The sequence below is a fragment of the Nymphalis io genome, chromosome 4 (genome assembly GCF_905147045.1).
Source record: "Nymphalis io chromosome 4, ilAglIoxx1.1, whole genome shotgun sequence".
NCBI lineage: Eukaryota > Metazoa > Arthropoda > Insecta > Lepidoptera > Nymphalidae > Nymphalis > Nymphalis io.
In genome coordinates, this window is record NC_065891.1 from 9,078,439 (window position 1) to 9,222,138 (window position 143,700).

The following is a 143,700-nucleotide window of genomic DNA, read 5'->3' on the forward strand; positions in this document are numbered from 1 at the left end:
GCCAATGTCTAAGAGCGTTTGGTAACCACTTACCATCAGGTGGCCCATATGCTCGTCCACCTTCCTATTCTATATAAAAAAATTAATTAAGTTACTCTATAATAATAATGTTCTCCAGACCAATTTCGGCCACGGCGGCCAATCTCAAGAGAGATTAGCCAACTACGCAGGAGATATTATAGTGCACACAAGTGCGTGTGTGCTTTCAGAGGCACGGGAGTGTACACACTTCCAACTTCCAGACTCCGGGCTGCTACTGAGAATTTTTTGACAGAAAAACTCAATAACTTTTTACTGGCCCGACCTTTTTTTTCCCCACATGAAGTGGGGGGGTATGTGCTCGCCGGCACTGAAGGCGCCGGAATACCCACTAAAAAACCAGCGGTACCCACTCCGTCTTGTCGAAGGGGCGTCACGGGATCGCTTGCACATCCTACCGTGACGTACCGACGGTTGGCCCGCTCAAGCGGGCCTCCATTCCTAGGGGGTTCTCGGGGTACGGAATACCCCCCTAACCCCAGCGGCGCTTTCGGTGGAGGAAGAAGGTGCGCATAGCGTCGGCGCCTCCTCTCGGGTCTTCTTCGGCGGAGCGAATCAGCGGCGGCTGACCTCGCCTTTTGCTCTCCCTCCACGATCTCCTTCTGCAACATGACACTCTCGCAAAAAGAAATCTCCATCTAACACCTCTCGCTGCCAAGCATAGAGTTAATCACGCTCGGCAGCGAGAGGTCTCCGCGAACTATCGCCGCCAGGGTATGCCTCTGGGGCCCCCACGCAGCACACTCCGTCAAAGTGTGATGTGCCGTGTCCAGTGGCGCACCACCCTCATGGCAGGAGGGTGATATCTCCCGCTTCGCTATCCCATGTAGGTACTTACCGAAACAGCCACGTCCGGTAAGCACCTGCGTCAGTCTAAACGTAAGTGTGCCGCTCCTTCTTGTTACCCAGCGATTCAAGTGGGGCGGATCGCCTCCACTGTCGCCAGGCCTGCTGATGGGAATCCCAGGTCCTCCTCCCATCTGCGAATGAGAGCTTGTTGGGCTACAGACCTGATTCGCCCCACGTCCGCTGATCCTGGACGGTCGCCATTCGCCCTGGCTTCCACCCGAAACCGATGCACTTCCACGAGTACCTCGGCCTGGAGTTCCCAGGGCGGATGACTCGCAAGAAGTGTCACCGCCGTCCACGACACCGTACAATAACCTCGTACCGCTCTCACCGCTATAACTCTCTGCGGTCTCCTCAGAAGAGCTCTATTACGAGCGGTGAGAACGTCTACCCATATGGGTGCACTATATAGCGCCATGGAGCGCAGTACACCGGCGTATAATCGCCGGCATGGTGATTCCGGCCCTCTCACATTAGGTAGGAGGCGGCCTAAGGCGGCGGCGGCATTAATGAGTTTCGGGCTCAGTTGGACAAAGTGTTGCCTGAAGCTCCAACTTACCTCCAGGGTCAGACCCAGATACCTCATCTGGGCCTTCACCTTTATCATTGTCCCTTGGACTGTGATACACGCTCCACGTGATTTGTGGTGGTGCCCTGACGTGGACCGTGGAATAAGAGAACTTCCGTTTTAGAGATGGAGACCTTCAAGCCCAACATTTCTATCCGGTCCATCGTAAGTGACGTTCCGACTTCGGCCAGGATGGCCGCCTCATGGAAATTTCGCCCCGTCGCCGTGAGAGAGTGACAATGTCGTCCACGTAGCACAACAGCCCCATACCGGGAAGGACAGGTGCCCGCAGGAGAAAGGCACCCCATGATATTGTAGCGCCTCTCTCATTGTCTCGAAAGGAAGACTGTTGAAGGCATGTTGTCCAGCGAAACCGCCAGGACCACGTCCCTTCGGGCCACCGCCTCCATGGTCTGGGTTTTTAGGGCGTTCAGGGCGTCGATGGTTGATCGACCCGCCCTGAACCCGTATTGAGCCTCTGAGAGACCCGGTCTCACTTCCTCGAGATGCTGAACAAGACGGGCAGCGAGAATTTTCTCGAAGAGTTTGCCCGTCTCATTCAGCAGTACAACTGGCCTGTATGCCGAAGGAGATTCTAGAGGACGCCCCACCTTCGGCAACAGGACCAGCTTGCCCTCTTTCCATGGCTTCGGGAATTGCCCTCTGGAAAGACACTTGTCAAATACTTCCACCTAGGTGTTCCAGAGCGTCTCGCAGAATACGTCCTGGCACCCCATCCGGACCAGGCGCATGGTTCTGACTCTCAGACGGTCAAGGGCCATCTCCATCTCTCGCTCCGTGATTTGTGGTGGAGCCACAATTTCTTCTTCGATCACGGAGTGAGGAGTCATTCGCGGAGGGACATGCTCATCCGGAAGGGGGAAAAACTCCCCAACCAGGCGCAGGAGAGGCTCCGGCGGCGTCGTTTCCATCACGGGAGTGCCGTGGGTGCTAACTTTTCCTCGCACACCTCGGTATGGGCGCCCCCATGGATCCCTATTCAGGTCAGCCAACATCTCCTCCCTCGCTCGTTCCTTGGCCCGACAAATTACCAGTTGCAACTCTTTTTTCAGTTGGCGGTAAGCGGCCAGCAACTGTCCCTCTAATTCCGTGTCGAAGCCGTTTCGTCTGTGACAGCGGACGTAGGCCCTCCGCGCCCGGTTGCACGTCACTCGAAGTTTAGCAATTTCGGGCGACCACCAATGCACCTGACGGCGCGGTGTCCTACGTCGGGCCCTCGGCATGGCCGCATTGCACACCTCCTTAAGAGTGTTGTGCATGCAGCTGGCCACCTCTTCTATATTGGCGCCCTCCCACCTTCCCGCGGAACCCCATCGCTGCACGATTGCGGCCTCCTTAACTAGCTCGCGATCTAGCTGGCCAAGAGACCACCTCGGGAGCGTGGTTGGCACCCTCGGAGGTTCTATTGGCCTGTGGGAGGCAGAGATCTCGAATCGGATGTATCAGTGGTCTGACAGAGTCTCCACCTCTTCTTCCACCCTCCAATTCCTCACTCTGCGTGCAACGACAGGGGTGGTGAATGATAGGTCCACCACGGAACCTCCCTTATGTCTCACACAGGTTTGAAACTTCCCTCTGTTGAGTAGGGACAGACAAGAAAGTAAAGCCCACACCTGGACTGCCATTCCTCGCGAATTCGTGGCTGGATTTCCCCAGGCGCTTGACTTGGCATTAAAGTCACCGAGGACCATAGTCGGTCTTGGTGACTATCTGGTTACCGCGGCCTTGACAGGGAATTGAACCTACGACCTCCGGGTCTGCGGCCTTACACTAGACCAATGAGGCAGTCAAAGCTCTATAATTATAGTAATTCATTATGAAATATACTTGTTTATATTGTAATAATTTATTAAATAACATTTAATGTGACCAGCAATTAATTAAAACGTATGATTATTTATATAATGTCGTATAATTATTATTTTTGTCTTATATTTATAATCCATATTCTAAATCCACATCCTATGTTTTTAATTAAATTATGATTTTGCTGTATTATCTACAAACACACATTGACAATACACTGTGGTCCACAGTGTTTACAGAAATGGACTACAAAACATAAAATAAAGTCATCCCTTGCAACTATATCTTATTTTATTGTCTTATTCTATTTCTACGTTTATATGAGGGACCTATATATAAATAAGCAAGACAAAACATTTCAGTACCTTCTATTTTGTTTGTCAACCTTTTTAGTAGTGTTAGTAGTAGAGCCTTAGTGTTATCAATATAAAAAAAAATATGAAAATAACTGAAAAAAATATCTAAGCACTCAAATTAATATATATTTTCCTTAAATTTTCAATTACGACTGCGGTCGAATTTCGACCACTGAACTAGTTACAATATAAAAAACTTATATTAATATAAATAAGTATATGTGATTATTATTTACTGAAACCTATTATCCATTGATAAGAACACGTTAATTTAAACGTTGATTGCGCATGTCGGGATGCAACCTGCAAGCCCCTTGAGATATCTTTCATACTTTATGAAAATTTGCCACAAAATCCAGCAATGTGGATGAATAAAATGCAGTTTTGGAAATACTTAGTTAAGGTCTGCTTGTTTTTGGACTTAACAGACTAAACAGACTATAAGTGTTACTTAAGAAAGTATTAAAAAAAACACCCAATCGAGACTTTCAGATATAGTGTAAATATATACGTAATACTAGATGTATTGTGTATACATTTACATTATAATGTCTTTAGCAAATTGTAAAGCGACACACGTGAGGGACAAAACAGTCCTATCGGATCTAACAGGCGATTGAAAGTGCAAGTGTTGCAATAATACTTCATTCCAATTCTTCGTCTCACATTCCGCTACTTTTTCTATCCCGAGTTTTATTCACCCGTCGAATACTAGTAATAAATGATCGAATCCCCGATATCGATTTACATCACTGAGTTCAAATTCACAAACACCGCAAACATTATTGAACGAATACCATCTCTATGCACTAGCGATAGAGCTCTCGGAGCGACTTAACTATTTATTTAACAAAAAATAAATTCTCTACCTGAATACAACACAGATACTTGCATTTGCTTACGAGATTTAAAATTTTCTGAGAATAATTGATGCAAGTGATTTCATTCTTCTTTTTAATAAATATTATGTTAAATATTCTCACCTAAACTTTTTCTTATCGATATTGTTTAAAGACTAGTTCCTAAGGTATACGAAAAACAATTTAATTAAAGTTTCTCGTGTTATTCTCAAATACGAAGTGATAATAAGATATTTTACTGACTATTATATTAGTATTCGTATTTTAAAAGTTTATCTGCCCTTTTACAAACGTTTATTTCATTTGAAATAACTTTTTTATCAAAAAATACAAATTCTCGGTTCGTAAATTAAAAAATGTTTGATCCTTTCATGGAAGCCAGCGAAAGAAGAGTAATTAACCCGCTTTTTGCGACTATCCCATATACTTTGATTTATTTTAGGATCCCTTCGAAATAGAAGAATTTGCAAAAATTGCTGTCCATTGCGGCAACACCCACTGATACTCAAACTTCATTTTTATTTTAGATCATTAAAGTAGTATTTTAATTTCATAAAATTTAATAATTAATAAATAAATATATTAGATTTTTTTATGTTTTTTTATGCACAACAAGCAAAGCCTAGAACTATGACTATACATATGTATGAAATGTATGATAAAAAATGTGACACACTCATCAAGTGTTTCATAACATCGTACTATTTCCAAAAGTTTGAGAACGGCAGCCGGTTGCCTTTTCAATTCGGAGAATAGTGTAAAAAGCGCAGGTATAGATCGAGAGTGAAAGGGTCGATGCAATTTGAGAACTAGCCCAGTTTCACTCGTTTACTGACCCCGCAGTTTTTGCCTTCCATAAGCATCAGATCAGCCATTGATTGAGCATTCGCGTTCAGACGCGAATGTAAAGTAGAAACACGTGGGAACACATCCCGGGTGACAGATCCTACGATACTGCATTATTTGCATTTTCTAAACCACGGATGGCATTTATTGATCGTAGATCGGATTACGCAAACCTTTCTTAGAACTAGCAACATAACATATAAACGTAGAAACAATGCGATTTCTTGTGCTTAAAACATCTACTATTATTATAAAATCTTGTCCACATAAAAAAAGTAAGTAGGTATGCACACTGAGATCAGAAATTAGCCATTGTAAGAGCGAGTAAATAAACGTGAATTGGACAATTGTACGTAGGAAAATAAGGCAACACTTAAACGACCTAAAATAAAAACTAACGCGGATTTACGATAGCCTATATTCAGCGTAAATCCATGATCCTTAATATACACAGTTAAACCTTTATAGTCCTATATATCTTATAAATATTATTTACATTGGTGTTAAAAAACAAATGCGCAATGAGAACGAGTATATAATATTTCCTCACAGATTTCGCATGTTCATTGTATTTTATTTAAATACTATATATGCATATATAATAATTCTTCCCACGCAATCATACAATAAGGCTCTCTCTATTCAAATAAATCGGACCCTTTAATGTAAAATTTAAATGTTTGACACCAAATTTTATTTGCGCAACTTTTTTTTTTTAATTTGCGCACTTTCTACACATATCGTGGGAATGCAGGTGAGGAAGGGTTCTATAATTCTACCTACGCATACTTTTTGCCGGGTCCGAACCTTTGCGGTTGCACAAAAGCTAGAATTATTAGCCCTTTGTGAAAACGTCAAGTGATATTCGACTAATAGATTATTTATGGACCAGTCGTGGAATATGTCTGATGCGTAACTTTAAATTATTAGGGTCTGCTGCTACCGCGGCTTCAAAGAGATTTTGTGATATGACTATGAGTTTTATCATAAACAAATGTCTAAAAAGAAATATTTCCACGGCTTCCGATACCATAAAACACTTTAAGTAGTAAAACAAAGTTTGCTTATAATTTAGTTCGTTGGTATTAAATATCTTCTTTATATTCCATTATTTATTTAATTCTGCAAATTTTGCGATAGAAATGAAATACTAGATCAAAGCCATTTAAATGAACTTACATTTTCTAGGTTTTCTTGACTCTCTTACGTTAGAAGATTTTACCGACAGGTTTTTTAATTTATTTATGATTGAATTATTTTTATTTTTCTTTTTAATTATTCGGTCTCTTTGACAAGCTTTGCTTAGCTACTACTTAGTTAAACACAGATTACGCTCCTCCTGTCGTTACTAGACATCCGAAAGAAAAATTGTTTAACTAATTATTTGCTAAGCAACGCTTATCAGTAACGCCGTCAGTGATTTTCAAAATTACTGTGAGCTAGTAGATATACTCAATCTATACATCTTTACTAAACTCAAAGCAAATAAATATTTTGTTGCTTTAAAATATCAATTATCATGAGTTAATCCATTTATATGGAGATGTATGGATGTAAGAGTTTAAGCGTTGACAAGCTCTAAAACTGTAAATGAAATGAAAAAAGGCATCGTGTTTGTAATCCGCGTGTAGTCGCCGGAGTCACGTCAGCTCGCCACGCGTCCTGCTTTACGATCAGCGATCTCACTCAAAAGTAACAAAAGTCAATTTTAAAAGTCATCAGATTAACGCTTAACCGTCACAATTCTTTGCGCAAAATTAAGTCATAACCAAATCCGCATTTTAGGGACACGTACCAACGATCACACAATGTACAGAATAACTGATAGTAATAATAGTAAAGCTTGACATAAAGCTTTAAATTAGTAATGCCAAAGCCCATTATTTGACCCCTCTACAATGTCCTCTATATATTACAGACAACCCTTTCTCTTAAAGGTACCGCCTATATCCATAGTCGTTGATGATATATTTACATCATAACCCTTTCATATCAACCAATCAAAATGCGTTGTGGCAATGTAAAAAGTGTACGGGAGCTCTTGTAAAAAACGTAAAAGATGAATCGGCTCGGCGCGAGTCGGCGCGCGCGCCGCTCTGATAGGGGTTTAATAATAACCCTTTCACATTAGAAGGGTTAACCGACCAATCCAAATCGAGGCGGGGCGCCAGTACAATTAGAATCACATTCCATTTTTATTACTCAATCTTTAGCACAGTTAGGTAAAATAACAAAACATTTAAGCTTTATAGCAAAAGTAAAATAAAAATAAACAGCCAAAAAAAATGTAATGATCGATATGCTTTGAATAATACAAGCTATTATGAAATGTATTTCTTTATTCACATTGACAATATAAAACAGGAAATCGGTTAAAGCATAATTGTTGCACTGTTAGATGCTTCAAGTATGTTTTCAGATAAAATACTCCCGCATGCATGGTCCGGCCACAAATGAATTAAATGCAGTCACCCCTCCTAGCAATTGAAGACAACTGGCACGCATATTATTTGTACACTCGGATAAAAAAACACATAAAATAATGGTGTCCTATCTTTTTATAACCACTAAACTATGTGCAATTGATATATAAAATTATTATTATTCGACAGTAATATACACATACCCAGTTTTTGAAATATCTAATTTACTAAAAATCCTATTTACTTATTAATTTTAGGAAGATAGTTTATGTTACTATTATTTATTTTGGTAAAATATTTGTATAAGACATTATATATAAGTGTTAGCTTTGATTGTAATATGATTATAACTACCCACAATGAATTAAAACATGGTAATATTTCAATATAAAACTGTATTGAGCACACGACTGTATTAACAATTTATGGAGTAGTATTTACAAATTATCACATTGTTGGTCATCTGCATGCATTACTTAGAAACTTAGATATATCCTTGTTAATAATTAATATATATGAAAATGTAGTTTCCGTTAGGCTTGTAGGTACATTAAATATTTTTAATTAAGAATTTGTAAAAAAAGGTTTTAAGACTGTCTATAAACGCTAGCCTTTAATTATAAAACAGAAAACCGCTTAGTGATATTTTAGTATACTTAGCTTAAAATTCAATTCAATTTAAGATAATTTATGTGATACAAATTTTGTATGAATAAAATCTCTCAAATAAAATGCTCGCAATTGTAAAATCAACATGTTTTTTATCAATTTCGTCTCCATCAATTCGTCCTCAAATTTGGAAAAATATTATTGAAACAATAAATATATTTTTTTTACTTTCTATACCTATATGAATGTAGCTAATGAGCTTTGATTAATATTTAATTTTATCAAATTACAAAATATAAGACAAGTTATGTGACAAGGGTTAGCATATTTTATGCTTACAAGAGATTCAATGCTACGTAAAATTTTATTTATGTACAATTGTTGCGAAACATTTAAGCATACAAACAGTATATAATTAATTAAATTATCTTTACAATGTATAAGCTTATAGCCTAAATAAGTACTATTTTTTAGTTTTACATGTACAATCACTTTTATTACATCACATAACTATAAAGGGGCCGGTAGTAAGGCAATAGTTACCCTAAACTACTTTAATTTGTTACTAGTCGAAATGGAATAAAATAACAGCACAGACACCTTCATTACATAACTTATGTACGAACAACGCGTTATTATCACAAAACAAGTATGACAGAGCTGTGGGAATCATAAAATAGTCCCCTATCATTGGAGTCAAATAAGTTTTTAGACTTTTCTTTTTTTTTGTAAATATGTAATCGAGCTAGTAATGAGGTGGCTTTGAAATATCATAAAGAAAGCAGAAGTGGTTTAGCAAAAACGCCAGTGTAGCGTTGATATAGGGGCGTATTCACGATGAAGCCGCTATGAGGGCGATTGTTTTACGTCTAATTGGTTAAGTATCACGAACTAACAACCGTTGGACACGAAACTCACCGCGCGATTGATGTTACTATCATTTATATTCATTACAATCACAGAAGTTCTAATAATAATTTAGATCATGCTCTAAGTATTAAACGTTGTTAGAGATAATTAATATTACATATTTTCTATATTTTAATATATATTTGGATACAATTACAGTTGAATATATGAATCTAACCATTAAATATCACGATAGATCTAAGTGCTCGTATATTATGTAATACATTTCAAGTGAATTATTAATTAATAATAAAATCAAGTGATTAGCTATGATGCAGGAGCTCGTTTGTGGAATTGTCCCGTAAACACTTGGTCGTCGTGTATATACATGAGGCTATCAGCAAGTAATCCAACCCGCAGCTGGCCGCTAAGGAGCATTAGTCAAATTAACACGGTATAAACTTTGCCCTGCCCCTGATTAGTTGGCAAAGCGACCCGCGGGCGCGACTCTACCTAATTGACCTAAAAGTGCTCAACACGAATCGGTCGAAATTACACTTTATAACACACAAGGGCTGTCGAATCATGTCATTGTTATTATTATCGTAAATTCTTTAAAAAAAAATAGTAATTTGTTTTAATTAATATTACTTTAAAAAAATAACAACAAATTCGATCAAAAAAATACTGTAAATTTAATTTATTGCAAACTTCATCAAGTCATTAAGATGTAATGTATAAAATAAATATACTTATGAATTACATAAAAAATAAAGGAAATAAATAAATTTATTATATATACTTTAATTTTGTCATATTAACTCGTAATTGGACAGGTTGTCATATAATACTATAGAAGTTAGCTGTAGCCCTGTTATACGGTGACATGGTAATGTGACGGATTGATAGCCTCGCGCCCACTAACCCTAATCAAATTAATGGCGACTGGACTCTGATTAACGCTGCGCGCAATATATTTCCATAGAGTCGCATCGCTAAAAGGTGCGCCCGATTTATCACCTTTAGTTCGTTTGATCTACTATCATTAATCCATTACTAATTATAATCGTTCAACGAAATGTATCTGACATTATGAACATTTCAATTTTTAATCCTTGTTTTTAAGGACATATATAATTATAAATTAGTTAATGGATACTTTAATTCTTAATAGTTTCAAATTACATAAAACTTTAGTAATCTGAATACGGATCCTAATTATTCGTATTATAAACTAAATACTAACTATAGCCATTAGCAAGTTGTAGAGAACGCGTGCCGGTTGATTGGTGCTCATGAGTCGATATTAATGGCATCGACTCCGGCTCGCAGCGAACTTCGACAACTTTGTTTGACGTAATTAAAATCCATCTCCCTTGAACGGCACACAGGCATCCGACGTGTAATTTTCCTTTCAAAGAGAACTTCCGTTTTAGCTCCTCCCCACCCTAATGAAAGATTACTTTCTGAGCCTAAAAAGGCTTTTAAGCAACGCCAGCAAAATGACCGAAGTTTTATACTTTAATGACTTAGTACAAAATTTGCCGATTCCCAAAGAAATTTTAAACTTAGATTAAAATTTTGATGTTTGAATTTACGCGATGTTTTCCAAAGATTTTCAAGCGTCAACTACAAAGTATGAATATTAAGCAATCATGTCTAATTGCTTTTTAATTACTTTTCTATATAATAAATTTTTAAACAAAGCCAACGGCAATAACTCATTTTTGTAATGGCTAGGGAACTGGTGAACGAAATTTCTATATTACTTGCTCATATAGACAAACCTTAAGACAGCGGATGTCACCATGGTAGCGTTGCGTTGTCAATTGACAATACTTCGAATTTGTATTCCTCTGAAAACGAGGAAAATCAAAGAGACTGATAATCAGCACCAAGATTTTATTATTATGAAATAAGATTTGATCAAAGAATCTTTTATGATTTGTGTAATGTTACATTGAAAGAAAAATAGTATGCAGCATATGCGTCTGCATTTTCATTATCAATTTAAAGTGTATCAAAAATGTTAGACGGACTCCACACTTACTCCGTGCACACTCGTGTAACATCGCGAACGTGCGTGAAGCTAATAATATTTGAGCATCTATGCTCGTTGAGTTTGTGAACTAAACTGAACTGAAGCTGTTAGCTACATTTAAAGGCATTTTATGAAGATATGCCCCTTTTTTATTGCATATTGGACTAACACTTAAATTTTACGAAGAAAATCAATGAGGCATCTGATATTGTAAAAGTAAACAATTAGATATTTTTAGATAGACATTTTTTTTTAAATCTCAATGTTGAAATATAAAATAAGTCAATATCTAAAAATATATATAATATATTTGATTCGCTTAAATCAATTAATCCAAATTCGGGGACGCATATTTCTTTTTTTCTTACTTTTAATTACTTCCTGTATTCAAAATTAATGTTCAAATCTGATTCGTATGTAAGGGAATTCATAACGACTCAAATAGACGAAACTAGAACCATGAGAAAATTAGTCAGTCGTATTAGTGTAGAAATAATACTAGAACCATATACAGCTATTTCTTTTAATTTAAAGAGTATTTTTCCAAATACGTCCCAGATACAGAGTTCTTGCTGATTACCATATGGATTCTTCTCCGTTTTTAGAATGATATTAAAATACCCGCCAGACAAAACTTTAGTCAATAATAATAAATTAATTTCAACGTTCTTCACCTAAATCGTCTAATGCAAGAATTGCATGAAAAAAATGTCAATTTCAACAGAAAAAGGAGTGTCGGAAGTGTGGTCGGCAAGCTTCTCGCGACGTAGGCAACGGCCGCACACTTATTAATTGCGCGCTCCCCTCATCACTGGACCCGCAGTGAGGGCGCAAAAACGTCCTCCCGAGTCCTGTCAGCGAGGGAAAAAATCAGTGAGCGATCGTCCCCTCGCGGCCGAGTCCATCATATTGATTGAGGGTGGGGCTGCCATTGGTCAGCGTCCCCGCGCCCGTTCATTTATTATAGACAGTGATGCTGCCGCACCGCTCGGTACCGGTTCTACACACTCGCATGGAGCCCTACTCAATTATCTATTTGTACACTTTACAATTACATATTCTACAATATTAGATAAAGCCCCATTAGAAAAATGTACGGTTTTGAATTTTATTACTCATGACGCCTAAAGTACCTGTGTTTAAGTACCAAAATATTATCTCTATATAGTATTCAAACTAAAGTATGACTAACTCATACTCATTTTATATTTTAAGACAATTGATGAATAAAGTAAAATACATATTATCTAAATAAAAAACAATACAAAGGACATTAAGTAAACGATAAAATAAAAGTAACACTATCAAAGGCAGTCTAATCCCTGTAGTATTTTATTTGTCTTTTTAAAAGGATTTCTTTTAGTATCGTAAAGAGCTGTCACTCCAACGGATAACGAGACAGGTAAAATTTGCAAAGTACTTTAGATTACTTTGTATAAAAAACGTACTTATACGTATTGTACATAACATGATTTTCTCTTACTTTACACGCAAAAACAAAGGTATAAATAATTTATAATACATATTTGTATTTTAATTTGTAATGTAATTAAAAATGTAAATATCTAAGCATTCCATTCCGCATTTTAGTAAGATTTTTCATATAAAAAAAATAGTTTCAGCACTTAAAAGGAAAAGGAAAAATAAAAGCGGGGTGAAGAGAAAGTTTTATTCTCCTTAAAATATGTAGAGAAAGTGAAAAGTAAGTGGGGTGTGGGGGCGGCGGTCAGTAGGAATGATGGATCACCGCCGAGGCTGCCAGGGCTCTCTTTTCTTTTATTCCCAATTACACCTACAAACACAACAACTTATTTAACTTGCGATGGATATAGCCTTTTTATTCGCCAATACGAATATTTGCACGCAACTTTATCTAAAACTTCTTGATCCCTGTAACGTCTCCAAAATGTGGACTTGATTGGCTTGGTGGCTTTGATTGCAACAGTGCAGTATAGTAATGCTTATTAAATTTTCATTTCATATTTTTAATAAAAACTCCACATTTCTATCACAATTGTGATTGTGTCATTATAAACACATAACAAAGCGTTGTAAAGACTTAATAATACACTTAATGATAATTATATCAACGAAGTGTGCGTATTGATTAAAAACTCTTATGATTTCTAGGTCCATATGCATCTTGAAATAAAACTGTGTGTCATACATATGTGGGGTCGGATGCGGTAGTCGTGTGGGCGCCCCCGCCCCGCCGTTGCTTAGCAACCGTTTGTTTTCGCGCACCAGCCGACATTGGGCGGGATAGAAGGGGTAGGCTCCATGATTGATCAGCCTATCTCAGTACCAAATGCCTACAGCCACATTCGTTTCTCAATATAGTTCATATTTTTAAGACTCATCGAAACGATAAAAAAAATCTTTGAAAAATAATTGTGATATTTATTTGCCTTAATCTTCACTATTTTTACGGATTACTTGTACTTAATATTTATTTATTAACGGGGAGTTATAAAAATATAAGTGTAATAAGAACTAAAAATTAAACATATCGAAGTAAAAATATATTTTATTCAGGTAGACTCCGGCGACCACTTTGAATCGTCATTTTACAAGATTAAATTAAATTTAAAGTAACCATCAGTTCGGACTGTAGATTCTACCGAGAGCCGGTAAGAAGTTCCGTAGTTACTCTTGTCTGACAAACATAATATAAAAAAAAAAAAATACAATTAATTTATTATTTATCCTGCATGGAAACTTCACACTACTAATAGTACAGTACTAATTAATCAAAGTTTTCTTAGTAGGTATGTACCTGTATCTATGTAACTGCCTTTTTCAAAATTAATATGGCTATTTAGAAATTTAAAAAACCATAGCAAGCATCGTTTATATTTTTGTCGGTTTGTTCGGGGTAACTTTAAAATTACAAATTAACATAAATTAAGTCATTGTTCCACTTCATCAAAAGCGGCCAAATCTATCAAAAGTTATATAAAAGCTTAAAGTTTCTATAATTATATGTATATCGCTATTTTAAGTACATAACCATATAATTGTAAGCACTCAAAAGCTACAGTGAGACACATTTTATGATATAACGTAGTAGGTGTATTTTTAAATATTATAGTTGTTTTTAGTTTAACAGTGACGTGAACATACGTTTAGTAACAACAAAAAATATTAGGCAAAAATATATTGACCACTTTGTTAACTGACGAAACTGGAACATTTTGCTCTGTGAATACCATAAATTGTAGTTTACTTTTTAATTGTTTTATTACTCGTCAATGGTAAAAACCCACTTTTTGTTTAGACTACAAAACAATTGGCATTGATTGTTCAGATCTAACTTAAACGTATAAATAATATTATATCATTTTATATATAAAGCTTGTATTCTTTTACTGGGGTAAGCTATGTACGTATGAAATGTTTCTAGTATAACCACTATTAAGACACCCTTCTTATATACATCCATATAAATAGCAGTTGTGCTTATTATTATTTTTTTTTATTGCTTTTTTTAGGGTTTTTAGTATGAATAAAGAAAATAGAAAAATAAATATTATAAAATAAAGGTATAGTTAGCTATATATAGATTAAAAATATTAAAGACAAAAAAATCAAAACTGACAAAAATGTAATGTCTTTGTTCAGAAGTTAATCATTCATAAAGCGAAATTTTTTAGGACGCTACTTTATAATTATGAACAAAAAACGTTACTTGCAAAAAATTGGGTTCAATATTTTATAGTCTGCTTTACATGTTTCACGAAAGCGTGTCGACCATTTTTAGAAAATATCGCAATAACATTTAAAATTTTTGCTCCTTTTCAAATGGCCTCAGTATTGTTTTCTCTGTAAACCTTTTATGTAAGCACAAAAGACTATATATCGATATTTAAATTCGCAGAAAAATTAAATGCACAGTTTGCATAACCGTTTACGACAACCTTACGAATGTCGTTCGGCTTATAATTGTTTGTAAAATCTTAATAAATATGAAAACGTATTTGCTATGAAATATTAGATGAACAATTCTTTTGTAATCAAGCCTCAACGTTCTAATACAGATAATATTATATTTCAAATATAAAGTGTTTGTAATATATTAAATATTGTAAAATTGTTCTATAATGCCAAATTTTTTTTTTATATAGAAGAGGAAGGCGGACGAGCATATGGGCCACCTGATGGTCACCAAACGCCCTTAGACATTGACATGTTGGATGTCAACCATCGCTTACATAGCCAATGCGCCACCAACCTTGGGAACTAAGATTTTATGTCCTTTGTGCCTGTATTTACACTGGCTCACTCACCCTTCAAACCGGAACACAACAATATCAAGTACTGCTGTTTTGCGGTAGAATATCTGATGAGTGGGTGGTACCTACCCAGACGAGCTTGCACAAAGCACTACCACCAGTAAAATGTACACACTTGACAAGTGTTGGAATATTGATAAAAAACTGTTATGCGTATTATTTTAATATTTTTAATTATATTAGAACGCAATATTATTTCATTCAAAGATGCAAAATAAAAAAAAAAATGCATTTGAAAATACACCAGATCATGATATCTGATGTTATTTTCTATAAGTTCAGCAAAATCTGAAAACAGTTACTATATAGATATTTTTTAACTTTTATAATTATAATATAATACTTATTTTAAATGTTTTTGTGTTTATATATTTTTATACAGATTGACTATGATATTAGAATTATAAAATTAACATTCTGTTGGATTCAATGTAATCGGTCATGTCATTATTTAATAATATGTCATTTATATTTCAAGAATACATATACATATACTTTGATTTCAGAAATTTTATTCAAGTTAAAAATAAAACTTAGGCTAAGAGCTTTGTTATTTATGCTTATATCGCCTATAAGTATAGTCATGTAGTCATGTATAAGTCATAGAAGAGCAGATGGTTCAGTGGATAGAAAACGTGAATCTTAACCGATGATTGCGGGTTAAACCCCAGTATGGCTGCACCACCGATTTTTTCGAACTTGTATTTATAATTCATCTTGTGCTCGACGTTAAAGAAATACATTATGAGGAAACGCACATTTGTCGGGTCAAAATCTATCACCAACCTAAAAACCAAATATAACACAACTTTTGACAAACAAAAGATTTTTGCCTAAAACTCCTTAAACAGCATTATTGTGGACCTCTAATAAAAATAGTTCACCTCTATAAAGCAGCTATACATGTTCAAAGTACTAGTTAAATCAAATCAATTATATATTTAAAAGAGTAAAGGAAGCAAACTAATAGTAATTAAGGTCCACTTAATTGCCTTGACGGACTACTAAACTACTCCTTTAATAGAATTTAATGATAGGCTTCAGTTAAAATGCCTCGTATAATTATGAGTAAAAGGAAGTTTTTAAAAATCTTACTATAAAATATTTTTTCACGTAACAGTTATTTTTCATATAACAGGAAATTTCAATTTTAATAAACGTCAACCTCAAAAGTATCATTGTTTTTTTCATAAATTAATAAATCTTTTAATGAATTTAAAACTTTTTTTGAAATACCTACTATCAAATCATACCACAATAAACTTTATTCAAAAAAGCTCTAGCAAACACTCTTAAATAATTTTGCAATATTAAATATATTAAATGTTGAGTTGGCCACAGGTTCAGAATGTACTCTCCTGAAAACTTCTACTTTTTCACCAATTAAATGACATATATTATTACTTGCCTGAAAATTGACAAATACTCCATGCATTTTATCATCGTTACGATCTTGTATTGTGTAATATCACCTTACTTAGATATTAATGTTCATTTTAATAGGATTTAAATTTAATAATTATTAAAGTAATATCTGCGGAATGTTATTATGGAAACGAATGCGAAGGAGGGATTTATTGACTGCGTTGAGTCAGTTGTACTTGTTATAAGTTTAATTTCATCGTTAATTCACAAATAATTTTATATTAAAATAAGTGATCCAAGGGTCCATAAGAAAATCTATAAAGTATTTAATTATATAGAACGAAATGCGGGTGCCTAGATTAAATGGACTCATTTGAAAAAATGTAATAAGCCACGCATATTTCCATGCATATCTTATCAGGACATTCCAGGGACGGACGCGTGCCGTCCTAAATTACTCCTATTATTTTATAATCCCTCCTACTTACGTTTTGAATATTAATGACATTCCAACGCTTTTCTTCTACACGACTCATTCTGTAAAAGGAATTTCCGCCACTGTAACAAAATTCGTTAATAAAGATGTACTTGTCGAGACAAGAGAGTCTTGAATAAAAGCCTCGTAAGTATTACGTTATTATTTTATGAAATAATTAAATAAATTATAATATATGTTTTCTTTGCTATATCGTTAAGAATTTATTTTTGATCCAAATATTTCGCCCTTTGTTGCTGCTGTAATCAAAAGCAACGCTATAATCCATTCTAATTATACACCATATTTTAAAATACTTACATTAAACGAATGAAATGTTATTATATGTTTGTCTTAATATATTTATTAGTTCTATAAATTTAAAAAATGTGAATTTTTTAATAAATTACAGTAATTACCTGCTGCTTAAAATCATGCAAATCTTATCGCTGAGAACCAAGTTAATTAGTCCGCGCGTAGTCTTAACGTTCGTACCTTTCTGGGGCAATGTGTTGCAAATTAGTAAAAATCAATTGATAAAACGATTTTAATGATATAAAAAATTATCGTATGTATGCATTTTCGTTAAAAAATCAAACAGTAAAATTTATGCTAATAAAGTCATAAAGAAGAAGTCAAATTATTTCACATCCTGCAGCTTAGTGAACTGTCTAATTAAAACATTTACCTATCGCGTTACAACAGACGATAAAAAACTTAACCCTAACGGCTACAATAAGGTGAATTGAGGTTTTTATGAATGCTTATAAAAACAGCACACGCGCCTTGAAATCCGATTAAAAAAGGGGTAAGAACGCGTGTCTAAGAAAAAACTCACGGGTCGTATAACCCTAATTCGAGCCGATACTGATAGAGCTATTTGAGCGTCTTTAAGGTTTGAAACGTTCGATTGTTTCGATATCTACTAATTGGATCATACAGTAATCGATAACCTTTCTGGGGCAATGTGTTTTTACATCTGCCCCTTAAAATATGATAAAATATACTATATTATTGAAAAAAATATCTGTCTAACATTTTTTTACAAAATAACGCTGAATTATTGTATTAAATGTATACATTTTTCAATTCGTCTTCACCGAATTATTTTAAATTGTCATACAATTAAAACAGATTGTGAAATGTAATAATAACTACAAATAGCTATGTTATTTTAATACTATGTTTATTTAAAATCTAAATATAAATAATTTGGGGAGACACAAATTACTGTAGGTACTCAATTAAATTAAAAAAAAAACAACGATGTCGACAATATCATAACTGTATTTAATCTAAATAATTGCAAACATTATTTTTTTGTAATTATATATGTTTATCGTCGTGTACCGTGTATCGTTGTGTAACCATCTTTCTACTTAAATCATTAACAAAAACTTCAAAATTTGCCACCATTAAACAACTCTTATTTTTTTTTAATTTTAAATTTAATATAGTTTGGATAATATGCAATCTGATGGTTAGTGATCAACACCGCCCATCATCTTAAATTATCGATGCGGCAACAACCCTGGAAACTAAAATGTTATATCCGTTATTCCTGTAGTTACACTGGCTCAATCATCCTTCAAAGCGGAACACAACACAAAGACCAACCAGTTACCACCGAGTAAGTCTACCTACGAATCTTGTCAATCATACATGACATTGGTAAAGTACACTGTGTTCAAATAACGAAGTAATGGCGTTAGACAGATAAGACATACATTTATAATATTTATTAGCTCATAAATTATTTCCGCTTTAATTTCCTTTTTATTGTCGTTAGTGTTGTACTTTTTACAATGACACCTGTGTTTAAAGACACATTAAATTATGATGGTTAATCTAATTCAATATTTTTGTATACACATCTAACAGGTGACGGCTGAAAAAACGCCGTGTCCACAGAAAGCTGTTTCGATCAACTGTCACGGTTATATTATTTTTTGTTTATAGTAAAAACTTACGACGATAAAAAACAAATCAATAACGAGTTTTTAACCACATTTACCGTCCTTAAAAGAGTTAAACAAAGAAATCTAAATAGTAATAAAAAATAGGTTAAGCAAGAGAAAAATAAAGTTGATTAACCTTGAATAGCCGTTTAAGTACATCACAGCAATACCTAAATATATATTTTTTTTATTATGAAAAATTAATAAAAGTACTTTCTATGTGATATAAAAAAACATATATTAAACGTTATCGCGATTATAAATAAGAATATTTATGTATTATGTAAAGAAAAGGCATTGAAAGTAACGCCAAGAGAATGTGTGACGAAAACAACTTAAACACTACTGGGGACAATTCTACTAACGAATTGTTACTTTATCGCAATAGAATCGAAGCGTGATCGTTGCCGTTTTTCCGTTTTCATATTCATTAATTTAATTATCAACTATTGCCGTAAATGTAAACAATTACAGTTGATTTTGACATAAGGGTATATGTTAACATATTATCAGTTCGTATCCGATTCGAATAAATACAGATGATTCAAAGTTGGATCGGAATTGAATCGGGAACGTATCGTAATCGTTATAAACTAGTAGAATTTTACTTAATTTACTGGTGGTAAATTAAGTAAAATTCTAATTTTAAAGGGGCTTTGTGCAAGCTCGTCTGGGTAGGTACCACCCACTCAACAGATATTCTACCGCAAAACAGCAATACTTGATATTGTTGTGTTCCGGTTTGAAGGGTGAGTGAGCCAGTGTAATTACAGGCACAAGGGACATAAAATCTTAGTTCCCAAGGTTGGTGGCGCATTGGCTATAAGCGATGGTTAACATTTCTTACAATGCCAATGTCTAAAGGCGTTTGGTGACCACTTACCATCAGGTGGCCCATATGCTCGTCCATCTTCCTATTCTATATAAAAAAAAAAAGAATTCGGCCCCTGAGTGAACACTCGTTTGTCAATTCAAGAAGACACGTAACTTCAACTTTTGTGTAACACATTGACCTACCTATTTCTTTCACAGATGTATATAATTTAATACACGATTTTTTACTTCAATTTAACCTACCGAAATCGATTCAAATTTACCATGTATTAACATTCATTAGTTAAATAGAGGCGCGTACAATGAACAAGTGCATCAATATAAAAACCCACAATAGAAGGGTTGGCGAAGGGTTGTAAAGGCATGATATCCGTGTAAATATCATGTAATTGCACATGACAGGTAAAGGGGTTTTGTATAAACATTTGAATAGAACTACACTACTACCTTTAAATATTCTTCTAATGTAAAAATATAAAATTATATAAGAAATTTATGTCAAAAAAATTAAATAGTTTTTTTTATATATATTTACAGTTATATTTTTGCAAGTAATTAATTAAACCAAAGAATACAAGACATCTACTATACCTATATAAAATATTAAAAAAACATTATATAAATCAATTGTCATTAATCAATTGTCCTCAATCAAAAATATGTATAACTTTGTTTTTGTTTTTTCTTCAAAAATGCTTTTTTAATCAATAACTATGTTGTTTTAATTGACATTTATTCAAGCTATGACCACAAATGTTCACAGTGAACAGAACATAAATCTGTTGCAGATAATAAATAAAAAATTGAAGAAAAAAAACATACTAACAATCATTCGTACCCTTTTATTGCAGCCGATTGTAAAACTGATAAAGGGATGAATACTCTAACTGTCCGCGAAACTAATTTATAAATGATTGAGACTTCATTTTTTGTGACAATTTCAGGATTTTTTATATCTCTACGAACTGCAATAGGAAAAAAATACTTTAGAAAAAAACATCAACTGTTACTTTAATTAAGGAACAAATTAACGTAAGTACCTACGTACGTATTAGAAAAACATAATCATGTCTAATTGTTTAATTTCATCAAAGTAACATTACAAAATAATAATCTTATTAGTTCTATAATTGGATTATAATTAGGAAAATAACGTTTTCTAAAGTCTACTGTACTTTTAGTAAAAAAAAAACGAGAATTTATATTTTTTTGTATAATAACGGCAATCAATCGATGAAACGTAATGATTACTAGTTTCAAAGCACCCTTTCTGACCCACTTTTTATCCATTTTTAACAATTTTTCTTTTCCCTCTTCAAAAGCTCCCTTTGAAAGACCAGGCGTGAACGAGTTGATGATATTACATTTTTTTAAAAAAAGGGAATTTACGAACAATCTACTGTATTAACAACAAAACAGAGCTGTTGTGTTCATTGTATTAGTTTTTTGCAAGATCGCGTGCGCTTGCGCGTCGGCGGGCGTCCTTGCAAACCCTTCCCAGAGCGCGGATTGAACTCGGAACCCTTCTCGCCTAGCCTATGTATGGGAGGGTTGCCCTACATGAATGCAACATTTTTCTAAAAGGTCATAACTCCTAGAATAACTCTAAACACATACGTCTTTTTTTTCGTCACGTATCCGCTTCAATTCGCATGTGTGCGACCGACAGCTGCAGTTAGTTTTTATATATGCTCTCACATTTTTTCATAATGGTCGAATGCAACGCACCCTTGAAACAGTTTGCGTAATCGATGACAAAACTAAACATTCCGCCCGATGATTTCCGTATTTTAGGATTTTGTAATATCTAAAACAAATTTAATAAACATCAAGATTAAAAATTTACCAATATTTCAAAATTTGAATGGGACTGTTTTGTAAACAAAGCGTAACAGATTTTAACAAATTATGGATTAAATTTAAAAACATTAGCAAAATTCACGACTCATAATAAGTCATTGTTTGTAAATTAAATAGCTACTGTCGTATATCAGACTGGAATAAGAAAAATGATCCTCGTTTAACGGAATAAATCAAGTGCTATTTGTTTTACAGCAATTGAATTTTAATATGTAAAAAAATGTCGCAGTTATCACACTGTCCGATCAATTTTCTAAGAATATTTTTACATATCTATACTATTATATATTTAAATTATAATCTTTCAAAGTATAAAATTAAAGAATTGGGTCATCATTCTTTATGCCATCGCCCTATATTTTGTAACAATTACCTATATACAGAATGTAATTAATTGCAACAAATAGTTTATCATAATAAAAAGATAAAATTTCCATTTATATTTATATAAATAAAAATCTTTGTGTATAATATACGCAACCATAATTTTATATATTATATAACTAGACGTTTGATGTAAAATGATTTATGCACGGCCAAGCAATGCAATTGTCCACTTTTTGCAAACAGCCGAGGGGTGAGTGGACAGTGGGGTAGAAAGCATACACAATTTATTCTTTCTTTTTTATTCGTTGAAATAAACCTATTTTGCTAGTTTGCATCATCAGGATTAATTTAACGATGGGTTAATATACATTACAGTTTAAATCAATAGTACATTTAGCTACTTAAGAATGCTACTGCTCATACGCTTATTGTAAATAGAAAATTAAACAAAACAAAAAAATAAAACAGAAATGTAAATAAATTCAATTAAAACCTTCAATTAAAAAATAAATCATATTCACAAACTAAGTATTTGAAAAAAAAATCAGACCAGACTGTATAAATAAACTGTAACAATATGAAGATAAAAAAAATCAAAGCAATCTGATCGAACGATTGAGTAGATTGAGTAAAGTAAAAGACATATAGGTATATATCTTTTACTTTCAAAATTAATAATTTTTCAAAAAACTGTGACAATTAAATAAAACTACTTACACGTATTTGTACGAAAATCACGATGTAACTGATATACATATTATATACAATGCTAAAATAATATTAAGAAGTCGCCTAACGCGTAACAGTGAAAGGGTCCTTCCTATCATAGTATCGATTGAAAGATACAATTAAAGTTAGAGTTAGGTAACTACGCGTTTGTTGTCTCACATACGCGTGTGTGTAGTTGCTTTAACCCCACAGAACTTTCATCTCCAGAGACCCTCCATACGCTGGTGTGCGGGGAGGGCCGGTCCTCCCTCCGAAGGGAGTAAAAAGTTGTTGTGACTTGTTCACCTCTTTCGCTGTCGCCCTCCGAAGTCTCCGTAGTGTGCGTTTTATTATACTACAGTCGTTATATATAACATAAGCCCAGATGTCGATATTTTAATGCCGTATATTTTTATATATGAAACCAATTTGTCTAGAAACTTTTGATATATAATATTGATATTTAATATACATTCATATTTAATCTATAAATACCGAGGAGTAAGCACTTGAACTCAATTTGTATATTTATACTTTCATACATAGGTATGAGCCGAGATGGCCCAGTGGTAAGAACGCGTGAATCTTAACCGACGATCGTGGGTTCAAACCCGGGCAAGCACCACTGAATTTTCATGTGCTTAATTTGTGATTATAATTCATCTCGTGCTTTACGGTGAAGGAAAACATCGTGAGGAAACCTGCATGTGTCTAATTTCACTGAAATTCTGCCACATGTGTATTCCACCAACCCGCATTGGAGCAGCGTGGTGGAATAAGCTCCAAACCTTCTCCTCAAAAAGAGGAGAGGAGGCCTTTAGCCCAGCAGTGGGACATTCACAGGCTGTTACGGTACGGTTACATAGGTATATATATGAAAGAAACATTAATTACTAGCGCTTGACATCATAATCGAAAATCTTGTAAAACGGGAGAAAAAGGTCAAAATATGTTAATTACGGCATATTTTATCTGTGATAAAGCGTGAAAAGTAACAATAACACAACACACACAATCTTTTGTATTAATGATATTAGTGCGATTATTATTATTTAATTAAACATAAATAGATAATAATAATAATTTATTTACACACTCAAAAGATACATGTACACAATTTGTTTGCAGTATTATCTAACTCTAGGGTTTTTGTTAACATTAGCAGCACTATTGGTATGGTATTGGTATTGATAAGATATACCTACTGAAGAAACATTAATTTATATATATTCAGACAGACAGACGAAAAAAAATTGTTTTGGTAACTCACAAATAGCCATATTAACTTTAAAAGAGGCAGTTATTTTGAAATCATAGACAGACACTTCAAATTTATTTATTTGTATACATGTATAGGTATTCGTAATTCGTTTAAGCAAAACCTTATACTTACACCTTGCACCTATCTAACAATTTACTGATAGTAATAAGTTCGGACAAAAATCGGACCAGTCTTTTACGATAATGGAGATATAATCGTTCTTGTTTGTATTGCTCAAAGTATTAAACGTTAAAACAGTAAATCGCGGCTTTATATAAAAAAAACATGTGTCACGTGACGAGACAAGTAGATTTCACATATCGCACTGTGGCACACACCAAGCTATAAAAAATCCCTTCTCAACATAAAATAGAACGCGTGCTCATCCGACACGCAACAATTGAATTCAACTGCGAGGACACTTTTTTGACTAAAAAACTAATTTTTATTTTTAAAAAATACTTTTCCCCCGTTATAGTGTCGTTTAAAAAAGCCATAATGCGTCCCTGAACGACGAGCGCACGCCGGCTGAAGATTTGACGCGCTCGCGCATGTGTTTATAATCGTCCCCTCGGAATTTACAATTTTTTCGTAAATTTCAATCCAACCAGTACACCGATAATGGTGATCGATATTTGAAAAAAATCAAGAATTGTTACACGCATCGAGCGGACATCAAAAGAGTAAAAAAAATTAAGTAGGCAATACCTTACTTTTTCACCAATGTCGGGGCCGACGGCTGGACATTATGGGCTCAGTATGTAAGTTCAACGGTTTTTATGTGACCCCCAATTTACAACACAAGAAGGGACCCACCGTACCTCGACATCTTAGCATGTATGGAATCTAATGTAAATTGGGTACAAAAATGGGAATTTAAATAAGTGTAGCCCCAACGATTTTTGGGGAGCCCTTTGCATAAAGTAGCCGTTACTAATACCGGTCCTTCAACAAAGCACCTGAACGGAAAACAAAATGTCTGATGTAAATTCAATCTCAAAATTCAGTTTATTTTCTAAATATTTCTTGCATACGACCTCAGAATGTCTTTAATTTACATTAGTGGGTGTAATAAATAAGAACTTAAATATTATTAAGTAATATATAAAAAACAATAATTTACCTACTATTCCAATTATTAAAGAGAACTTACATTCGACATCGCACAGGAAATTAACATGATGCGAGTTTTCCTCTGGGTAAGCTGGAGATATCGGTAATAAATAAAATGGCCAAAAGGCAATGCGGCCACGGACAGCCGACAGGGTGGAACAGATAAAAAAACTAGTAGAGAAGTAACTTCGTCCAACTACTGTGTCGATCGTCGATATCGATAAATTAATCCTACATAATAAATTGAGTAAAATTTTCTTTAAAAATGTATACTAGAATAAATGGGAACTATAGACTCGTATGAAGAATTTATCTATTATATGATATCTCAAATTATAGAAAATCTATGATTGTGCTATGGTACCTATTATTTTACGATTTTTCCTCATTTCGATGTGCTTGCAGTTAATAAATGTAGAAGATTCATATTAATGCTGGCAATGGGAGACTGCGACGACGGAACATGCCGCTCTATTCATCTAACAGCATTTACATCAATACATCGTTACTGTCTTCGGCCACTCGCCTCGTCATCGACAATTATTATTGAAACCGTAAAATATCCCTTCGGTAAGTTTCATAATTCTTGTTATCATTACGTTCCCATGCAAATCACAAGACAAAATCAAAAAAATAAATAAATTACGAGCACTAAATACGAATAAGTACTCTATATATAATATATATTTATCCAAACTTTTCATACTATAAACATTTATGGCCTTTTTTAAAAGTTAAACATCGCAACATCTGCAGGCAACGTCAAAAATATGATACCTACTTACCGATTCGGACGTAGGATTTTTTTGTTACTTTTTCTATGTTTTTAATGTTAATTTTATTTATCAGAATCACCTTTAGATTTAAAATCAACTTAAAATCACTTTATTTATTTATTTTGTAAACAGAAGCGTTACATTTTGTTTTTGTACAATTATAAATAGTTATATAAAGTAAGGCCAAACAGATGACAAAACATATGTAAATAAGTATATACCAAGGAGATATGTAAGCTAAAAATTTTACAACACATTACAATGTCAATGAAAAATAACGTGATAAACGTGAAAAAGAAGATGTTAAAGTAATAATATATAAAAAAAAAACGAAATATATAATTTAAATTACTAATAGTTATCATAAGTCACTTTGTATTGGTATAGTTTGTAAAAATATATTTTTTTTTATTTACAAACATCAAATTATTATATATAATTTAAAAAGTAGTTGCGATTCGACAGGTTGATTTGTTGTTTCACTAAAACACTTTTCATGTGGCACTACATAAATAGACAGTAGCATGGAGAAGGAGAGGGTTAGTCACCCTAACCCTTTACCGCGGCGGTATGGGGCTGGGCGGAGGCGGGCAGCGGAAGGGTTACCGCCCGCGGACAGGGCGGCGCGGGAACACTGTCGCACCCCGCGCCTGACGCACTTTTACGACGAGGTTTTTTATCGTGCGTGTCGTCGTTTTTCCTTTTCTATTTTTTATGTTTATTTCCCCAAGATCATAAATTATGTTTGAAAGAAGGGAATTCTCGGACGTTCACGGCGACAAGAACCGGGGTGAGGCGGACAGAGTTTTCAGCTTTCGTTTTTTTTTTATGGTTTCCAGTATGTTGACGTAGGGTTGCAGCGTTGCCATGACGACTGCATCACATTAGACAAAGGCGAGGGAGTCGCTACGTTTATCTATCGAATGGTAGCGTGATTATCGATGCCATATAAATAAACAAGAATATTTGTTGTTGTAACGCGATCTACAACGGCAAACACGTTTGTCTATATTCATTCGGGTCTTGTTTACGAACAAACTGGCGAGATGGACGCTATACCGCATGTTTACCTACACTCTCTAGTCTCTCAGCCGTGTAATTTCATCCGACAATATTATGGACCACATTTATAATATGTATATGTATCTTTTGTTACAAATAACGAATTCTCAAATTAAATAAATAATTAATAAATTAATTTCATCGGATATTTGTGAGTAGACTTACTTAAATTTTTTCACTACCGTCACAATATGTTAATGTTGATAAATAAGGAGCTAAAGAATATTTATGGTTTTTGACTATTGTAAATACCTACCTATCTTCCTCGAACAAAATATTTCTGTAAATTTGAATGGAAGTAGTCATATTTCATTCTATATACTTATAAGATAATATAATTTTATCATACTAAATTTATAAATTCTTTCAGTCAGGGGTGTTTGTAAGATACAAATGTACCAGTCCGGTGTAAGAGATATAAACATACAGCCCGAGCTACTTATGCTATACACTCTGTATCTTCCGTGGCATAAGTATTCTAAACTTGTGACAAGTGCAAAACAAGAGCAAAAGGTGAACCAATGGAAGGGTGCGCTAGAGAGTGGTGGTCTGAAGCTCAATGTTGCGAAGACTGAGTATATGGCCGTTGGCAGTACGGACCCCAAAACCATAAAGATAGGTGGAGAATCGTTATCAAAACGGAAAAGTATAAATACCTCGAGTCCGTTCTTCACGTATCTGGTGAAATCGACCACGACGTCAGAGCTTGAATAAACGCAGCTTAGGCCGAATGGCTGGAAGTCATCGGGGTTCGGGAGTCATCAAATTAAAGAGCCTTGTGTACAAGTTCATCATCCGATCAATACTATTATATGGCAGCGAAACGTGGCCAGCTTTCGTAAGACATGTCCAGCAGTTTCACGTCACGGAAATGAAGATGCTGCGGTGGATGTGTGGGGTCACGCGACTAGATCGCATTCGTAACTAGCACATTCGTGTTTGCAATGTAGCGGATAAGTTGCAGGAAAGCCTACGTTAGTTTGGCCACATTAGACGCAGACCGCCAGACTATGTCGAAAACCGTTACCTGGACTTTGTTGCCCTAGATTCCGCGGCAGACCCAAGAAACGCTGGCTGGATATCGTGAGGGACGACATGAGAGATCACGATCTCACTAAGGAGGATGATTTAGATCGGGCAAAGTGGAGAAATAGATGTAGGAAAGCTAACCCTAGCGTTACTAGGCCGGGAAAACACTAGGCAGAAGAAGAAGAAGATACATTATAATTCTAAATATTTTAAAACTTTTTGTTATTAAATGATGTACATTTTTTATTATATTAAATATTACTCTTTAAGTTGTAGCAAGCTGATGCACAATTATTTACACATTGGTACGCGTTTTTTATTTTAGACATTGATGTTCTAATTGCGGTTACTTAATTACGTATAAACTTTCTTACATTGTCATAGTTAATTGCGGATAACCCGCAAAAGACCAACAAAACGGGCCTTGTATTCGTTTAATTGGTTACCCGTGCCAGCTTCGAAAAAAACCGCAGCATATTGCGTCCAGCGGGTTAACCACCCGCGAAAGAGAAATTTTCGAATAAAGCTAAATAGTTACACGCTGCATTTAAAATTAGAACCCTTTAGGGCGCCACGCCGACAGACAAAGAGAGAATGGCGAAATATCGGCAGGTAGCGAATATGCTACAGCGAACCCAATAATTACTAAGGGTTCCAGTTTAATAAATGGTTCTTTTTCTAAATTATGAAGGGCCGATCGCGCCATACGGACATACCTGCCGCAAACCCTTCGCCTGCCGCAATAATGAGCTGACTATGCCATTCACTGATAGAACATTAGAGATATTGATAATACCATGAAAATTTTATGTTTTATTGTATCTTTCATCTCTTTACTTTAAATCAAAGGGAATATGATATCTTACGTTAAGAAATTCAACTGTATTGTATTGAAACTTATTTGAAATGTTTCTTGATCTGCACATAATAGAAATAAATAAAATGTTTTTTACTACTTTATATGTAAACATGGTACCTATGACATGAAAGGGTAAGGATGTGACAACAAACACCCTTTAGCCTGGAGGCAATGGAGTGGAGCATAATGATTTGTAATTCTGATGTTTTCGCTATTAAAATCGCATTTCCTATAGGCGACATTTAGCAAAGTCACTGAAGCGCACACGAGAGCATTTCTAATACGACTACAAAGCTCCGCTAAACAATACCTTCGAAGACGACCAAAAAAGAATCTATCCACATCGTCTTCTCGCGACGCAGCTATACGTTTGGCTTAAGTTACAAGCTTCCACAATTTTTTTTCTTCTGAAATACATATAAATATAAGAGCTTTATTGTATTTATTATTACCTTAACATATCGAAATTGCATATATTATTTTTTTAATAAAAATGATATTCATGTCATTATTATATAAGAAAAAAATAAAATTAAAAGAACAAACATTCTTGAAAATATTTACATAGCAATTTTAACAAACCAATATGAAAATGACAAATTCATGAAACTGTTTAAACGTAACTTTTGTCTTGACATTTCCAATAATGAATCGTTCATTATCGCATTCGCTTGTTATTTGAGCCTCACACGGAAGTTAACAGAAGGATCGAATGAGTGGCACGCTACCTACTAAACTATAGCAATACACTCAACCGTAAAACTCAACGGTAATCCTTTACCGAAGCAAGCCTTTCACGAGCGATAGCCTAGAAATATTTGTTAAATATTTTGGCGGATGATACATTGTGTTCTTCATATAACAATTGCTAAATGGATCGATCGTTTTGAAGCTTTGAAGTAAAAAAAAAAGCCTTAAAACTTAGCTTAATATCGAACGGATTATATTTATATGCTAGTAATTCCCACCATAGATACTATACCAATAGGTAATACTGGAATGTTTCATATACAAGAAGCTGATGTTCATAACTTAATTTTTTGTAAGTAACTACTCAAATTAAAATTAAATAAATGGTCATCATCCCCCATTGACTTTGGCGTTGTAAGAAATATTAAGCATTTCTCTCTCAGAACTCTCTAGTTTGTAAGATCAAAGATTTTGTGCACAATTTCATTTATGTAATCAACGAAACGATTCTATTTTTATTATACGACAAACTACCTTATAACTTGTACAGTTCTAGACCTAAAAGTCCCGGTTTCGGAGCTCAGATCAGACTACATAAAAGTATTGAGTTTCTGTCTCAAGAAATTTTCAGTATCTGACCGAAATTAGGAGTTGCCACCACCGTTAATACAGTGATCTATGTCCAGCCGATTTCCATCCCGACGGACTAGACGTGGTTGCATAGTATAACATTTGCTCACAAGCCATTGACTTCGATTTAAGATTGGTTGCCGTGCCTGAAATACGGTCTCGAGGACAATTTAAATATTCTTTAAAAAAAATGGAATTATTTTTATTACATTAGTGAAAATGTGAAAGTGAAAGTGACATACATACAATAATACAATTATCTATATAAAGAAATTAAATAATAATAAATAAAGTGTCTGTCTGTTTTTTCGGGGTAATCTTTAAAACGGCTAAAAATTACAAATTGAAATAATTGAATTATTATAAGAAGTATGTCAAGATACCGTTCAGTCTTTGTTTCATAAAAATCGGTTGAGTCTATCAAAAGTTAAAGTTCACGTACGTATATTTGTTGTTATAATATATGATGCGGCCAGTAGCCCAAACATGGCGGTGTGATTAATACGTTAAGTTCTGAATCGCGGTATCCAGATTTTCCGGAATAGAGTGACCTTCCGATTTTTTTTTGTGGTTTTTTTTTAAATGTTTTATTTTCATTCATATCATTAATACTTAAAGTAAATAATATCATTAATACTTAAGGCTTTATGTCGTAATTATTAACTAAGTTGTAATTTTTTTCAGTTTTAACTTCCCTAATTGACGCAAAGCTGCCCATAACACAGGCCGTGTTTCTACGCTGTACGGTAATGGACAATCTTTGCGCCAAGTAAGATACAGAGCGACTGTCAAATCCCCTCTCTCTAAGGCGACGGCTGAACTCCCTGACAAACGCAAGGGTATCCGACCCCCAACATCCCGACGTCTGGAACGCTAGTGGCACAAACAAATAATTTTCACCTATTGGGGAATATTTCTCTCGCTTTCTCGTAGCTGTACTCACAGCAGAAGCCCTGCAGTGGTAGGGCCTTGTGTAAACTCATCTGGGTAGGTATCACCCAATCATCCGATATTCTACCGCAAAACAACAGTAGGTACTTGGTATTGTTGTGTTTCGGCTTAAAGGGTGAGTGAGCCACCGTAATTACAGGCACAAGAGACAACATCTTGGTTCTTAAGGTTGGTGGCGCATTGGTGATGTAAGCGATGGATAACATTTCTTACAATGCCAATGTCTATGGGCGTCGGACACTACTTACCATCAGGTGACCCATATGCTCACCCTCCTACCTATACTACAATATAGTATATTACAAGGAAGTATTACAATAATTTAGTATATCTATTTTTCCTTAAGAACTATAATAATAATAATAGCACTAATATCATAAATACAAACGGTTGTGTTTGTTCTGAATATTTGTTACTTCTTCAAGCTTTATCCTAGCTAAAATGTGACTTAATAACCATATTTTGGTGTTTTTATCCCGTTTAACTGGATCTTTGATTATGAGGCAGACGAAGCGGGCGAAGCGCTAGCGCTTTTATAATATTTCTTACAATAAAATGCAATTAACATAGCACTTTGAAACCTTTCTGTACCTTCCTACCCAGTAAAATGTAGTGATTATAACCTCTTTACCTACTGTAAATAGCAGACATTCACGTCATGCGATGTAAAAGAAACGTCGAATACGAGCCAAAGCGCTTGCCAAGCTATCATATCTTATTATATAAAATTAATTCAGAAATTTGTTGTTGTTTTTTGTTAGCTATAAAATCAGGCTTGAACAAGGTAGGTAAATTCGTATAAAAGTTGATTGAATATATCGTTGAATAGAACATTGTGTGTGTTTTTTTCTTATCTCTTATGGTGTGTATCTACGATAGTTAAACGCAAAATATTCTGCCAATATCACAAAGCAAACCTATACTATACGCTTAGAGAGCTATTATAACCAGAGAGAGTTAACAGTTAATTGTTATTATCGGCCAGTATCACTTTATATTTGCCATAACAGTTTTTTGACCGATAAAAATTTCCGAAAACCGATCGGTTAATACCGATTATATTGAATGCAATAATTTCCAAATTTTTATCGGTTTTATTACAATTTATAAGGTAGTTCATCGTATAGTAAGAATAGAATCGTTTCGCTGATTACATAAATAAAATTGTGACAAAATCTTTGATCTTACAAACTAGAGAGTTCTGAGAGAGAAATGCTAAAAGGATAATTCCTTTTCTAAATCACATTAATGTACTAAATTACAATCATATTGTTGAATGAAATCTGTAAAGGCATAGCTACTTGTTACTAATTTTATTTTTATATTTAAATTTTAATATTATTGAACAGTAAGTAACGTTTCACAATTTTTGTGTTTATTTACACACACTACAGCTGTAAATTAAAAAAACAGTTCGATAACTGAATATAAATATAACAATTAAAATATTTATCAGTGCTTATGTTCGTTAACAAATAAATTCGCATTAATCGTTCAATACGAAATGATATTAAGGGTTCTGAATATTATTTTTAAATATTTATTCTTGAATATAATAGAAATTTATAACACGTGTCCAGTCATAGCATAATTCATTGATTATTGTCAACTCTTCACTTAAATAGGTGAGTAGACAGAATCTGAACATAAGCGCTTACCATTAATACCCGTCAAGCAAACTGAGCCACTCATTTGAGCTAAGATCACATCATTAATATTGAGTAATAAGCGTAGGCGGTGCCAGTGAGAATACATTTTATAGAGAGATGCTTTCACCCTTTACGGCTCCCATCTATTTGTCACTGAAAAGGTATTCGTTCTATTGAGAAAAAAGAGCACCACGATGAGCAATTGTGCTTCTGAACTAAATCCATTAACGAATATCAGAAATCTTCATGTTGCCGATTTACACGCTTGTCGTATCATTGCCACTGCGACACATCTAAATCACTGGAATATGTTTAGAAAAGAACAGTTATTTCATATAAAAATATATACTACATATTTACACATAGTTTAATACATCTTAAACGATTGAAAACAACATTATTAAGAATAGCGAATAAATAATAACATGGATTTTAATTGTATTGATACTATTCTAGAACTAAATAGATCAACGCATGCACAGATAATTATAAAATGTTACCTAACAACAACTATTGTAAGATTGTATACTTGTAATCATTAACCGCGTAATAATTTTACTTATAGTTCTTGAATAATATATTTTAGGCTCTTCTAATAAAATATATCTATCTACCTATAAATATATCCACTCTTTATGTTATTATAGTTGTATGTAATGCAAGTAGGTTTCGCATTCGATTCTCAAGGATTTATGACTTATTATTAGAATTCCACTTTCACCACAAATAATATTGTCACTCGAAACGTTATTGCTATGGTAACATATATCATATCTATTAGCAGATACATATCATAGTATTGATTTCTCATAATATAAAGATTAATAAATATATAAAACAGCTTAAGTGATATAATTGCATTTATGTAGGTCCTATTTGTTTTTTTTTAAACATGAACACCTTTTATTATTACATATAAATGTATACCATATATACTTTTATATGTATACGTAGCGATATGTCGAACTATCGAAACGTATAAGTAGGTATACATTGCGTATATGCGTCCTATATGGCTAAAATTGCATTTAATGTGCCGTCCACCTGCTTTCGACGTCCGATATACGGACGCCGGATCGGATGATCTTTTCAATGTTTGCGGATTGTCGTGGTAATATCAGAACAGTAAAAATTAAAAAAATAAATTGGACGTCAGTTCACTGCCAATCTTGCTTTTTTGAATATTGCTTTAGTTCTGCTAGATTTTGTCATAAAAACTAGTGGCGCTGTCGTCATTATTCTATACTTTCATTGCAAGCCGTTTGTGACGTCTAGCGAAAGATCAAAATGCGACGTTGCCACTTCGTGCTCACAACTCTTCCGTACTTGTAGGATCCTGTTAATTGCTCATTATGTTCGCGATTCTCGAGTATTCACACGCCTTCAGTTGACATACGATATTGCGTCCGTCTTTTTAAGCGAAATGTTCAGAAAAAATTATCGAAGTGAAAAGTTGCTTAAATTAATTCCCGGACTTGAAGGTAAGACTGCTAAATAATTTTTTATTGTTTTAATATATTGATTGATACTGATTGAATTGAATTTATTCTTGATATAAAGTCAATTATAGGTAGATAAATATTTAACCGACTGCAAAAAGAAGGCTTTAAATCTTCTGTCGTTTCCTATTAAAACTGACCTTTTCTTTTATACTTTTTTTAGTAATTAAAAAAATATTTCAGTGGCAAATAACAACATCCTTATGCCTTGACCTCGAATAAAACACAAAAATGACTGTTATGGCGAGAAACGTATATTGGTAAGTATTTTTCAATTATAATAATTTTTAATAAAAGTAAATTAAATTATGTATATCATGGGAAGTCAAATAATTGATAATAATAATAATATCCTGGGACATTTTTCACACACGGCTATCTGATCCCAAATTAAGCTTGTACAGAGCTTGTAACATGGAAGCCAGACAACTGATATACTACATATACTATTTTTCTTTTGTAAATACATACTTATATAGATAATTACACCCAGACTCAGGACAAACAGACATGTTCATGCACACAAATGTCTGTCCTGGGTGGGAATCGAACCCACAACCTTCGGCGTAAAAGGCAAGTATCTACCAACCACGCCAACCGGCTCGTCAAAGATAATGTGGGTTGGAGTCCGAATTGGTTTCAATGTGCTTGTTAATATACGAATATGTGTATATCAATTATTTATATATGTATATATATATTTACGATTTTAAGTTAATAATTAAAATGATTAGTATATTTTAAAACAAACGTCAACCAAACTCCGATTTCATCGTACATACTTGATAAGATCATACGAAATATATTTCTGACTACGTTTTTTGAATAACATATAATAAAGCCAAAACTACGCATTAGTTTAATATACACAGTTACTTTTATTTGCAGAAAACATTTAAAAGAAATGTTATTAACTTTGATAAGGATATGAAAAATAATTACAAATGATTCGAATTTCAAATCGTTTAAAAACATTGGGAAACTTCTTGAGTATATTCTTGAATATATAATAATTCTTGAATATATTCAATACGCGGTTAAAGTGAGCACTAAGAAACGAAAATATATGCTTTTATTTTTGAGATGAAAAGCATAAGTTAATAATACTATATAAATATTATATTATATAAACATTTGACATAAATTGTTTTAGTATCATATATTTTTTAATTCTTATTTTCAATAAATCGTTCATTTTCAATACCGACTTTTAACCTAAAATACGTTGTACAAGTACAACATTTTAATTTTTTTATTTCTTGGTAAAAATGAATTGAAGACAAAATGGAGTAGGTATATTTTTTGTGACTTCACCCATCTATTATTAATTTATTTAACGATATATTATCCTTTCACATGTCCGTCTGTGCATTGCAACCAGGTCTCTATACAAAAAGGGGAGCCTATCGGTCAACCCATTAGCTCGGACGCGCTACGGGGGCTCATGATCAGTTTGCTCATGTTAATTTATGTGCCTTTGTTGCTTTGTGAAATAACAGTAGGGACATTTTATAGCATTCGGCTGCCGGACAGCCAGATTAACTTCTATGCTCGCTTTCGGCTTTCACTCGTTTTGTGCAATAACACAACAGTCTAACAGGCACCTGGCAATAAAAGATTTAATGTCATGGAAACGATAAAATATTCTTTTTTTGCCTAAATAAATTTTTTGCACTTATCTGCTTTTAAATGTTATAATCAATTTTAGATTACATATATTGTGGTCTAAAATAATTATAATTTTTTAGGTCTTGATGCAAACTCGTCTTGGTCAACTCATCACTCACTAATAAATTATTTAATCGTTAAATAACAATTGTTTGAGTTGATGTTTCATTTTTAAACATGAGTGAGCCAGTGCCCAGTCTAATTATATGCACAAGGCACATATCATCCTATTGTTGGCGGCGCATTGAAGGTGTAGGAGCAATATTTAATATTTTTATAGTTGTAATGGTGGTAGTCTGACTAGTTTCTATTAGGTTACTCATTTCCCTACTTATTATATATATGTTTATATTACTTTTATTACCATTGCCTCGTTATTCTAGTGGCTTGATGTAAGGCCGCAAACCAGGAGGCCCGTGGGTTCAATTCCCAGGTCGAGTCAATAAAAAGTTATTGGGTTTTTCTGTCAGAAAATTCTCAGTAGCAGCCCGGTGTCTGAGAGTTGGAAATGTGTTCACTCCCGTGTCTCGGAAAGCACGTAAAGCCGCTGGTCCTATGAATTCTTTCCGGTCGTGTCGGATTGCCATCCCATCGGATTATGAGAGTTAGGGAATAGGGAGTGCACCTGTGTTTGCGCACACACTTGTGCACTATAATATTTCCTGCGTAGTTGACTAATTTCTCTTAAGATTTTCGGGGTGGCCGAAATCGGTCTGGAGGACATTAATATTATTATTACATACCAGATTAATTTCAGCCACGACGTCCCGCTATATCTACGGAGACTGGCCATCCGCATATATTTTAAAGTGCACTAGATGGTCCTTAAATACAGGTGCACTCTCTTTTCCTTCAGGCTCACTTTACGGTGGGACGACAAGCCACGACGACAATATCTGCCACCTGATCTCTCATCCGTAGTGGATGAGAGATCAGGTGGCAGGACCAACGGCTTTATGTAACTTTCAAATGGCTTACGTGCGATACGCGAGTGTAAAACTGACTTTCTATTTTCGGGCTACTAATAAAAATTACTTGACAGAATAACTCCATGGATTAAGGGCCCATCCCGGCATTTGAACCCAGTACCTCGGGATCTGCAGGTTCATCAGCTAACCACGTAATATAAACCTTCGGAAGGGTAACCTGGGGAGGGAAATGGATTGGGAGTCTTACCCACTAAAACCCCTGCGATGGCCGTCTTCGGCACGGATCGGAGAACCACGAACCCTCCCGTTCTGTGGTTTGCTCATGGCTAGGCGGAGCTCTCACGGGGCGAAGGTATTATCTAATAACTACACTAATGAGGAAGTTGACGTTTTCTAAGTTAGTAAATAAAATATTATTTCATTGCTTAGTCTTTTATCTTAACTTTATTGTACATAATCTTAAAAACAAAAATAATGTATAAATTTATTACTATTATTCATTTTCAATGAGTAAATCGTCATCTTTCGCAAGCTTGCGTCTTTCATGTCCTGATACTAACTCACCGTGAATTCTCACACGATACACGCAAGTGTACAACGAATGGCCCCAGTTCGAAAATATTTTTATACGAATCAAGTTGTACCCTTTATCGGAATTATGCAATACTTCGAAATATTGTATCGGTTTCCCTTCTCTTTCGTATTCGAATGTTCCAAAATCAAACGGATAAGGATCGCCTCGATACTCTAGTCCTTCGATTTGAAACAACCGTGGTGCTGATGATATTTCCCTTGAAAAAAAAATTAAAACTTCCTTATGCACTCGGCAGACATGTCCTAAATCAAAAACCTATTATCGATACACTTCAAGAATAAGCAAATTTACATATCTTATTGTTTTCATAGAAATCTTCAACAACTTAGTGGATATGTATGTGTAGTTGTAACTTTATTAAAAATATATAGAAACAAAATAATTCAATCAAATTTAAACAATATATTTTTATATAAATACTAGTTTCCATCTTTTTTTTTTCATAGAATAGGAAGGTGGACGAGTATATGGGCCACCTGATGGTAAGTGGTCACCAAACGCCCTTAGACATTGGCATTGTAAGAAATGTCAACCATCGCTTATAGCCACCAACCTTGGGAACTAAGATTTTATGTCTCTTGTGCCTGTAATTACACTGGCTCACTCACCCTTCAAACCGGAACACAACAATATCAAGTATTGCTGTTTTGCGGTAGAATATCTGATAAGTGGGTGGTACCTACCCAAACGAGCTTGCACAAAGCCCTACCACCAGTATTGATATCTGCGGCATCGGCCGCGTTTTAGAGAAGAGGGGTACCCTGTGACCTTTTCTGTACCTCTGACAACACATACAATATTTCATGATGATTGCTTCAGCAGTGAAGCCATGAAAGAGTAACAAACAAAAAACAAACTCTCTTTCATATTTACAATATTAGTAAGGACATATTACAGCACAAAAACGAAATACCTGGTTGGAGAAATGTGAGGTGGGATATGTTCAAGACTAATGCCGGTTACATGCACAGTTCCCAGTAATTTTATCGTCGCCTCTCCTCGAGCTCCTTTAAATGCCCAACATTCACCAGGTAGTGTTCCTGGTCTAATGATAGCACTGGCTCCGAGACATTCGCGACAAAGCAAGGAGCTGATCAAGTGTAACACCCAACCAACTGGAGATTCATAAATGACGTGCTCTAATGTATCGCCGGTGTCTACAATGCGAGCCCCAGCTGTCTCCAGTGCGTAATCAGCCATCTGTTTATAGTATTTATTTATTTTAAGATGTATTTCCTTTTTTTTCATTTTCGATTAGTTTATAATATTCAGAACTGATTTATAACACAGACCAGTTAACACACCAAGTGCCGTCACTCGACAAAAAATCTTAATAATCCATTTACAATTGGAATATATTAGTAGATGGCTCATGATAGTAAATTCGTGTTTTCCTTCCTTAAATTAAGGATTTTTAAATGTTTTAAGGAAAGCTTTTCCCGTATTTGGCATAAACTGATAAAATCTAGAGAACATAAACAACTTCTTTTTAAAGCAAACTGCAAGTTTTTTTAAGTACATACTGTTACTTTTATATAAAAATTGTTTCGGGAAGCACCTTTCTATACATTTTACTCACTTAATTACCTATATATATATATATGTATGTATGTATAGCATGTAATTTATCCAGGACATTCAAAACTGTTAAATATATATCTAATAAAATAGGCAAAATAACAAACATTTTTAAATGAATCGTCTGTTGGGAATTTCTAAGTAAAGTTTACATTAATGTATTTTGTCTATAAAGGTACAAAGTTGTGACAATTTGTTTAAGATATATTTTATATTAAGTATTTACAGTGACATCCTTATAAAAAATATAGAGTAAATTACGAAGCAGTAACAAATAATAGAAAACTTTTACATTTATCTGCCATGGGATTCCATGGCGAAGTCCAGCAGTGGACTGACACTAGCTGATGATGATGAATAATAAGGATTACATATTATTTTACCTGACGATCATAATCCCGCATATCAAAAGGATGAGATAAATGTTGCGAAGGTTCTAGCGCTTCCTTGGCTCTACCGGCTGCCGCTGCAACAGCTGGCAATACAGAAGAGATGCGATCCATCTCATTTTTTAACAGTTCATGCTTGCGGTTTACCTAACATTTTCAAATTATATTGTTAAAAACTTTACTTATATCATAAATGTTTTTGAAACTTAATAAATAAATACCTACTTAAATAAACTCTGGTCTCGTTTTTCTGCTGTTTAAAATGAAATAAATATAAGTAAATATGTACTCTCGAGAAAAATGTTTGGAGCATATTCTGTGAATCTGATCGAGTACAGATTGGTATAGATTTGGAAGATTTGAAACCGACACATGATGTTTATAGCGATATTTTCGTGCTCGGCGGACACGAGATGAATTAAGAAAATATACGTAGAACCTCATTTTATCCGGATTTGAAACCGCGACCACCGGTTAAGAACTATGTTTTCATGACAATCGAAATAGTAATCATATTAAAAAAAGAGATAGGCATGTTTGATTTTTCTCAGATTGTCCGAAAACCCACTAATAGGATGATATAATATTACTATAGTTTTTATGTTCAGGACGTGCTAGTTTAAGTAAGTTTACACGTTAAATTATTCGAGAAACAGCTTATTACGTTAAATTAATCGGAGAGAAAATTGACGATCACCTGATGGTAAGTGGTCACCACCGCCCAGACATTGGCTATGTAAAAAATAATTACCATCGCTTACATCGCCTATGCGCCACCAACCTTGGGAACTGAGATGTTATGTCCCTTGTGCCTGTAGTTACTTTGGCTCACTCGACCTTCAAACCGGAACGCAACAATACTAGGTATTGCTGCCTAGCGGCAGAATATCTAATAAGTGGGTGGTAGCCAACCACACAGCCCTACCTGATGAAACTAGCTCATCATAAACAAATATCTAACAATATTTTACGGCTATGTCACAGTAGTAATATAGAAAATGAACGATGGTAAGCAAAAATCGCTTGGCTTGATTATGATTGTATTTATAATTTAAAAAAAAAACGATAATTTAGGAAAAACATTAATATTATCAGTGAAGTAGGGAAATTATGATATCAGTTTTTATGATATACTGATTAATCAGCTTGGAGAGGTTTTTGCGTTTGTAGTAGTGTAATATATTTATATATTAAAACCGGAATATGTAGGTAAATCAGTTTGTGCTAGCTATTGTGTATCCCATCCCATACTCTCATAAGTAGCGTTAGGAAGTGTCATTTTTTTTATTATACTTTTTTTACAAATTATTACATGATAAAATATATGAGAGACAATACTGCCGTGCAACGTCGTATCGTCAAAATCTTTGACGTCGCATTACGCGTTGTATATATTATATTATCATTGAAATTCCCAATGCGGAGCTGCGGCGTACAGATTTGCGTTGCAGTGATGTATTTTTTCTTAAAGCATTTTAACGCAAGTAGAAGTACGGCACGTGTAGTGCGGCCTAAATCTTACTAGAAACTTTACTAATGGTCACTATTCTCGCACGATGCCGTAAGCAATGAAATTATTACGTTGCGTCAACGCATAATGTCTACGTAAATAATAAAATCATACGTGTCCAAACTGATTGAGCTTTACTATATTACGTATTATGGTCTGTATTCAAAGGTTCTAAAAATTACCAATGCGATTTATTTTACAGTTGCACTCGAATGATTGTCTAAAAATAGTAATAACCTCTGTTAGCCCACGAGTTAGTTGCATAACTACATATTTGATATCTGTAAAATCTCCGTCTAATGCCTCCTGAGACCCACCAAAATACATATATACTTGCATTCCGAGTAACAGTGTCAGCACCACGCAAACAAACGACCGAAAAGTGCTATGAAAGCAGCCTTCTGATTCGTATTCATAATCCATGGGGCCACTTAAGTTCCTGATCGTGCGAATATTTATAGAAAATATATATTCAATATTAAAGATTTCAAGTAAAATACAATCGTAGAAACTGACTTTGACAGTGGTTTGATAGAAATCGAAATGTTTTTGTTACGAAGTATAAAAAATAATAATTAGAATGTGTAAAAAGTTTCAAAGGCCGATAAGTTGCTCACTTTTTAAAAATAATAACATTTTAATTTTACTGAAAATAAACACATATCTTTAGGGTTTATAACTTTATTACTTTTATACCAAAACTGTAAAGATTGTGACATTACATAAAATAATATTTGTATTTCCAAAAATGCTTAGTGCAATGTGGCAGTGAACGACTCCGGTATGGTCGCCCACGCGCACATTCGCCTAAGATTACCGATTTTAATATTGTTATATGCCAATAAAGTAAGTTAACTGACAACGGAGAAGCCTTACTATAATTGCTTTATTCTCAAAATGGATAGAATATAATACAACAGTATGGACTAGGTTCCGGCTCAGGGCTTCTGCTGGCCGGTGTACTCGATCTGCGCGGCGGCCACGGACTTCATGGACTCGTGCGCGTTGTGCACGTTGGCGCGCCACGCCAGCAGCACGTCGCGCAGCTGCTGCCACTGCGCGTGGCCGAACGTGCGGTGCATGGTGCTCGACACGCGCACCGAGCGCGCCGCCTGGTCCATGCGCGCGCGCACCAACCGCGTCTTCAGGACTGGACATTTACGAACTTCATATTATTGTTCATATAATTTGGTAATTAAAGCAATTGTCCTAAGGCGAAAGTTATTTTAATTTTAGCAATACAAACAATTAATAAAATATTTCAAGGAGCATTGGAGAGACTGGATGAAAAGCGAAACTAAAAACTTCCCTAACTAACTCATTTATATTTGTTGATGTAGTCTAGTTTTTGTTCAAAAATCCTTTCATTAAAGTTTTTGCTTGTTGAAAGCCACCTTTGTGCAAAGCTGCAGGTAATGAGTGTGCACTCACATAATAATTTTAAGTTGAAAATATATAAAATTCGCATGCCATAGTTTTTCTATTCTATGTTAAGTCTATCACATTCTCTAGCACAGCATCCTATACCATGAATGGTATTGCGTCAGATTGGTATAAACATCTTGTAAAATATATAAGCAAGTGTCATTGTGTGTTTTGTATATTGAAAATACCTTCAATTATAAAAGCTTCTACATTTTTCTCTTCAATCTGCAGTTCAGATATAATTTCGTCAAAGGTAATTTCTGAATTTGATTCTGCCATTTGCATGAAGGACAATATTCTCATCTTCTTTATATTTTGTTCATGATTTAAACCTGCAAATCAAATTAAATAAAATGTAAAAATCGAAAAATGTTAAAATATTGTTATTTATATATTATAAACAATATTTTAAAGGAAATCTTATACAAACATATGAACTTTCAAAAAGAAAATCGATGAACTGTTTTGTTTTTGTCTGTTTATACACAGATAATGATTTTAACATATGAATATAAGGTATTATGTTAATTAAAAAATATATATCAACTAATCAATATTTTGGTATTTTACCTTGAGACTGTACAAACTCCTTGTGATTATTGTAAAAGGTTTGATAACTCGACAATTTTTCAGAAACAAATATTGTGAGCAAATCATAAATTAGCTCGCCTTCCAAGAAACGCACTGGTTTCAGTGACAACAATGGGTCTAATAGGAATGAGTTAGGGTCGGCGAGAGCTGTCACTATACACTTAATGGCGTCCTCTCTTGCATATGAAGCATTTTCATCTGTATATGTACCAAGTAATTCAATCATCACTTTTGATGCCAGTTCACTGAAAGCCAAAGAAATTAAATTTAAGCTTTTAGAATAATCATAGTTCTATATTACTAGTACACTTTACATCATTCATATAAAAATAATAGTAATATATAATAAGGATGATATTTGCTGAATTAGCGGATTAAATATAATCACCTGTTTTGATCTTTTAGCACTTGATGTAACAGTCTGTAGAGTTTCTGCATTTGCTCATTAGAGGGAGGGCAGCTAGCAAATTCCCTTTTTAATTGATCTACTCCTTTAAATACTTCACCAACTGAACTTACACGTGCAGCCAGCTCAATCACATGATAGTAGACATGGTAGCGCAGAGGAGAATTGGATTCAAGATTGTTATAGAGCCGCCACAAGCTGAATTAAAATAAAAAAATACCATTTTACCATCACTTTTAATGCTATTTCTATGAAATAGGTATTATTATTTCAGATTATTATACATTCATTTTTAAGACAGTACTAATAAATTAAATATATATTTATTTATTTATTTTTTTATTTATCAAATAGGAAGCCAACATTATATATTCAGAAAAACATTTGTTATTGCACGTGTAAAAATATTTGAAATGAAATTAAATATAAATAAAATAAAATACTTACGATTGTAATGCCACCACACCAAGTTTTGGTCCAGGAGATTTAGTTAGCCTTTGACTAAATGCCAGGATAAGGTTTTCTCCTCTCTCCAATGGAATCTGAAAACAAGTTTAAATAAAAATTAGGGTAAAACCTAAAGAATATAAGAAAACTCTCATAGACTTATTTAAAAAGCTTTAAAATATACAGATAGATCACTCTAATTCAAATCCATATACAATCATTTTATACTTCCATCAGCTGTAAAGTGATTTAGTAGATGAAAATGTTTGTTAGAAAGAATATCATATAAAATTTCTATTCTATTAATTTATGGATCATTGAGTATAAATAGTGGATTTCTTTTATATTTTTTCTCAACTAATTTGATACATTCACATCTATATAGGCATATGCTTAAGTTTTATTAATTCCCAGCAAAACATCATTGTATGACTAAACTCTAAAGTACAAGATGCATTGTGAGGTGTGTTCTATGTTTTTGTTTGTTTGATTATTCTTTTTACACATGCCATGAAAACTAATCATAGACAAAAAAATATAAAGCTATTTTTAATAATAAAATTTAAAGGCATAACCCAAAAAGACATCTCTTCCAGTCACCCTTAAAATAACGGGTCCGAATAATTCTTCTTAGATGTTACTATTCAAAAAGTAAATAGTGACATATATATGCATAATAAATTTACTACATACATAAAGAATAAGTATACTTTACAAAAAACAATGCAATATAATAACTTCAGGAAAGTAACTTGTACAATTTGTATTACTTTCTTTAATTACATTTTATTGCATTAAAGACAAAAAAAGTACTTACTGAAACCATGATAGACACAATACTGTTAAGGATAGCTTCAATATCAGCCTCATTATTTTCTTTGAAGCAGACATCACATACTCCAACTATTTTGTGTAAATCATCTTCAATGCCCTTAGGGGACTTCTCTTCTGATATTTCAGCGCCAAGACTTTTGAAATATTTTCTCAATTCTAGTGCCTAAAATTAATAATTGCGAATATATTTTAACCATAATGTAATCTTATATATTAATAATAACTTATTATTAAGGAATTGTCTCCTTCTACTAAATTGTTTTCTTTTGTAATATTTTACATACGCCAAACAATTGAAACTCTTGTTAAGGTTATGTTCACGTGAACTTACTTGATCTTCAAGCGATATGTCCATAAAAACCGCAGGCCCTTGCATTTTCGCTTTCAAATACTTAAGTTAGTATGTAATTAAATTAATTCGTTTAATTTCACAGTACAATACAGTTCTAGCATTTATTTGTACGTGTGCCACCAAATCGCTTAAGATGGTGACAGAATTGACAGAACAGATAAATATAATTCATAGATATTTATTATAACTCTTGATCATAGATATATGTAGTTGTAAGGAGAAGTATCTCAAATGGATCTTAATGTTGAAAAGGTGTCCAGACAGACTACACATAAACAATATACGCTTATTAATTGTTTTAAAAGACAAATTTGAAATATACATATATAGTCGTTGAAATAAATCAGCTTAGAGATTTTTTTGTGTTTGTAGTAGTGTAATACATACAGTGACGAAAACCGAAATATACCGGTTTGCGCTAGGTACCGCATGCCCCGTTCTCGCATAAGTAGAGTTTGAAGTAACATAACTTAAAAACTAATTTATTAATTATAAAAATATATCCGTTCGAATAACTTACTTTCGGTATCGATTAATTCAATCACTACAATTGGCAATTGTAAATTGGCATTGACATGTTATTTATTTATATTGTCATTTATCATTTTACTGTTCACACGTATAAAACGTGTGTTGGGAATTAATATTCTCATATTTCAATGTGTATACTATTCACAAGCCATTTAATTAAATTTTAACTGTTTTGTTGAGGTTTTTTAAATGGGATAGCTTCAGTTCAAAATGTCAAGCTTTCATAAAACATCACTGTCTCTTTCAAGTATTAATGGAACAAAAGTAAAAAATAACTTGCCTTATATCTCAAGTGGTATACCATCATTAGATTTTATTATTGGTAAGCTACAATACAATATATTCAATTGATGTTTTCAATTATAAAAATGAAAAAAATTACAATATTATACTTTTAGGTGGAGGATTACCGGTTGGTGGTATCTTTCTTATAGGTTAGTATTTTATAATTTGTCCAAATTAATGTTATTTGTGATTAAAATACTAATGACACATATAATAATATGTATCTATTTTAATATGATATTTCAGAAGAAGATGTTCTAGGCAGTTATAGTCGAATACTCACTAAATACTTTCTTGCTGAAGGTGTTGTGTGTAAGCATGATTTGTTTATCGCATCAGCGGACGAAAATACAGAAGAAATAGTATGTATCATAATATTGACATAATTAATTAATTAATTAAAGTTCAAAATATTATTATAATTAAACCAATAAGAAACAACATATCTCTTTTAAGGAATATAATTTAAAAATCTTCTTAGAAAATCCATTCTCTGATTGAAATATCAATTATTTAGACTACTATTATTTTTATTTGGTAATTATTTAAATAGCTTACTAGAATATAATTATTCTAATAGGTCAAAGAACTGCCCCAACCATGCACATCGCCTTCTGATGAAAAAGTCAATGAAGTATCAAGTGGTGAGATGAAAATTGCATGGAGATATGAAGGACTTAGTCAAGTGGAATCTTCATTTGGTAGTAATGCAAACTTTGGTCACAACTTTGATCTAAGCAGGCACATTGATGCTGAAACAATAAATAATTGTAATGTCACATACTGTTGCCTGGAACAAAATGAAAATAATGTAAATAGTAAGTAATTATATTTATGTTACGAATAGGACGGTGGGCAAACAGGCCACCTCATCAGGTGACCCTTACAACATAAAAACAACTGAGAAAGATTTTTTTTTATATAGAATAGGAAGGTGGTCGAGCATATGGGCCACCTGATGGTAAGTGGTCACCAAATGCCCTTAGACATTGGCATTGTAAGAAATGTCAACCATCGCTTACATAGCCAATGCGCCACCAACCTTGGGAACTAAGATTTTATGTCCCTTGTGCCTGTAATTACACTGGCTCACTCACCCTTCAAACCGGAACACAACAATAACAAGTACTGCTGTTTTGCGGTAGAATATCTGATGAGTGGGTGGTACCTACCCAGACGAGCTTGCACAAAGCTCTACCACCAGACCCTTACAACATAATAACCACTAAGAAAGAAATATAAACCATTCATTACATCGCCAATACACCACCAATCTTGGGGATTAAGATTTTTTATCTCTTGTATCTGTATTTACCTAGCCAGGCTTGCACAAAACCTTTCTTTCACCTCGTTAAATAAAACTGCCTATTGGACATTTTTAATTACAATAAATAATACTAATAAGAAAATTACTGAGATTGGAAATATGGTGAAATAGTAATAACAGTTTTTGATTGTGGATTTTTACAGGTTTTAAAAATAATCTCTACCATACACTTTTAATAAATATTAAGGAAGCCCTGTTAAAAGAAGAATATAAAAATAATAGTAAAAATAAAAATATTCTCCGTGTATGCATTCAATCACTGGGGTCACCCATATGGATGGCTTTGGATTGTGATGATGATATCAGTACCTATGGACAAGATCTTCTAAAATTTGTATACTGCTTAAGAGTGCTACTCCGCAATACGAATGCAGTGGCATTTGTTACAATTCCTTCACACTTATTTGATGTAAGCGATTGACAGATTTGTATTTTGTTTTATTTTATTTAAATAATTATATAATTTCTTGTAAGCATTGTTTAGAGGCTGTGTTGTATAAAATTGATTTCTCTCTTTTTTTACCATTAATTTCACAAAAGAAGATTTTTTTTTTTTATAGAATAGGAAGGCGGACGAGCATATGGGCCACCTGATGGTAAGTGGTCACCAACGCTCTTAGACATTAGCATTGTAAGAAATGTCAACCATCGCTTACATATCCAATGCGCCACCAACCTTGGGAACTAAGATTTTATGTCCCTTGTGCCTGTAATTACACTGGCTCACTCACCCTTCAAACCGGAACACAACAATATCAAGTATTGCTGTTTTGCGGTAGAATATCTGATGAGTGGGTGGTACCTACCCAGAGGAGCTTACACAAAGCCCTACCACCAGTAAAATGATGATAAAGCATTGCTTGAGTAATTACCCATTAAACACCATTTATAGGTAAAGCTGTTAAATGCTAATTAATGTACTTATACAAAGAGTTTTCATAAGAAATCTTTAAAAAAATTAACCATGTTTATTTTTTATCAGAATGATTGCATCATGAAAAGACTTCTTTATTCAGTTGATAATGCTGTAAGAATAGAGTCATTTGCTGGATCGAGTAAAGAAACAAATCCTGTATACAACGAATATCATGGTCTCTTTCACATAACAAAGTTGTCTGCTGTTCATTCCCTCGTACCCTTTGTACCACCAAGTCTGGACCTAGCTTTCAAATTAAGAAGGAAGAAATTTGTCATAGAAAAGCTGCATTTACCACCAGGTATTAATTGTAGTTGTAAAAAATATTATATGTTATTTATATTTATTTAGCTGAAATGTTCCATTTGTATATGGCACAACTTAATACCTTAATCAATGATTGTAGGTTCAAATATAGGCAAGCGACACTAATTTTTCACCTGCTTAATATGTGTTAAAATTCCTCATGCTCAACATTGATGGTGAAAACTGCGAGGAAACTTTATCAGACCTCCGATATAATCAGCACTGGTTCGATTTAGATTGGTTAAATAAGCTTCCATTTGCTCAAAAAGAAAGCCCTGCAATGGAACACGGGTTGTGTTTACTTCACTTTTATTATGTTATGCAACAAATGCTCAAGTGTTTTTAATTACCCGTTTCAGAACTTCAAGAATCAAGTGAGCGTGAACAAGATGATATAACAGCGATTCCGAAGACATGCGGTGGATTTAACAAAAAGAATATCGATTTTTAAAAACTAAAATGATATTGTTACAATTTTAAAACGATTTAATACATATATTTTTCGCATTTTTTTTTTTATTACCCATGACCCATAATTTAAAATTTTATAGTATGTTCTAAGTGTAGTTACAAACTGGTGTTAAAATAGCTCATGCATTAATTTTAGGCAAAACTGACTTAATTATTAGTCACCCCACTGTTCATCAGAGCGTATCTCCCTAAAACCGGCAAATGTATTCATCGCATATTATTCAACGGCTTACCAAAACACGATCACGCGCTGTGAACATATCGGAGATAGGTCATACTTAGTGACAGTTTTTATTTATTTATTATTAAATAATGAAACAAATATCGAGTGCTAGAGCTTTATTTGGCTGTTTTAACACCATATTCTTTGTAAGTAAATATTGCGTTTAAACTCATGAAAATTTGATTGTTAACAAGGTGATTAAATTAATTGTTCCTATTTCTTCATTGCAAGGGTTGTGGTTTTTTGAAAGTGGTTTGTGGATTCCTTCTGCTGAGTGATTCTCGAAGAATTCTTCTATCACGGTTGCTCGCGATGCCAGAGGATGGACTTTATGAGCCTCCGTTCTACTACGTCGCGCTCGCGCTCCTGGGAGCTGGACTTATCGTTTGCACTGTGGCTGCTTTAGGTGTTTGGGCCACTTACTTACCTGGATACATTATTTTAACTTTTGTAAGTATTATTTATTAGTCCTTCCTTCGTATTGTAAACAATAAAACTTTAATAAAATTAATTTACTTAAACAATTAATAAAAATAAAAAGACATTAAATTTTTCTGCCAAGAACTTCGCGGTAGCAGCCCGAAGTTAGTAATGCTTACACTCCTTACCTCGGACCGAAAGGATGTGAATTTAGCTTCCCATTATAGATTATGAACGAAAAGAAATAGTGGCTAGAATTGGATTCGCGCCCTTACTTATGCACTTTAAAATATGAATGTTCGCGCAGTGTTTTTTGTACAGAGTCATTAAATAAATGTATATATAAATAATAAGTGAAATAATACAACAAAAATGCTTTCTTTAGTAGCACCCCTGTATCTTACCTGTCTTGAATACCTATGTCTTAAAATATTTATATAGAAGGTACTTGGTCCAGGTATTATTCCCCCATGGTTTTTTTTTAACAATAAACTACATACAAATATACAATATACTCAGTAGAAACCTCTTATATAAGCAATTTATGATCTAATATACTTGTACATCTTACCAGACCAACGTCTTTTTTCCATGAATTAATTTTAATATATTTAATATTGTAACATACCTGAAACTACTAACTCAAATTAAAATGTGCAAAAGGCAATTTTAAAAACAGACACACTTAAAATAAATATCTTGTTACTTACTTCTTTATAATATTAGTATATTTTAAATTGAAATATAGAATTATGATGGCCCAGTGGTTAGAACACGTGCGTCGTAACCGAAGAATGCGAGTTTTAACACAGGCACAATGGAGTTTTCATGTGCCTAATTTATGTTTAAAATTAATTCGACGGTAAAGGCAAACATCGTGATGAAACCCGCATATGTCGGATGAAGATCTGCCATTTGTTTAACCACCAACCGGCAATTTAGCAGCGTGGTGGTGATTAAGCTCAAAACTTTCTCCTCAAAAGAAGAGGAGGCCTTAGCACAGAAACGGGACATCCGACAATCCGACACAACTGGAACAAGGTCAGGCGCAGGACCAACGGCTTTACGTGCTTTTCCAGGCTAGGGAGTGTACACACTTCCAACTTCCAGACTCTGGGCTGTTATTGATAATTTTTGTCAAAAAACCGCAATAACTTTTTATTGGCGGGACCTGGAATTTGAACCCAGGACCTCCAGGTTTGGGGGCTTTACTAGCCTTCTACTAGCCACTAGACCATAAATGAAAATTTGTAATTTCATAATAAATAAGAGTTTTGCTTCCAGTACTTTCTGATAGTGCTCGGCTTGCTACTCTGCGAGTGCGCAGCGGGTGTGTTGGCAGCAATATGGTTGCGATGTTACGGCATCCAGGCCACTCGCGGCGGAGCGGTCGGAGCTCTACAGAGCTACTACGCGGTGCCAGACTTTGAACATTTCACAGCGGCATTGGATTTAGCACAGACTGAGGTATACAAACATATATATCTCTAGAAAGGTCATCAATAATGTAACATACTCCTAGTCTACTGCTAGGTAGAAATTATGTCTGCACTATATGCTGTTCAACAAAACAAAACAAATTTATAAAGTAAATAAATATAACTGAATTTATAATCAAGTACCACTGGTGCCAGTCCGCGTGTCACCAGGTTCGACCATCGACGCAACTACCAATTAAAATCCAGACACAAGAGACATAACACCTTGTCTGCAGTTCAATTAGTGTAAGAAATTCATATTATTTCTTATAATGACAATGCTTATGGGCAGAAGTACTACTAAGCATCAGACCAATTTGCCTAAAATATATAAATGTAAATATTTATAAAATATTATATATATTAAATATTATCACCTCGGTCCCCTATTGTTTAACATTTTCATTAATGATATACTAAAAAATTTTCAAAATCCTGACATACTTCTATATGCCGATGATACAAAACTATATCTATAACTAATCATAAAAAGAAGTGATGACTGCTCAAACTTGCAATATGATTTGGATATTTTAGTGCAATATTGTTCATCTAATGGCCTACATCTTAACTTTGATAAATGCAATGTAATAACATTTTCTAGAAAAAAAAAATCCAATTTTATTTGATTACACAATTTCCAATCATTTAATTAAGAGGGTAACCGAAGTTAGGGACCTAGGAGTGCTTCTAGATTCTAATTTATTATTTGACAGGCATGTGAATAAAATTATCGCAAAAGCTTACAGTATGATGGGTTTCATATTTCGCCAGGGAAGAGACTTTAAGCATATCAATACATATAATGTGTTGTATAACTCGTATGTAAGATCTAATTTGGAATTCGCTTCAACGGTTTGGAATCCACAATACTCTAAGTATGCTATGGCTATCGAAAATGTTCAGAATAAATTTATTAGAAGATTAACGCGTAAATTTGGGTCCAATGCTATTAATAAGCTTAATATTTTGTCGCTTGAGAAACGCAGGGAATGCAAAGATCAGGTTTTTCTTTACAAAATTGTAAATAATTTTGTCGATTCAATGTACTTAGTCAACAACATTTATATCAAGTGCTCACATTCCATTGCCCGTTCAAAACATACCTTTTGTGTCCCAATGTGTAGAACGAACTATGCTAAAAATCGCTTTTTAGTAAGAGCATGTGACAATCATAATAAACGCTACACTAGTATAGATATATTTAACGAAAATTTATTTAAGTTCAAAGAAGCTCTAAAAAACTGTATTTGTCAGTAATATACTTATCGTTTTTTTTTTTTTTTCTGTTTTAAATTATTTTTAATACTTTATTCATATATCTTAATAAATTGTTAAATAACTTGTTATCGTTAGGTTCACTCCATGTTTGTTTGTATAAGTGGAAACTTTGTTGGCTTAAGTGAAATTTATTTTGTTACTAAATTTTATGTATTATATTATGCTGTATGTTTCCCAAATAAATAATAAATAAAAATGTTGCCCCAAATTCAATTACAATTCAATTAAATGTTGCCACAATTCGAAACGTATACATACAATTTTTGTTTGTTTTTTTCGTATTATATATTATCCGTAACAATTGCGTACGATTCGTATACATTTTTATTTATTTGATTCAGGGTAATAAAGACGTTATAACATTTAAAGATAAATAAGTATGGCATTAAGGCATTTTTTTCATACAAATGTTTTTAATTTCACCAACTGAAGTCCGTAAGTTTTCTATTAATTTAGTCCAAAATCTCAGTTGCAATGCTGCGGCATGACAAGCGCACGCAACTACGACATGTCGCTGTGGCAGCTACGACGGCTCGGTCCGCGCGGGATGTCGGTACCGCTCAGCTGTTGCGTACAAACCGAACACGTCTCCTATCTCAACCCAGCCCCTGTAAACCAGTCTCGTTGCCAAGAGGTGCAGCCCATTCCACAGTTCAGACATGTACATGTAAGTACGGCCTTAACGACTATCACCGGATAATCCGTATTATATACAAAAAGGTTCAATGTTGGTTTAACTAACATACTTTCACATTTTAAATATATTAAATTAGTCGAATTAAATTAATTCATTTTAATTTTATGAATATGAAGCTAATATTATGACACCATATTATATATTTGACTATTATGTAATTGAATAAAACTAATTTGTTCTATATCTCATGTTAATTGTATATAATCATAATTAAAACTAAACTTTATGCCACTTAGTCAACACCGTGTAACTGTTTTAATTAATACTTTAGTGTTAATTTGAATCTCAGGTGGCTTATAAGAGGGCTCCATGTATAAAATACGTGTATCTTAGGCGAAAGTCGCGGGTTCAAATCCGGACAAGCACTTTTCTAATGTTAACCAACCCACACTATGACATTCTGAATTATGCTTATAATTTTCTTCGGTGGGGAGGACTCTTCTTACCATAGGACTTTTACTGATTATTACCTTATTTTCTCATTGTTAAATTTCAGGGTTGCCAAACAAAACTGGAAGACTGGTACCAAGAGCAATACTTCGTATTCATGCTAGCGTTGTTTGTAGTCGCCGTCTTCAAACTGGCTGTGCTATTAAGTACCGTGTTTTCATGTATTCGTCTAAAAAGAAGCAAGCAGGAGAAGCATTTCTTTACTTTAAAAAGTATGCAGAGTAAGTCGAATGAAAACATTTACGAACGGAATGTAAGCTTGCACGATGAACCGATAACAGCCAAATACGTCCAACCAAATAACTTTTACAGTCCACGTGTACGCAACCCGAGGATTTTCAACAAGCCGAATGAGATGGTATGAGAATTAGCCGCGGAGATAAATTCTTTAGAGAGGAAGTTGGAGACCTTCTCTGATATTCTGTATAAACATCAAGCCGACTCTATTATGTGGTGATACATTTTTAATCTTTCCAACAATCAAGTGTTCTATAAAAGCACCAGTTTTGTCAATTTTATTGTTCCCTGTGCTGAATGCCATATAATTTCGCCATATCCGCCTTCATATATAAGTTATATTTTACAAGCGGTATACTGTAGTTATCGTGCTTTTTGAATTCATTTATTTATGGTAGATTTTTAGGCAATTTTAATTTAATAGATGTTTATTAATAACTTCGTTCATTTAAAATTGACAATTCTATTAAACTTAAAGTAACTGTGTGCCCGGATATGGAATCGGTCAAACTTTACTAGTTTATCATTATGTACATATTTCAACTAAATCGGAAGTGCCATAACTATGTACATAATATTTAGAACAAAAACTTAAAAACAACCCACTAACTTCTACAACTGATATCAATGTCCCCCTCATATTATTGTAGATATCGGTATCTCTAAAGTTTTATCTCCATTTATTTGTAAGAAATTGTGTTATAAGTAAAAGACTGTATCTAGATTATAAGATGTTATGAAAATAAGTATATAAAATAAAAATCATGTTTCAATAAGTAATATTATTTTCAAAAGAACATTCAAAAATTGGTCCTAAAGTTAAAACATTGTTAACAATGGCTCTGGAATGTTTCTATCATTCATAAATGTATGGGTTTACAATTGTAACAGAGAGCTAATGTTTCATTTTACGAAATGTTTGTCCATTTTATAAAGGAATAATAAGTGCATTATACATAATCGTACGTTTTTCTTATTTAGCTATGCTTTTTTTTTTTAATTAGAATATAAATTTTAATGCCATCTAAAATTGTAAAATGTTCATAATGTATAATATACATATGTATACTATAAGTTAATTTTTATAACATATTGACAGAACTTGTTGAATAAAGTTAAAAAAGAAACCAACATTCCGAATATTCCAGAATCCCACAAACCCTACGTGATACATGAGACCCTTAACAATAACAATATTCTATTCATAATAATTGATTCTATTTTAACCTATAGACCATTGAGACCGACATCACAGTATAATCCACTAATTACATCTTAGGTACAGGAATGACCTTAAAAATAAACTTAATTAATAAAATTTACATTTGCACTATAAATAAAAATTGATTGAGTCGTTCACAGGCGGAAACCTCGCTAACAATCTCGTATCCGAATGTAAGGACATTAATCATATAAATAATTACAAACACAATTTCAATAAGTCGCGCCAGCTTAGTGACGAAAGATTATCAGCAAGGTTTTGAGTGGAGGTCCAGAAAACAATAAACTATATTGTAATGTCATGTTACCTCTATTATAACAATTAAACACGTCGACAGATGTATTGCCCCAATTTATGTCGCCATTTTGATAAATAAATTTATAAGCGTGTAAATAAAATCGTTGAAATGTCTTTTGTGCTATTTACTTATATTAATATTTGTAATAAATATACATAGTATATAAAGACTACTTCGCAATAAATGAGGAAATTAAATATCTCACAAAGATAAAATTAAGTCATGTGAGAAGATTCCGCTACTAGGTTTAATTATTTTAATATGCTATAAACAACCTTACTATACAATATTTTTACAAACGAACTATGCATGAACAACCATAAAAACTATAAACTCTAAGAAATGGAATTCTTTTAGAATAAATATAGTTTATATAAAACAACGTATCAGAAATGTTAAAAGACATCGGAAGAATGGCGGCGGCACCACGTTATCTGGTTGAAAACTTTGGTCACAATTGGTCGCGAGTTAATGTTATATGAAAACATCAACAACGATGAGAGAAAATGACAAGACATCTAATTGACCGCACACCGGCTCGATCGGCATCCGATCCGGCGTCCTATCGAGACACTCATAGAATATCGTTGAGGAAGGAGTTGTCTAGCGAGTTTAGCAACTCCTGCGCGGTGAGATTACTGGCGTCCGTGGAAGGCATGTTATCGAGGAAGTCGAGATTGAAGTCTGCAGTTTGTCCGGTAAAGGAAGACGCTGAGTGAAGAGAAGAGAAGTGGTGCGGGTTGTTTCCGTTGCCCTGCATGGGCCCGTTCTGCGACATGATGGAGTTCTGCATGGCGTTGGTCTGCGCGTGCATGGGCTGCTGTGTGGGCTGCATGGGCTGCATGGGTGCGTGCGCGCTCAGCCCGCCCATGCCGGCCTGCTGCATGCTCATGCTCTGCGACTGCGACATGTGTATATTCGGCATCTGAAAGTGAAACATTATATAATAAATTACTTTATGTAAGTCTTTAATTTAATCAATTGCTTTATTCGTCCTCTTAGTATACCTGATGACAATATTAGGAGCCACTCTTTTATTAAACGACCATTCAATATACAGCCGTGTACAATCACATATACGTAGAAAATAAATAAAAATGTTAATATTGTATTTAAAAAAAAATCTAATATTATTCCTATTATAATAAATACATCACAAAATCTATTAATATGTACAATTAAATGTTTACCTGTCCTTGCACGCTCATCATTTGGTTTTGTTGCATAATTAGATGTGACATTGAAGACTGTTGCTGATTCGATGCCCTGGAAGTAAACAAACGCAATGAATAAACAACTAACGGCGACAAGGTGAGCGCTGGAGGTTAAAGGGGGGTACATACAACTCGTTAATTAATCATTGCATCACTATTATTGTAGATAACGAGATATATTTGTTTTATACGGGTTCATTCTTTTCGTTACTGGTAGAGCTTTGTGCAAGCTCGTCTGGGTAGGTACCACCCACTCATCAGATATTCTACCGCAAAACAGCAGTACTTGGTATTGTTGTGTTCCGGTTTGAAGGGTGAGTGAGCCAGTGTAATTACAGGCACAAGGGACATAACATCTTAGTTAGTCTATGGGCGTTGGTGACCACTTACAATCACGTGACCCATATGCTCGTCCGCCTTCCTATTCTATAAAAAAAATAATCTTGTATTGTTTCAATAGCTTTGTATGCTTAAGATTTTAAATTTTTTTTAATCATTTTTTTCTTTACTTGACTGCAATCTTTAAAACACAAATACATAGATAATATTATTTTTAAATTATTATTTTTCTCTATGGTGTAAAACTTGTACTTGTGCAGTACATGTAAAAATTGTATTCTAAATGACTATGTAATCTAGATCATGAATACAGTCATTGCATTGTGTTAAATACAAATTTTAGAACAAGCATTTCATTTACCAAAATTTGTTCATATATGTTACATATTATGGTACCTTTGCTGTTGATGCTGCATTAATTGCTGTTGCTGCTGCAGACGTGCCTGCTGCATTTGTAACTGCTGTTGTTGTGCCATACTGCTCACACCACCCACATTGCCCATACCACCCATGCCACCCATATTGAATCCTGAAAAGTAATCCAAATAATTATATTGGCCAAGCGATTTATTTAGGCACCATAGTACAGTATAAATTGGCAAGTGTGTACAAAATAGTGTAATCAATATATATATATATATATATATATACATATATATACACGTCTGGGTACTTTATATATATATAAAGTAGATAAACTTACAACAATGTATTCAATATAGAAACAGATCGTGAACTTATACTATAATCATATATACAGAATGACATTGAAATAATTAGTGCAGTGGGTGCACCAATTATTCGACTTATTCTAAGGAATATTTGATACTACTCCAAATCAACGTCGCGATAACCAACGATTACTGCTCGTAGTATTTAATGTGTTACATCTAAGAATCGCACTCCAAACATCCGATAGCTGATACGAACGAATTTTGTTATTTTAAATTTTGCGTATTTCCCGTGATTATCGCTCACACTGACCTAATGCTTAAAGCGCTACGCGTCCTGTGTCACGACGTAAATTCTTGTAATAAAGAAAAAACATGAACACTTATCATGTCTGAAAGATTTTTTAGTTTTAACTGCAAATTTTATAACTCCTTATATAAAGCCTAATTTATGGGATCTTTAAACTAAGATCGATAAGAGGACGATAAAATAATGATTTCATAGTCGCCTGGATGTACAAACGTGTATTACAGACATTTGTAGCAAAAGAATAACTACAAAGTTTCTCTTTTTACGTATTTATATAATCCACATTCCAAGCCGTTGTTAGATTAACGTTTAGCAGACACGATATTTTTCTTGATGTTAAATAATGCTACAAGACCGCTCGTAAAAAAACCTATTTACAATTAATATTTTGATTTCAGTATCTGTGATACTTTCATCGGGTTCATTCTGGCGCTATACCTTGGTGGTGGTGTGGAAACTGCTGGCGGGCGGTCTGCTGCTGTATGAGCACGTGCCGCCAATCGGGCGCGTACTGGCGGGCGTGCGGCGCGAAGGCGCGCGGCGCGGGGGCGGCGGGGCGGCGCGGACCAGCGGGCGCGCCTGCGAAGCGCGCCTTGTATTCCGGTGGCGGGGGCCGCATTTGTTGCTGCTGTACTCGCAACATCTGCTGCTGCTGCTGTTGCAGCAGTTTGGCTTGCTGCTCGCGCGATATTCCAGCCGCTGCTATCCCTGTTTCACATTAAGACTTGAAGTTCGAAAGGACAATTTCATTAAAGTAATTATAAGGGCACAGCGAAATCGTGACCTCAGACTATCGATTTTGACTTTAATAAATAATTGAATATACTTCGATATCTGTTCGTGATTTAATTATTGGATTATATTGCGTCACACCTAAAATGTTGTGAATGTATTATACAAAACGTACGTATCTAACCATTGTATGAATTTTATTGTGTAGTACAAAAAACCTTAAATGCCTTTTAATAATAAACTGATAACACTATTATAGCGTACGTCGATTTTTTTAATATTGTGTTAATATATTATAACAATCATGGCAAACCGATAATTAATGAATAATCAAACATTTTAATAAGAATTAGTATACAAATTAGTTATTCATTGAAAAAATATGTTAACATCATTATTTTTATTAAATAAAATAACGATTTCAACTTAACTCTAATTTGAAATAAAATAGTAAATCACTTTACAAAAAAAAATGTGCATATAAATGATTATGTATCTGTCGTGTAAGAATTGATCGCAAAGTCCGCTGAATGCGTTCTATCTGCATTATTAAAAGTAACCTCATCTACTTGCACCGTCTGGGTACTGGGTACAACCGAGTCTATAATGTATACGACATGTCGACCTCGCCCACGTTATTATTACCACGTAAATATTTTCACATAATCGATGCAATAAGAAACGAGATCGTTCAGTAATCGTACATTCCACGTAATTGATAAGCTAAGTATATTGTAATAATCATTAGGCTAACGATAACATAAACATTTAGACTGCTAATAGCACGTTGTTATAACTTTCTAACTCGTATTATTATTATTCATTCAATTCAAATAGTTCCGGGGTCGATTTTTTTTTTTCAACTAGTTATACATTTACAACGAAATATTGTATTTTACATTCAATAACCAACGACATCTAATACTGGGTGAAACACATATAATAGGCAATAATTTAACCAAAATATAATATGCATGGAAAAATAAAATGGCAGGTTTACATGGCAGACGGACGTTAGGTCCTTCGAAAATTGCACACAATTGTTTCAACATATAGAAAATGAAATTATCAAATTATATCCTGAAAGAATTATATACTAGAGAAGTGTTATATAAGTATACACTTTTCGGCAATATCTCATATTTATTTGTCATAATAACACAGGCAAGATGCATGCAGCTTTTTTTTTGTATTTTACAGTTACAAAAAAAAAAAACTAGTCACAGAACGGAAAAAAAAATTAAACTGGGATTTAAGCGTAGTCAACTGCAAGGTCTACGAGTATAGTCATGATGTTAGTCATGAGTTCCATTACCGATTGCTGATCCCTGTCCAGGTCCTTGGTTCTGCTGCGGGGGGCCTGTTGGCCGCGGTCGCATCGATGGCGAGAAGTTAATGCTCTGCGATTGAGATACCGAGTAGGAATCACATCCGTTACCTGTCATAATTATATGAAAAATATATATTAATGAAATACTCCTTCAACAAACAATAAGCTCTCATATTGGATAGATTCTGTTTATAGATTTATTATCGTAGTTACTTATTTTATTTGTCTAACATATTTAAGAAAAATTAAATTACTAGGTAGGTACTAAGGTTTTTTGTAAAAAGTCTCTATATAATATTATATAGATTTATAATATATATATATATATATAAATATATATATGATAATTCCGTTCGAAACATAAATAAACATTAATATACATATCTATCTAGGTATATGACCTTTATTTTTCAAAAAGCCTAGACCTAATTTTTCAAAAAGACAATATAATATAGACGTTTGATTAATTTTCGAGTAAATAGAGTATTTATATAAAATGTTTATTAATTTTTTTACCGTTTCAAAAATGAATAATTAATTTAATTATATACGATAACGTACATACACAGGTGATCGATTATTTCATATGTTTTTTTTTATTACATTATTTTGAACTTGAATAAGGATAACCAAACATTCGTACTTCATAATTTCGCTCAACATTTTTATTATAACGTAACAATTTTGTACATTGTGTTTATCACCATTCTTTATTGTTTATAAATAAACTGCGATAAGAAATGTTGAGTCACACGAGTACATGTATCAATTTCTGTATCATAACACACGTATCAGAAGCAAAGTTATGACGTTTTCGTTAGATTTTATATAAAAAAGTATATATATATATATATATATATATATATATATATATATATGACACGTATTAATAAAAATAAAATAAAGACCATAGATAAACTTTTTTCCTTAAAATTCCATTATAAATAATTTGTTAGGTAATGTAGTTCTATTTTAATAATCATAATACGTGCACGTAATTAATGATTACATAATTAGCAATTACCTAATTAAAGGCAGTAAAGTTTGTTATATTTATTATTTATAATATATTTTGGGCAACATTGTATTTTTTGTTATTCTGTATTTAGTTATGTCTGTGAGTTTTTTTTCTTAGTCTATTTTAGTCTCCGGCGACTTTTACTATTTTTAATAAGTTATACAAAAATAAAACATATCAAATCAGTATAGAAAAGTGGCATTTAAGGTCTAAAAATATAAACTATAAATATTAAGCATAAACAACGCCCACACTCTGTGTTGCCACGTACAAAGTAATTTTAATATCACCACGGCACGGTATGTATAAAATCCATTACGATGACTGGATAATGTATAGTAATAATAATAACTACACAAAACATTTAATTTGAAATAATTGTATAGTCGTGGATATTAAAGGATTTTTGCTTGACAAAGAATTCGTTTGAAGGAAAAAAGACAAAGAATTGGTTTATTAGCGTAGAACCAATACGAAGTACGACAATAAAAAAAAACTAATAATGACTGTGCTGAATAATGCAGATACGATTACACTTAGTGGGCAAATTGTGATAACAAACTCACTTAGTTAAATAAAGTCTACTGCTAAATGTATTATTTTATATTTATGAAATTCAAACAGATTTTCCTCATATCATACTATTCTGAAGTTGAGATATTTTAATTTTTAAATTAAATGTAAACGAAACATTTTACTGTACATTGTCTGTATTCATTTACAATAACTTTATTTTTATTTTACGGGATATTTACGTATTTATTATTTATCTTGATCATCGCAGATACGGTAATAATCATATTATTGTCTTAATGGTTTTTTTTTCTTAACTGTATATAAAACTTTAATATTGGCGTTGTAATTTAAACATTAAATTTCAATGTGATAAACGAATAATATCATTCAAAAGCTCAGGTATCTGTGTATAGAGATGTAGACATTTTACAAGTAATGTTGCTCGTCGAGACGGCAATATAATCAACATGTATTATATCGGCACGGTTTAAAAAAGTATAACTAAAGTAGCTTGTGGAGTGAACGCAATAAAGACTTCAATCTATGTCATCCCCGAAGTGCGCGCGGCGCATTCTCGTCGATCGTCAACCTCAGAGCACACCCTCCCCCCGTTCACAGATCAACTGAACGGCTACTGCATTTTAACACATGTCGAAAGGCTTAACGCGTCAGCATAAGGTGTACTTTCGCACACGATATCAACATGTGAGACACTAAAGACAAGCTAGTAGAAATACACATACCCTTAGTGCATTGTACTGTGTTATGAAAAATAAACTTAGCACGCAACGTTACGTTGTTACTCGAGACTCGTGTTGAAAGATGTAAAAGTAATGTGCTTTATAAAATTTAAACTTTTAATTTGTTTTTTTTTTTTTTTAGTTTGCGATCTATTAGTGAAATTGAACCTGTATATGTTAAAAGGTATTCGATAGTTTGTGTACAGCATATAAGCATCGACGTTGATTTTTAAAATATCAGAAATGACAATATACTAATAAATAACTTTATAGTAAACGAATTGAAAATGGCAAAAGGGTTTTTATTATTAAGCCGGAAACAACCAGCCAATATTTCAACATTACACTTAAAGACCGGAAACGATGTACATTCCGCATCCCAAATATTTGGCCGAGAATAACATTTGGCTTATGAGTACAAAATAGTACTTTTTTAAACGACTTGAATACGTTACTAATTATTGCCACGTTTGGCAATAATTATTTGTTTGGCATTAATTATAATTTGGAGCAAAGTCATACCTTGATGATGCTGTGGAGATGGGGTGCCTTGGTGCTGGAAGGAGGCATACATGCCCTGCTGCGCAGCCGCTGACACGTGACCGCCGCCCGCGCCGCTTACTTGCATATGCTGCGCTGCAGACACCTGTCAGAGAATAAGGATTTATTCCGAATATCAATAACACCATTTAGTGATAACCTTATTTAAGTTAACAACATAATAAAAAGCCGGTTTTAACACTAAACAAGTAGGCATAACGAATAAAAATAAACAAAGATAATGATCACCGAACGGTTTTGTTTATCATATAGTATATGAATACATAACGTAAATTATATTTATTGTTCTAAATAATATCAAAATGATATTATAACAACATGCAAGTCTCGCTTTGCAGTTATCAAATTTAAAATGAATAGGATAATGGACCCATTTAGTACTTTGCCTATTTTTATATAAATAAAAAATAAATAGTACTGAACTGATTAAAATACACAAAAATTTCTTTTTGTTCTACTTGGTAGGTTCTTAAAAGTCCTATTTCATTAAATTATTATTTAAAAGTATTACCTACTCGTCATTAGTATTTATTTAAGTAAAGTATATTATATAAACACATACAATATCAGTTTCTATTATAGAAACCTGTTATTGCGAATAAGTATTTAGGTATTCGGAATACATTGAGCTGCGGTCACTCTGGTTAGACTTATATTCATGTAAACATTTTTTAAATAGAAAACGAATTATAGTTTAACAACTACGATTTATAATAGTAAACTAGGCTTTATTTAAATTTTATTCATTTGAGTTGCACTGAGTACTTTATTATTAACAAAACGAAATGTTCAAAACTAAAATATCGCATTTTAAGCTCATTAACCATCTAAAAGGTAGTTCCAATAAATCATTTCGATTCGCATTGCACGTTGCGAGGCACGAAATGTCTTCGCGGGTGACAGCTGTCCGTTTGAAGACACGGCCGATGGGTATACATCCATCCACACACCACACATCGTCGCCCAGCGCATAAACCAGTTCCGCGCCCCGCTCCGCTACCTCAGTCTGCGACTCGCCGGCTCGATATAATATGCGTAATAGCCGCTAAGCTGTATTGTACAGCTAGACAAGCTAACGGAACCTCTTATCTAGTCGCGCATCGCCTTTCCGCGCGCGCCCGCGGATTTCTATCACGACGTGCATCTACAATAGTGAACCAGCCAATGGGAACTGCTCTTATGTGGAGCTTGCAACTTTGCCAGTTTCCCGTTACGATGCAATCGAAATCAGTGTAAAAAGGTCTTATCGTTTACATGTTAGGTAGCTAGCTGCCCATTTGCGTGTTAGTATTTTTACTTTTCTCTGACGACACAAGGCACTGAGCTTTTAGCAGTAGGTGGTCATGTGACCTCCATAAGTCCCCTGTTACTCGTTCGTTCGTTTTAGAATTCAATATAGATATTTATGTAGCGTCGTAATATCAAATAAATATTCAATTTATTAAGAAACAACTTATATTAGGAAAATACTTAATTTCGTCACGTAACGTTTTTTTTAAAGTTCAGAACAAAATGAATGACAAACCTCCTTTTTTTATAATATATAGAAATTTACATATAAATACTTTTTAATTGTAAACAATACATTTAACTAACATATTGTTAACTTATGAAAGAAATTATAAAGGTTCACATAGATCCGCTTGAATTATTTAAAATCGATTATATGGTTAAAAATGTAACTAAATGACATATGTTTATAAAGTAATATACCTAATTTATTTCGAAAAAATCTTCTCAAATTGAGTCGCATGACGTCATGGCTCTACGCTGCAGCGGTAGAGTACGCCCACGAACCGACGTCACTGACACCCACAACTCGGATCAGACTTAAAGTTCATACTAATATTAAACCTATAAATCATATGTTGCCATTGCACGTAATCATTTCATCCAATGCTTTAAATAACTTAGTGTTGTTACAATTAATATTACAATAAAATGTATAAAATTTATATGTATACTTCCCTTAGGAAAGTAAAAATTGTAATATTAAATTATAGATTTTTAACAAAATCTTCAATTTCCTTATAATTACAAAGTTTTAATAAAAGTCGTAACAAATATAAATGTCTTTTGTAATACAGCATGTTGTAAACGAAAGAAAAAAACTAACTCGCCAACTTCAACTTTGTTTTATGAAATTTTATTAAATTATTACACAATTAGGAATTTGATACAGAGGCCTTGTCGCAAGTAATATTATGTAACATTATTTCGTACTTGACTCAAATTTATATAAAGAGAGTCACATAATGGACAAAGTCACGAAGTGGATGAATTCATTTTAAATTTTTAATAAACAATAAGTGTGGTATACTACGACCTCCTCAATCGACCGACGCAAACAGACACAAACGGCACGAAAACCCTGACTTTGCACAGGGATATTTAATTCCGATATGTTGTTATTTCAAACTTAGTGAAATAAAGAAATATTATAATTCAGCATCGCACAGCGCACTGAGCGATCTGATCCTGACTTATTTGTAAAGTATTCCTTTAATGTTTCCAAAACTATATAACGTAACTTGAACTAGTTGTTATTAAGAAAATGCTTAAAATATACAACTACTATATATATATGGAAAAGGATTAAGACTATGTGACAAACAACCTTGTATGTGACGCCTTTTCGCGTCATTATATTGGTATATTTTGCAGGTATGAAACCCGCGATTGTAAGCTGAGCAGCGACCAGAGCAGTAACTGCGCTAACAAATGTGCGAGGCATCCCGGTACGGTGTTTCTAGATGCCTTTAGATGCAAGACTTTTCTAAATTAGTGTAAAATATTTATAAGAATCGTAAAAACAAACTTATATCGTATGAACCGAATGCATTAGATGAATATACTTTATATATCTAATTGCAAGATATAGTAACTTCAAAGTAAGTGCAACATGCGTGTTGGAGTAGAACATTTTTAATTAAAAGAGCGTTAAGATAGCTGTGGGTGGGACACGTGGTGTCAATGCAGGAAGTAATCGGACGGGTGACTCCTCTTTTTATTCTATCAGAACACTTCTAACGTCGCCTACTATGTATGTCGACACTTTATAGAACACTACAGTATCGATATACGTTTTGGTAATATCTGATAATTAATTATAAATAATATATACGTACATATAACAAAACAACGTTAAAAAAATTTATCCAGTCAGAACGTTTTGATCGTGTTCAACCACAAAATAGATTCAATAATATTGACTATATTACAAACATCTTTCAGTTCTTTATTAAAAGTGTTCATAAAATCAAACATATGGCTCTAGCACATATGGGTTTTGCGAATCCTATTTTGGACATGTGATTGAGGTCATTTAGCTTATACAATAAACATAGTACATACTATTGTTTTATCATAATACTTCACCGATACGCTTTTATTGTTACTTGCTATAGATTATTTTTAATTTCGATATTAATATATTATTCTATTAAAATATGTATATTTTATTGTTTGGAATTTCTAGCATTTTATTTCACTTATAAAGGTTTTATATCAGATATTTTATACATTGTACGATTACATCTAAAAAATAAGATGCAATTTACTCTTCTTATATTCGTATGATCTGAACTTCATGGTATCAAATAACCATACCATGCTCGCTTTTGCGTCAAGCAATTATTATGAACATCACATGGGTTAGCTCTACCCTAAATACTAGTATGAGTTTATTGTAAACAGCTGGCCAACCAACAAAACTATTGATTAATTAAAATACGATAAATGAAGGTAGGTGAGCTGTCCAATTTATATCGACGATACATATAACACACGAAAGATAATAGTAAAAATAAAACGAGAAATGGCTAAGCATTTCATACTTTTTGTTGTTAATGTCATTTTACAATTCGATTAGAAAATATTGGTTTGAAAATTAATACGTAAAACTGATTATATTATATTCATTTGTACCCTAACGTAACGTTACATTTGAATATTTTGTAAGCTTATTTATAACTTTTTCATTAATTTAAATATGTATTAGGTAAAAATATTTATTTATAACTCGGACTATACCAAGTTTATACTTTACATTTAGTTACATAAGGCAAGCAAGTTACGCTCTGAAACCATGAAATGCCTTCTCAGATTTCTTTAGCGATAATATCAGTCGGTATCTATAGGAGTAGTTGGTGTAGCTGTGCTAGAGGAAGACGGCAAGGATAGTCGCGTCGCGCTCGCTTCTAACCCTTCGGAGCCGCCGAGTAGACGGCACTAAGCAGCGCGCGCACTCTGTGCCCGGTCGATACTACACCAGACTCCCATGTTTTTTATGTCCTTTCATGTCACGGATTACCCAATAAAGAAGACTTCCAATTACAAAACGCAATTTACTGCATACATTTTATGACGTCCCTGGAAATTATCGTCATGGTTTATCCAGTCGATACGTAACACGTCTTAAATTTACAAGTTAAAATTTACAAGTTATACGGACAACACGCGTTGATGTTTCGATCTATCCTTAATGTTTGCTTACGATATTGAAACGATATTATATATTGAATTGAATTATATTAAATGCAGAAGTAGTATATATTTTATAGTTTACAAGAAACCGAGAGCAATGCAGGACTTTAAATTAATGGTATATATATAGTTAGAAAAGATCTCTTACTTGCAAATTGTGATGAGGTTGTGAGAGATGAAGCTGCTGCTGTTGAGACATGTGTAGATGTTCCATGGGTGGCTGTGTAGGTCGAGGCCGATATCCACCGTAGCCACGGTAACGCGCCCAGTCACCTCCTGCGGCCTGCTGATGTTGTTCCGCCATATGTTTCAGTGTCTGCGCTGCAGGAGACATTTCTCCTCCACCATACGGTCGGGGTGCAGGTTCGCCTTCCGGTGGTTCGTGACTACTGATTCCTCCTCCTCCATTAACTTTCCCACCATCAAGATCAAAGTCTTTCATGAGCTCGGGATACTCGGATATCTCAGTGATAAGGTACTCGAATGCGTCGTCCCCATCGTCCTCGCCGATGAGATCGGCGAGACCCGGGAAGGCAGAGGCGGCATCTCGCTCCAGAGCCGCCGCACACTCATCGAGACCGACGAATTCGTCGTCGGCCACCTCCGATTTGCATTCGGCTTTGCATTCCCGCTCACAATCTAAGGGGGACGGTACGCGCGGAGGTTGCTGAGGCGGCGGCGAGCCGGATGTTTTCACCGCGTTGGCGAGCGCTTTCACTGTCACGTTTGTAGAGATCTGTTGCGGTTGCGAATCCGCCGCGGAGGTAGTAAATTCGAGCTGTTGGACAATTTCAACTGAGAACTTAGTTAGTCCTTCACCAGCTCCGCTGCCGGTATTGTTGTTACCACCACATTGTAGTTTAGCTGGTGGCTCGTAATCACCACAACCAAACTTTTGTTGCTGCAACAAGTATTTCTTAATTAGATTAAAACAAAATTACAATTATATTAAATTAATATAATATGTTGTTAGTTGTTATTGTTTAGTGTTTAAGAGAATGCCCTATGAGAGTGAATTATTTTTAATTTCATTCAAATAAAAAAATAATTGAAATATTTTGCATTTATTAATTGTTAATTTTGTAGGCTTTAAATATATGCCCTTGAACAACTAGACTAAAATTAAAAAAGTAACATAAGTCGGTATCGATATTTAACACGTGAGTTACATATGTACGAATGCAAAGCAAGATCCGCGTAGACGGTTAATATCCGGCCAACAACGAGATTCAACATCATTTAGTAATACTATACCTACACCTATTATATTGTATGTTATACACGACTAATTAACATTCAGCACTCGACGACTTTTAAATGTGCGGTGAAAATGTTTAGGTAAATTAATAATATGATCATATCAAAATCATAGCACTTAAATGCTAAAACCCAGACCTTAAATATTTGTAAGATCACGTGTGCAAATAACTGCTAAAAGTGTATGAGATGTTTACTACAATCGGCCAGACGGCTATCGTTGATTTAATTTATATAGCATGGTTTTATTGAAAGTCAACCTAAAATACGTTGTACTGAGAAATACTTTAAAATAGAAAGTTTCTGCATATCTTCGTGATGTGATATTTAAAAAATAAAAAAATATTCAAATATCTTATTGTGACCCTTATGCAATAGCTTTTAATACGAATTTCGTCTTAAGAAACAGAACTACTCGTACAGTGTCGAGTAAACTTGCAAATTGCAATCACAATAGTGTTTATTGCGACAGTTCTAACCGATGGTCGGCTTGGGTTCATATTTTGGAATAATGCTTCTTTTAACAGGCCTCGCAATCGGCACCACAAGGATACTTTTACGATTTTATCCAATAACACAAAACATCAACAGTTTTATGAAAAGCGATCCTTTTGCTCGACTTTATGGTAATATACAATCCAAGATCAAAATCACAACTTTATTAATTCAAGTAGACTTTTACAAGTATTTTAAATTATCGAGTACTTATATTATCTTAAAATATATACATTTTGAAATATGTAAGTTAATGGTCCCAATTAAAAATGTTTTAAAGTCATTCATATTGATAATACTGTGTAAATAGAGTAACAAATCAAGCTAAAGTTGGAGTAAGTTTTTCATACTATTATATACATAAATAGTTATTGCGTCTTTTCTGTAAGGGATAAACATATAGTTTTAGAAGAGAAGAGATTCTTAACAAAATATATAACATATAAATAGTATTTTTCAGTAAATAAAACTACTATTTACGTGTTATTGTTGCTCGAAAGTACAGGTCTAATTCGGAGATATTAAAAGATATTTGAATAATTGCAAGCACTGATAAAGGCCAGACACGCTCGCATAACATTTATTGAATCAAAATCAAAATATTATATTCATTCAGGGTTTCATATTAATTATACACATGCGTAGTCATGACAGGTAAACGTCGCGGGACGCTGACATTGTGTCTGAAGCAGGTGCTTACAAGACGTAACTGTTTCGGTAAATTCCTGCACAGAATAGCCAGGCAGGAGGTGTCACTCTCTTGCCAAGAGTATAGTGGCACCCTGATGGCACTAGCCTAGCGGCTATAATCAGTGGAAACATCTCACTGCCGAACGTGATAAAAGCCATGCTTGGTAGCGAGGGCCGCTGAGAAGAGATGATTTTTTCTTCCCGCCCTAAACGCTATCAATCCTGAGAAGCCATGAAGCGTCAATTTACTATGACCACTGTTTTTTTAGTAAATGTTTTGGCGCACTAGACGCTGGCAAGTCTCACATATAGGGAATAATTCTCGTAGGAGAAAAGTGTAAATGCGTTTTTCCATTGAAATAAAAAAGACGGTCGCTCTGGACAGTTAAGATTGTGACAGTTTTCACTAAATAAGCGCCAGAATGGCTTATATTCATCTAATTAGAAAGAAAAAATTTATAAAAAATATACTTCTTTCTATGTCAATTTTTAGTATATGGTACTAATACAATTAGAGTTAGGAATAAAAATAAACTTATTACGCATGCTCATCGACTAAATAGATTCTGCAATTATTTCATATACATATATAAATTCATTTATAGCCTATAACTAACTATATTTTGTTATAATATAAGGAATATTATAACAAAATATAGTTGGTTATATAATATTATTATAAACCCTTGGGAATGGAAAGGTCACTTCCACGTTTTTTCATATTATTATTTCATTTATATAATTTTTGAAAGAACGAAAAACAAAAAATCAGTACTCGAGTACATTTTTTTAATCACGATCCGATGTGAAAATTTTCGGAAGCATTTTCAAATAAAAAATTAACAACAGCAGAAAAAAAGCAAAAAAATCACAATATTTAGATAATTTGTTCTATAGTGCATCAAAAATTACAAACGTGCTTTATGTTAGAAACAATATAAAATAAACGATATTGAAATTTGAATGGTTGGAATAATTAGCAAAAATGTTACTGCAATTCACAATAACTACAACTGTTGATCACGCATTGTTGTGTCGCAGCCACGTGATGGTGATAACATTCAATCATTTGTGTTAATTGCGATCTAAGTATAGAGAGTAATCTTTTTAAACGTTAATTACGTTGCACGTGATTGAAAAATGACAGTACTAGTTATTTGTATATGAATTACGAATATATTTCCAAGCTAACATAACACGTGTAAGAAGATGAAAATTTTGTTAGAACGATACCTCAGGAAAGTGTGCAGGCGCGGAGGTCGTCGCAGTGAGCGGCGCGAGACAATACGAGGCGATGGTTGTGCAACGAAGCAGTTTACACAACCTCACTCCGCAGCCCTACCGATCTGCAGCTAGCAACGCTTAACAATAGCGAACCTAAATATTCGAATATTCGCTAAATTATAATAAGTAATATTACTCCTCTATTATAATATTTAATTAATTTGCAAGCACCTAAGCTTATTTAGAAACTGTTTTTAATAGCATACAAAAATGTACCTATTATTATTACACAAAACCTGTTTTTTTCACGAGCATATTTTATTTACGCGCTATGTCGCGTCGCGTGTTATATACAATCGTAGTCGCTAGTAACGACAAATACAAACACGTGCCATTCAAACATAAGGCATACTTTGCGACTTTTTCATATAATTATTTTATAAAGAACGAGAGAATCAATATCCAGTGGCAACTAGAAGTTATAAATTAATTTACTCGTTGCACCTTATAATACTTTTATTTTTGATCGACAATATTGTTATTAGTTATTTAATAATCGAAAGGTTATTTTATTTAAATTTCTAGTTTAATACTTGCAATACTGTTTTCTTTATAATTTGATGACAAACGGAATGAAGCACGGGATGCGATGGCAGGGGTCAAGTCAATTGACATCGGGTTACATCCGGGCGCGATTCGTCGCGTCCCTGCGCTAGCACGTGCTACTAAAACAATTATATCATACTCGTTTCACCATCAATACAACCTAGTTATATGACACATCAGGATAACTGGTTTTATAATATTCCGGCTACAGTCCACTACATTATTTTACCGGTAACGTATTATCGCCTATGACTTTTGAGATAGTACTACAAATATTACTATTTATAAATTCTTTTGTGTTTGTAAATGCAATAACAATTTAATTTTGGATGTTTTCGATAGAGTTATTTTACTTTCATTACAGGTTTAAACTGATGTTAATCTTGACAATAATGCTTATCCTATAATCAGATCGAAATAACTAAATTATCACAACAAAAAACATCCATTGTCTTGCTGTAATGCTGTTGTCAATTCGTCGTGTTCATTGATTTGATAATCCGCATATGATGTGTAGGTATCCGTTCCTTACTTTAAATAAATATTATAAGATTAATTAAGAAAAATAATTATTATTTTGTTAAGATTATATGTAAATATTTACTTATTATTTAATTACTAAACCAATTAAAGCACTAAACTAACGATATAAGACAAATTATATTTTAAGACTAGATAGTAATGAGCGACATTCATTTACCCACGGCGCCCTTTTTGAAATTAAACGTTTAGCTCAAACATTTGTTTTTATTTTGAATCATCAAGAATTGTTATGTTCATACAAATGATTCGCATTCGAATAGGCGCGAAACATCATTCGGTATTTAAAATTTCAAACCGTATATGCGATATTGTTAACATTTTAAAAATGACCCGTATGAATACGATAATTTGTTAAGGATCAATTTGTATACCACGCCTAAATACCTCGAGTATGAGTGTATAAATATTAGATTTTTTAAATTAAAATAACCAACATAGCAACTCATTCCGTTAAAAATCATTTCTCTCATTTGTTAGTCTTTTCCTACAAGGAAAATTACTTAATAAAGGTTTGAATAAGTACAAATCTCGCTTAGATTCTTATGTCACGCTTAAAAACGATACACTACAAACTATTAGAAACGTGCGACATGGAGTATCTCTGTTTACTGTTGGACACATAAATCAGAAGCTACGAGTTTCTATATAGGTAAAAATGGATATTAGTATATCTTATTAAAAGTTTACATAAAGATATTTATCTTTGACTAACTAATATACTAATGACACCGTTTACCCGATCACCGTGAAAATTAGCACATTTATACATTTTTTCATATAGATTTTGATGCTGTCCACTTTATTATAACTCGCCACGAGATGGCGTGCAGCACATAAATTTCACCACCACAATTGTACCACGACAATTGGTACATACATAGATATAATATATACAAGTGTTTATATAAATATATATAATTTGAACGAATACTACGACCATAATGGATGACATAATAAACATAGTTGTAAATGTAATAAATACATCAAATTACTTTCAAATTTATGTGCATACAAAATATTTACATATTAACATTTATTATTTTTATTTTTAAAGTTATCAATTATTATTATCCGATTAAGATTGTTACGTTAATTTTAATATCACTGATAATACGTGAGAAACGAGTACCGCGGCATCTGTCCTTCGTAATAACTTTTTATAGCTCGATCAAATATTTACAACAGTGATAAATAATTAATTCATCGTGCATTATAAAATTTGGCGTTGTATTGCAAAAGTGAACATGCACCGTGAAACCTACGTAATTGTAAAAGAACTTCAGCGGCAAGGTTATATGCAATCGATCAATCGTAGTACCTACAGTATGGCACGTAGCATTAGGGATTGGCAAGGTTGATGTAATACGGTGAAGGGAGTGTATCGATTCAACTGAACATGTTAGATCTCCGCTAACTAAAATTCGCTTTAAGTCAAAACCTGCACGAATTAAGACTTATATTATATATTGTAGTATCGCAAATACTTTTATATGTATGAAGTCGAAGGAAACATGAGGTCAAGTATCCAAGGTGACATTCAAACGAAACGCGCAACCAGTTATGTTACGTACGAGCTGTGTTCGCGACTACATTCGCGTCGAGTTTGCACTTTGATATAACATCCATTGCTGTATTCAACATCACAGAACCTCTTTGGAAATCCGAGATAATACGAATATTATCGCGAATTTCAATATTGATTGACATATTTGATATAACCATTTTTTTTTACTTTACAATTATTACTTATTACAACAACGTTGTCGAAGAGAACATCAGACCGAGCGCTTTCTAGCGAACGGCGGCAAACCTGTAACAGGTATGTATCACAATATTGTATAAGAACATTTGAAAACAAAAAAATTTTGCAAAAACCTCCGCGACAGCATACTGTTTAAAAAATAAAGAAAGAAAATTAGCACTAAAATCGAACTAGATTGTTTATAGCACTATTTTAGTACTTATAAAAACAATATGTATAGTAATTGAAGGTTTTCGATGTAATTGTAAATTGTCCTTTTAACATTGTAATTTAGACTAAATAAGTAACATTTGAGATCTAAATTAATTATTTTTACAAATAATATATTTGAATGTGATGGTGACTGGTTCACTCGGAAAGCGTTATAGTGATTCGAGAGCTCTGTAGAAATTTTACTATAAAAGTATACTTAGAAGATAAAAACCAAACATTATCAATTTATTAAACGATTAGTATCGAACCCAAGATTGTTATTCTGTAAGAACTCATTTTATTACTCACCCCTGCAATGTCTATATTGACTATATCGACGTGCGTCTATATCCGTCCAGAAACTATAACCTATCGTATTGTGTATAAAATAAGGGCATGTGATATAATAAATACGTAAATTCATTTGTAAAAGAATTGTTAGTATAAAGTAATGTAAGATAGCTCACACAGCTCACATGCACGCTGCTGTGCAGATTGCTGCTAATGGCAGGCAGGTCGGGCTTGCGGTCAGTCTTCTTCGCCTGTCGCTTGGCCTTGCCCTCGAGAAAACGCTTTTGAAGCGCGCTCGTCTCAAGATTCTGCTGTTCGCAGGCTCCACTGAATGACTGGTCGAATCTCGGCACGCATTCCGACTGACGTCTTCTATATGTTTCAATTCTTCGCCTGGGAAACAAAAAAATTATTGAATTAATTGTTTTCTTTTATTACCTACCTTATATTCATTAATATTTATCATTTCTTTATTATTCCTTATCATTGTTCGGAAGGTCATTGAATACACACAACGGCTTATCGATATTTTTTAATATTTTTGCATAAACAAATTAATCTTATTTCCGGTACAAATTGTTTAATTACAATCTATTTATTTGATTTGCTTTATTTTGAGTTAAATAACTTAAATAGTAAGTTTCACAGTTTTAGTAGTTTTAAAAATAAAATAATATTTGAAAATCCCTTGTATTTGGAGAAATTATTGTATAGGATCTTAAAATAATCAGAAGGTTATTCCTCTTGATTATTAGGAATTTAGGAACTCTTATAAATCGTAATATTTTTTTGCGGAACAACTAAGAAAATCCATATAAATTTGATAATGTTATGTATCTACGCAAGAACATAAAAGATTTTCCCAGAAATTGTGACGTGGTGTTAACACACCAGGAACAAGTATAAACTTACTACTATTACCCGACTACACAGTGTTAAGTCTTTTATGGGACAATGTATACGCTTTTACAACAGGATCGCAGAAAACGTTCAAAAATATTCAATTGTGAAATTTAAAAGAATCGTTAAGGAACGCTTGTGTGCTAAAGGATATTACACAACCAATGACTTAGATTATTGCACACCTTGGGATACTTATTCTGTTATGTAAAATCCACGCGTTATATTTGTTTTAATAAAAAATATTTTACTTCAAAAAGTCAAAGTCAAAAATCTTTTTATATATTAATATATTAATTCGTCAATAATAAATACCATGAGAGTGTGAGTATGTATGCACTGTATTTAATATCTTCTGCGCAGTCTCAGTGAGTATGGCCGCCGTAGCCGAAATGGGGTAATAACGGGCGACAGAATCGCTCGCTGGACACGGGGATACTATTAATTGCGTCATATCTGAACACGTAAGCTAAATTTAATGTGAAATTACAGAAAAAAAAGTTTATCCCTAAAAAGTCGGATTTTTGCAGATAATAGATATTGTTTTGGTTTAAGATAATTCATAGTGACATGTTGGAATATTAAAAGCTGTATAGTTCTTCGTCAGGTGAAGATGAGGCACATGAAGGTGCCAAATGTGCTAAGCGATGTCGATGTTCAGTCAGCCGCAACTCCCGAGCGCGGTCACCTTGAGCAAATGTTAATGCGGACACTCGAACAAAAAAAATAATCACTACATTATTCGTCAGCAGTGTTACCAAACAGTAAAATTCAAGGCTTCTGACCTTTCTTACCTTCGTATTTTTCACAAATCAACTTTTTTTTATATAATGTACAAAACATATATTTTCAATTAGCTACCCTTAACATTAAAATGTTTTTAAATTGATAAAAGTGTGCTGGTTTCATTTTGTAAAATGTTTTTTTTTATGTTACACGTGTTTGCCATTATTAAGTATGCGAAAGCGTCTCAAATCCCAATGTTTATAGTGATAATTTATTTATCGAAAATAAAAATCAATAGATACTAAAACTCACACAAAAATTACGTTACGATGATATACAGATTAAGTTACCGTAACAGCATAAGAACGGAAGAAATTGATGACTAACATATCAAAAAGTTCTAAAAAAGTATTTCATCTTTAAGAAACAATATGAAATAATTATATAAATACACAAATTAAACTAATTTAGATGCCTAATGAATAAATTAAATGACAATACAGCTTTCTAACACGTATAGACATATTAATAAATTAAAAAAAATATATATTAACAGAAGTCAGACTTTCCAAATTCAAGATTATTGCAAATGATTAAATGCGAAATAAGCGCACCAATAAAGAGTAGAACAGCAGTTCGAGACACTTACTAAACCTGCATCAAATCTTTTATAAGATATGCATCTTTCATTATACGTTATTAATCGAACGAAATATTTACAGTACATTCTACTATCTCATGTTATTTCGAAATTATCTATTGTGATAGATATATATGTGTTGTATGTGTTATAATTCACACAGGAAATTCGTATTTAAATGTAAAAAATCATAACAATACCTAACTGATAAAAATAATTATATATACAGGTAAAATATATTTATTAAATCGATTATTGAATTTATTACTTTCGCTCTCTCGTAACAATAATAACTAGTCATTCACCGCATCGCGTATGAGTTAGGTAATCTTTTCGATTTGTAGACATTACATAACAAGTCAGTATCGGTGTAACGTCACTCGACGTTTCAAAGCCGATATCAGCGCGCATAGCTACGAGGTATTGGGCTGTATAAATTATTAAATGCGATAAGAACCTTGTTTAATTACTAGAATACCGTGACGCGTTACTGGTGGCAGTGATGCGCGCGCGTCGTTGTTTATATTGCGACTTGCTCGGACGCTTTCGATGCTGAGTGCGACAAAGTTGTTGTAACTAGTACCCCACCTCACTGTATTATCCAGGGAATGGCAATAGATGACGTTACTAACCACTACCAGTTTAGCTCAATGCTACTTTCACTTAGATACTTTTAACGTAAAACCGTTATTATATTATAATATATAGATAGTTTTAGGTAAACGAGGAACAAATTTCAGATTCAATTTGAGTTTCTAACTGTTGTTGAATACTAATCATAGTAAGCCGGCTGATGTTGACATCGATAGTTGATCTTATATGGCTAATAAGCAAACCGACCGTCAGCTGACGAAGTAGCGGTGGATTTAGCTGTGGGAGGTTGCTAAAGTTGTAAAAAAAAACTGACGCTTGGTTTTTCGCAGGTGCGTCAGCTAACGCTTGGTTCGCTTATTCGTCATTCGAGATCTATTGATAATAATGGCAATCGATCGGCATAAAATCAGTACCTAAAATGCAACGTTAACTCCCGGACCATACGTCTGCAATCAATATCGTATCAAGACTTAATCTCGCCTGCGTTGTTATACGTCATTGTACTTAATGTGTTCTTCTATAAATGATAAAACAGTATCTTGGACTGCAAATACGATCGATGTGTTGGATAACAGTCAAAATAAGAATTATCCATTTGAGTATTAAGATAATTTTGGTCTCATCACGGTGAAGTGAAATATTAAACAATTATAATCGGTAACAAGTTAAGTTTCAAGATTTAATACAAACTAGATTAACGCTCCGGTACCTCTGTCGGTCAAAAACCTGTCACATTCAGGTTTTATGATAAGATATATTTTATCATTCGTCGGTCAACAACTAATACGTTAAACATTTTTAAAATTAATATCTTAGTGTGGAAACTTATTTTTCATATTGTTAAATTAATATATTAAATCGTAAGCTGCGATTTTATATAAAATTAACAACATAATATTTTATAGAGCAGTTAAGAACAAAACTTTGGTTTATAGTCGTTTAAGAGTTTTTCAAACTGTTTTAAAGACATTATGATTTATTTAATAATTCATAAAATGGTAGTTAATTATTGTGTTATAATCAAAAGTCGCTGTGGTGTTTATTATAATGCTGTTTACTTGTTTATTGCTTTCGTTTGTTTCAAGTTTAATTAAAGGACGTTTCAGATGCATACATCGGTACGAGGGGCCCGGCACGTGTGTTCGGGCGTACCGCACACTACCCAGTCGCACATAAACTCGTAGGTGTTTTTGTTTAGTTCATTGACCAGTACGACTGTCGCGCAACGCAAACAACGCCTCCGATAAGTCCCGATTGTGTGTCACGCTATGTCACCGACACCGTAACGTTGTGTTCCCTCAGGTCTCGTCTTTCTTTTTCTGCATTTTATATTCTGTTATTAATCCCAATCAATTACACTAGATAAGGTACGAAGACAACAACTATTACTTCCTACGATACATTTATTAATAATAAGGATGACATCATTGTCTGAATAATTTTATTTCATTTTAGTCACTTTTCGTATACAAATTCGAGTGAAATCGCTGGCTTGCGATGATGAATGAATTATTATTAAAGTGGCTATCGCTCAATATATTTATTTAGAATACGTATTATATACCAATACGCGATTTTTTAACAACTTACTTTATTTAATCGAATCATTGAAAAATTTATAGTAGATCTGATTTCATCGTTGTTTCGCATTGTAAGTACAACTTTCTCTGCGATACGGACGCGATACACATACTGTAACCTCCAAAGTCTGCTCCTTTCATATTAATACTCGACAGAGAATACAAAATATCGATATTAATCGAATTTAAAATATTATCAAAGATATTTTTCCACTTTTCACGGTATAAGTTAAACAACCATCTATAAAATATGTAGTATAAAACCATGTCGCTGTCTGACACTGTCTGTTTCTCTGCTTATTTCTTTTAAACCACGCAACGGATTTTGATACGGTTTTCACTAATATAGAGTGTGATAAACGAAGAACGTTTGTTTATGTGAATGGCTGATTAATGACGGTGTTTTGTGTAAAAAAACCGTTTTCATACGCTTACTTAGCTAACGATGGCTAAGCCTTAGCAGATACCTCCAAGCGATACACAATAATAAACAATATATCACCGATTCCAAATTGCGTGCAACTAAAATCTTTCGTTGCGAAACGGGCGAATAGCATTATAACAATAAAATTTTGACATTAGCAGTTAAAATTACCCAAAGAATCTATAAGCCGTGGTAAAATTTTAATCTATGTTTCATAATAAAATTGCGACGCAAACTAATTTTGGTATTTTTCATACTTCACATTTATTTACATAAACTAACAATTAAACTTTATAAAATAAATATATCTAATTAATATCTTCTTGTTAAGCCGCACTTTTCCTTTTGCTTTATTAATAAATTGCACCCGTGCGAAGCCGGGGCAAGCTATAAAGCTTATACAAAGAGTGATAATTTTTCAATGATGTCAATGATGGTAACATAGGCCTTTCTAATATTATATTATTAATATTTTATTATTATATATATTTTTCAGTCTTCGACGAGTCTCATCAGAATGTTTGTCAATTTAAACCAGCTTGACAATACTGGTTTCCCTCGAGGCAGCTGATCTCGAGCTGATGATTTAGAACCGAGATGGCCCAGTGGTAAGAACTCGTGAATCTTAACCGATGATCGTGGGTTCAAACCCAGGCAAGCACCACTGAATTTCATGTGCTTAATTTGTGATTATAATTCATCTCGTGCTTTACGGTGAAGGAAAACATCGTGAGGAAACCTGCATGTGTCTAATTCCACGGAAATTGTGCCACATGTGTATTCCACCAACCCGCATTGGAGCAGCGTGGTGGAATAAGCTCCAAACCTTCTCCTCAAAAAAAAAAAAAGGAGAGGAGGCCTTTAGCCCAGCAGTGGGACATTCACAGGCTGTTACGGAATATATATTTAAACTAAAATTAAGTCTTACATAACAACGCTGACCTTAATTTGGAACCGTAACATTTTTCGTTATTTCTCAGTAATATAGATTAACATTATTTCTATTATTTTTACAGTTTCAAAATAGTTGTTGTCAAATCAACATAACTAAAAAATGATATCTAGATCAACTTTAGTGATAAGTTAGTATTATTATACTTAACCAGTTACGGTAACGTTATATCGCTCATGTGTACATAATACAATTACATAAAATTGCCTACACTACATGTCCTGACTGTCAAGCTACAGGTTTCAGTTTTTAGGTGTATAGTGGACACCCAAAAAACTAAAACGTTGGCATCGCATTCATATTTCGACATTACAGTAACAGCCTGTTGAGAGGAGAAGGTTTAAAGCTTATTCCACCACGCTGCTTCAATGCGGGTTGGTACGTAGGTTTTCGACACTGTTAACCACTTAATAATAAATATTTTTAAACGACAAACTCTTTCCTTACCATAAACAGGACGTGAAAGTTAACTTAAAGTTAAGATTGATAGAAATTTTAATTTAGAGTATTTCCATATTTTCTTCCATTTCGTCCTTGTTAACCTTAATTTGAAAAATATATATTATATATAAAATTTTACCCGAAAAAGACTACAATGATAGTTTCTATATAAGAACCGATATTATTTTTAATATCATAAACATTCGTTGTTTCGGTTTATTTACGCTATAGCAGCTCTAACCGTGTTATCATCCTCGTTAATCCCTTTAAAGTTTAATTTTTACGTTTGAGTTTAAATTAAATTAAAGTGACTAAGGCCGGAGAATATGGTGGATGAACAAGTATATCGAAGCCAGCATTACGAATTGCGTTAAGCGCAACTTTCAAACGATAAGCAGAAGAGTTGTGAAGAAAAAAGTCTGTCCTTTTGTTATGTAGTCAATAAAAATAATTTCTTCACTATCCTAGATCACTAAGGTCATAACTTTTCCAATGGTGGAATAAAATCGAAAGATAACCATGGTGGAGAGGATGGGCGTTTCTAAGACATGCTTTGTATCTTCAATTTCGGTATCAAAATGGTGGATCCACGTTTCTGGTGACGTCCATAGCACGACGGTTTCAACCGCGTTAAATTTGAATAACATAAGCCTGTATCATCAGACCCTGTTTCGTATAATTATGACGACCTCTTGATAGATTTTAGGCCACGGCGGCCTTTCTAAACGGAGACTAGCGAAATGTACACGAGATTGTTTCCTCAAACAAAGAGGCACTAAATTCACTCACTCACATGACCCGGTGGGACGGCAATCCGACACGATCGGAGAGTTCCGGCGCAGCACCAATTGGTTAACATGCTTACCAAGGCATTGGGATTGTAAGCATTTCCAACTTCCAAACCCCATGCTGTTACTGAGATTTTTTTTTACAAAAAATCCCAATAACATTATTTACCCGACTCGGAATTTGCAGAGTACTTATATACTATATATTTTTATTAATAAAAAAATATTGGTATTTGACACAGAAGTAAAAGTTTTTTTTTTTTTAATATTTTGCCTGACTGATATTGACAAACTATAACTTTCTTATATTATTAAGAACACAAAAGTTTGTGTACTAGGTTATTTGTTACTCATTCACGCTTGAAGGAGTGATCGGATTCAAATAAGATTTCGAATGGAAGTCGTCGTAGATTATAAAATACAATATTTATTTATTTATAATTTAAAAATATATTATATTGTAATGAATGCTTAACAAAGTAAATGATTAAGAGACAGTAAACTAAAATTAATTAACGTGTTAATGACGCAAAAGGATGTTCGAATAGTAACGACGATAGGTAACTTATCATGATAAATTAAAAGTAAAATACACATTAAGCATATCAATGAAATATAATGTCTAACATTTTATACCTAGATAGTTTATCTTGGAATGCAGGTTTGCCGAGAAATAAATATAGTCGAGTGTATGCATGCAGTGACCGTTTTATACCGTTAGATTTAGCACGGGCGTAACATTGTACCTAGAACAACTCAAATTATGTAGGTACGTATCTTATAAACATAATAAAGATCATCATTTAAATATTATCTCGCAATAAGCGGCAACTATAAACAAAACAATCAAACAGGATTAGGATTTGGTTTATTTAGGGAATACAGTAGCAAAACAATTAAGCCAATAAAAATAATTTTAAAATTTTATTATCAAGTTAACCTGGTTAGATTCCTGAACTCTCGCATGGTAACAATTATAAGAGTACTAATTTTTTTTTTTTTAATAATCTAAATTATTATTACAAACAATACTATGGTAATACTATTTATATTTCCATTTCGCTTTTTTTAACAAGTATCTCATTATCCAAAACTCTACATATTTGTTTCATAATAGTGTTTCCCAACTGGTGGTCTGCAAATCATGGTGATTGGCTATATTTTTTGTAGTCAATTAATTTTGTGGTCTGTTTTCTTTATTATAATAACATTTGTTTGCAACGTTAAAGTGCAATACTAATTTTTTGCTAAGAAAATCGAGCACTTTCTTACCATATAACAGTAAGTTACATTCAGCAATACAGTTTGCCATATTATATTGGTGTTTTGTTATAAGTACTTGATACAGAGTATTAAATATTATATAATTTTGTCTTAATCAGTATCCAATATTTTACTTATATTTTATCGGCAACAAATCTCATAGACTAGAGTACGATATATTATAGGGCAAATGAATAAGCCCAAACACAGATATACTCTTATTTTCTTTCTAACTTAGTAGTGATAGTTACTGTAGCTTGCTTGAAATATCTTGCCAAAAAATTCAGTATATTTTTTTTGGTCCCGAGTTCAAGATATGAATACAAATTAGGTATTGCTGATGTTTATACAGCAGTGTTTTTCAATTTTCTTAAATATGCGACCTCTTTACACATTAAAAGACCCCTCCTAAAGTGTACTAAAATGAAATCAATGATTTTATAGATTAAAAATCAAGTTTAGGGTAACCACATTTTAACAAATTATTAAAAAATAAACAGGCACAGCATTCCCACTGAAATTGTTATTTATTAGAGGGACCTAGAAACACTTGCTTTTCTTTTATCTGCAAACCCTCAAGTAATGTTTTGCGATCAACAAGTTGAAAACACAGACATTTGGGATGTATTTAACTACCTTTTGTTTCTGTTTTTTATTTAAATATTCCTTATTTCTGTATTTTTTTTTATTTGTATATTTTGTTACCTCTTTTTGTAATTGAGTTAGGGAATGGTGTGTTCTCTTAGGTAAACATAGTGTAATTGGTTGTGCATATTTGTTTTAAGATAATGTAAAGTGTGTTTTAAATGTGTGTTATGTGCAACTGTTGGAGATCCAAATAAATAATAAATGTATAAGCTATTTAAGCAATTTAGTATGACTTTGTCATTGCTCAAAAGGTAGATCATTGCTATGTTTGTTTTTATTTTGTTTGCAAATCTCAATTCACGCTTAAGCCAAATATTTTAACAGAACAAACAAATTTCCCTGAAGTTCTGAGAGTTTAAGCCTTGTTTACGTCTTTAGCCTTACAGATAAAGTAGTCTGAGCATAAGAGAAGACCTAGGATTCACTAAAAAGGTTGAATACTTCTATTGAAAAAACTGTTGTCTAAATATTTTATTTTACTTATTTAAAAATATAAGTATAGAATTTTACTCATATTATATATATATATATATATATATATATATATATATATATAATATATATAATATATATAATATTTTGCTTATAGTTAAAATTATGTTATCATCAATCAAATCATTATTTTGTTATGAAGATATACATCTGAGATCAAAATACATACAAGAATTGCTATTTTTATATTATAAGATCAAGCAATTTATATTTATTATAACTTAAATTTATAACTTTTATTTCAGTGAGCTTTAATTAGTAAATCTAAAATCCAATATAGCCTATTTAGTTTCATCCCCTATCAACTATTTGTTTAGTAAAAATTTAAATCAAAAGAAAATCAATTAAGCAACTATGAATAAAAGAATATACACACGTCTAGTAGGATATGTATATAGGTATAGGCAAATACTTAGTGAATATACCATAAATAATAAATATTTGCAGTCATTAACGCTAAATTCTTGTAAGAATACTTTTAACATAAGCCTAATAAATACAAGTAATGAAATAATATTCCGATTGTTTGTATCCATCAGCTACACAATGTAACAAGTAGCTGTTCATATCAAATAGCTTAGCAGAATTTTTGATAAATGTATTCAAAATATGTTTATGTATGTAGCACTCACCTTAATCGGTCAACAACAGCTTGACGTTTTGGTGGAAGGATCATTTCTTCCATTGGCTGCAGCATATTAGGTGGATGCTGGGCGGGCGAGGCGCCGGGCAGCAAGCCGCCCGCGCCACCGCCTCCCACCAGATGCTCCACGGTGGTGACTGCTTGGCACTTTACCTTTGCCCTCTCATTCTCTATTTCTTCTCAAAACCGGAATACACTAAGTACTACAACGTAGTTGCGATAACACTATTAAAAAATAGCAATTCGTCCTGAATACACTAAGTACATTTTTCATATTGACACTTGAGTCTGAAGCACTTAATTATATCAATTTATTTTATACACGCCAAAGACTAGAGCATTATTTTTAAAACATCTAACAAAGTCGTAGATTGGTAGTAATAGTCATAAAATAAATGTAGAATAAAACAAGTTATGAAGTCAGGGCCCAATCATCCACATAAAAATATTTTGTTTCATAACACTGACTAAAAGGGTATAAAATTGGTAATAAAGAAGAGATACGGATTTTTTATTTGATAATAGTTTGGATAATACTGGTTTATTTTAAAAACATTTCAAAAGTTCTCTTTTGTAATCTAACTACGAACACACAATACCAGTAAGTTCTCAAACATCAACTGACTGACGGCGACGCTTGCTCTACTAGTAAGTTGCTTGCTTGTTATTTTTTTTATAGACGCCATATCTGAATACCAACATTTTTAGATTAAATATAATTTATTTAATTTATAATAAGAAAATTCCATTCATATCTTAAATAGAAAAAATATTTATCAAGATTCATATAGATCCATAATAACTTCGGATAAGGGATAGAAAGTAACCCATCAATAAAAAAATATTATATTGTATTATTTTACTACAATGTATTATTACATTAAATTAGGAAGAATAATATAAATGCACTTTATATTTCTTCTAAAAAAGTTTTACGCTTACGAAATCGAAGTTATTAAAAATATCTAAACATAAATAAGCATAATATTGTCTATATATCAGGCTCATTATTATTTGGACTAAAATGTCATTAAAGCCTTAAATAAATGCTGGTAAAATAGAATAATTCTTAAAAAAAAGACATTTCTTTATATAAGAAGTGTCTCATTTCGGTACTACTCCCTTAGTCGCTTTGGCCTTTTTTTAGTACAAAAACATTAGTATTTTTTTAATTGAAATATTAATTAAACAAGATGACTGATGCTTTTTTAGAACTCAAACATAAAGAAAGTAGGTTTAAACCAAACAAACGAAATGAGTACATACCCTTAATCCCTAATATATATGTCAAGAAAACTGACGATGTGTGTAGCAACACTATTTCCAATAAAAATTAAAGAAAAATCTCTATATGTCAATGAATTGTCAAATTTACAACCTAGAAATGAAAGATATTTGTTAAACCATTTTCAGACTCTTGATCTTGATATTTCTTATTTTGTTCTTGGTTAACTTTAGTGCCTTTCTAGCGAAACTAGTGAAAAACAAAAAATAATACAATTCAAATTTAGTTTGCTATAATGTCAGCTCTCCGTGCTAGACTAAGTTCCACAGTATTCGTTAGAAGGTTGCTTTATCAAACAAAAAATAATTCAAAGACAATCGTATACGCTAAACCTATAAATCACAATGGTTTGTTGCTTTAATATAGATATTGATAGAATTATGGCAATGAGTTATATGTATCTCAATCACAACTGAATAATTCTAAATTACAGGCAAGTTTGTGTTTGTTTCAAACTACAGTACTGTGTCGGATCATCAGCCGGCCGACACAGTAAAAGGCAATGCAGAAAGAAAAGAGTTCCAGGCTGAAACCAGAATGCTTTTAGATATTGTAGCTCGTTCCCTTTATTCAGATAAAGAAGTAAGTAGAATTAAAACATAAAAACATTCTATAAACCCTATTTATTAATTTAACATGAAATATGTTTATTCTAGGTATTCATTAGAGAGTTAATTTCCAATGCCAGTGATGCCTTGGAAAAATTTCGCTACTTAAGTGTTAGCTCAACACCAGAATCACCAAAATTGGAACACATTGATAGGCCCTTAAATATCCAGCTAACAACAGATAAACAGAACAGAACACTGACATTTCAGGTAAACACTATTAAATAATAAAATAATAGTATAATTATTTAATTTGATAAAATAGAATAATGGATAATTTGTCATTCACTTCTAATAGGATTCTGGTATAGGTATGACTAAAGAAGAAATGATACAAAATTTAGGAACAATAGCTCGATCAGGTTCAAAGTCATTCATAGAAGAAATTAAAAAACAAGGGGCCGAAGAAGCCAGTTCTATAATTGGACAATTTGGTGTAGGATTCTACTCGGCATTTATGGTTGCTGAAAAAATTGAAGTCTTTACAAGAAGTAGTATTGAGGGCTCCCATGGATACAAATGGAGCTCTGATGGGTTAGTGAGCCTTCACAGATGAAAAAACACCTTCTTTTAAAATTGTATTCAGAAATAAATGATCTTATAATTCTGTTCAAGGTCTGGTTCATATGAAATTCAAGAAGTTGATGGAGTTCCAATTGGTACTAAAATAATTGTGTACTTGAAGACTGATTGTAGGGAATTTGCAGATGATACTACTGTCAAGAGTATGTGTTCAAGCTCAACCTATTGCATCAATTAGTTTTTGTAATATAATAATAAGACTTGTTTAATACTTTACAGATATAATAATGAAATATAGCAATTTTATTGGCAGTCCTATTCTTCTGAATAATGAACAAATAAATTCTATTAAGGTTTGTATCTTATATTATACATATTATAAGAAACAATCTAAAAAGTTTCATACTATGTGTATTTCTTACAGCCGCTTTGGTTGATGGAGCCCAAAGAAGTAACACAAGAGCAGCATATTGAGTTTTATAGGTTTATCAGCAATTCCTATGATAAACCACGTTTTACGCTCCATTATAAGACAGATGCCCCCTTGAGTATAAGATCTATATTGTATGTGCCAGAAGGCAAACCAGGACTGTTTGAATTGTCAAGAGATTCAGATGTTGGAGTCGCTCTGTACTCTAGGAAAATCTTGATTAAAAATAAGGCTGAAAATATCTTGCCTAAGTGGTTAAGATTTGTTAAAGGTAAGATGTGGTTTAAATCTGTGAATTTAAAAATAGGACTTTTTGATATTTTAATTATACAGTACTTTTACAATAGATGACTATAATTTCTACTAAAAAGTATGACATACTATACCAGTAGTATGTAGTTACCTTAATCAGCTAATTAAATCTTAATTAATCATGATGACATTTTATTACTAAGCATATATGTACGACATTCATTTTGAGACAGTTATTTTATTCCAGGTGTTGTTGACTCTGAGGATATTCCTCTCAATCTGAGTAGAGAATTGTTGCAAAACAGTGCATTAATTGCGTATGTATTTTTTATTCAAGAATTTTTATCTTTTTTTTAACTAATATATGTAGTGTATTTGCAAATAATGATAATTGTTATTATTTTTTAGGAAATTACGTCATGTATTAACAAATAGATTTCTGAAATTTATGGTTGAAACATCTAATAAAGACCCAGTCGGATATGACGCCTTTTATAAAGACTACTCTCTTTTCTTTAAAGAAGGAATTGTTACTGGTCAAAGTCCTTTAGAAAAGGTTGGTTATTCCTTTCAGTCTTTAGTTCTTTATGAATTAAATCAATTTTATTTTTAATGAAAACATGGTTACTAAGTATGATTGTATATGGTTTGTTAATACAGGAAGAAATAGCTAAATTACTTCGTTTTGAATCATCTAAATTGGAAAGTGGCTCTAAAACTTCTTTAGCTGATTACAATTCACGTCAAACTAATGATCAAAGAAATATATACTACTTAGCAGCTCCTAGGTGAGATATTTTTATTTTACCGAAAGATCCCTTGTTAAAGAAGTATGTTAAAGTAAATTAATCAATGACAACAATGATAAAAATAAAATATATTTAAAATTCGATAATTCCTTATTAACAATATGTAAATACTTTAACTTATTTAGAGGAAACAAATACTTAATACCCTTTACCTTATTTGAATTCGTCAATGTAAAGATATTTTATTTACTTTACATATTTACTATTATAAGTCAAAAACATAAAATACTTTTATTTATAAAGTTATAACAATTTTAGCCGTGAATTAGCACAATCATCGCCCTATTATGAATCCCTAAAGAAACGTGATGTCGAAGTTTTATTCTGTTATGAAATGTATGATGAACTAGTTTTATTGGAACTAAAGGAGTTTGGAGGAAGACCACTAATTTCAGTCGAAAATGACATGCAAAAGGATCCCACTGATACATCAGACAATATAATTGGTTGGTAACATTTCATTGCATTACAATTCATTTGTATTTTGTTAAAGTTATTTATCTTTTGACGTCTTTGCCTTTTATTTACAGGGAGTAATGATTTACAACAAGGTCAAGTCAATGAAATTATAACATTCCTTAAATCAAATTTATCTGGTAAGGTGTTCGATGTACGAACGACGCAAAAATTAGATTCACACCCGTGTGTTATCATTGTTCCCGAAATGGCGGCGGCGAGACACTTTATTCGAACACAGGCCCAGAACCTTAGCGAAGAAAATAGATTTGCGTTATTAAGGCCACAGCTAGAAATAAACGCAAAGTAAGTATCCAAGAAATAAGTTTTTATGTTAAATTATGAATACATTTTATCAAGTAGGATGAGTGCAGAGTGCGACTAGTAAAAAATAATCAAGGAACATATATTTTGTATAAGTTATTAGGACATTTGGCATTATTTCGTGCATCTTATTAATTTATTGACCAAATTGAACTTTATTCAACGGAGCGAAGTCCCATAATACTCGTCAAAGTTTTGTTTCCTTTCAGTAACCGAAAACATCATTTTTTTACTCAAAAATAATGACTAAACTGCAAACTAAATAAACATTTTCACAACACGTTTGAGAAAAAACGAATATCTAAATGTTTTTTCTTAGTGTTTTAAAAAACTTAACTAACGAAATTAGCTGATAATAAAAACTTTCAAAAATTATAAATAATAAGAATAAATATTAAATTATTTTGATATAAATTCTTTTTTTTCTTTATATAAAATATTTTGATAAGTATTCTTAAATTAATTTTTACTAGACTAGTCCTAGTGTATATATTCTTAATTTTTAAATGACCGAATTTATAACTATATTTTAGTAATATAAATATATGCATAATATTTTTAATTAATCATTTACATGTTACAGGCACCCCATAATCAAAAAACTACACAAGCTTATAAATAGCGACAAAGATCTAGCAAATATGGTAGCCCAGCAGCTGTTTTCTAATGCGATGGTGACAGCTGGTTTACTTATGGATGCTAGAAATTTAATTACAAACATTAATGATCTTTTAGTTAAAGCTTTAGAAAAACACTAAATTTAAAAATGTAATTATATTGTAATAAATTTATGCCATAACGTTGATATATCTTCATTATTTCTAAAATAAATTTACTGTTCCCCACGACCCCGTTCCCGACATTTTTTTTCTATTACCTCCATGTCAATTTTCTTCTAGTCATCAGTTTTTTGGTCAAATCGTGGTGAGGAAAAAAGCAGTCCAAGTCACTTTCTCATTTGTACTATAGATAAAGGCCAGAAAGAAAAAACCTATAAAACTTAAAGATTCTATTCTCTGGAAGTTAAGGGTAAAAAGAATCATAAGTAGGTTTTTGTTCTAATTTAGGATAAGTACACTATATATTTAATTTAAAGTTTACTGTGATGTGATGGAAAGGGAGAAAATAAATCAGTGTCATCAAATTTTTCATTTAAATTTATTCATTAGTTGGAGTAAATAAAATAATACTTGATTACACCATTAAATGTAACGTCAATTGTTTGTCAAGAATTTAAAAATAAATCATGTAACCAATATATGATCAATATCCTAAGCGGCGTAGATCCAGTGCAATAGCCGGTGCAGTGATAGTTTACTGTTACGCTTTTCAATGTAAACCGATCTAAAAATATAACGTCATTATTTGCAATAGGCATGATGACTGATTTTGAAATAACCTTCTATAATGTAGGTACACTTCTACTATTGCTGAAAATCATTTTATTTCAGTAATAAAGCAACTGTTTACGCAAATAATTGCATTTTCATTTACATATTTTGAATTTCGCTCGAAAACACCCGCAGGTGTCATGGCGCCTGCACGTGACGTCACGCCACAGTAAGCGACAGTAAACGTTGTATTCTGTCTATAAATATTACGTATTTCCTAAGGTTAAAAATGAATTCCAAAGTTTGTTATCGGTAAAAATGAGTTTCCATTGTTTGTGTATGTTCCAAACAAGAAAATTGTGAGAAATAAGTGGCACTTCATTGCATTTCACAGTGCAAATTGTCCCTTCGCGTTATATTGCACTTAGCTAATAGAATGTGTGAAGTGAAGTGAAGCGAGGATCTAAAATAAACAAAATTGATGATTGAGATTAATATACGAATACAAAAGGTGGCAATGGACAGGGTGCTTATTAGCTTAAAATAATCACCTGAGATTAGATGTTTCATTTAAATATATAGAGGCAGAGATTCATAAACATTTATTATATATTTATGATATATTTAGACTTATAGAACTAGTGGAGCTAAATGAAATATTGTCTTAAAAATTCTTACTGGTAACAATATAAGGGCTCTTCATCTGCGAGTAATACTATATAGCTAACAGAAAAAAACCTATGATAACACTAAAGATAAATAAAAAACATGAACAAAAGTCTTTATTTGATGAAAGAAACTCTCCTGACATCAACAAATCAATCCCGGGCAAATTAGAGGAATCTGCATCAAATAAACCTTGTTCCATCATTGACGGATCTTGGATGTTTTATTTTCTTCACAAAACCCCGAAAAACCAACGACTCAACTGATTAAATGGCGCAAAATTAATTTTGAAACGCGTAAACACAACAACTTTTCAAGAGAAAGGGTTATAGATACTGATGCGTGACGTCATTCGCTCTGATTGGTGTTTCAAATATAATGGCCGATTGCAGAATTTTATACTTTTGTTTTATTAAAAATTTTATTCATCTCAATATGTATATTAAAATGAGACAACTTTTTAGAATCCATTTAAAATTGTTTCTTCTCTAAAATCATTTATTTTTTAATTCTTTAATACTGTCATCATGCCTAATAGCGATACTTCTGTTCCATTAAGTGTTCAAAAAATTATGTACATGTTAAAAACAAGAAAAAGACCCGTAAAATTAAAAAAAAAGTGATACATTAAAAACAATAAAAAATATATTAGAAAAGAATGAAATAATATAAAATAAAAGGATGCGCTAATTAATTGGGATTTCGAAATTTGATTAATATATTAATTTCAAAATTTGTAGGTTGATGTCTAACTGTCTCACTTTATTTCCTTTTAGTATTAGCAATGCGCTTATAACAAATTTCATCCTCTTGCTCTATTCTCCATTTTGTAAACTAAAATAAAAGGAGCTTTTTCAATATCAGTACAAAAACTATAATATATAAAGCCTAAAATTTTAAATACTTAATATATTCAATTTTGATTGTTATAAAATTTGCAACGATTTTTTAAAAGGTAGTTAAAAAATATATACTTTAAAGATTTTTTTATTTAAGCATAATAGCAATACTGAACTCGATTTTAATCGACCGAAGCGGCGGCGAATTTGTGATTGGCATTTGGCGTAGTCTGTCTGTATGTTGTAACGGAAGAATGGACTGTTACATTAAACAATACAGGATATAATAAGAGTTTACCAAATAACTGTAACAAAAACTGATGTTAAATTATAAATGTAAGTGATCTATTTTGATAATCTTTTGCTTGTTAATTACCTTGCTAATGTAATTTTGTTTCAAAGTTTCGATTAACATTAAGCTCATTACGCCTTTTTCAATTGTTGTATGATATTATATTTTAATAAAAATGCTACTCTCTTTTATAGTATAGTCTCTAGTTTTCAAAACAAAGGAGTCCGCGTTTTCAATGTAAAGCGTGCATAATACAAAAAATAACCATGAGTGCAACTGATATAAATAAAGTTGACGAAGATGAGACTAAAACGTTGGACAAGCAACAAATAGAAGCCGAAGAAAAAGAAGTAATGTTGAAAAGTGAAAATGAAACTGCAGAAGATGATGTAGAGCTACGAAATGACGAGGGCCCTGTTAAAGCAGCGCTCTCAGGAGATATTACTGAACAAGGCCGAGAAGTGAAACCAAAATTCATACCTATTGGCGCTATTAAAATGCCTGGCTTTTTTACTAGAAATTCAGATAGAGAAAAATCAAAGGTAATTTTTTTTGTAATAAAATATAATAAGTTAATTATTGGACATATTGAGTGATTTTATTTATTAAATATGAACACATTAAAATAATCACTAAATGTATTAATGAATCCAATTAATAAACCTACAAAGTAATCTTACAAAAATAAATATATTTTTAAAAAGAAGAAACTTTCTATAAACAACTTCATACTGTCAAATTAAATAAATAAACAATTGATAATTATTTTTATCTTTAGGAAGAGGAAGCTATTGAAAAAGAAACTGATAATGATAAAAGTCATGAAAAGTCAGATGAAGATAATAAGACTAAACAAGGATTCCAGTTTTTTCAATCTTGTCTATTTACAAAATTTTTGCAGCAGACTCCAAAAGAAAATGGTATGTGAATAATAAATTATTAAATCCACAAAAAATTATAGAACTTTGATATAAACCAATTAAAAATAATTTTAATCTTTCTCTAAATTATGTCTTCAACTTAGTTCAATACTTTATATTGATTTGTTTGAACTGTGTTTCGCAGACCATGCATTTAAAAAACCGAAAAGGTCACCTACCCAAATGTTTATTAACTATTGCTTCTGTCAAGTGGAGTTAAGTTCTTAAACCCTGTGTATAATATTAATAGCAATAAATGTTTTTAAAACCTTGACACATATCCTTCCAATCCAATCAAAATATATAAGACATAGATCTTTGTCCATTACTTATTGTGGTGTGCACAGTGATTAAAAAAAAGTACTTACTTTACTTGATACTTGGGCCTTGTGCAGACCCATCTTGGTAAGTACCACCATCATTACATTTTTTTCCAAACAACAATATCTGGATTAGGGAGCCAGTGTAATTACAGGCACAAAGACATAACATCTTAGTAACTATATGGTATGTAATACATTAATGATGTAGGAAATAGTTAATAGTTCTTACAGTGCCAATATTACAAGTAATTCTTTACTTTCTGAGCTTTGATTACATTGTACATATATATGAAATATGAAAATTTTCCAATATATGTATATTATGTACATATATATTAAATTATGATTTATACCTGTTTTCAATTGTCTTATAATTTTATTTGTCACCAAACATTAACAAGTAAGTAAAATTAGTTACTGCTATCAATTTCTCCAAAAATTAAATAAATAAACAAATACTATAATATTATCCTGGGACATTATACACACACGGCCATCTGATCCCAAACTAAGTAGAACTTGTACTATGGAAACAGGACAACTGATATACTACATATACCATTTTTCTTTTGTAAATACATACTTATATAGATAATTACACCCAGACTTAGGAAAAACAGATGTGTTCATACACACAAATGTCTGTCCTGGGTAGGAATCGAACCCAATCAACCTTCGGCATGAAAAGCAAGTAAAAGTAAAAGTCTACCAAACACACCAACGGGTCCGGCTATAAAAATATAAATTGGTTTTGTTTGGGTTTCTAGAAAATGTTTATAAAACATTCATCTATACATTCTTCTTCTTTCGGTCGGAAAAATATACATAACAAATAAATTTTATTAATAATAATAAATAAAATTAGAAATAAAAATCAATCTAATGTTTATATCCTGTATTATTAAACTTTAAAATAATTGCATGGTCTAATTTCAAAATGATTTTAGATGGTGATTCTATGGGAGCAAGGAAACGATTTGGATTATTCAATGTTAGATATCCAAAATTATTTCAAAAACATTCTGCTACTGAGGCAGCACTTGCATCAATGGAAACTTTAGAGGATAAACAAGACACCCCAAATGATGGAATGGAAAATGTGAAATTGGATGTGACTGTTAGTACTTAATAAATAATAATATTCATCTTGATTATAAATAGTTGCTGCAAATGTTAGTATACATATATATAGTTGGTATAATATTACATAATTCTACTTCAGGATGAACAAGATGGTAAAGTAGCAACAAGGCTTCCTTTAAAAGAAAGAATCCGGCAGAAGAAATTTATTATTGGTAAGTTAAATATATATTTCTCAAAGTAGAAGTCATGTACCCTACATAAATTAATCTTTTTTTTTTTATAGAATAGGAAGGTGGCCGAGCATATGGGCCACCTGATGGTAAGTGGTCACCAATGCCCATAGACATTGGTATTGTAAGAAATTTTAACCATTGCTTACATCACCAATGCGTCACCAACCTTGGGAACTAAGATGTCATGTCCCTTGGCCTGTAATTACACTGGCTCACTCACCCTTCAAACTGGAACACAACCCTCTTAGTTTCTGACACATGCAAGTTCAAGTCTCCATTGACAGTAAGATGGACAGTAATTACATAATAAATATTAAAGATAACTTAAAACAGCTTAATTGTACATTTTAGATGACATTGTAGTATGTGGAGTAACAATATTGGTGTTACTTGTTGTAATTGTGGGGATAGTAATTGGAGCACGTTCTGGACCACCCACTGAGCGCCCCCTCCGTCTTGGTCGATTTATCACCACCCAAACCACATGTGGATTGGTAGAAGGGTAAGATATTTAGTTATTATTATTTTTTTATTAAATCACTTAATTGTTACCAAATCAGTTGTTGATTAACAAAAAGTTTTTTGTAACAGGTGATTGCATATATTTAATGAACCTGATAGACAGATACTGTTTAATATTTTTTATTTTTTAAATTTATGTCTCTCAAATGACATTTCAAATAAAAATGTATTGTTTCTAAAAATACTTTATTCTTAAAATTGTAATCAATAATTTGGTAATTTATATATAAAAACCAAAGGTGTAAAATTCAACATCTACTTTTATTGTACCAATCGTTTTTGAGTAACAAGCTGTTCTTATAAGTTATTATGTCTGTTATCAATGTGACTTTGAAAGTTACATAAAGACATTTTTAAATAAATGAGGAGATTTTTAAATCCATTAGCAAAACTATCATTACAATCAGACAGTATTATGTATGTTAGTAGTTGATCAAATTTTAAATGATTATAATATATATTATATTTTTGGCTTGCAGAATTCTGGACGACCAAGTTTACAATTTCTATAGCATACCATATGCAGTCCCCCCAATAGAAGATAAAAGATTTACATATGCACAACCATTGAACAATATTTCAATGTGTTGGAATGGTACATTGGAAGTTCATGAACCTGGCCCACTTTGTTTACAATTTTTGGAAAACGGAACTATTACTGGAGATGAAGATTGCTTAACTTTGGATGTAGTCACCCCTCACGTAAGATATGACAGTCCATTACCAGTCGTCGTTTTAATTGGCGCTAATACATTAGCAGGTGGAATAAGTCCAGCTCAACCTTCTGCTATGTATGCAAGAACAAAAGAAGTTGTTTTCGTAAGACCCAATTTCAGACTTGGTCCATTCGGCTTTTTAGCCCTGGATATATTATCGAATTCTAAATATCCACGTACATCAGGCAATTATGGTCTCAGTGATTTAATTGTAGCGTTGCAATGGATACAATATAATATTAAACATTTTGGAGGTGATGCCGAATCTGTCACTTTGCTTGGACATAGAGCTGGGGCAACTTTAACTGCCGCTTTAACAACTGTTAATAAGGCTCATCAGTTATATTCGAGAGTTTGGCTGTCTTCACCTTCCGTTATATTCCCCGGTGATGCTTTGGAGCAATCTCAAAAAGCAAATGAACCCTTTAAACAAATCAGTAAATGCAATGATGTTGACTGTCTACGTCGTATATCACAACTAGAAATTATGACTGCCACGCCGGATACATGGCTGGGAAGTGACATTAACTCTTTACCTGTTGCTGATGAACTTAAACGCTCTTGGCTAGTACTAGACGGACACTACTTAAGAACTCATGCATACGAAAGTTGGGATGCTCAAAAAGAAGCAAAAAATTCAGGCAAAAAGAAAGTATTTAAACCCATGGTCTTCGGAACCACACAACATTCTGGCCACTCTGACGTACTACGTATGAAATACATGAATTGGACAGCTGAAATTGTAGAAAAAATGGTTAACGAAAGCTATTTAGGCGAGAAAAATTTGACTAATGAAGTATTTAAAGTGTTTAATAAATCATATGATGGACTTGTAGAATTAATTTCTTCTATTCGCACATTGTGTCCCTTAATCAGCCTAGCTCGATTGCGTCTGGTCGTGCCAATGTATGTAGTGTTGGGATCAGGTCCAGGCGGAGGCATTGCCGCTTCCGGACTGGCAGATATTAATTCTGATATTGAAGCTATTCTCGGTACTTTCGATTCGGAAATGCCAGAACAACGTCGTTTCATGGCAGCTATTCAGCAGTTATTTTACTATTTCGTTTGGCATGGCCAACTACCAGGACCGGAGACTGGTTTGATTGCAATTGGACAAGACCTGCTTTCACATCATGGTCTGCCGGCTTGTGATTTACTCATACAAGAGGATGTTGTACCAAGACAAGCCCACATCGACTAAGATTTAATTACAGTTTTAATAATAAGAAAGTTTTGCTGTCACTTTTTGTGTGTTTCTTTATCGTATATTTAAAACAATCTTTTTTTAATAACATATCTGTAAGTGTAGCTTTCGTAGAACTTATAATGCACATGTAATAATATTTAGGTTATTAAATCGAATATCCTTCTACTACTGATACAGCTGGTCTTCTAGAATAAGTGTCTTGTAATACTCATGTAAAAAAAGTGATCTGGTCTAGTATATTTAAGTACAAATATTTTTAAATGTGTCTTAAATTCTTCTCAAGGAATAATTCAAATAAACGAATAAGACTGATTTTCGAATCCCATCATACCAATGATCTCATGTAAACATTGAAACAGTCAGCTTATTTTATTAATAATTTTTATACTGATTAGCTTAATGTAAATCGTGTAGTTAGTTTTATTACTTTTATATACAAGTATTTTATAAACATTGTAAATTAATTCTATAAGGTTCATTAATAAAATTTTCTAATAATTAAAAAAGATTGGCCCCACTATAGCGATAATTGTAGTATTAACCTTTTGAATTTGTCTTTGTTTTCTTCCAAAGAATCTTATCGATTTACTTTAAAGGCTGATGATCCAAAGAGTGATTTGTGAATAATATTTGTATCAATTTATGGATAAACTAGCATTTTTACTATAATGTGTAATAATGTGACAGTTCGTATTGACCTTGTCATCAATCCACATCGATCTTGCCAAATAGTAGGGCATTTTGCCATAGTTTTTTAGGTGTGTAATTTTAATTAGCAGCATTAAAAATTAATATCGAATCTTTTTATGATAGCAGGTAAATTATCCAGCAGCTTGCATTTGACCAGCTGCACTTAATGTGTGTACTTCTTTGTGTCATTAGTGTAGTTATGTAGTCATAAATTATGTTCAATATGTTACAATTTAATAAATGTATGACGCTATCGAAAAGTATATTTGTTTATTTTTAATAAGACCTCTTTGATTATTTACTTATTTGAACTCAAAGAGCTTTCGAGTTCGCAAATATTGATAAAAATATCAAATATCTCTGTTAAAACTGACATAATAAAATAAATATTTCTAAGCTTCTGTATTGTGGTCATGTGGTAAAAGGTATTAATTAGATTAAAATTACGATTTGTATCATTAACAACAACTAAAAAGTTTACCTATCAAACTAAAAATTATTATGACTTAAAACAAAACTAATAAAGTGTACTACCCAAATAGACTTTAGATAAAAATATAAATATCTATAGAGCCAAACAACCACAACTTCGACTGTCCTGATATTTCGTTGGATCTCTACATTACGTCACGTTCTGGACTTTTGGTAAAACAGTCCAGGTTTCTCTCGCCATCTTCAATCTAAAACCTCAAACGGTGAAACCTACTGTCGTGTGGATGTGGGCCTTTACTATGCTATCCTGGGACATTTTCACACACGGCCATATAGATTACTAATCTCTCAACAACGATGCTGATAAACTTTCATACTTAACTCTGTGTTTAAGCGCTATTTGGCGAGCATGCACCTTGAAGATCCGCGAAACTGAAACATCCCCTTGCAATATGGATAGGGAATTCGCTGTCTCGCCGAGAACGGGCATTCAAATCTTTCAAGCGTAACATATGCATCCTGGGAGTTATAGAGGGTTGCACGACATCGCTGTAATCATATTGTTTTCACCACCATCTCTCGCTGAGATAGTTAAAGATTGGTAGCGTTTTATTTTTAATGGTATGCAAAGTTAAAAATTACTTGAACATTTTCAAGTTTATTATATTAAGTGTAAATGAGTAAGTAAATGTAATATACATAAAAAAATAACTGGAAGTGCACTGAATGTTTAAATAAGCAACTAAAAGTAGGAAACATACGCCTATTAGGTCAGTCACCGCTCTAGAAGATTGTAACAAATCTTCCACGGACACTATGGAAGTATCCTATGTTACGAAACATAAAGCTGAGTCAATCACCACAATGTACCAATACTCAATATAAAGTCGATAATATAGACCTCACAGAATGTAAACTTCGTAACATTATACAGCAAGAGTTAGCTTTAACGATACTGAATTTAGTAACCACGCAGCTAAATACTATTAATGATCAAATAAAAGGTTTTTGTGAATCACTAAACTTTATTAATGAGCAAATGAAAGCAAAACTTGATGAAAAATCAAACATTGTTGACCAACTAAAACGTGAAAATGATAATCTTTAATCCTCTGTAAAAGACTAGATTAAATACTGTTGAAGTGCATATGAGGGAGTGCAATGTCGAGATAAATGGGTCAGAAATGGAAATAACTTTGTACGTAAGGATGAATTCAGCCAGGCAAAACAAATCAAGAATAAAGATTGTCTGAAGCTTATAGCTGACGTCATTATATTCAGTGTTATGGGTGTTAAGTTAACAAAATGTTTTAGATATATACTATCAAAACATAAGAGGCTTAAGAACAAAAACGAACAATATCCTGAAAAATATAAAATTAAATTCGAATTTCTAATTATATATATTCCTAAATTGTAATTATAAAGTTGTAGTTTTTACTGAAACATGGTTGAACTCCACAATCTCGAGTGACGAGCTGTTTGATTCGCGCTATATAGTGTACAGGAAGGATACACACATGGTGTACGTTTTTGTTCGAAACTCTCGAAAAAAGACGGAGGAGGCGTATTAATTGCTATATCTGAAGATATTTCTTCTTGCCGAGTACCTCATTGGGAGACTGACGATAAAATGATGTGGGTTATATTAGACATAACCAATGATTGTTCTGTTAAAAAATCGGTCTTTGTGTTGTATACCTACCAACCACGTGGCATAACCACGAGTTCAGGAGTAAAAATAGCCAATCTTTTCGCTAGCCACTTTTCTTCAGTCTATCCTAATGAATCTATACACACGATAACCACAAATAATGTACGTACTAAAACAACATTTAATAAAGCAGAGGTTTTAAAAAAATAAATAAATCATTATATCCTTAAAAAGGTGCAGGTCCAGACAGAATTCCACCTATTTTCATAAAAAGATGCGGCTCTGCTCTAGCTTTTCCATTGACGTTAATTTTTAATAATTCTATAAAAAACGGTATTCTCCCCGAGGATTGGAAAAAAGCTCGAATGGTACCAGTTTATAAAAAAGGAGATCGATCGGACATTAAGAACTACCGTCCAATCTCCATCCTTTCCTGTCTTTCTAAGCTGTTTGAGAGCCTTGTGTATCCCTTGCTTAATAAACATTTTAACAACATCATCACACATTCGCAACACGGTTTTAGAGACGGGTTATCAGTTCAAACTAATCTAACACTTTTTACTTCAGACTTGGCATTAGCGATGGACAGGGGGGACCAGATAGATGCTATATATACTGATTTCAGCAGCGCATTTGACAAAGTAAGCCATCAAATACTTTTTAATAAATTACATCAGTATGGCCTTGGAACTACTCTACTTAGATGGTTTCAGTCATATTTGACACAAAGATCTCTTACAGTTGCCTTAACTGGGTTTGAATCTCAGATATATTTTGCTAAAAGTGGGGTTCCACAGGGCTCACATTTAGGTCCTCTCTTGTTTCTCGTTTTTATTAACGATATTACCGAGAATATAAAGTATTGTAAGTGTTCATTATTTGCGTCTGCAAACAATGATGGTGGTGAATCACTGGTGGTAGAGCTTTGTGCAAGCTCCTCTGGGTAGGTACCACCCACTCATCAGATATTCTACCGCAAAACAGCAGTACTTAATATTGTTGTGTTCCGGTTTAAAGGGTGAGTGAGCCAGGATTACAGGCACAAGGGACATAAAATCTTAGTTCCCAAGGTTGGTGGCGCATTGGATATGTATGATATGCGATGGTTGACATTTCTTACAATGCCAATGTCTAAGAGCGTTGGTGACCACTTACCATCGGGTGGCCCATATGCTCGTCCGCCTTCCTATTCTATATAAAAAAATGAGTATACAAAATAGTAAAATCCAATTCAAATATAGATTTAATACAATACGACCTCAACAATATTATTAAATATATAGGCAATGTTTTCATATTAAATTTACCCGTAATATAAAACCGCTTGTTTCTAGTTACACAATTGAAAATAAAATATTACAAGAGTTATCGCAAATTAAAGATTTAGGAGTCACTATTGAATTGGGAAAGCTACTAAAATCTTGGTTTCATCAAGCCGTACACTCAAGGCTTTTCAGGGAAAACTAAATTACTCTTGTACAATTCATTAGTGGTGTAGCTGTCTTGAGTATGCCTGTGTTGTATGGAATCAACTTTATAGCGTATACTTTCAGCGTATTGAGAGTATTCAGCGAGTCTTTACGAAACATCTTGCTTTTCATGAAAAGGATTTTTCGCACAGACAGTTATACAAAGAACGTTTGGTAAAATTTAATATGATTTTTCTTCGAAGAAGGCGCGAATTGTTAGAACTTAAAGTCCTACACAGTATTATTACTATAAGTTAACAAACTCAAGAATTAATTGAGAGAATACTGATATCAGTTCCTTCCAGGGCACACAGAAGTACTCACACCCACAAAATATTTCATACTCCATGCCTAAAGTCTCATTGGTAGACAAGCTACCTTAATACGGTTGTGTAATAAATATAAAAATATCGTTAAATCAATTCCTGACATTGACATTTTTTATGACTCTCCCTCAATGTTTAGAAAAAGTTAATTATTATAAATTGCATGATTAGTTTTAATTAATACTTTTAATCATTTTTATTTATGATTTCGTCAATTGATTTTTAATAATAACAATTACATTATTAATTATTTAATTTTGACATTTTAAAATTGCTGATGATTTTTTGTTACTTTTAATTTGAATTTGATTAGATTGAACCTGGAAGTGCTATGTACACTTGTAATTGACATGCATATATTAGATATACTATTATTGTTTTATAAATTAAATTTTTCAATGCTTTATATGTATGTTGTAAGTGTGCTATTACAAATAAATAAATAAAGTTATTAACATTTTTTCCATATGTAATATATTTTTGTTTATTTTTATTTATGTCAGAAAATATATTTTTGTTGTCTCATGAAACTTTTTTAATGTATGAATATTAAATAAGTACCAATTTAGGACAAAAATAAAAAAAATGACTGTTTTAGTCTATATTTAAAATCAAACTTTTTAATATTATTATGACAATAAATAAAAAATACATTACGTAATTTCCTAATTGGAGTGTAACATGCCAATAAATTAAAACAAATAAATAAACGACAATCAGAAACAAATTTTGGCAATAAAAATGTTAGCATTTTGTCATGAATACTGCCGAGAACAACATTCCTTATTTTCATAATTAATGATTACGTTCCCTAAGAGGGGAAATAACTTGTATGTTCTCCTTTCCAATTTTATGGCTTTTACGTATTACAGAAGGAGATTTAGGTTTCATCTGTACTTGATCTGCTTCTTTTCTAAGTTTATCCATAACAGAAGATTGTTTTGCAACAGTCATTGTTAATTCCTCATTCTCTTGTCGCAGCAGTGACAGTTCGACCACCAAAGACTGTTGATCTTGAATCTGTAAAAAAAAACTTATGAATGTAATTGTTTAACATTTAAAAAAATGGGTAGGATAGGTTGAAAATGGCGGCGTATCATTGCAGAAGTATGTTCTACCACCATTTATTTTTCTTTGCAGTTTCCAAAATTAGGTAAATATTATATGTTTAAAACATTATGTATATATATATATTTAGTCCGAAAAGAAAAACCTTATCTAGTGCTCATGCTAATGATTATTTATTGCTTAAATGTTATAGTGTGAGGCAAATGATGTGGCTTCAAACCCGTGCAAGCACCACTGAATTTTCATGTACTTAATTTGTGATTATATTCATCTCGTGCTTTACGGTGAAGAAAAACATCGTGAGGAAACCGGCATGGGTCTGATTTCACTAAAATTCTGCCACATATGTATTCCACCAGCCTGCACTGGAGCAGCATGGTGGAGTAAGCTTCAAGCCTTCTCTTTAAAAAGGGAGAGGAGGTCTTTGGCCCAGCAGTGGTACATTCACAGGCTATTACGGATAAATATTTATAGATACCTGTTGTTGGATGCAATGATTTTCACTCTCAAGTCTGGATATTTCTGCAGACGCCTGTGCGAGCAGTACACGAGACTGCTCTGCTGCAGCTGTTGCTTGTCCAGCATGCTCTGTGGCCAACTGACACAAAACCCGTTTCTTTTCCACCTAGATTAAAAAAAAGTAAGTACTTTTAAAATATTTTATTTAATAAATGGGTCTTGAGATAAAAAATTTAAATATAGGCATTCTCACCTCTTCCCTTAACATTTGTATTTGAGATTTAGATTCTTTTTTAATAATTTCTACATCTTCTATTAGCTCATTTTTAATAGAGCCAAGTTCACGATAGGCTTCCTTTTCAACATTTTGTAAGCTTTCTATCAGAGACACATTATGTTCCATAATTCGATTGTGCTCTTTAGCCAAAGCAGCCTTTGATTTCAGTATATTTACAAGAGCTTCCTTATACTCATTACATTCCAATACTGTGTTATTAAGTGTATTCTTAAATGTCGCTAATTCAGATTCTAGAACTTCTTTAGAATTTGTCAAAGTTTGAACTTGGCTTTCCAAGTGTTCCAATTCATTATCAGATTCTCTTAAGCGCATTGTTAAAACTTGTACAATATCTCTGGTGACTGATAAGGACATTTCAAATTTATTTTTTTCTTTAACAGCTCTGTCAACTTCCACTGTCAACTTATTTATTTCATTTTCAAAATCTATAACTTTCTTTTTTGATTCATCTCTCATAACTTCCAGATCCTGCATCAAATTTGACTTTTCATTTCTTAAAATATCATTCTCATTTTGCATATTTTTAATTTCCTTATTTAATGCAGCATTTTTCTCTTCATTTAATTGCAATGAGTGCTTTAACTCTTTTATCTCAACCTCTAAGCATTGTATTTCTCTTTGTTGCTGAGTCCAATGCTCCTGTAAATGTCTACTACGTTCCTCAAACTGTATTTCACATAGTTTTAACTTTTCCTGTGTTGCTTCATCAATTTGTTCTAATTTAGCCTTCATTTCTTTATCCTTAGCCACCATAGCATGTAGCAATTCCTGTACCTTTTCATCTTTTTCTTTTTTAAGTTGACTTTTGATTGAATCAATTAAGGAATTGTGCTTTAACTTCAAATTCTCTTGATCAGCTTTAGATTTAGCAACAATTGTTTGTTTTTCCTCATCTAGTTTTGTTTTTAGAGTTTCAAGCTCAGCTTTGTATTCACGTCTGATACTCTCATTTGCTTCCAGAGCCAAAGCATGATGCCCTTTAACCATTTCTAGTCTTTGGTGAGTTTCTTCCAAACAAGTTTCGACATCTGTAAGCTTTTTCTGAAGATCTGTACACAAACTATCCCTAATTGTGATAACTTCCTCAAGAGACGAAAGTTCAACTTGCTTATCACTGACTTCATTTTCTAACTTTTCACATTGCTTTTGTAATTCAAATATCTCACACTTTAAATTATTAATAACTGTAGCTACATAAGCTTCAGTTATAATTTCATCATTTTTGTTAGAGTTTTCATCATTAATAATTAGCGTACCAAATTTGTTTTTTATTTTTTCAACATCCTCACAGTTGTTGTTTTCTTGTAATAATTTTTGTAATTTAGCAATTTCATTTTTGAGGTCATCTATTTGTTTATTGTACTCAGTTATAGTACAATCTTTGTTCCTAAAAGTTGAGGATAATATCATTAAATATATTGTTTCGAAAGATATTAAAGTTACATTATGGGAACACCATTTTAAGACACATTATTTTATGTTTTTGTATACAAGAACATAAATTTTAGAACATATAATATTATATTGTCTTATTACAAGAATGCTAACATATAAACTGTATGTTTTACACACAGAAATAATCAGTTAAATAGTTGACTATAGCTCATTACAGTATATAAATTACTACAGTAATTTAATTAATGTTTTAATAATAGACAACCTTATTTCAACTTGATATGCTTTAATAAGTTCATCTTGGTCTTTGGCTTCATTATTTTTAGGCAAATTTTTGGCAGGTGGTAACAATGTCTTTTTAAGACTACTGGTTAACGGTTTACTTGTAGTACTCGAATTTTTAAGAGGCTTTGGCTGAAAATTAAAAATTATGATTCAGATTAGTTTTCATTACCCCATTTTTATTCATTAAATGAATTTATTTAATTTTTATATGTTGCACATTTGTGTAATTCAGTGAAACTTTTACTTACAGTTTTGAAAGATTTTGTACTCGTTACTGAACTACATTGAGATTTCACTTCAAAGTTTTCCTTAGAAGGCGTTGAGGTAGGCACCTTACTTTTCGTAACAACAGGCGCTTTGATATGTTGTTTATCTATATCTCGTTTAGGTAGGGTTTTTGATTGAGTTTTAATTAATGCTGCGAATTTGAAAAACATCATTACCTTACGATAAATTTTTGAAATAGTTTTTCAGTGAAAGGACAATTATATCGAACTAGTTTCTCCACGCGGTGATAGTCAAACTTGAGTATCTTAATATTACATAATTAAGTTAAAAACGTCGTGTTTTAACTTAGCTTTATTAATAAACTTGCTTTTTAATACTAGTAACTTTTGCTAAGATCGTTGAAATTTAGATAAAAGGATGAAAGAAAAATTAATAAACTATATCTACATTTATAATACAAATATATTATTTTAATATAATTGAATGAAATAAACCTTTCCTAACTGAGATGTTTTAAAAATTAACTTACCTGATGGTTCAAATCTTTTTGCTTTCGAGAACATACTTCAATTAGTATATAAACTTCTATTAAATCTTCAACTTAATAATCTTTTTACTTCTTATACAAGCAATGAAGTAATTAAATTTAATGATTTAACCGTAAAATAGAGCATATATTGTAAATACCTAGAGGCTACCAGAAATCGCGCGCGAAAATAAAGAGATGAAAGGAGACCTTTGTTTTGTTTTCTTTTGTATGCAATGCGTTAACGCTCAGTTAGTGACCGTTAAATCAACTTAAATCTACGTTCCAAATCACGCTTTGTATTATTGAATTGCAGAGTTGCCCGTTTTAAAATTAACGAATAAATTTAAACTTTAGGTCCTTTAACTATAAAAGATTAATATTATTAATAAAATCCGAAATATATCCAAAAATAATTCATGTTATTTAACGATATTTGAAAATAATATAAATAAAAAAAGTAATAAGTAGTAGTTACTAACTTTTTATTTATAGTTTCTGCGTAAAGCGTGTTAATAAAAATATATGTCTGTATAAAAAAGTTGCTTCTTAGTTATTTTTATCATATAACGCATAACCATATTTAAAGAAATAAAGATAAAGTATAGAATTTTAATTGAATGAAATAATCGAAAGGCCATTTTCAAATTTTAATACAGCTATAGCACTTCTTGCTACATTTGATTGACAGAAGAATAAAAAATTTAATCGCAAGTTTAATTCACTGAATCAAAGCCAAAATGAACAATTAATAAGCGAGTTGTTAAATTAATACAGGAATTGAGATGTTACCACTACGATTATAATACTAAGCTACATATTGATAAAATAAAATATCAATCTAAGCTCGTCTAATTACTTTTAAAAGTCTACTTTATACAACTATTAAGTATGAAAAGTTTTGTTTGCTAACCTGACGGCTATGAAGAAAATCAAAAGATGAATTTTGCAGTTTACAATATTGCCTGTTCCATATATTGAGAACAGGATGTAGATTTTGCAACAGCTCTAAGCCTTAAAATTGTTTAGTTGTTATTTATATCTAAGCTAAGAGTTATAAAAAATCAGTGTACAAAAAACATTCAAAATGTTTTTAAATAGTAATTGCACTGAGCTAATATAAATATAGTTTTAGTCTAGTGAAACTAGTTTGTATATGAAAATAATAATATATTAAAATGTGTTTTTAATAATAAAATATTAAATTATTCATCATGTAATAAGCTCTTAGATTTGTTATAATATTAATATTTTAATGTAGGTTTACTAAGTTAAAAAAAACCTTATTTTAATTATTTATTTATGAATATTCAACTTTAGCTAAATTACATAGATGGAGGTGGTGGGGGTACAGGCAGCAATGGAGGTGGGGGTGGTACACCCATCATGGGGGCTCCAGGTGGTGGAGGCAATCTAATACCATGGTTTTCCCACATCTTTGGGGGAGGTGGAGGCATTCTTAATGGTTCCATTTTAAATGCAAATTGTAGGAAAAACTGTTTTGTATCCTTATTCCAATGAGTCCAAAACTTAGAATCATGTTTTTCTACTTCACGGCTAGGCACTTTAAAAGCTATTGTTTCATAAGGCTCAGCAGCAAAAAGCAGGTACTGCCATCTACGATCTGGTGGTTCAATTTTCTGCTCATAAGCCGACATGAAGCGATGTCTAGGCTGTACACCTTCTGCAATTTCTGAAATAATTATAATATATATTATTAAGTATTATTTATTCCTCTTATTACATAAAAACAGTGATGTATATATTTTTATTATATTGCATGTACCTGGATAATCAACTTGGAATAGCAAACTTTGCTGTCCATTTTCTGGGTCTTTTTGCTTAGTTACTCTATAACCAGGTCGACCAATTTTGACAAACTTTTTAGGTTCAATTCTAGGTTTCTCAGGGGCTAATTGTTGCGGAGCTTCTTTAGCTTCTTTGGCCGCTCTCCGAGCTAAGTTAGCTTGATGCTTTTTTCCTTGGGTGTGAGCCAAGTAACTGCCTTCATTATTGTGGAGTGTCAGACACAATTTGCATTCATATGAGCCTGAAAGAGGGTTGTAAATTAAAATACGATTATCATTTATTTTTTTAATCCAACGCTAAATAAATTTTAGCATATTAAAAACTTACCCAAATGATTTTTCATAAAATATGGGTCTTTATTTAAATCTATGGTTTCTAAAGCAAGTTGCCGCAACCTTTCGCGTCGATCGCGATTGCTTTCGGACCATGATGCTACACCTCCTCCACCAGTTTTACCGCCAGGGCGGTTTTGAAAATCCATGTTATATACGTTTTTTCATATGATTGTGAACAATAAATCGCGATTTATAAAAATCTACACTAAATATTTAAAATTTGTAAGATGTATGACTTGATGAGATGATCTATATCCAAAATTCCAAATAATCAAGCGAGACGCCTTTGGTAAGAACTTTTTAATAGGAAGTTTATAATTTATATACTCTTTGACGTCTTTGTCGACGATCATTGACATTTTACTTTTTTTAGATTAGTCAAAGGTAATAACTAATACAGCATCTGATATTTAAAAAATGTTTTATATGAAAGTGAGTCCCAAATTAAATATTATGTAAAATGAATTTCATTTTAAAAAATAAAAAATCAAAATCAAATCAACAGCCAATCGTTGTCCACTGCTGAACATAGGCCTCTCCCAAGGTGCGCCAAAGCTCCCTGTCCTCCGCCTTCCGCATCCAGTTGGTGCCCGCCACCTTCTTAAGGTCGTCGGTCCACCTGGCTGGAGGGCGCCCTACGCTGCGCTTGCCGATTCGCGGTCTCCACTCTAGGACTCGTCTGCTCCAACGGCCATCGGTCCTACGACATACGTGACCAGCCCACTGCCACTTCAGCCTGCTAATTTTGCAAGCTATGTCGGTGACTCCGGTTCTTTTCCGGATAATCTCATTTCTGATCTTATCCTTCAAAGATACTCCGAGCATAGCTCGCTCCATAGCACGCTGAGCGACTTTGAATTTGTGGACTAGTCCCGCAGTTAGTGTCCACGTTTCGGCACCGTATGTCATGGCAGGTAAGACGCATTGGTTGAAGACTTTCGTCTTCAAACATTGCGGTATAGACGACTTGAGGACTTGACGAAGGTTGCCAAATGCTGCCCATCCCAAGCGAATTCTTCGATCGGCTTCCTTCTCGAAGTTGTTCCTACCGACTTGTATTATCTGTCCTAGGTAGGTATATTCACTAACAACTTCGAGAGGTTTCCCCTCGACGTATATCGGTCCCGGCACGACATGCCTATTGAACATGACCTTGGTCTTGTCCAAGTTCATACCGAGACCGACACACCGGGAAGACTCGCCTAGGCTACGCAGCATTTCGGTGAGTTGTTCCAGCGACTCTGCTATGATGACGATATCGTCGGCAAATCGAAGGTGTGAGATGTACTCGCCGTTTACATTGACTCCATACATAGTCCAAAAAATAAAAATAAAAGTAAGCGTTCAATTATAAAGTTATGCCTTGAAAAAAAATAGACAGTAAACAAAGAGATACATGTAAAAAGAATTATTTTTAATATAATTCCCAACAAAGCATAAAAAATAAACATATTACAATGTAGTGTAAATATGAAACAGATTACTATTTATATAATAACATTAAAAAAACCTAAAAAAAAACAAAGATAATTAATTAGCACGTTTGTTTTGTAGTCTTCGTAATAGTAATAAACGCAAAAGCTTTCATTTTCGAAAAAAAAGTTTTAGAACGTGAGCATCTGTTAATGTCAAAATATAAATGACAGAACGTGTTGGCAATCTGTGGTTTAACATATTTAACCTCTTTTCTGTTGTCAAAATAGGCGAAAGGTAGTGTTTTATAGTGAAATTTGAAAAAATCTAAAATTATCATTTCAATCAGTGAAATACTGTAAAAACATTTGATTTTAAATTAATTATAATGTTATTCCTGCCATTAAAATATCAATATTTCACATTATTGTGTGCTAAAGAAGTTGAAATAACAGGTAATATAAAGGTTAACTTTTGGCTATAATATCATTAAAATGTTTTAGGTAGTGGGTCAAGATGTTGATGCCAAAACAGAATCGCGTTGCGATCTATGAATTCCTCTTTAAAGAGGGTGTTATGGTAGCGAAAAAGGATTACCATGCACCCAAGCATCCGGATCTTGAAAAGATTCCCAACCTTCAAGTTATTAAGGCAATGCAATCATTAAAATCTAGAGGTTATGTGAAGGAACAATTTGCGTGGAGGCATTTCTACTGGTAAGTACAGATTATTACTCTATTATGTGTTCATAAATCTATTTCTTTGCATCATTGTGAAAGAAAATGTTCAGTTTAAGAATTTAGTTTTCTAATTACATTATTATAAATTCATTGATAAATGGATGCCATGATTAATTAATTTTATTTATTAAAAAAACATTTTCGTATTGTGGAATTATCACTTAATGTTGATACATTTAAGACATAAGGTTTTTTAAAAAAATGTAACATAAGTTATCTATTGCCAAGTTGCTGTTAAGCAAACCTCAATAAATAACCACACACATTAATCTTAAATATGCTTAACATCTTTTTATTTCAAGACTCATTCATATTATAATAATTTCATTAATGCTTATTTTGATCAGAATTTGATATATTTTTATGTATGTTTACATGTTAAGACATTCCATAATTGTGATTGTGCCCTTAGCATTTTCAGAAAACACATAAATTACTATTATTAATAACAAGTTTAAGTAATGCATTGAACTATATCAATTTCAGTAAACTTAAACTATTTTTAAATGCAATGACAAAGATTGATAAATATTTATAGGTATCTTACAAATGAAGGTATTGAGTACCTAAGGATCTTCCTCCATCTGCCACCTGAAATTGTGCCAGCCACACTTAAGCGCTCAGTGCGTATTGAGACAGTGCGTCGTGGTGCTGTTGGCCGCTCCGATGCCCCAGCACGTTCTGCTGAAGACAGATCCATGTACCGTCGTGCACCTACAACACCGGATGCACCTCATGATAAGAAGGCTGATGTTGGCCCTGGCTCTGGCAGAGTTGAATTTGTAAGTAGTAGTGAATTTAATTATACACTATTTCTTAATAAGTTATCTCATTACATACAATTAAAGAAGAATAGTTTTAGAAGAATGAGAACCTGACTAATAGACAAACAAATTTTGGTGCTGACTGCTTTATAAATTTTCTTTTAATAAAACTATAAATATTATAATATGTAATGTTTAATTCATCAATAAAGATTACCTTTCAACACAATTTAATTGTAATGTTAACTATATTATATCTTAATTGTTCCAGAGAGGAGGATTTGGACGTGGCAGACCAGCCCCTTAATTAAGCTTAATAAAAAAATTATCCACACTTTGTTTATAATTTACAATTCCTATTTAATCAAATTTTCCTAAATTATGCTACCAGATAGCAACTACATTGTTTTATTATTTAATACACAATAGATTAATGATTAATGTTCAGTATGTTATTTACACTCATAAAATATATATTCTAATTTATTTTTATTTTTATAGAATAGGAAGGTGGATGAGCATATGGGCCATCTGATGGTAAGTGGTCACCAAACGCCCTTAGACATTGGCATTGTAAGAAATGTCAACCATCGCTTATAGCCAATATGCCACCAACCTTGGGAACTAAGATTTTATGTCCCTTGTGCCTGTAATTGCACTGGCTCACTCACCCTTCAAACCGGAACACAACAATATCAAGTACTGCTGTTTTGCGGTAGAATATCTGATGAGTGGGTGGTACCTACCCAGACGAGCTTGCACAAAGCCCTACCACCAGTATATATGTATATAGCATACTTATTTTTCAAAATACACTGGCCTCCAAAAAAATCGACCCACCTACATTTTTTGTAAAAAAGCTATCGTATGGTTTTAAACTACCACATATTTTTAAGATTGATAATGAAAAAATGCAATTGTAGGATTGTACAAAAACAGAAATAGTGCACAAAAAATAGGTTTTTAGGTAAATATGTGACAAAAAACGAAAACAAAATTTTACGCAATTTAATTTTTTTGTGTACAAAACGATTATGCCGTTTGTTTTTAAATTTGGGTGCCTAAATCTTACTTTAATAGGGAGTGTTTCCTCCTCTTGACCTAATCACTGCCTGCATACGCCTATTAAGTGACCTGATTAGCTTTTTAATGTCTTCCTGTGGGGTCCGTTGCCATTCTTCAGTTAGGGCAGCTTCCAGTTGATTCAGGGTTTCTGGAATTGGATTTCGTGCTCGAACCGTACGTTTTAGCTGGTCCCAGAGGTGCTCTATCGGGTTTAAGTCCGGACTATTGGCTGGCCACTGCATAACTGGAACTTCGACTTCCCTGAGATAGTCTTTAACAATTCTAGCGACGTGAGGTCGTGCGTTGTCTTTTTTTTTTTTTTATAATAGGAAGGCGGACGAGCATGTGGGCCACCTGATGGTAAGTGGTCACCAAACGCCCTTAGACATTGGCATTGTAAGAAATGTTAACCATCGCTTATACAGCCAATGCGCCACCAACCTTGGGAACTAAGATTTTATGTCCCTTGTGCCTGTAATTACACTGGCTCACTCACCCTTCAAACCGGAACACAACAATATTAAGTACTGCTGTTTTGCGGTAGAATATCTGATGAGTGGGTGGTACCTACCCAGACGAGCTTGCACAAAGCTCTACCACCAGTAAAATATAAGTGCATAAGTTGGAAATTATCCCCAATATATCCAGCGTAAGGCATCACATGAGGCTCCAGAATGTCCGTTATTTAAGTTTCAGCATTAACAGCACGATTACGGAAAAAACCAGCTCTGTGCGTCCCGTCAAAGAAATACCTCCCCAAAACATTGTAGAGCCTCCACCAAATCGGACTGTTTCTCGAATGCAACACTGAGAGTAGCGTTCTCCTGGCCTTCGCATGACGTTACGTCGTCCATCAGAGCCTACTAGAGACATTCGGCTTTCATCACTGAACAATACTGTCTCCCATTGGTCCAGTGTCCAATCGACGTGCTGCCTAGCAAATTGTAGTCTTGCTTGTCGATGGGATGCTGTGAGTTTTGGTCCTGTTGCTGGCTTGTGAGGGGTTAAGTTTTGCTCTCGAAGTCTTCTTCTTACAGTACTTTCACTCACAGACACTCTACGACTTTCTCGGAGTCTACCTTGAACGTCAACAGCCGAAAGATGTCAGTTTCTTAAAGACGTCAAACCAATAAAACGGTCATCGGTCGGGTTCGTGACACGCCCTCTGCCAGATCCTGGTCTCCGGCGATACTCCCCAGTCTCCAAGTAGCGTTTGTACACTCTTCGCACCGCTGAACTACTTAATTTTAGTGTTCTAGCCACATTTCGCTGACTTAACCCCTCATGAATAAGAGCTACGACTTGAGCAGCTTCTGCTTCAGTAGTATCCATTTTTTATGTTTAAACTTATTAAAATTATTGTTTCAACAAAGTTTCATACACTTAATCAATAATAAACATCGAACCGAGATGACTCCGCGTTAAGAACTGGAAATAAACTAACCATGCACTTTGTGCACAAAGTAACGTTTTCTTATCAATACTTTAAAAATATTCCAAATATCCTCAATAACACTTACAACTCCTCCAAATCAATATCAAGTGGGTAATAAAATGTTAAATGTATGTCCCATAAGTAAAACAATCCACCTAGGTCGTCGCATAGTTAAGATAACAACTTTGTAAGTAAAAAAATACGGGTGGGTCGATTTTTTTGGCGGCCAGTGTATAAAAACTATATAACTTGTCTGCTAACGAAAAGAAATAACATATAAAGTAATATTATTTATTTTAACAATACAAGAAGCAATATTTCAATATCATATTATAAACTCTTAAATAATCAAATTTAATGATATAAATCATATAATAATTCTGTATAACCGATTAAACAATTATGTAACATATTGAATTTGATAGGTTAAACATTCCATTTTTAGTTTACTAACCCTATTCGTTATTGTATTTATAATAACTCTTGAGACGAGAGTTCGGTATCGCCTATTGTCGTCTATAGAGACGACTCTGATTCCTCGACTTTTTTCGTTACCTGACGTTACAAAATTAGTCTCCAAAAAAACCTTTTAACGGAATCATATATGTAAGTCTTTTATGTATCCTGAAGGTTAATTCTATGTAAAGATTCAAACTACCACTTTGTAATCTTTCTATAATTAAATAACATTAGTGTCTGTAATTTGAAAATAAGTTTTTTTTTTCAAGTTATTTGCTAGTTACCTAAACAATCTTTATTTTTGTCTGTCTGTTTGTCCGGATATCTTCAAAACCGCTAAAAAATACAAATGCAAATAACTAAATTATTATAAGTATTCCAAGGTTTAACTTTTATTTCATGAAAATCGGTTGGGTCTAACAAAAGTTATAACAACTTTATGATATTTACATATCTTAGTATGTATATTACTATTTGAGGCTTATCATTACAAATAAACAAAATGGAAGTGTCTGTCTGTGATTTCAAAATAACTGAGGCAGTTTTTAAGTTAAAATGGCTATTTGCCATCATATCATTCATTCATTCATATCATTTTAATAATTTAAATATTTACGAGTATAATTCAAATAGGCATTATGTATGTTAAAATGTCAGATTTTGAAAGATTATCGTCATTAATTGAATTCCATGCTGGCGAAGCTGCGGGTTTTGCTAGTATAGATTATAATTTGTTGAATTATTGCGATATAAACAAAACGTTTTGTAAAACGAAACATAATTTATTCATTTAAACATTCTACAACGTGAAGTAGTGTTCACATGTTTTACATTTGACTGCTAAATAGCATTTACTTTTAATATGCTGGTTGTACTTTAGGGTTAGGAGGCCTAGGGAACTCTCCAAGTTTGTCAATGTAGTACTGATAGGCACGGTAGGGCTTCAATTCCCATGGAACTTGGTCTTCCATGTTTGTGAGGGTGACTCCAAGATCCTCTAGAGTGGGCATTCCTTTTACAAGAATGTCCGTAGTAGCTTCCTGTATAATAAAAAAAAGCATTACTTGTATTATAAATTGGAATGTTATTGTAGACAAAAGGTCTAATAAATTGAAATTGATATAAGCATATGGTTGGTATGTTTTATTTATATAACACTAATTTAATCAAAGCCTTTTATAAATTTACCTTTTCCAAGCTTTCCCAGCACAAGTTTCCAAATGGATAAGCTGGTGATATCATGTTAACCACCATAACCTTAAGGGGCAAAAGAGGGTCATATTTCATATCCACTACACGGAATCCTGAACTCTTATCTTTTCGCATTAATTCGTAGAACCAGATGACTAGGTCACGCAGCAGATAACGTTTAGGTCTGAAAAGAGCATGGTTATAGACAAAATAATGCTACATATTTTTGTAATAAAAGTACTAACTTTCAAAAAAATTGGTGAGTGTAATGTATGTGAATATTTGAATCAAATTTTATCTGATAATACAATCAATGATACTACTAATGTACTTAAATATAGAAAGTATTGTTTTATCTATTATATATATCAAATAGCTTTCATATTTTGTTAACAATTAAAATTTCATTTTTTTTCTTTCTTTTATTGTACTTACCCAACCGCTTGATATGTCATGCATCTGGTGTCTGGGTCACGGGCAGCATTGAGGATGGCCTGTGCCACATCATTGACATACACTGGTTGCTTAATAGTCGCTTCACCATTTTTATACAGTGACATTATATGGCTATGAATGCGCCAGATGGATGCAAAAGCTCTAAAAGGAGAAAAAAGTGTACACAATTGCATTTTTATGTGAACAATATCAATTTGTTTGAGAAATGTAAGCTTAATGAATGAGGAACAGAATTTGTATCCTTGGGATTTGAAAAAAATACATAAAAATTGAGACTAGCAATAATCTCTTTCAAAGTATACAGTAGGTATGTAAAGCAAACCCAATAGTGACACAGATTGATAAATAGATTAATGTTAATTTTAATTTATATCAACTAGTACCAGCCAGATAGGCAATGGCCCACTGATGGTAAGTGGTTACCTCCAGATGGAGTGTAAATCTGTATAGATAAACACATTTTCACTGTAATATTGACAATGCTTGCTACACTGTGACAATGTTAAAGAGATGTGAATGCTGTAAATACTAACTGCTGTAACTTTAAATGATAAATGCAAAAGTAAGTTTACTTGTTTGTTTGTTTCTTTTACTCCTAAACTACTCATACAATCATCATGCAAAATTCATATATATTGTCAGGGGTACAGAAATGGACAGCGAGCAAAGCTAATAATATATTAGTATATATAAAGTAATAAGACCTAAATACCTTAGGAATCTGTCTTCTGAACCATAGATATCAGAAGCTCTAAGAATTGTTGCAGTAGGAAACTCCTCTCTAACAGCACATTCACCCAAGTACTTGCTGATTTTAAACATGGATGGTTTCTTCATAACAAGAGGAGTTGGATGTTCCTCAGCATTTAAATAGGATAAATGGATAAATCTCTCTACTCCCATTTCTCTACTGATTCTGTAATGTTTTAAATTATTTTATACTTTAAATATTTATAATACAATGACCAAATGCTTAATAAAATCTAATCAAGGAATATTGTTTTTTTATTACCTTGCTAGACGCCTGGCTCCATCAACATGTACATCATTAAACTTAAAGTTTTTAGTCTCATAGTCTCGCCCAATTAGGTTAATCACAACATTGGAATAACGGACTGCTTTGGCAATGGATTCATCATCTTGTAAGTGAAATGGTGTGAATAAAACTTGACCAAGATCACCGCAAACTTTCAACCTTTGGACATCATAGAAGTCTCCTCTATAAGGCAATATCATCTGAAATTTGTGTTTTTATTTAAATTTAACTAAGTGTATATTTGTAAAAAGTTTTCTATCTATTATTTATACTAGATAATATCCTTAATATTAGGCGTATGCAAACAAATATTCTACTTAAATGAAAACACATTTTCGATCCTGTACAGATAAACAGAATGGAATGCACTTGTCAGTTTATAAATTTTTAAGCAATGTTTGCCTTTTTAACATATTTGTATTTATTTGACACAACAACAGTTAACGACACAACAATAATGACAAATAAGTAAATATAAATCTAGTTGCTCACTAAAGAAAGAATTACATAAACATTCACAACAGCAAAAATGAACATTAGATTGATCCAATATTAATGGTAAATAGACAAATGTATAATATAAGTAATTTAAATGCTAGCATCAAAAATATCTAGCACTGAAAATTTGGAGGCAAGGTGATTATAAGGTCCTTCAGACCGATTTCAGCTAAGGGGGCAATCTCAAGATAGATTAGCCAACTGCACAAGTGTGTGCGCAAACAAAGTGCAGTCTCTATACCCAAACTCTCATAATCTGATGGAACAGCAATCCGAAAGAGTTCAGATGCAGGACCAACGGTTTTACATGCTTTCTGAGGCACGAGAGTGTACACACTTTCAACTTACAAACTCCGGGCTGCTATTAAAAATTTGTGACAGAATGACCAATTATAATGATGAAATAATGCAACATGTGCATTATTACATATTATTTATATATTATATTATAAAATTGTTATACAGCCACTGACCTGGGTACCTGTTTTGCCAAGCTTGTTGCAAACATAACGACCAACAAACCCTGTACAGCCAAATACGGTCGCCACGACACCATTGAAGCTACTACGACCACCAGTTCCTCTCTTGTAAGAAGCCAAATTGAGTTTTCCATCGCTGCTATATTGCGCAGACTTGATGTAAACAATACTCATGTATCCATTTTTAGCTAGTAATCGGTTAAAATAATAACGAAATTAAGTTGTTTACGGTACTTATTTTATTGAAATTGTTCAAAACAGGCAATTTATTTTTATTGTATAGGAAAATGACAAATATAAGCTGCTAATTATGTAAGAGCTTTTTATATTTGATTATTATAGAAAAATGTATAATAGTGAGTCAACTTACGTATAATTTTAGTTGCCAAATGGCCTGTTAAAGCTACTGGAGCCATTTTCAGGCCTTTCCAAATTACCTTTATATGATAAGACCTTAACCTGGTCTTCTTTGATTCTGAAATAAGTTATTTTGTAGCTATCTTGAAAAGTCAAATTATTTTGTCAGTGTCAAAAAATCAGTGTCCCTAAATGTAGGCTATAAATTATTAATCTAAATTTCTTTGCATAAAATATATAAAATCGATTACAGTAGTAATAGAAAGCCGCTTAAAACAAAATTATGTCCGAATAATTTTAAACGTATAAACGTTTTAGATATAGTACCCATACCTGTAAAAACGTAAGCAAAGTAATTTCGGAATAATATTATTGACAATGTATTTTTAAGAGTTTTTTGAAAAAGTACATAATGTAATATCTTATTCTTACCTATTGTATAGCCTAAATGCTCAGAACCTATTTGATTTTAATTTAAATATAGTTAATAGTTTTAAAAAGCACAAGCGAATTACATTTTTTTTAAATAACTCCGATATATTGGTCGGGGTGATAAAAGGATTCAAAATGTCAAAGTAATATTTAATAAAATTGTAGTTTTATCAATCTTCTGATCCATATATTTCTTATTATAAGTGTTTTAAAATATGCCCTAACTAATATTATAAATGCGAAAATGAGTTTATTTGTTAGTTTTATAGTAGTTAAGAAGTAAAAGCTTAACGCATCAAATTTGCACTTATAATGCCAGGGATGCAGAAAAGTACGTACTAACAGGCTAACTACCCGTTATGTAACCTACATTACACACACATTCCCGTTAACTTTACTTAGAGTGTGTGCTAAATCCCTTGGGTTTCTTAATCATGCCTTGCAACTGCTGTCTGTATTTCAATTGTAATAAGTTATTGCAGTCAATAAAAAGCAATTGGGCAATGGGCCTGCTATAATCATAAATTTGACTTTTATCAGAAAATTCCGCAGAACTTTTAAATTCACGTTTCTTGATCATTGCTTTAATAGTTCAAATAGCTTTGTTGACTGGCTTTAAAAACCTTTCCTAGCAACATTTCCATTCAATTTCTCCTTATGTGCGATGGTGCCACATGTGGTGACATAAAATTATTATCTGTTTTCTTAAGAGTTGAAGGTTTATAACTTTAATATATGCAGGTTTTTACTCTAACTTTAAATTTAAATTAGCACGTCCTTCAAATTTTACCCTCTAGCTCCAGCAGAACCATCTAATTTTCGTAAATTTTGAGGGATACTTTTTATACACAAAAATACTTCTCCTTACCTCTACATAGCTTATAGTTTGAAGCTGCTCTGCGTAGACAGAGAAGTTTCTCTGTCTACGCTGCTCTGTCTTTTTTGAAATGTCAATAGTATGGGACCGGGACTGAGGGCACTCATGTCATGTCAATTGTCAATTGTCATATTTATCATTTGTAATTAAAATTGGTCGCTGTTTTCATTTGGACTAAGTAAAAGTTATAATCAGCTTCGAAACTAAGCGAATTAAATTAGTAAAAACAGTATTGCTAAATTATAATTATGAACGAAGACGAAATAACCGTTTTAAGCGGTAATAATTTCAGAGAAATCACGCAAATACTAGAGAATTTTTTAAAAGTTGTAAGTTTTCAATAGGTACTATAAATCTAAGTTATTACTAGTTTCAGATTATAAATTTAAAATATTTTCCAGAATGACAACGTGTTTTCGTTTCCTTTCCTATTGTCGAATAACAGACGTGTTTCGTTATGGGCAACGTTATTTCAACATCTTCAGTCAAAATCTTCAGAAAGTATTCATGTTCTGTGCTTAGCTACAATAAGGCTTTTAAGGTAATTTTCTTAATTCTAATATTAATACACTGCAGCGAAATAGTTGAAATCAGAATGTACAATGTTTATTTTAATTCCAATTTAGCCGAGATAAAACTGAACTTGAGAGTTTGATCTGCGAAAAATGGATCGTAACATTAATAGAAAAAGCAGGTTTGTTCAACTTCGTTGATCCAGAAGATACAATGGATGCTGATATGCCTGTTAAGGAAGTGGTTGTTGAGGCACTAAAATGTTTGTGCAACATAGCTTTCAACAGTGAAGTGGCACGGGCGTTGTGTGCACACACTAGTATAGCCCAGGGGCTAGTAGCAAGATTACGCTCCTATAAAGAAATATCCTTTAAAGATGAAATAATGCTGTTTGATATGAAATTGTTATTCATTTTGACAGCCTTAAGACAAGACATAAAGGCTAAAATAAAAAATGATTTACATGGAATGGATTACTTGATAAGCTGTTTGAATGAGCTTGTTGTTGAAGCAACAGAGCCTCAAATGGAGGTTGCTGGAGTTAGTGATGTGATTGAGGGGTCCCATAACTGTTATTTACAGGTAAAATTTTTTACTTAATAAACAATATGAGTGTATCAATAGAATATAAGAAACCATATTTTATTTCAATTTGAGTGCTATAATTACTATAATACTGGATTTTTTTATTTTATTTAGGAGAATCAACAAGCAATAATGTGTGAAATATTAAAGACTCAGTTCAACCTCATGTTGCATTCTGGTTCGGAGGAGCCAGTGAGTGAAGAAGATGAGGGAATGTACCTAAGACTAATGCCAGCATTAACTACGTTGCTATATGCTCATGTACCAACACAAGAGAAATTGATGGAGCTACACAGTAATATTGCTAACTTATTGACCAGGTAAGTAACAAAGTTAGAGTAATTAATTCAGACACTATAACTATATTATTGTACAATATCAGCCTGTGAATGTCTCACTACTGGGCTTCCTCTCCTCTTTTGAGGAGAAGGTTTGGTCTTTATTCCACTACCCTGCTCCAATATCAGTCGGTGGAATACACATGTGGGAGAATTTCAGTGAAATTAGACACATGCAGGGTTCCTCCCTATGTTTTCCTTCACATCGAGTATGAGATGAATTATTGTCACAAATTAAGCACATGCTTGCCTGGGCTTGAATCCATGATTATCGGGTAAGATTCACACATTCATACCACTGGGCCATTTCGGCTCTTTGTTATTGTATTTATTTTAAATATAAATAATTATTAATGATCAACCTTCATACTTAATAGGGATGCTATGGAGCTCCATAACAGTAACCGAAACCATTGATATATCTGAAATAAAAATTGACCTGAAACCGAAACTAAATCTGATAAAAAAATGTATATTATTAGTTAGTATTATTTTGTTTTTACATACAGTATTATCTACTTAAAAAGATTAACTACATTAATCTGTTTTAAGGCTATTAAGGCTTGATTATTGTTGTTTGTTTTTTCTATGATTGTAATAAAATATACTAACTTACAAATAAGGTCAAATTGTTACCTTGTGATTTGTATTTTCCTTTTACAATTCTTAAATAATCTATTCAATAATCTAATTAATAACCAAATTTCAGATATAGCTATGGATATTCCATAACTATATGAAATTGGTAAAATATCAATATCAAGATTTGAAATTTCATATTTCCTACCAATTAACATCTCTGTTACTAATAATAATATAGTATAGTATAGTAAATGATAAGGCTTTTTTATTATTCTCTAGTATTCCACCGGTTTTCTATCAGTATTTGACCCCGGAGTTGAATGATGGGGAAACAGCACAAAACATATATGATGGCAGGAACATGGATGCTTTACAAGCCTTGCTTCAGCTTTTGCAATATAGACTCTCAATAACCACAGTAAGTTTGTTTTAAATAGACCGAGAATTTTATTATTACTGGATACTGTTTTTTTTAAATACAAAATATATATGTTATAATATTAAATAAATATATAGATAAAGAAAATTATATTTAAGGGAAATCTGCAAAATGACTAAAACCCTTTTTTTTCATTAATTATAATTTATGTTTTTTAATATATTGAAAAACTATTGTTATATTATTTCAGGGTACTAAAAATCAGTATGAAAATCTGTCCCCAATATTGACGGTTTTGAACAAGAGCGCCCGCGGTTGTCGAGCTCAAAGGAAGTATTTAAGGCTAGTTGTGTTGCCACCCTTGCGAGATGTCTCTAGACCGCCTGAGAAAGGGCACACACTTCGTAATCAGCTGTGCAGGCTTCTTACTACCCCTGTGACATCTGTTAGGGATCTGGTCGCCGAGTTTCTATTCATTCTGTGCAAAGAGAAAGGTGAGCGTTATATATATTTATATATTCCTTCAATATATTTTTTTTATTCATTAGAACTAGAACCTAGTTCTGGCTTTATTTGTTAGTTCATGAATGGAAATTGAATTTAAAGAATATGTTAAGCATATCTGAACGCGTATTTATTATGATATACGTGTCTCATGTCGATTTTTATTCTAGGGTAGCTAGTTTTTTATAATAATAATTAATTGGTTATAGTTAGTCTAGGAATAAAGCACCACTGAATATTCATGTGCTTAATTCGTGTTTATAATTCATCTCGTGCTTGACGGTGAAGGAAAACATCGTGAGGAAACCTGCATGTGTCTAATTTCATTGAAATTCTGCCACATGTGTATTCTACCAACCCGCATTGGAGCAGCGTGGTGGAATAAGCTCCACACCTTCTCAAAATGGAGAGGAGGCCTTAGCCCAGCAGTGGAACATTAACAGGCTGTTACTGTAGTTTAGTGGCTCGTCAAACCCGAGATAGCACCACTGACTTCTCATATGTTTCATTTGTGTTTATAATTCACTTCTGAGGCCAGATGATTCAAATAGATTAGCCAAAATATATTGACAAAACTTTCATCGGTCAATATCAAATATAAATATATTAAAGTTGTGGTCCGGTGCCAGATCTCGTTCCAGAATTGGACTCAGATTTGAGACTGTAAGACTGATCTTTACTGGACTTAACTATAATATCTCCTGCGAAATTCGGTTAGCAGAACTATATTTCTACATATAACAATATACTTTTTTGTTTCAGTGGGTCGTATGGTCAAGTATACTGGATTCGGCAACGCAGCCGGTCACTTAGCACAAAAGGGTTTGATGGGCAGCAGCCGCGGGCCCGTGCTGTACTCTTCGAGCAGTGAGGACTCGGATACGGAAGAGTATTTGGAAGCACAACCTCGCATCGACCCAGTCGTGGGATGCACAAGACCGCCCCGGTCGAACCCGTTCGAGGGCATGACCGACGAGCAGGTTAACATTCTTTTGATTCTAATGTGCGATTATTTATGATTTTTTTCTTATATAGTAAACAGATTAGGAACGGTAAGGGATCGGCGCCACCTAAAGATATTGGCGTTGTAAGAAATATAATCACAATACGCCACCAACCTTGGGAACGAAGATGCATATTGAAGATAGATATCGAGAACTATAGGCACAAGGGACATACCCTTGTGCCTGTAGTTACACTGGCTCACTCACCTTTCCTTTCTTTAAACTCAACGGAACGCAACAATACTATGCATTGCTGTTTAGCGCTAGAGAATCTGATGAGAATCTGAGTGGGTGGTATCTACCCAGAAGAGCTTGCAGTTGAGTATTGCACTAGCTCACTTATCGTTTGGCGATATTGGTAACTGGTTAGGTGGCCAGACGGTCTTACACAAAGATCTGCCATGTTTCATAATTGAATTATTCTGGACGGATCTGAATATATTTCTATTTATATTACGTATTCGTATTAGTATAAGTAGTTAAGTAGAACGCTATTCCACTTTACTTATATTCCTACCTTATTATTAATTGAAATTAATTAGTTTTTTCATAAATCCGTAATAAACAATATAGTTATTTTATTAGATCTCGACCAATGATGTCATGTTAACTTAAAATCCAAGGTGTTTTCTATCTTTACTTCTTCTACCACTTCTTCCAGGATTCGATTTTCTTTTCAATGACGTATTTACCAAATTTAGGGGGCTTTATTGCCTTAGTCACCACGCTTGGCGGACGGGTTGGTGACCGCAGTAGCTGGAAATCTTTCGCTGATAGCTATAATAATCTAATCTAGTGCTGCGCACTATCAGGATTTGCATTTTCGGATTCCAGAATTTGTGTGGTTATACCGCCACGATATCGATCGCCAGAGCGTAGGTCGTTGATCAGCAGGATGCACCACGGGCAGGTAAGGTTGACGGTAGGGAGTCTAAGATCGCTGTCGACTCCCCTTACATCCCTTACATCCTAAATGATCGGGATGGTTGGCGTTCTATGGGGGAGGCTTTCGTCCAGCAGTGAACGGCGATAAGCTGATATATATAGATTTACCAAATACTTTTCATTTTCTATTCAGCGACTGATCTTATACGTCCAGTGAAAAAAATATAGAAATACGACCCTTTGTGTCGTTTAGTGTTTGGTGTTATAGTGGGAAAAGCAATTTAATTAATGTTGTAACCCAAAATTACCAAGTAGCAGATATTTGCATGAAAGTTTCACATCGTTGCCTAGAATTCAATAATGATAATCTATGTAGTTACGTTCAAACCTCACAAACGCTAACCGCAAGGGGATTTCATTGGATCTGCGGCTAACTAATGTAAACTTATACAAATGTATTACAGGTATTTTCGTTTCCGTTAAAAAACCACATTTATCATTATTACAAATACATCTAAATCTATATGTTTTTTTTTTTAAGTTTATATCCTCATTGTTTTAATAGATGAATAATTTATCATAATATCTCTAATCTCTAGTTAGAACTGTGGTACTTAATTTTTAGTAGTAGTAATAGAAGCGCATAACCGTCAGCTGTAAGCGCTGGTCCTGTTCTGGCCAATGACTATTAATCGCATTTATAATATCAGAAAGGATTAAGATGCACAACCATAACATCATTATAGTAGGTGAACGTAGAAGATGATGACAAAATCCTTTATTTCATTTTTTCTTCATAGTCACAATTTTCCTTAAGATTATGTGCCTTTATCGTTGATCTAATATAAATGATCGTTATAACTTTTAGAAAGAATGCGAGGCGATGAAGCTGGTGAACCTGTTCGACAAGATGCTGTCGGACGGCGCGGTGAAGCCGGCGCGCATCGGGCCCGACGGCCGCCCGCAGCCCCTCGACCACGTGCTCGAGATGCGCGAGTGCCCCCCCAACCGCCCGCAGTCCTAACTACATTCGACGACTCCAGACAAGTCTCAGCACTGACAGCAATATATTCCGTATATTATCTATGCTCATATTAAAACCTGATTGTTCGCGTAGCGTATCCGTACAAGCACGACCTGGTACACACAGGACATTTTTCTTCTCTGTCTCTGACTGTGGTGTCTGCTGGTCTCGGCGCAGTTAGTATGAGAAAAGCAGAGAAAAATTAATATAATTTGTCCGATTTATTTATGATTAAATCTTGATACGGTTGTATCAAGTGTAGCTGTAAGTAACGAGGAGATATTTGCTGATAACTCTCCATGTATTTTACGTGCATTATTTAATGACCCAATTTTTTTGAAAGGCTTTTATACTAGTGTATCCTTACAATGGCGCCTATGAACATTCTATCAGCCATCTAGCGGTAGATATGTGTATTAGAATTACTACTGAAAATTTAGTGTGCCTGCCACAGTACGTAGTGGATACGCTACGCGCTGGTAAACATGAGTCGACCTTTACACTTCGAGCATTCTAGAAGACATATTCTGTTTTATTATAATTATAAACTACAATTTTATCGATATCACGTTATAATGTGTGACAATTAAAAAAAGTATGTATCATCTTTATAGTAATGAGTATATTATTTGAATGACTGGATTATACTTTGTGTTCTCGGATGATAATATGAAATAATTTTGTGTGTAATTTGAGTACCTACAGATTTGGTACGGATATGTTTATTTATGATGTTATTAGTTGATGTTGGGGTTGTAATGTTATTTTTTTATTCAACACGGACGAAATATTGAGTAAAAGTAACACTCAACTCATTATATATAAATAAATAATGTGCAATTGTGTTAGCATTACGTACAAACTTTTTTATTTAATCTTCCAATCGTTTTTAAATGTTTTTTTTTTCAGTGATAAATATATATAATAACCGTAAAAGAGAATGTTAATATCTCTTTATTGTCTATGACACAAAAATACATTTTAATATAGTTAATATTATTTCTATTTCACTCAATAACTTTGTATAAGTAGTAAATATTTCTTTCGTGTATATCATATAATATGTACTTCTAATTAATAAAGTGACGGGCTGTTATTGTGTATATTTTAAATCGATTTATATTCAATTCAATTTTAAATTCATAACGATTCTTTATCAATTATAGCAAAATAAAAATTAAGATTAAATAAAATTCGTCGCATTGCATAGTGTAGTCGCTGTTTAGTGTTTGTCTTTATGCACTTTGAAATAGAATAGGCCAAAGTTATATTTTATTTATAAGATTTTCTAGTTATGTCTAGTCAGTATAATTATTTACTTATATTATTATATTTTCTTGCATAGTATATGCATTGTTTATTATATAAATAAAATTGTAACTTTTAAATATAACTAGATTTTGATCTAGAACTACATATATTAGTGGAATTACGAAACTAGATGATATTTTCAAAAATGTTTTATTCAATTTAGATGTATCGTTTTATATCTCTTAAATTTAAATATAAGAATAGCTAAGTATATGCTTAAAACAAAAAGTTTTAGTAAAATTTTTGATTATTAAACGTTCTTTCTAAGCTTTAAGTATTTTAAAATAAATATTTAAATTAACAGAAAATGGTTGTTTTTATTTACAATATCTCAGAATTTTATATATTTGGCATATGTATTGTTACACACATAGTATCTGTGTATGTGTAGGTGAAGTACACATAACACATTTTAGACCTATGAATGAAGTACACATTCATTCATAGGCCTAAAATGTAGTATGTGAATTTCTAAAATTAATCTTAACAAATTTTGCCGCCTAGGCCTGGTCCTTTTCGGCCTATAAGGAAATCCTCTGTGTACAATATTCTATTCTATATTTCGACGTAAGTTTGAAGTTAATTTCTTCAGTAAATAAAAAAAAGAGTGTGTTGTATTATAAATCTTAAATTATCAGTAATTATATAGAAAAAATAATAAAAAATATTTATTTCTTTAAACGAACAAAGTTGTAATCGCCTTATTCATGCAGCCAATCTAATTAAAACACATTAACTTCAAATCAGAAAATTGTTTTTCAAAATACAGTTTCTATAATATTAATTCTTTTTTTAATATTTATTCTATTTAACATACCTATTGCGCCGAGTATTCAATAAAGTTACATATTAAATGAACGCGTTAATTCAACCCTTAGCATTCAAGATTCGTTCATACATTCGCATTTCACAGTTCAGCCCCGCAACTTGCGAAGGGCGGGCGGCTTTACGAGCGTGTTTCTTGAAAAGCAATAAATCGCGATGATTTATTTAAAATAACTCCAATAAAACTCAATACAATAGTAATTCTACTAAATATCAATTAATGAATTATATTATGTAAAAAAAAATGTGAACTATATAATAAGTAGGTTAGTGACCTTTCTTTGTTTAGGCTAGCGTTTCGGCCCTTTGTTTGTCGAGTAGGATTACATACTTATTAAATTTCAATATGGTATACAGCCGTGTCAAGATGGATTTATAACGGTATAACGGGTCTTGCTATATTTGTTGAAGGAAATAAATTATTTTTTAGATAATTTATTTGATTTTTGGTTCTGTATTATTTTTTCACATATAATTAGGTTGACTCTACATGTTAAAAGAATATCTATTCACAATTCAATTTGCGTCAAAAAAGTTGTATTTAAAAAAATAAATGAAGTATGTTTAGTACAAGTAAAGTAACTAGCCTGTGATCGTCCCACAGTTGGGCTAAAGCGTGTTCTCCTTTTGATTTGAAGGTTTGTAGCTTATTCTTTATTTATTTATTTATCTTTATTTATTTATTAGAAATTATTGGTAAAGTGGTATTTAATCCGTTTTATTAAATATGTAATCTTGAAATATTTATTATGGACCAGCGACCACTCCACGACTCCGTGCGTGTTATAGGTTGTTATAGGGACCTGTGGTCTCTTTGAGATATCCTCTCAATGTCTCTTTCATTTCTATCAGACAGATGAGTTACACAGTTATAATATTTATGTTAGTTTCGTAGTAAGAGATTAGGAAATCGACAATTTAAATTTTTATTATCTACGTTTTTTGTTTATTCGTTTTTACCTTTTATGATGTAACAAATAATAATAAAAAATTTTATTACATTTTCACTAAAAGTAAAGATAGTAACTAAACTCAGATGCCCTAATTTTATTAAACGCGAGAGCTAACTTTTATGAAACAACTATAAATATATTAAAATTTCATTTTTATTTAATTTGATTTTTAAATTAGTAGATTAGATTTAAAGAATTTGTTAGTGAAAATATGACTATTATAATTTGAAACATTTGATATTAATGTTGTAAGGAAATAACTTAAGCTTACAGCAACAAATTACAAACATCATACGAGAATTCATTGTAATAATAATATTGACAAAACAATATATAATAATAAACTACGCAACAATAACTTGTGCTACAAGTTTAGAGAAGTCCACTGAATGCTGTACCATTTTCTTTATATTTGAAGACACAATAGAAACTGCCAAATTTATATATATTTTTTATTTAATAGACTATCGATAGGATTTTATTATCGGGAACATTCAGGAATCATCTGAAACATGGTTAACACCAATTTTTTCAGGTTTCTTCTTTCAAAATAAGCGAACCACCGCACAAACTTTCATTAAGCCGGTTCCGGCTTTCGGCTTTTGACTTGTTCATTAGATTCAAGATGCTTCTGCTATTCGTAATATGTTTGATGAGAGAGACATTTGCTACAAATACTACATTCAAGACGTGCGAACGAGCGCCCCCCCACTCGCAGCCTGCTGATTCACTATACAAGTTAGGCGTTGCTGGCGATCCAGATTTGTTCCTACCAGGAGAACTTTATACAGGTACGATCATAATTGTTCTTATGCAATTTTTAGTAAAGCGAAAAAGTAATTTATAAAATATTATATTTAAAAATTATATTAATTTGTGGTTTGAGAGAAAAGTAAAAATAAATACTGTTCTAACTTGCTGCTAGCTGTAAACAATTATTTAATGTAGTCTTGTATGAATGTACTATATCAATTATTAATATCAATTTATTTAGTGTCCCTACAAGGCGTAGATAGTGGACAAGGCCCAACGCCTTTCGTAGGCTTTATGATATGGGCCGAAGTTGTGGATGATTCGCAAAATGATAGTACAAACGGTACCAACGGTACTAGCGTAAATAGTTTGGCGTTTGGGGCCTTTCAAGCTTTTGACGCGCAGACTAAATCTTTTGAAGAATGTAGCCCAGCGGTTGACAACGCAACGGCACATCCAAAAACCGAAGTTCAAGTAAGCAAAGATAGAAATTTTAGTTTTTCAACAAAGGCAGTTTTGGTATTTAATTTTAGCCGACATGGCCCAGTGGTTAGAACACGCAAACCTTAACCGAAGGTTACTAGTTCAAGCCCAGTCAAGCTGAAAGGCAATAGCGCCTGCGTACTTTTACGTGCCTTTTATGGTGTCATTAGCTAAAAAGAAAATGTTTTTTAAATATTTTCTTATTCTTTTAGATAATTTTAAATCAATTTTAGATATTTTTTATTTAAAAATGAAAGGTTTTACTGGAAAGTGGGCCATTTGACTTATTTATTTTTATCGTGCCTTAAAATTAGTTGGAGTATCTTCGATGTATACGAAAATGAAATTGTTATTTATTTAACGAATAGGTTATATGGAGCGCACCATCTATCGTAGCCGAGTCTTGCGTACGATTGTGTGCTCGTGCTTCTCATGCAGAACGAACGAAGACTTCCATATTAGCACGAAAGATTTGTCCAGCCCCAACTGGATCTGCTAGTCTCGGCCGTCAGCCACCAATCCTTGAGCCTTGTTGTGCGTGTGATGAGGCTAAATATGAAGTAAGTATGACTATTAAAGTTTTTTTACTGTCGCTTTTTATTCAAATGATTGATCATCGACATTTTTATATTGTTTTAAGGTTACGTTTGAAGGTCTCTGGAGTCGTAACACTCATCCACGTGAGTTTCCACCAGAGAGCGCGCGTGCACATTTCGGTGATGTCATTGGTGCATCTCATACGGCACAGTATAGAGTGTGGCAGGAAGGTAGAGTTGCTAGTACTGGTGTGCGACGCTTAGCTGACGATGGTACTACTATCGCACTTGAAAAGGAACTTAAGGCAGAAGTGAGAAATAATTCTTTATTAAGATTTATTAGATTATTGAAGACAATTTGAATATTGACTTTATAACGTTGTTTTAGAGTGATCACATTCGTACGATAATTAAGGCTCGCGGTATTTCATGGCAACAAGTTGCAAGTGGTGGCATTCCTACAACTTTCGCTGTGTTTAGAGTGGACGCTAAGCATCATCTTATATCCTTGGCTGCGAAATTGGCACCGTCTCCTGACTGGATTGTAGGCATTTCTGCATTAGAACTGTGTAATCCTAACTGCACTTGGAGACGATCCGCTACACTACCACTCTACCCATACGACGCTGGAACTGACAATGGAATTAATTACACGGTAATTTCCATTAAATATCTAATCCCGCCACATATTGTAGTCGGTAAAGTTTTAACACCTGCAAGTTTTTTGGTTAAAGACCCTCTAATTTAAAGTGAATGTCCACTGTGGGCGGTGCATGTGTGGTTTATTCTTTTCATAAAATTTGTTATATAAATATGGTCCCGTTCTTTACTTTGTATGTTTTTGTTTCTCTATATGGATAGAAACAATATATGGATGTTGTTTATATATCAACGTCTTTTAACGAAAATCCTTTGCACTGCTGCATGTGTGTTTTTCTTAAGTATCCGTTTTTTTATGAAATAAAATAAGTATTATTATTTATTAATAGTCTCGTCGTAGTCCAACAATCCCACCCACTCCAGTTAGAGCTATTCGACCAGATTGGCCCCGTGACCCACGATCTCCTTTCTTCAGTACTACTGGCGAGATGCGACCATTCGCTCGACTCAGACTGACCAGGTTACGGCTTTACGAAAAAAGCTGTGAAGTTGCAGGTATTTATGCAGTTTATTTTACATATTTATAATATATACGATAAGTATAGCAAAAACAAAAGTTACATCAATGGGCTCTTACCTTTTATGAGTTAATGATTTGTTCGTTCAATGGGTAAAAATATTTAACCTCTGATATGTTTATATTAGAATCCGGTGACTTGCCATCTACCGATGGCGTAGTGAGTGGCCCAGGTGGTTCATGCGCCACTCACTCGTGGGGCATGTGGGGGCCCTGCAGTGTAACTTGTGGGTCAGGACGAGCGGCTCGCCAGCGACACTACATGTATCCTGCGCGTGCCAGGGTTGACGCATGTCGTACTTCCCTCACAGACTATCGCACTTGTCACGGACCGAGGTTGCATTGCAGGTAACATATTTTCTATTAGACACAGAAAATTAATAATCAAGTTTCAGCAAGTTTCTCTTATTGAAAAAAAAAATTCACATAAGATGTCCGTTTCTTAATCTTTGAGACTTAATTGAGTTGAATTTTAGTGAAATTCAAAGTACCTGGTTATGGAATTCAGTATCTACGGTATAACTATTCGTTTCGATCATATAATATATTCAGTTATTATTTGCCACAAACAGAGTCAAGTCAGATTACGAGCCAGAAGCAGCGGAAACGACAGGTCCGTGTGCAATGTCGGCGTGGTCAGAGTGGTCTCCGTGCGTGGGCTGTGGCGTGCGCGCACGTACCAGGCACTACCTGGTACCGCGTGCGCACAAGCACTGCCATGTTGGCTTCCGCGCTCGTGCTGCCATGAGCCAGGCCATGCCGTGCGAGGCTGGACCTTGTTACAAGTTAGTGCATTCATGTTAAGATAAAGCGAATAATTATGTACTAAAAATATTATATTAAAATATCATATTTTTATAACCCGTTCTGCTTTGTATACTTATCAACATGTTTATTTTTTTTTTGTTACAGACCTACTGGAGCTTTAGCTAATGCTACAAACTACGATTGGTTTTTCGTAGTGAGTATTTAAATAGATTGTTTATTAATAATAATAAAAATAAAATAACTACAAACTAAATTAGACTAGAAAAATCTGGCAGACGTCTTAATTGTCATGACGATCGGATGAACTGCTGTTCAGGCCTACATGACCCGCGCTATTTTTGGTACAGATCATCAATCAGTTTTTCGAGAATTTTCGGATACTTCATTAAATATTAATTTATCCTCTATTTAAAAGCACGTTGTCTTTAATTTAGTAACAATAAGATCACAATAAATAGAATTATGATTAGAGCCTTATATGTTTTCAAGAATAAATGGTTTTAAAGCATTTTTATTTTCAGGATAATCCGCGATCTGATTGTCCCATAACGTCATGGGGTGGATGGTCACCGTGTTCGGCGCGTTGCGGGCGCGGACGTAGAATACGCACACGTCTCTATGTATCTCGTGACTCGCGGGTGCAAAAACAGCTAACTAAAAAGCTATTACAAGATTGGAACGTACGATTTGCCGAATTGCAGAGCATTGTAAGAAAGTTTTTTTAATACCAATTAAAAATTATTATTATTATTAGTAAACATATACAAGGCAATTTTTAAATCATAAAACAATATATTTTTTTACGGGTTTTGTCTTAGGAGTTATTAGTTCCGCGCGCGCCTTTTCATCTGCGTTTGTGCCGTTCAGTACCTTATGTCCTTTCCTTTACCCCCTGACAACGTGTATAAAAATTTCATACTGTCAAATAGTTAACGGTGCATTGCCATTTAGAAGTAATTTATATTTCGATATAATACGAATGTTTGATGTTTATTTTTTCATTATAATAGGAGCTCCCGTTTGAGAATATAACAAGTGATGATCCAAAAGTAGAAGCACTAGTGCAGGAACACTTAGATCGCTGCCAGTTCACAATGACACAGCAAGAAGCGCTCTGCGATGGCGACGACACTACCTGCGAGAATGAGACTATCTCAGAAGGTTGTTTTATATCTTTTTTTTAATTTTACAGGAAATAGACTACTAGGAGGTACTCAAGGATAAAAATTATACCGAATATATATTGTACCGAAGCAAAGGAGTTTTTGAAGGTCCGCTGGGAGTATCTGTTTTGACATCTTAGAAGTAAATGAGAACAAATTAAAATTTGAAAATTAGCAATTTAATTTACTTTAATTCATTTGTAATAAAATCAAAAGATAAGAGAGACATTATAATCGTTAGTTATAAATGTGTGGTGTCATTCGTACGTAACCACTAATTGTTAGGGGTCAGGTTAGCTGTTCTTGTCGTATCACATCATTGGCAACGAATCAGAAACCAGCGCAATGACTATGCACGGTGGATGGTCCTTGGAGGTAGTATCTTGGGTACAGACTTATTATAATGCGGTACGTCTATATTTATATCTGCTCGGAAGACAATGCGAGTATAGCTCTAACAGATATACATATAAAATTTGAAGGATGGAAGTACTTACTTTTGACATTCTTGTAACCCAATTTGTGTCGAATTATTCAGCAACTTTCAAGTTTGTACGAGTATCTCTTATAGTTCCGCATAATATGCTATCAAGTAAGTTAGTACATATTAGTGTTTGTTAATATAAATAGGTTCGTAGATAATTAAATGTTTTGTTTATTAGTTCTCACTACATTTTTCTCTTTTTCGTCCTCTTAATAATTTAGTTTTGAGTAATCTACATCTCTACTCCCTTGATGTGTATACTTCGTTGCCATATATTATTACAATAATAAGAAATATATATTTATTTTATTAACGCAATTTTTTTTTTTATAGAATAGGAAGGCGGGCGAGCATATTGGCCACCTGATGGTAAGTGGTCACCAAACGCCCTTAGACATTGGCATTGTAAGAAATGTCAACCATCGCTTACATAGCCAATGCGCCACCAACCTTGGGAACTAAGATTTTATGTCCCTTGTGCCTGTAATTACACTGGCTCGCCCATCCTACAAACCGGAACACAACAATAACAAGTACTGCTGTTTTGCAGTAGAATATCTGATGAGTGGGTGGTACCTACCCAGACGAGCTTGCACAAAGCTCTACCACTAGTTTTTATTAACTTTATTCCATTTTTATTTATTTATTTATTGATTTTCGTTACTTATAAATTATTTCAATAACTATCAATTTAAATATTTTACTTCTGTCGGACGTCCCGTGATGCCGGTTCAATGGGTGCCGGGAGGTCACGGGCAGCCCTTTCAATCTAATCGTAAATCTTTCCGGCAGTCATCGCAACAGTTTTAAATTTTTTATTATTTTGTATGTGCCATGTTTTTATTTTGTTTTGTCGAAGCGGAATGTAACGATGAAATGTTGTAAAAAATATATGGTTTTGCAAGTTGGGTTATAGAGATTTAATTTAAATTATATTTTTTCGATTCAGCTTACTTTAACGTTGCCGAAGAGAAAGTTGCCCATCCTTTTTGGTTAAACGATGGTTTAATGATAGTAGAGTCTTCGTCTTGATGTAGTCTTGACTTTATTGCAAAATTCTTCAATGGAATTTTTTTTCGGTACTTAATAAAAGATATTTCAGTCATAATAGAATTTATAGTCTCAAAATAATATTTAATTAATTATGATTAAAATAAACAAAACTGTAGATTTGTGCAAGTTGCCGGTGTCAGTGGGTCCTTGTCGGGGCTACGAAGAGCGCTGGTTCTATGAAGCATCTCGTGGTGTCTGCGAACCATTTGGTTATACGGGATGTGGAGGAAACGCTAATAATTTTAAAACCAGAGAGAATTGTCAACGGGCTTGTATAAACCAAAACGAAACTACAGGTAATACATTTATTTAAAGTTAGTAAAAGTAGTTTTTTTCAAGTTAAATGAAATAAAGGTAATTTAATTTGATAATAGTAACATCATTACTTTTGGAAGCGATTACGAAGAGAGTGAAAGCTACTCCGTCAACTGAAGACAATGAAGTGATGCAGAATGATTCTCCCGCTGGTGAGCTTCATTTTAATAAAATTTAAATTATTAATTATATTATTCGCAAGTACATAATAATATTAAAAATAAAGACCTTTTTTGATTACAAAAATGTTATGATTATTATATAACTTGTAAAATATTTAAGTAGTTGTTTGTTATTGAAGTAGCCAGTATATCTACAATATTTTGTAAGAAAAAGTCAACACAGAACTTGTAGACGAACATTGTCATGTTAATGGTAATAATGTTCATGAAACCGACGGAGTTCAAAAAAGTGTGACTCAACTACATTAGCGAATAGAAATCAAAACAACCGTCAAAAGGTAGTTCTCATGACTGCATTTCATATAATCTATTATTTACATGATTTGTTGATTTGATTTGATTTTATATTATAGCTTATGTAATAAATAATATGATAATATTATAACATAATACGCCGACCTTTTCGATTGTAACCTAAGCACACAATGCACACAATAACGACATTTGCATATCGAAATTCGAATTTTATTATTACAAAGAACAAAGCATAAACAAAACGGATAACAAAAAACAAAAACTCTGTTTTTTGAAGTATTTAATACTAATACAATAGTCAATGTAAACGAATCTTAATATTGTGGGTGACGTGTAAGACGTCAGCTGCGAGATGGGTCCATGGCTCGGTTGGAGCGAGTGTTTTGGCGATTGCGAGTTCTCCGTCAAATTGAACTACCGTCACATTCTGGTGAGACAATCAATATTATTATATATGTTTTTCTGCCTCGTTGGTCTAGTGGCTTGATATAAGGCCGCAGACCCGGGCTCCTGCGTACAATTACCAGATCGGGCCAATAAAAAGTTATTGGGTTTTTCTGTCAGAAAATTCTCAGTAGCAGCCCGGAGTCTGGAAGTTTGGAGTAGTCTGTACACTCCCGTGCCGCGAAAAGCACGTAAAGCCGTTGGTCCTGCGCCTGAACTCTTTCCGATCTTGTCGGATTGACGTCCCATCGGATTATGAGAGTTAGGGAATAGAGAGTGCACCTGTGTTTGCGCACACACTTGTGCACTATAATATCTCTTACGTAGTTGGCTAATCTCTCTTGAGATTGGCCGTCGTGGCCAAAATCGGTCTGGAGGACATTATATGTTTTTAAATTAATCGTTTTAAATGTAACGAAAGTAAAATATCCCTATCAACATTCCAGTCCAAAGATAAGTGAAGAAAAGAAAAAAAGGCGGTTGAACATAATAAAATAGTTAAATACAAATAAATTAATTAGAGAATATAAAGGCGACCTTATTGTTTTAAGCAATCTCTTAATTTATTAATTAGTTGTAATTTAAATGCAGGTTAAAAAGTTTCTTTCAATTTAATCAGGTGCATTAAAAATAATAATGAGCGCAATTAATAATGATTTGACTTTTCTTTCAGCGACCCGCTTCCGGATCAGGTAAGTCTTGTCATAAATTGGTGAAAAGTCGCGTTTGTAAACCCTTGCACTGCAAAAGACTTGTCCTAGTGTATACTAACTCTTCCGACATTTTCCACGTTGATGAGCATGACGATAAATAGTTCATTTCTACTCAGAAATATGTATGTCGGTCTGGCGGACTTTTAGAAATATGTAATATTGATATAATATGTGATAATTAATGGTACACTAGATATTTTACTGCAAAATAGCAGTACCTAGTAGTGTTGTGCTCCGGTTTGAAGGGTGAGTGAGCCATTGTAACTACAAGCACGAGACATCTTAGTTCCCAAGCTTGGTGGCGTATTGGCGATGTAATGGGTGGACGGTTAATATTTCTTACAATGCCAATGTCTAAGGGCGGTGGTAACCACTTACCATCAGGTGGCCATTTTGTCCGTCAGTCTACCTATTCAATAATAAAAATTAATAGTAATGTATAATATTTAATGATTAGCGGTAAAAGGCATTGTAAAAATAGAGTTGTGTGATTTAACGAAATTAAAAGAAGTATTATTATTGTTCTTTTTAAATTTAAACTATTTTAAATTGTTAATTTATTGACTTAGGTACTAGGATTTAAATCCTAATGTTTTTCGTAAATAAAATTTAATATTAAGATGTAAGTATAAGAGGCTCATGCTGTATTGTTGATATAAATTTATATTTCATTAAAAAAATCTCGAATATATTTGAGTATTAACTTATTAATATTAAGGCGTAACATAGAACTAGTTAAATCAAAAAACACACTTTATTGTTCGAATATAATATTCATTTTACAATCAATAGTCAACAAAACTTTGTATACAACTTATCTTAATTATTGTCAGTACGAGTAATGCGTTTATTAACTAAATAACATTATCAACGTGCTATCCATCATCATAATATAATACTGTCTAGGAACATCACAATTATTTAAATCGATTACCTAGTATTCGGATAAATTAAAAAAAAATCGATATTAGAAAACGAAGTTTTCACACTAATTTTATCATATAAATAGATATAGTCAAAATGTTTGTATGAATTGAAATCTTAGGTAGACACTAAGGCTTCACCTATAATTGTTGTTTAGGGGTGACTAGTTAAACAATTCTGTGTCTTCTTCGTTCGAATATCAAATGAATGATGAGAGAAAGAGAGAAATCATGTTTATTTAAGCACTGGATAAACAATCTTTATTAGTAAGGCCATAACTATTTATTGTTGTTTTCTCTTATATGGATATTTCATAAGTAATTAGTGAAATACATAAATTAAGAATAGGGCACTGTTTGTTTGATTGTATCGTTAATATATCGTGAAATGATGTTTCTTTGTTTTATTAAAGTACCTCTTTTAGTTGTCAATTGACGTATAAATAGCTTATTATTTGTATGCAGAAAAAGAAATTGATTTATTGATTACATAATACTACTACATTTAGTAAGGCAGTTAAAATCACTTTTAATAATAATTTTGTAAGATTTCTTAGAAACTAATTTATAGTATATCTTTTTACAAACACTAATCCTTAACTAATAAATAATTAATTAAATTGGCAAGTTGTCTATGAGGTTTTAATTACTGGTGGGAATAATGTAACAAGCTCAACGTAATATAAATCCACAAAATAACTATTATTGAATATATTTCTTTCTAAAAATATTTTATTAATAGACTATAATCTCAATCACAACAATGACATTTTGTTTCGTACAAAAATAGTAAAAATATACGTACAATACCAGACCTTCTATCACGTCTTGCCGACTTTCACTTCGATATAATTAAATGAATAACTGCTACGTATATATAAAAAAACATTTGTTATGATTTCCGAACGTTCTTTGGTTGTACTAGTTTCTGTATTTGTGGTATATCTTATCAACTATTTTATATCATATTTACAAATAACTCATTACGCGTATGAATTAGCAAAATTAAGCGATTATCAATGTCCAATTCATGTACATCAGTTAACAGTTTTTAATTTTATATCTAAAAGCCTCATATTCAATACTACAATTTTTTTAAATATGAGCACAAACTTTACCCTGTTACCATTATGTAATGATATGTCTAAATAATAATTTGCATTTGGTTGATTATCAAACAAATACACGATTGCTATCGTTTTCAAAATGTTTTGATTCCGATGCTAGGAATATTATTAATTTATCGAATTATGTATGATTTGTGTAACTTGCAACGGACATTCAGACTCGGGCTTCAATTTTTATGAAGAGTATTGTTATTGTAAATGAGTTCGATAATACATCTGCCGATTTCATAAAAGTGATATTCAAATACGAGTTATGGAGGGTATCTGAGCAGCTTGGCAACATCGAGGTGCAGTGCACTCTTTAGCGCAGGGGCAGGAACAAGCCACATTCGCAAAATCTATTAACATCTTCTTTTCTTCGTCTGTACCTGTTATGGATTCAAGTTTAGTAATGGAATTCGTTCTAGTTTTAAAATGGAATTAAATTGAATTTTTTTTTTTCGTTCTAGTTTTAAATTGAAATTTTGTAAAATTTAAAATAAGAACGAATTTGTAGCAGATTACTACGTTTAGACATTGACAAACATCTATTAGAATTATCTTTCGATATATTTCAATCTCGATTTAGAGATTTGAAATAAAATAGACAATTTCTTGTTCCTTAGTCTCCATGATTTTGATTTTTATTCAAAATATGTCAATTTATCTGATCTTTTAATCATTAAGCAAGCATTAAATGAGGTACAAGTGTGTTTTATATATAAAAAAATAAATTAGATTATTTATTAAATTAATAAGTAATATGAAAATTTCGAAATCCAAGATACCATTGTAGCTGCGAAATTGTTGTTTACAACAATAAAAAAATAGCTTACCAGAGATAGATGAAAGAGTAAATTCTGGTTGAAGAGTAACTAGACCAATTCCATGTCGCTTGAAGATATCGCACACGACACTCGAACTGCGGAAATATGCCTAGAAATGTTAAATTTAAACATTATTTATTTATAACATAATATAGATTTTTATTACCAACAGTACTAAGTAAAGTAGGTAATAAATACTACTATTACGAGGGATTTAAAAAGAATACATTAATTTATTAGTATATTGGAAAATTGCTTTTGCTTTAACCTTAACTTTAGATACGGTAATGTAAGTATAAATTAAGGCAACTACAAATACAATATGTGGATCTAAGTGAAAGTCGTGGGTTGAAATCCGGATTATGATTTACAAATGAGTTTTTTAAATAGAATCGCTATTCGATTTCATGTATGGCGATGTATAATATTTACTATATTATGTGGAAACTGGCAGTGGAATAGTATGATTAAGTTCTGCCTATCTTACATCTAAATAGACGATACAGCTTTTGCTTAAATTCTAGATTTATATACAATTAAACTACTAACTTTGAAAATCTATAAATATTTATAACTTATAGGATTTAAGTCATATGATATAAAATGATCATACATCCTCCCAATATCACCTTGTCCAATGGTATACACGATATTCTCAAGCGACGTTTAAATTCAACGATATTAAAAAGTATGTTAATATACAAAAATATATACAAATATATAAACAATAGTAGCGTTACCTCTTGTGAATCATACGATATGTGTGCTGTAGCGACCAGTCGGTCTCTGTGCAGTTGCCACACGTGCAGCTCGTGTATGGCGAGCACTCCGGGGACGCGCAATGCGGCTGCGCGCAGCTCACACGCGCCTAGACCTTCGGGCACCGTTTGTAACAACACAAGTCCCGCAGCTCGCACTATTGAACAATATTTACAATGTAAACTCTATATCATAAGTAAATAAAATATATCATAAAATACAAATATTAAAATATAATTAAACAATGATAACTTTACCATTAAGCTATATTTTATAACATTGAACTTCAAAAGGTCATTGTTGTTATTAATAAAATGAAGTACATAATAAAATATACCGTTGACTTAAAATATACCTTGCTCACTTCATTTTCGAATTAAATGTATGCGATGAAATAATATCACACAAAAAGTTTTTACACACAAATGAATGTATATATAATTATGTATTATAAAATTTAATAAAGATATAATTTGCTTCCACAAATACTTGTACCCATGTCATTGACCTATCCTCGTAATACGAACTACCATAACGGCCAGACATGTTAAGGTATGCATAAATTTAATCAGATGATGAGTCTTCTTGACAGCATTCATGAGGTGAACAATGAATATATAATGAGTTAAGGTTGCATGAGTTAATTATAATATATTGACACTACACTATATATTATAGTGCATAACAAAAATATATATAAAAAATAAAAAGAATAATCAATTACAAAATATTTTATTCCAAATTTGAAAATTAGAATTTTTAGAGATAACTTACTGAAGGGATAGTTGAATATTACAAGAATGATGGCGGCGCTGGCAGAGAGAGCGGGGTCGGCTAGCTTAGCTGCAATGGGTTCCCACTCCAGAGTCAAGCCAGCTCCCATCACAAACAGGCTACCTGCGTGTCGAAAGAGAAATCAGAATTCCATGGACCCTATATGTTCTTGCGAGTTATTTAGTTAAAGCCGTATTTCAATTTTGTATTGATCACACTTTTATGTATTTTAGTGATTATGTATGTATATTATTTATGATTATGTATGCATGTATATACATTTGTGCTTTGATTCTGACCCACAAACCATATCAATAAAACTAGTAGGTAAAGAAAAATGTTCGTTACTGCGTTTAAGTTTTCGCCTTTTTGCTTACTTTAAACTGTAGCAGGGCATATCGTAATTAGCTCCCACGATAATACGATATTAATGAATGAAAAGTTTACATGAGTACGCGGTCGTACTTGTGCTCTATATATATATATAAATATCTCTAGATTAGTTGGCCAGGCCATAGGATAGATAGATTTGTCCCTGGCGGCCTTAGTCGGTGAAGACCTCTCGCTGCCGAGTGTGATAAACGCCATGCTTAGTAGCGAGAGGTGCTGGTTGGAGACTGTCTCCTTCTGCGAAAATGTCATGTCGCAGAAGGAGGCAGCGGAGCGGGAGCGTGAGGAGAGGGCCTCCGCTGACTCGCTTCGCCGAATAAGACCGAGGAGAAGGCGTCGGCGCTATGCGCATCTTCTCCTCCCGCCGTAAGTGTTGCTGGGGTTAGGGGGTCTATGTACCCTGAGAACCCCCTAGGATTTGGGGGCCTGCAGAGGTGGGCCAACTGTCGGGGCGTCACGGTAGTATGCGCAAGCGATCCCGTGACGCCCCTCGAAAAGGCGGTGTAGGTACCGCTGGTTTTTTAGTGGGTATTCCGGCGCATGCTAGGCGCCGGCGAGTCCCACATACCACCCCACTTCAAGTGGGGGAAACACGTAAACGCGTTTTTCCAGCGAAACAAAAAAAGCCCATAGGATAGATTGACCAATTTGAACATTATTAATATTATTACTACCATGGCTATTATTATTACATTGATAATATATATAAACTTACTAGCTATATCAGTTGGCGCATGTGCGAGCACAGGCTCTGCAGATCCAGTCTTTAATATAACTTCGCCGCCCTCTGTCATACTTAACCGTCGACTGTAGCTTAGTTCTCGACCTGAGATTTCCAAATACAATAACGTTTTTGCAAAAAAACATAAAATAACTATACTGAGAACTAAATTGCGCTTTGTTACTACAATAATATTTTTACAGTGTGGTTGAAACGATCGTGGTTTCGTGGTTGTTGTTATAACAGTGGTTACGATAGTGTTGTAAGAATAATCAAAACGAAATAAGTAAAACATTTGATAATGATATAAACACAATAATTAAAATATTGATTGTTATTTACATTTTATGAAAATAATTTTGTTATGTGATATAAATGAAATATTATTATCATATACTTATAATATTAATTAGCTTCTAAGTTGCAGTATATTTTTTATTAAGAAAGTGTAATATTCATAAAAAATAAAAGCATTTATTTACCTGTTTATTATTTATTATTATTTTCTATTTATAATTATTATCTAACATTTATTTCCTGTAGGATACGTCAGTACTAAGTACTCTCAAATTATGATAAGAATGCGTTTATTTATTGATAATTAAATATAAACGTCGCCACTGATTTTCCACGGAATACATATTTGTATGGGCTGTTGCTATACTTGTCTTGCTATGTACATTTTGGAGATAACTAATTTTATATAATATAATTAAGCTACAAATCCACATCTACACATTCGCTCTCATTACGTTTGTGTGCTTGCTTTGTATTACACAGCCTAGTTTAGGAATGCCCAATGTTATTCTTGCTTATCGGCATGCGTGTGAACCTAATATGTGTCAAACATTTGAATTTGTTACTTTTATGTGGGTGTAAATATGTGCTTACCAGCGAGTAGCATATAGTTGATGGCATTAAACAGAAGACCAATGACAGCACTGCTGACTATCACTCTCGGGTAGCGAGGCGGTTGCACGTGAGAGGAGTGCACGCCGAGCTGCAGTGCATTTACAACGAGTGCTAGTGCAAACGATGCGAATAATACGTGTACGGATAAACGGCCCACTACTTCAATACGGGCCCATCCAAACGTGTTCCGTAGTCGACCCTCGCGTCCAGTGCCTTCATCTGCACGTTCGTACTGGACACAAAAATATACTATATATTGAAAAATATAATTTACATAATTATTTACATTTTTTAGGTAATTATATCAAGTTTATTTACTAATTTTTAAATTCCATAATTAGTCGAAGTCACGGATTTTAATATATAATTTATAATGAGCAGTAATTACTACATACTAATCGATTTCATGCGATTAGTACCTACTCCTAAAAATGGGCGGCTCCTGTAAAACCTACTTTGATGTAAGCTTTAAGAGTTTCACTAAATATTTCAATCAATTTAATGTTGAAACAGTTTGTAACCTGTTG

At 33.0% G+C, this 143,700-nt stretch overlaps 14 protein-coding genes across 23 annotated transcripts in view; 7 read left to right on the plus strand and 7 right to left on the minus strand.

The window, feature by feature from the left end:
• Positions 1–37,695: 37,695 nt before the first annotated feature.
• LOC126781914 (SUN domain-containing protein 3-like) lies at positions 37,696–41,697 on the minus strand. The gene is made up of 4 exons (XM_050507036.1): positions 41,512–41,697; positions 39,759–39,911; positions 38,711–38,997; positions 37,696–37,993 (listed from the first exon to the last, which is right to left on the minus strand). The coding sequence occupies exons 1-4, from the start codon at positions 41,695–41,697 to the stop codon at positions 37,696–37,698; spliced, it is 924 nt and encodes a 307-aa protein (XP_050362993.1).
• Positions 41,698–41,939: 242 nt separating this feature from the next.
• LOC126781928 (eukaryotic translation initiation factor 3 subunit M) lies at positions 41,940–45,481 on the minus strand. Its single transcript, XM_050507048.1, has 7 exons — positions 45,309–45,481; positions 44,961–45,140; positions 44,144–44,238; positions 43,679–43,894; positions 43,270–43,535; positions 42,888–43,031; positions 41,940–42,424 (listed from the first exon to the last, which is right to left on the minus strand). Exons 1-7 carry the CDS (start codon positions 45,351–45,353, stop codon positions 42,213–42,215), a joined length of 1,158 nt encoding a protein of 385 aa, XP_050363005.1. The 5' UTR covers positions 45,354–45,481; the 3' UTR covers positions 41,940–42,212.
• Positions 45,482–45,939: 458 nt separating this feature from the next.
• Positions 45,940–49,201, plus strand: LOC126781788 (elongator complex protein 4). Its single transcript, XM_050506820.1, has 7 exons — positions 45,940–46,182; positions 46,259–46,294; positions 46,392–46,507; positions 46,726–46,963; positions 47,616–47,881; positions 48,455–48,689; positions 49,054–49,201. The coding sequence occupies exons 1-7, from the start codon at positions 46,071–46,073 to the stop codon at positions 49,143–49,145; spliced, it is 1,095 nt and encodes a 364-aa protein (XP_050362777.1). The 5' UTR covers positions 45,940–46,070; the 3' UTR covers positions 49,146–49,201.
• Positions 49,202–49,477: 276 nt separating this feature from the next.
• Positions 49,478–54,197, plus strand: LOC126781810 (CD151 antigen). The gene is made up of 5 exons (XM_050506864.1): positions 49,478–49,534; positions 49,620–49,838; positions 51,093–51,275; positions 53,037–53,234; positions 53,761–54,197. Exons 1-5 carry the CDS (start codon positions 49,478–49,480, stop codon positions 54,076–54,078), a joined length of 975 nt encoding a protein of 324 aa, XP_050362821.1. The 3' UTR covers positions 54,079–54,197.
• Positions 54,198–54,718: 521 nt separating this feature from the next.
• LOC126781808 (neurogenic protein mastermind-like) lies at positions 54,719–85,147 on the minus strand. Of its 4 annotated transcripts, none has more exons than XM_050506863.1 (9): positions 84,528–85,147; positions 74,633–74,840; positions 67,536–68,288; positions 62,864–62,987; positions 60,053–60,175; positions 58,444–58,713; positions 57,421–57,553; positions 56,662–56,737; positions 54,719–56,396 (listed from the first exon to the last, which is right to left on the minus strand). In XM_050506863.1, the coding sequence occupies exons 1-9, from the start codon at positions 84,590–84,592 to the stop codon at positions 56,046–56,048; spliced, it is 2,103 nt and encodes a 700-aa protein (XP_050362820.1). In that variant the 5' UTR covers positions 84,593–85,147; the 3' UTR covers positions 54,719–56,045. The 4 variants fall into 4 exon arrangements, with proteins under 4 accessions (XP_050362820.1, XP_050362819.1, XP_050362818.1 ...); XM_050506862.1 differs by having other exon boundaries at positions 58,444–58,704; positions 74,624–74,840; XM_050506861.1 differs by having other exon boundaries at positions 58,444–58,707; positions 74,624–74,840.
• Positions 85,148–85,914: 767 nt separating this feature from the next.
• On the plus strand, positions 85,915–90,027 carry LOC126781930 (heat shock protein 75 kDa, mitochondrial). The gene is made up of 13 exons (XM_050507051.1): positions 85,915–86,170; positions 86,257–86,405; positions 86,480–86,641; positions 86,730–86,965; positions 87,047–87,156; positions 87,233–87,306; positions 87,378–87,654; positions 87,883–87,952; positions 88,044–88,191; positions 88,296–88,423; positions 88,703–88,890; positions 88,975–89,206; positions 89,808–90,027. Exons 1-13 carry the CDS (start codon positions 86,059–86,061, stop codon positions 89,980–89,982), a joined length of 2,061 nt encoding a protein of 686 aa, XP_050363008.1. The 5' UTR covers positions 85,915–86,058; the 3' UTR covers positions 89,983–90,027.
• Positions 90,028–92,267: 2,240 nt separating this feature from the next.
• LOC126781779 (neurotactin) lies at positions 92,268–98,327 on the plus strand. 3 transcript variants are annotated; one of them, XM_050506808.1, is made up of 7 exons: positions 92,268–92,396; positions 92,547–92,894; positions 93,131–93,272; positions 94,543–94,712; positions 94,818–94,890; positions 95,263–95,413; positions 95,913–98,327. In XM_050506808.1, the coding sequence occupies exons 2-7, from the start codon at positions 92,619–92,621 to the stop codon at positions 97,348–97,350; spliced, it is 2,250 nt and encodes a 749-aa protein (XP_050362765.1). In that variant the 5' UTR covers positions 92,268–92,396; positions 92,547–92,618; the 3' UTR covers positions 97,351–98,327. The 3 variants fall into 3 exon arrangements, with proteins under 3 accessions (XP_050362765.1, XP_050362764.1, XP_050362766.1); XM_050506807.1 differs by having other exon boundaries at positions 92,284–92,400; positions 92,552–92,894; XM_050506809.1 differs by having other exon boundaries at positions 92,284–92,396; positions 92,552–92,894.
• A 4,276-nt stretch (positions 98,328–102,603) lies between these two features.
• Positions 102,604–106,496, minus strand: LOC126781780 (myosin-3). Its single transcript, XM_050506810.1, has 6 exons — positions 106,190–106,496; positions 105,681–105,850; positions 105,413–105,561; positions 103,708–105,139; positions 103,474–103,620; positions 102,604–102,947 (listed from the first exon to the last, which is right to left on the minus strand). Exons 1-6 carry the CDS (start codon positions 106,221–106,223, stop codon positions 102,723–102,725), a joined length of 2,157 nt encoding a protein of 718 aa, XP_050362767.1. The 5' UTR covers positions 106,224–106,496; the 3' UTR covers positions 102,604–102,722.
• Positions 106,497–107,469: 973 nt separating this feature from the next.
• Positions 107,470–108,640, minus strand: LOC126781784 (splicing factor 3A subunit 2). Its single transcript, XM_050506814.1, has 3 exons — positions 108,323–108,640; positions 107,973–108,236; positions 107,470–107,879 (listed from the first exon to the last, which is right to left on the minus strand). The coding sequence occupies exons 1-3, from the start codon at positions 108,474–108,476 to the stop codon at positions 107,512–107,514; spliced, it is 786 nt and encodes a 261-aa protein (XP_050362771.1). The 5' UTR covers positions 108,477–108,640; the 3' UTR covers positions 107,470–107,511.
• A 1,283-nt stretch (positions 108,641–109,923) lies between these two features.
• Positions 109,924–111,581, plus strand: LOC126781785 (40S ribosomal protein S10). Its single transcript, XM_050506816.1, has 4 exons — positions 109,924–110,040; positions 110,247–110,459; positions 111,022–111,265; positions 111,519–111,581. Exons 2-4 carry the CDS (start codon positions 110,260–110,262, stop codon positions 111,552–111,554), a joined length of 480 nt encoding a protein of 159 aa, XP_050362773.1. The 5' UTR covers positions 109,924–110,040; positions 110,247–110,259; the 3' UTR covers positions 111,555–111,581.
• Positions 111,582–114,967: 3,386 nt separating this feature from the next.
• LOC126781783 (NADH dehydrogenase [ubiquinone] 1 alpha subcomplex subunit 9, mitochondrial) lies at positions 114,968–118,385 on the minus strand. The gene is made up of 7 exons (XM_050506813.1): positions 118,237–118,385; positions 117,861–118,054; positions 116,866–117,089; positions 116,566–116,769; positions 115,833–115,994; positions 115,395–115,581; positions 114,968–115,246 (listed from the first exon to the last, which is right to left on the minus strand). The coding sequence occupies exons 1-7, from the start codon at positions 118,280–118,282 to the stop codon at positions 115,064–115,066; spliced, it is 1,200 nt and encodes a 399-aa protein (XP_050362770.1). The 5' UTR covers positions 118,283–118,385; the 3' UTR covers positions 114,968–115,063.
• A 1,241-nt stretch (positions 118,386–119,626) lies between these two features.
• On the plus strand, positions 119,627–126,865 carry LOC126781781 (synembryn-A). Of its 2 annotated transcripts, none has more exons than XM_050506811.1 (8): positions 119,627–119,861; positions 119,934–120,073; positions 120,159–120,627; positions 120,745–120,950; positions 121,830–121,968; positions 122,180–122,423; positions 123,196–123,413; positions 125,191–126,865. In XM_050506811.1, the coding sequence occupies exons 1-8, from the start codon at positions 119,781–119,783 to the stop codon at positions 125,344–125,346; spliced, it is 1,653 nt and encodes a 550-aa protein (XP_050362768.1). In that variant the 5' UTR covers positions 119,627–119,780; the 3' UTR covers positions 125,347–126,865. The 2 variants fall into 2 exon arrangements, with proteins under 2 accessions (XP_050362768.1, XP_050362769.1); XM_050506812.1 differs by having other exon boundaries at positions 122,195–122,423.
• A 2,171-nt stretch (positions 126,866–129,036) lies between these two features.
• LOC126781778 (spondin-1-like) lies at positions 129,037–137,213 on the plus strand. Of its 2 annotated transcripts, XM_050506805.1 has the most exons (15): positions 129,037–129,226; positions 129,430–129,662; positions 130,040–130,231; positions 130,312–130,518; positions 130,596–130,862; positions 131,197–131,362; positions 131,513–131,732; positions 131,957–132,169; positions 132,297–132,345; positions 132,674–132,859; positions 133,163–133,313; positions 134,969–135,148; positions 135,227–135,319; positions 135,943–136,034; positions 136,722–137,213. In XM_050506805.1, the coding sequence occupies exons 1-15, from the start codon at positions 129,061–129,063 to the stop codon at positions 136,860–136,862; spliced, it is 2,556 nt and encodes an 851-aa protein (XP_050362762.1). In that variant the 5' UTR covers positions 129,037–129,060; the 3' UTR covers positions 136,863–137,213. The 2 variants fall into 2 exon arrangements, with proteins under 2 accessions (XP_050362762.1, XP_050362763.1); XM_050506806.1 differs by lacking the exons at positions 135,943–136,034; positions 136,722–137,213 and having other exon boundaries at positions 134,969–135,166; positions 135,248–135,310.
• A 192-nt stretch (positions 137,214–137,405) lies between these two features.
• LOC126768235 (zinc transporter 1) overlaps positions 137,406–143,700 on the minus strand; it is a 14,238-nt gene continuing 7,943 nt past the window's right edge. For all 3 annotated transcript variants that reach the window (XM_050486208.1, XM_050486207.1, XM_050486206.1), the window contains 6 exons: positions 143,153–143,405; positions 142,256–142,366; positions 141,151–141,273; positions 140,358–140,533; positions 139,627–139,726; positions 137,406–139,179 (listed from right to left, as the gene is read on the minus strand). In XM_050486208.1, the coding sequence (XP_050342165.1) occupies positions 139,052–139,179; positions 139,627–139,726; positions 140,358–140,533; positions 141,151–141,273; positions 142,256–142,366; positions 143,153–143,405 (891 nt within the window). In that variant the 3' untranslated portion in view covers positions 137,406–139,051. The remainder of the gene's footprint in view (positions 139,180–139,626; positions 139,727–140,357; positions 140,534–141,150; positions 141,274–142,255; positions 142,367–143,152; positions 143,406–143,700) is intronic.

What these genes read in the sequence shown, in the direction of transcription:
- LOC126781914 (XM_050507036.1), bottom strand. Translation starts at nt 41,697, where the DNA reads ATGGATTATGAATACGAATCAGAAGGCTGCTTTCATAGCACTTTTCGG. An exon ending in TAACTCGTGGGCTAACAGAG is followed by an intron (nt 39,912 to 41,511) that starts GTTATTACTATT and finishes TGAAAATGTTAG; the next exon opens with GTAAACCGCAAGCATGAACT. An exon ending in TGCGGGATTATGATCGTCAG is followed by an intron (nt 38,998 to 39,758) that starts GTAAAATAATAT and finishes TACTATAAACAG; the next exon opens with ATGGCTGATTACGCACTGGA.
- LOC126781928 (XM_050507048.1), bottom strand. Translation starts at nt 45,353, where the DNA reads ATGCAAGGGCCTGCGGTTTTTATGGACATATCGCTTGAAGATCAA. An exon ending in ACATATCGCTTGAAGATCAA is followed by an intron (nt 45,141 to 45,308) that starts GTAAGTTCACGT and finishes TATTAATTTTAG; the next exon opens with GCACTAGAATTGAGAAAATA. An exon ending in GTGCTAAAAGATCAAAACAG is followed by an intron (nt 43,536 to 43,678) that starts GTGATTATATTT and finishes TTTGGCTTTCAG; the next exon opens with TGAACTGGCATCAAAAGTGA.
- LOC126781788 (XM_050506820.1), top strand. Translation starts at nt 46,071, where the DNA reads ATGTCAAGCTTTCATAAAACATCACTGTCTCTTTCAAGTATTAATGGA. An exon ending in TTCCTTCACACTTATTTGAT is followed by an intron (nt 47,882 to 48,454) that starts GTAAGCGATTGA and finishes ATTTTTTATCAG; the next exon opens with AATGATTGCATCATGAAAAG. An exon ending in AAAGCTGCATTTACCACCAG is followed by an intron (nt 48,690 to 49,053) that starts GTATTAATTGTA and finishes TACCCGTTTCAG; the next exon opens with AACTTCAAGAATCAAGTGAG.
- LOC126781810 (XM_050506864.1), top strand. Translation starts at nt 49,478, where the DNA reads ATGAAACAAATATCGAGTGCTAGAGCTTTATTTGGCTGTTTTAACACC. An exon ending in GTTTTAACACCATATTCTTT is followed by an intron (nt 49,535 to 49,619) that starts GTAAGTAAATAT and finishes CTTCATTGCAAG; the next exon opens with GGTTGTGGTTTTTTGAAAGT. An exon ending in CACAGTTCAGACATGTACAT is followed by an intron (nt 53,235 to 53,760) that starts GTAAGTACGGCC and finishes GTTAAATTTCAG; the next exon opens with GGTTGCCAAACAAAACTGGA.
- LOC126781808 (XM_050506860.1), bottom strand. Translation starts at nt 84,592, where the DNA reads ATGCTGCAGCCAATGGAAGAAATGATCCTTCCACCAAAACGTCAAGCT. An exon ending in GTTTCCACACCACCACCAAG is followed by an intron (nt 57,554 to 58,443) that starts GTATAGCGCCAG and finishes ATTACTTTTCAG; the next exon opens with GATTCAATATGGGTGGCATG. An exon ending in ATGCAGCATCAACAGCAAAG is followed by an intron (nt 56,738 to 57,420) that starts GTACCATAATAT and finishes GTTTACTTCCAG; the next exon opens with GGCATCGAATCAGCAACAGT.
- LOC126781930 (XM_050507051.1), top strand. Translation starts at nt 86,059, where the DNA reads ATGTCAGCTCTCCGTGCTAGACTAAGTTCCACAGTATTCGTTAGAAGG. An exon ending in GTCAAAGTCCTTTAGAAAAG is followed by an intron (nt 88,192 to 88,295) that starts GTTGGTTATTCC and finishes TTGTTAATACAG; the next exon opens with GAAGAAATAGCTAAATTACT. An exon ending in CAGCTAGAAATAAACGCAAA is followed by an intron (nt 89,207 to 89,807) that starts GTAAGTATCCAA and finishes TACATGTTACAG; the next exon opens with GCACCCCATAATCAAAAAAC.
- LOC126781779 (XM_050506808.1), top strand. Translation starts at nt 92,619, where the DNA reads ATGAGTGCAACTGATATAAATAAAGTTGACGAAGATGAGACTAAAACG. An exon ending in CAGATAGAGAAAAATCAAAG is followed by an intron (nt 92,895 to 93,130) that starts GTAATTTTTTTT and finishes TTTTATCTTTAG; the next exon opens with GAAGAGGAAGCTATTGAAAA. An exon ending in ATGTGAAATTGGATGTGACT is followed by an intron (nt 94,713 to 94,817) that starts GTTAGTACTTAA and finishes ATTCTACTTCAG; the next exon opens with GATGAACAAGATGGTAAAGT.
- LOC126781780 (XM_050506810.1), bottom strand. Translation starts at nt 106,223, where the DNA reads ATGTTCTCGAAAGCAAAAAGATTTGAACCATCAG. An exon ending in TACAAATGTTAAGGGAAGAG is followed by an intron (nt 103,621 to 103,707) that starts GTGAGAATGCCT and finishes TTTTTAATCTAG; the next exon opens with GTGGAAAAGAAACGGGTTTT. An exon ending in ATCATTGCATCCAACAACAG is followed by an intron (nt 102,948 to 103,473) that starts GTATCTATAAAT and finishes TTTTTTTTACAG; the next exon opens with ATTCAAGATCAACAGTCTTT.
- LOC126781784 (XM_050506814.1), bottom strand. Translation starts at nt 108,476, where the DNA reads ATGGATTTTCAAAACCGCCCTGGCGGTAAAACTGGTGGAGGAGGTGTA. An exon ending in TTTTATGAAAAATCATTTGG is followed by an intron (nt 108,237 to 108,322) that starts GTAAGTTTTTAA and finishes ACCCTCTTTCAG; the next exon opens with GCTCATATGAATGCAAATTG. An exon ending in ATTCCAAGTTGATTATCCAG is followed by an intron (nt 107,880 to 107,972) that starts GTACATGCAATA and finishes TAATTATTTCAG; the next exon opens with AAATTGCAGAAGGTGTACAG.
- LOC126781785 (XM_050506816.1), top strand. Translation starts at nt 110,260, where the DNA reads ATGTTGATGCCAAAACAGAATCGCGTTGCGATCTATGAATTCCTCTTT. An exon ending in GCGTGGAGGCATTTCTACTG is followed by an intron (nt 110,460 to 111,021) that starts GTAAGTACAGAT and finishes AAATATTTATAG; the next exon opens with GTATCTTACAAATGAAGGTA. An exon ending in GCTCTGGCAGAGTTGAATTT is followed by an intron (nt 111,266 to 111,518) that starts GTAAGTAGTAGT and finishes TAATTGTTCCAG; the next exon opens with AGAGGAGGATTTGGACGTGG.
- LOC126781783 (XM_050506813.1), bottom strand. Translation starts at nt 118,282, where the DNA reads ATGGCTCCAGTAGCTTTAACAGGCCATTTGGCAACTAAAATTATAC. An exon ending in TTTGGCAACTAAAATTATAC is followed by an intron (nt 118,055 to 118,236) that starts GTAAGTTGACTC and finishes ACCGATTACTAG; the next exon opens with CTAAAAATGGATACATGAGT. An exon ending in TCAGAAGACAGATTCCTAAG is followed by an intron (nt 115,995 to 116,565) that starts GTATTTAGGTCT and finishes TTCTCCTTTTAG; the next exon opens with AGCTTTTGCATCCATCTGGC.
- LOC126781781 (XM_050506811.1), top strand. Translation starts at nt 119,781, where the DNA reads ATGAACGAAGACGAAATAACCGTTTTAAGCGGTAATAATTTCAGAGAA. An exon ending in TAGAGAATTTTTTAAAAGTT is followed by an intron (nt 119,862 to 119,933) that starts GTAAGTTTTCAA and finishes AATATTTTCCAG; the next exon opens with AATGACAACGTGTTTTCGTT. An exon ending in CATTCTGTGCAAAGAGAAAG is followed by an intron (nt 122,424 to 123,195) that starts GTGAGCGTTATA and finishes TTTTTGTTTCAG; the next exon opens with TGGGTCGTATGGTCAAGTAT.
- LOC126781778 (XM_050506805.1), top strand. Translation starts at nt 129,061, where the DNA reads ATGCTTCTGCTATTCGTAATATGTTTGATGAGAGAGACATTTGCTACA. An exon ending in AAAAAGCTGTGAAGTTGCAG is followed by an intron (nt 131,363 to 131,512) that starts GTATTTATGCAG and finishes TGTTTATATTAG; the next exon opens with AATCCGGTGACTTGCCATCT. An exon ending in GGACCGAGGTTGCATTGCAG is followed by an intron (nt 131,733 to 131,956) that starts GTAACATATTTT and finishes TGCCACAAACAG; the next exon opens with AGTCAAGTCAGATTACGAGC.